This window comes from Eimeria tenella, genomic scaffold, assembly GCF_000499545.2.
Source record: "Eimeria tenella Houghton genomic scaffold, Eth_scaff97, whole genome shotgun sequence".
Lineage (NCBI taxonomy): Eukaryota > Apicomplexa > Conoidasida > Eucoccidiorida > Eimeriidae > Eimeria > Eimeria tenella.
In genome coordinates this window covers 1-128,997 of record NW_013543474.1, presented here as the reverse complement: position 1 = coordinate 128,997, position 128,997 = coordinate 1, and the positions used below count along the sequence as shown (strand labels likewise).

Below are 128,997 nucleotides of genomic sequence, written 5' to 3'. Positions count from 1 at the left end.
TGCTGCTGCTGCTGCTGTCTGCGCTGCTGAACCTGGCGTTACTGCTGCTGCAGCAACAGAACCACTTGGTGCTGCTGCTGCGGTTGCTGCTTTAGACGCTCCTGCTCACCCTGCCGGCCGTTACTGTTAGGGCTTTTGTTATCGTTGCTGCTGCTGCTGCTGCTGTTGCTGTTGCTGCTGCTTCTGGTGCCTTCTTTATAACTGTTTGCTGTGGGTCTCACGCTGGCGCACCGAGCGCTTGCTGCTGCAACAAGTTCGCTGCTGCTGCCAGCAGTAGCCGTAGCAGCAGAGAAGCAGCAGCAGCCGAGTTAAACGCCAACAGCAGCAGCAGCAGCAACAGCAGCAGAAGCAGGAGCAGCACGTTTGCTGCTGCTTTGTGGCTTTGCTGCAGCTGGAACAACGAGGCGGCAATCCGGCGCTTCTGCAGGACTTTGGCTGTGGGTGAGTTTCTGCTCTTAAATAAAGCATTTGGAGTTCTTACTAATTTAATAATTGTAATTTAATAATTATAGTTTAATTATTTTAATTTGATAATTGTAATTTAATAATTATAATCTAGTAATTATGAATAGTTAATTATCTGCCGAGGGTACCAGCAGCTGCGGGAGGTGCTGCTGTCGCCTCATGCCTCCGCAGCTGCGTAGAAAGCACCAGCAGCAGCAGCAGCACCAGAAGCAGCAGCAGCGGCAGCACCGGCAGCAGCAGCAGCAGCAGCACCGGCAGCAGCAGCAGCAGCAGTTTCTTTTGGATACGTTGGCGCTGCCCGCAGCTTTCAGCCCAGCAGCAGGCAGGTCGTGCTTGCCTGCATGGGTGTTGGTTGCTCTGCTGCTTCATTGTTGCTGCTTCACTGCTGCTGCTGCTGTGCTGCTGCTGTTGCTGCTGCTGCTGCAGGGGGGCGGCTGTTCAGAGGCAGCAAGCTGCTGATATTCCACGGCAGCGCCGACACTGTAGTGCCTTGCTGGATGGGCCAGAGGCTGTTTGCTCTTGCGGGGCAGAGCGGGGCCCTGCACCAAGCAACTCAGCAGCAGCAGCAGCAGCAGCAGCAGCATAAGCAGCAGCAGCAGCAGCAAGAGAGCCAGCAGCAGCAGCAGCGAGGTGCTTCGCGTCGCACGGGTGAAGGCACTTCAGGCGCCGTGGCGGTTCGGGACGCCGGAGGCAGTGCAGCAGTAACAGCAGCAGAAGCAGCAGCAGCAGCAGCTGCTGCTGCTGCTGCTGTTGCTGCTTCTAAGGAGCGAAACCAGTTGCCGGCAGTGGGCGAATCGCTGACTGCTGCAGAGGACCACGTAATGGGTGCAGCAGCACCAGCAGCACCAGCAGCACCAGCAGCAGCAGCAGCTGCTGCTGCTGCTGAGGCAGCTGGGGAGCCCAGCCTGCCGCGAGCTCTGTCATCTTTTCCTTTTGAAGTTCGGCTTTCGCTGCCAGGCGAAGCAGCTCCTCCGCAGCAGCTGAACAGCGAGTTGCTGCCGCTGGCGCTGCATGCAGTGGCGGAGGAGCATGCGCAGCAGCTGCAGCAACAGCAGCAGCAGCGGGCAGCAGCAGCAGCAGCAGAGGGCCCCACGCTGCAGCTGGAGCTGGACCCCTTTGCAGCAGCAGAGGCCCCGGGGGACCCCACAGCGCTGCAGCAGACGCCGCAGCCTCTTTACAGCTGCAGCATCTCGAGGCGGCACTTTTCTGCTGCTCCTCCCCAGCCAGTGGCAGACTACAGCGACACAGAGGACTGCAACAGCAGCAGCAGCAGCAGCAGCAGTAGCAGCAGCAGCGGCAGAGGGTCTGTGAGCAGCAGCGCAGCACCGGTGGCTTCGAGCCCCCGGGGCTCTCTGACTTTGTCCGTGAGGTGTACAGACACCCCAATCCCAAGCGAAATGGAGGAGAAAGCAGCAGTGCCGTCACTTTTTTCAAATTCCCCTTCCCCAGAGGCTCCTGCTGCTGCTGCTGCTGACGATGCTGCTGCAGACGCTGAGGCTGCTGCTGCAGCTGCAGCTGCTGGTGCTGAACCCCACCACGGCCTCCCCACCTGTCCAGGGTGTCTGTACAGCCCGCACTTGGAGGTTTGTCATTTCTTCTGTCCGCTACAGCAGCAGCAGCAGCAGCAGCAGCAGCAGCAGACAGCAGCAGCAGCAGCCAGCACAGCAGCAGCAGCCAGCAGCAGCAGCGTCTGCACTAGAGCTAGTCCAGTTGTCGCATTCCACACTGCTGTGCGTTGTTTTTTTGCCTGGCGTGTCAGTGAGTGCGTGGCTCTTTAGTGTTTTCATTTAATTTATTTTAGTTTTATTTTAAAATTATTTTAAATTCATTTTAAAGTTAATTTAATTTTAATTCTCTTTGTTTTCAGTTCTTCGAGCTTTGCGGCGCTGATCACCGGAGTGTCTGCGCAGCTGCGAAGTTCCAGCGGAAGATTTTCCAGCGGATGTTCAGCCCCGGGATGGTGAAGGTGCTGCGATAGCAGCAAACGGGGAAAATAAATAAATAATAAATAATAAATAATAAATAATAAATGATAATAAATAATAAATAAAAAGATTATAAAGGGAAAAAAGTTGAGAACAACCAAGGGGGCAGATCTCCGCCAGCCGCCGCCTCCAGGGGAGGCGCAGAGGCGGGAATCTGCGGGGAAGAAAGTTTGTTCAAGAAAAATAAAAAGATTTAAATTAAAAAGCAGCAGCAAAAAAGAAAAAGGAAAGAAATAAGAATGATTCATTTCAAGGCTGGGCTAATGGCGAAACGCAGGTGCAGCAATTTGCAAAATAAATGAAGTGATGCATCAGCAGAATGCAAATGTGAATTCCGAGGGCTGGGCTGTACGTACATGCAGTGTGCATGCGCAGCGCCGGGCCCTGCGGCGCAGCAAGTGCCTCTAATAAGAGATAATGAGACAATAAGAGGCCTCTTTAATTCCCCTGAGTTGTTTAATTTGCTCTTTTCTGTTGGACTCCGTGATTCGCGCTGTGGCTCTCGCGCTGCTACAGTGTACGTACACTGCAAAATTTGGGGTGTACCCGCAGCTCCGCGCACATGTACCGCCACTTCTTTTCAGCTGCTGCGCATGCATGCAGCTTGCGCAGCTCTTAGCAAAGCTTAACAGCGAAGTTTAACAGGGCTCTGGGGCCCCTCATTTTGATTCTGTCTGTTTCTTATGGAGCTCTTGCTGCTGCCTTTCTGCAGCAACAGTTGCAGTGTATGGACAGCTCAGCGGGTGTCTACGGGTCTGCTTCTTGCAAGACACGCAGGGCCGCTGCCGCGAGTCATTTATTTGTTTCTTTTGTTGCTCTTTTGCCCCTTCTGGCCAGCCGAGTTTAAATTGCTGCTGCCTGCTTGCTGCCGTTTGCTGCTGCTGAGCGCAGCAGCAGCCCGAGGCTGCTGCCTGCGGCGGTGCTTGCTGCTGCGGGGTTCTTCGCTGCTGCAGGAGCTGCAGCAGGGCTGAGACAGCAGCAGCAGCTGCTGCAGCTCTAAAAAGAAACAGCAGCAGCAGCGCTTTTGTCTTACTATATTTCGCTCCTTTGAGTCCCTGGGGTGTACGTACAGTGCGGGCACAGCGAAGGGATCTGCTGCTGTTGCTGCAGCAGGTGCTGCTTTGCTTATTGCATTTAGATTATTTCTGCTGCTTCTTCTTCCCGCTGCTGCTAGCTCAAAGAATTAACGAAGAGTCCTTTCATAAACCCTAAACCCTGAGGGGGCGTTGCCGCCGCTGAAGTCGTGCAGGCGGCCAGCACACAGCTGCAGCTAGCTACAGCTAGCCACCGCTAGCCGCAGCTAGCCATAGCTACCTACAGCTAGCCACAGCTGGACACGGCTAGCTGCGGCTAGCCACAGCTAGCTAAAGCTAGCGGCAGCTAGCTGCAGCTAGCTACGGCTACTCATGGGCTCCCTTGGGTCCCCACTGCTAGCCATGGGTGGCCACAGCCAGCCACAGCTAGCCGTAGCTAGCCACATCTAGCTGGGCATGGCCACAGCTAGCCATAGCCAGCCACAGCTAGCCACAGCTAGCCACAGCTAGCCGTGGGCAGTGGACATTTCTGGCAGCAGTTCACCATTGGTCAGGCGCAGCAGCGCCTTCTGAGTTTCCCTGAGTTGTGCCTGTTTGCCTTCACGAATTTAAATAACAAATTAATTTTATTTTATTTTATCTCGTTTTATTTTTATTTTCTCTCCTAAAATTTATTCATTCGCGCTGATTTGTTCCTTATTTCCGCTGGATTTCCCGCTGAATTTTCGCTTCTTGTTCAAGAATTGGGTCTTGAGCTGCTGCTGCTGCTGCTGCTGCTGCTGCAGGGTGGCGCTCGCAGCAGCTGCTGCAGCTATTCTGCTTCTTTGAGGATTTGTTCGGCGAGAGCCTTAAAAGGACTTTCATTTTGGATTTCTTTTGCATTTGCCTTAAGTGCTTTTTGGAGCCTTTTTGCTGCGCTGCTGATGAGCTGCTGGCCCCTGGGGGAGCAGACAGCAGCAATTCGTGCTGCTGCTTTATGCGCAGCAGCAGCAGCAGCAAAGAAGGAGTCTGCGCACAGCAGCTGCCTCGCAGCAGCAGTGCCGGGGGCCCCCGAGCTGCTCGCCAAGTGGCTGCAGTCCCTGTAGGTGCTGGGGCCCCCCAGGAGGGCCCCCAGGGGGGCCCCCTGGGGGCCCCCCAGGGGCCCCTGGGCTTCGGAGCCCGCGAGGGAAAGGGCCCTTAAAGAAGAAGCCAGCAAAGATGCCTCCAAGTCCGGCAAGTAGTAGGGGCCCCCTGCTGCTGCAGTGCTGCTGCTGCTGGCTTCTAGCCAATACGCGTATTTGCTGGAGTCCCAGCTTTCTTGATTTCTGGCGCTGCTGAGGAGGCTCTGCAGCTTCTCAGCCACTGCTGCTGCTGCTTCCGGAGAGGGCCCTGCTGCTGCTCTGCGCTGCGCCTCGTAGGCCTCCAGCAGCACCAGAAACACCCGCGCTGCCTCCGCCTCCAGCTTGTTTGCTGCGGCCCCCGTGGGGGCTCCGCTTTGCTGCTCCATCCGCTGCAGAAAGTCCAGGCAAACCTCCATTGCTGCTGCCTTTGCTGCCCGCATCAGCGGCTGCAGGCTGCTGCTGCCGCTGGGCTGCAGCAGCGGGGCCGCCGGCGCCGTCGCGTAGCGAAAAGACGGGTGCGATTCAAGAAACGGCAGCTGCCGCAGCTGCTGCAGCTGCTGCCGCTGCTGCTGATGATCCTCCGCAGCTGCGGGGGGAAAACTGGCGCCCTGAGAGCCTTGGTAAAGACTCAAGAGGCCGAAATCCTCGAAGGCGGAGAGCCGCGCCGCCGCAGGCTCGGGAGATGTCGCGAAATGCCTGTAGCTGCAAGTGCCCAGAGAAGGCTCTTTGTATCCAGATGGACCCCCCCAAAATACCACATAGCGGGGGCCATACTGGGGATTCCAGCCGAGGGGTCTTTCCCACTTTTCAAACGCCGCGCACGGACTCGAAACCAGGATCAGGCAGGAACATGCAAAGGCGAGAATCCGCGCGACTGGGCGCAGCCGCTCGGCCGCGGAGCCCCTCGTGGCATTCATTTTGCTCCACAAGAAATTTATTTCAGGATATTCTGCGCGGATCAGCGACACAACTGCACAGAAGAAGCAAACAAGGCCAGGTCGGCGGCTCTTCGCTGCCCTCCCAGCCGCCGAGAAGAGCTCCACAGCCTCGCAGCCAGTTTCAGCGAGAAATTAGCGTTAATTGCTCGCAGATATTGGCCTAATATGAGGATAGTTTCTTTACTAGATCTTGCGAGACTGATTTGTCTCGGATCGCTTCGCTTTCCCCAATTGTCGCCGCCTCAAGAAGACACACTTGGCTGCGGACCAATACGCGTCGGCCGTCGTCTGGCGTGGGGAACAAGAAAGAGAAGCTGAGTCCGTACTTCTTCTTTGCCTTTTAATGATAAAAACAATTTGTTTCTCAAATACAAAACCAGAAATGGAAGTGTATTTCTTCACAGCATGCCCTGTTTCATTGCAGCAGTGCAGAAGGCGTACTGGACCAGCAAAGTCTGCCCCTGAATTCTAGAGCTCCTGCACCAGATCTTTCCCAGATTCTAGGAGACAGCAGCTCTAAATTGTTCTTGTTCATTACGTATACTTTCTTAGATGTTCAGAAGCTTGATCTTTGTTGATGTAAGAGGTTCCCCGCACATAGGCAAGCATCAGTTTTCGGTTTCGGGCTGGTCTTCCTTGTGGGCACTTACATTGTTCCTTAGTGCATGATCCGCATAAGCATCAGGCTTCATGGCTTATACAATTCACTAACGATTCAAGATATCCTCGATTGGCTGTGCTAGGCAGATGCGCCCGCTTCCTTTCATGCTGTAGATGGTATTCAAACTTGAGTTATCACGTATGAACTTTGAGCCTACCTGTGTTTCGCACTAGCATGCAGAAAGAGTCTTTTGTTACTTTGCGCACAAAAAGTTCCTTTGCTTTTGATCGCCTAAGTCGAACTCACGCGTCATCTTTGGAGAATCAGCTGCTACTGAACTGCACCTCCTGCAGAGATCGAGTCTTCCTGAGCTACCGATTTCTTGCGGGATGCCACTTTTCTTCCCGACCATTCCAACTAGCACTCCGTCTTTACTGCACTCCGAAAGCCCTCACTGAGAGGGGAGCAAGAAATGCGCAGGAGCCACGTTCGAAGCAATATTCCAAGTACTTGTTTCGGTAACTGTTACTGGCCGCAGCTCCATATTAAAGGCTCTCAATCCAGTACACAAATAAGTCGAGTCGTCGATTACGGCCTTTGCATTCCGCTGCCTAACAGATGCGCGACTGACACTGAGTTCGCCAGAATCACATTTTACTATGCCAATGCGTTACACTTTGAACTTGCAATTTCCCCTAGGGCATCATGCGCGTTTGTGCAGCAGACAGCAAAAAGATGAGGAAAGCTCACTCATTGCTAGCTGCAAAATGGAATTCGATAGCATCACCCTCCCACAGCAGCCAGTTTGTCTAACTTCCATCCTCAAGAAGCAAATTGCGTTGGTGGAGGCATTTGGCATCCGCGATGACTACGTCTTCGATTTGCCGATGGCACTGGACTTAGCGTTGTCCTGGGTCTCGCAGTCCAGTGTACGAAACTGCATCACTCACGTCTCCCGAAGCAATAGAACAGGCCTCACAAAATCCTGCATAAGCGGTGCCACTTCGTCACAGGCTTACTTAACCGATTTCCTGACTGAGGAGTTGTGACGCTAGTCACATGAATGACCCTTTCGGGAATTTTTTTCCTTTAAGCATCTCTAATCTGCTGCAAATTTGGAGTTTCTTCTGGATGAAGACGTGCTGGAATAAAGGGAATCTAATATAGTGCTATGTCCATGTACTACAGAATATGCCATGCTCTCAGGGCTAATTGTAAAACGGCAACGTAGCCTGAAAAAGTTGCATAGGAATCGGCAGCCAGGAATATCATGCAACACAACATGTTCACCAATTCCCTCACATGTTATATGATGAACTAGTGAGCCACAGACAAGACTGAAAATGCTCATTTGATGGCTGTTACCTGCCCCTGTGAAAACACTCCCCACGACAGAGTCGAGCAGCGCACTACTGTCCTGCAGCCAAAAAGCAATAAAAGCTCCGTCATCTGCATGCTGGAAACTCATTGGCTATTCTCATCCCAAATTTTTGGCCTCCCGCTAGATACATAACAAGGGTCACATGGTTGGTGAGCGCTGCCACGAGAGTAGCCGCCAGCGATTGACAGCTGTCTTGGAACGTCGCACCGCAAACCTCTATATGCAGACTGATAGTAAGTCGTGAAGTTCTACACACTCATTTTCCTGTGAAGCTTCTCCGTTCATCCAACATGAGCACAGTCCTCGGTGATTTCGCTAGCCCGTTGCAACATTCCACATGCGTGCGGAACATCCCGACCTATTCAGGAATGATTTCTCCCTTGAGATGCACTGATGTATTATAATTGAGAAAAAAGCTTTCACAACATCTCGAAAAACCACGCACTCTACTGGTATCATTGACGACGGGAATCCAGCCCCAAGGCACCCCTCCATTACATGCAACCACACCGAAACCATAGCGCAGCAAAAAGGAAACCTTACACCAGTTTAATTAACTATGGCGAATATAGCACAACTGTGAACCGCCGTTAGGCCGCTTATTGGGTGTGCGCCCCTGGCAACCTTACCTTGGGAATGTGGTCATGGAGAGCCGAGCGAATTGTGTTTTGTGTAACATCTCGTTCAAAAATTCATTCGTAAAAGAGTACGAACTGGAAGGTCAAGCATCAAAGCTGGCATAGTGGATTTGTGTTTTCCCCTCTCCTTTCGGTTGATCACCATGGCGAGTGGGTTGGCTCTCAAGGACTACTTATGGACGCTCGGTCTAGGATTCCTGTCATTTGCAGCAGGTTCTGTGTTTGTACATAGACTGCTACGACCAGATCTGTCCGAACCGGACCTATATGACCGCCTAACAGCGCAGCGTGACGCTGTGCAGGAAGTGGAACAACTTTCCCGCAAAACAGATGCATAGAAAGGTAGTGCTCTCAAAAGTCTTTCAAAATTGATTGCGATTCGACTATTGCGATTGAATCGAGACTCTTATGCTTTACGCAGAAGTGGCATGAAGAGCTCGCTCCACTTCAGTCTCATCCGCAGAGTGGCGGCACCATGAAGTCCTGGATGCATTTTACTCCTCGTAGCATTCCCTGCGGTTGTTTCATTTTGTATCGAGATTTATTTGAGCATTAATTCAACTAGTTACCTCGTAGCATCCTGCGGATGGCTTGGAAACGAAAGCGCAATCGCCTTGGATGCTCACTGCACCTTCTTCGCATTTGACCTGTCGCATGGCCAAGTGTGTCTTCGTGCAGGTGCACCGATCTTCACAGCACGTCTCGATGTATCCAGGTGGGCAATCGAAAATCTTCTCCTCCTTAACAACCTCTATACATTTGTGTCCGTGGGGTTCTCCTACTAGGCATCTGGAAGTGGGCTCGGCGGTTAGCATTCGGGTGCATCGGCACTGGCCCTTCTTATCAATGACGTCGCATGTGAATCCTTCTGCACAAGTATACATGGGCCTCTTCTGAGCCAGGGCGATGCAGTTCCCGCCCTCATCAAGTTGTCCTCTACAGATGGGCGTGACGGGGAGGACTTCTCTGTGGAGGCATCTGCACACCTCGCCGGCGCATTCAAGTGAAAAGGGACGATCACAGTCGCATATGATCGGTCCGATTGGTTTACAGTCGATTTCTGGCTCTGGAATATCCTTTGACGGGTATGCCACAGGCTGCTTTTTGGATGGCGCTTGCTTGCGCGGGGGAACCCTGCGATTTTGACACAGGGCGTACGTTTCCGCATCATAGCAGAACCCCTCGACCGCAATCTGTCCTTCAGGACAGCCACAGTGTGGCGGTGCTTCCGTTGTCCTAGCGCACGCAGAACAGAGCGGGCTGTATTTCTTTTTCTTGTGAGTACTTGCAATACATTCGAATTCGTCAGGACAGACATATTCGAAGCCCTGCTCTACTGTTGTTATACACGAATCTCCTTCTGCCGAGAGGGCATCCGGCGGCGCACACACTGGAGTAGGCTGTCCAATTTCCTCCTTGACGCACAGAAGCCCCTCATGCGAGAGACCAAAGCCAACTGGGCACTCAACCACGGGTTGGTGGGTAAGAACCCTCGTGCAGTGGCCTTCGTGAAACTCTGTTCCATCTCTGCAATGCGCAATCTTCTCAGCCGTCTGTGATTTGGCGCAACACGGTGATTGGGCTAAATCCTTTTTGGTGCAAGCCGTGATATATTCTTCGGGGCATTGCATCACTGCCTCTGCAGGCATGACGCAAAGGCCTTCCACCATGCTTCCAATGTGGCATACTTCCTGCACAGGGAACACATTAATGCACGAAATTTGAGTTTGTCAAGCTCCGTCAATCAATTTACCTGTGGGTCAGTTTCAATTGACCGAGTGCACGTGCCGTCGATGAGGGTGAATCCATCTTGGCAGGTGCACTTGGCAGGCGGCATAACTTTCAGTTTCCGTAGCAGCGTCTCTGCGAACCCGTCTGCGGCAGCATTGTCTCCAGCCGGTAGGGAACGTGACCCTGTGGCCGAACAAAACAGGGCGATAGCGATAATGTAGTTCCTCATCTTTAAAAAATTATTGAGGGCGATATAAAAATAAAAAGCTAAGCTTTGTGGCGTGAGCAAGAACTGACAAGAACGCTCTCCAAGTCGCTGTATGCTCGCGGTTCCTGGCAGCTGTACTGACACCCGAGACTTCAGTGCTCCCGGAAGGTACATGGGCCGTCACAAACTATTTTTGTGACACTTTAGAGGGACTCAGCGTCTTGCTGCCATCTTTTGCCAGTTGCGTCGTGTTATATTCTCACGTGCTTCGCTGCACAGTGAATCGGATGTGAACTAAGCCCAGGCAAACGGATCACGTAATGTTGTAGCTGCCGCCTTGAAGGAATTCTTCTTTGCAACGAAAACATCATTAGCAATGCCATGTGGTAGTATTAACTTAAATTTATGCGCGTCTGTGTAGTTAAGACTGCCAGTTAGATCTTCGTAGGATTGCCTCACCTATGGAATTCAACGTAGCGGAACACCAGTCATGAGGTGTGTAGCGTTTGGCGGGCTTAAGGATGCATCAAACTTTTTTCAGAGGAGGATGTTGCCAAACAATACACTTCACAGTGTTTCAGCTTTTGAACTGCTTTGCACATGCGTTGCGTTGTTAGCAATGCGACTAGTATGTGGTTAATTAGCTTAAATTCATGTGCATATGTGCGGTCAGATCTTCCGTAGGGATTGATTGAACTTTGCAATTGAACGTGGCGAAACCCAATTCCCGAGAGGTGTGCAGCGTTCGACGTGTTTCTTAAGGATGCGTCAGGCGCTTTCCAGGGGACGATGTTGTTAAACAACACATATTTCATATGTTTCGGCCTTTGAAATTGTTTCTTTCCACCAGCCTTGCGTAGGCGCTGCCAGTCAGACTTCCATGCGCAGCTGAGGCTGCGCGTGGAAGTCCCCTGAAAAATTTTAATGACCAGAAAAGCTTGAGCAGCATCAGTGTGTAACGAGACCGTAAACAAGTGGTGAAGGCGGCCTGGCGCAGTATCTCTTTTCCTAGCAGGGGACTTTGCAGCAACTTGAAATGCCGCGTGGTCTTCACCACGTTCGAGGTTTCGTGAAACCTCAATTGTTTCGCCAGTCTGTGCACTCACAAAGATATAAGAAGATTGTTGGCGCGAATAGAACTTGGGATAGTTATGCCTTGAAACCACTCCAGGAACTGCGCTGTGTGACTGTTTTGCTAGTTATGAGTGACCGCTCGTTGCATCAAATGTCCCTAGTTCTACTACAGGTTTTGTTTCTAGGGTAGAATCGAGTGAGCACAAGCCAAAGCATCCCTGCTGAGTGTGTAAGTGTGTTCGTTCTTGTGGTCTACAGCAGTGGGAGGCGACTGAAAATTTGTCTCTCTCGTACTGTGGTATGTGGCATTGATTGTTCCAAAGTGCGACAGGCCATTTGGGGCACTTTCCTGGGGTTTCGGAGAAACTGGATGTGATTACCTGCGGTTTCACAGAGCCAAGTGACCCGCACGTAGGAAAGACGCACGCCCCCCTTTCAGAAAGCACATACACACTAGACGCTTGCTCGATTGGTCCTCTACGCGTTTATCCAAATTAATCTTTTGATGTAACCGAGTGAAACTAGCCCGAATTTGTACCTGGGAGACCAGTCGGCCGTAGCCGAAAACGTAGCAAGCTAGTAGGTGCGAGGTCTACTGTAGTATCGGCCAACTGCCCTTCCGATTCAATTTAAGTCTATTTGGATTCGAATAAATTATTAAAAGCACATTTAGTTCAATTTTTCTCACGGCGAAGCTTGCTGGATCGTGATGACCGTGCACTGGAGCCTTGTTGCGGGCTGCAGTATGATTGTTCGCACCGATGCAGAGCTCCCCACTAAGTAATTAGTTTTCGTGGCTTATGGTTACATTGTTTTGCTCAAGTTTGTCTTTTTAGTCACAGTATTAAATAATGTAGACGAGACGACACGCCGGGAGCGCAGGCGCGAGCACTAGGGGTGATGAGGCCTACTTCCTCCTCTGTGCTTCTACTATTCTGTCTGTTCTATGCATGCGGTAACAACTCTTCGGCACTCTATAGCTTTTAGCCCGGAAATGGCCTATTATGCTTCAGTGGGGGCCCCCCACTCTACCATGGCATGTTTGCCAGCTGCTAACAAGCTGCAAAGTCGGCACAGGATATCCTGAGTAATTCCTCAGGGTGACCTGCAAACACTTCCAGTTCCTCACCTAAAATAATAAATTATGGTCGCACAAATGAGACTAAACCTAAATAATTTGCACTTGAGCGCGTGTGAACTCCTGGCAGGCGCTGGGAAGGCAGAAAATTCACAAAACGGTTATCCTCATGTTCATCTTGGTGACCTCAAGGAGGCCCAAAGGCTCACGCTGGAGGATATACTGACAGTACAAGAATCTGGTACAGCCTGGGCTGTTTCAGCACGAGTTTGAACAGCCTGAAGGGCCCAAGCTGCCGAAAATCGGCAGCACGATCGGACGAAACGAAGGACAGCCCTTTGCTGGGTGCAGTGCGGTTGCAGGCGTGTTCAATGAACTGCTTTGGGCCTGCGACGGAACCGCCTGGGACACAGTTGGCTGTCTGTCCCTGAGAGACGCAATATTTTGCTTGTCTAACTACTACATCATTGACCGACTCAATTACAAGCGTGGCTTCTCAAAAAGTACTTGGATTGAGAGGGATGGCAGCGACCTCGGGATGTTGGTGAGGTGCTGTGCATACTCATACGCAACTGTGAACGCAATTGCAGATCTAGTTTTGCTGGTTTGGTGCTTGGTATATCTTTTCAGCGCGCGAAAAAGGGAAGCCATCAGTAACACGGAAGTGGTTCAGCAGTTCATTGCCATAAATGCGTAATTTGTTGCTCGGCGGACTTCAAGTTCCAGACACTTGCTCAACTTTATCTTAGCAGTACAGCGCCACAGTGACAGGCACTGCAGATATCTTCTGCGTTGCGCCTTCAATAGGATCTGTTCTCGTGGTGCCTGCCCGAAGTGAAAATCGGGCACACGCAGTCTAAGGCCAACTGCAAAGCGGCAATGCCAAATCTAAGCCTTGCCTTTCCCTCAGCCCAGTGCAAGTAAGGGCACTCCCTTTCTTCCCTCCATAATGTGCGGCTGTACCGCAGCGTGGTGTGCTGCAGCAGCTCAGAGCACCAGCAGCAGTTCAGAGCCACGTAAACTTGGGAAGCACTGTGACACTGCTCAGAACATTTGCTGCTCAGAACATTTGGCCATATGTGGCTCCATCACGTGAAAATAAGAAAAAAAGAGTGTGCTTCCCAGCTTTTGGGTGCAGCTTTAGTAGCCAGCCCAGAACGTTTCACGCCTTTTCTCTGCGGCTGGGCAGGCGGTTCACACGCGTCGTCAATCGTTCGGTCTTTCACAGTCCCCCGTGCGACATGATCATCGCTGCTTCCGCGCTCATTTCCGTCTTCATGCTCTTTTTTTAAACCAATATTGGCCGCAGCTGGCCCGCAGCCAGCCAGCTCTGGCCAGGATCACCGAAGGCTGCTTACGGCGGTGTGCTGACGCGCCGAAATTGGCTGCGCCTCTACGCCTCACAAAAACTCAATTTGGGCACAATCAATTGCATATACTTTCTTCATTGCTGCAATGAACCAGCCTTTTTGTCTCAGTTGCAAATTGCTGAGATAGCTGCTCTCACATACAGCTCTATCGGAGCTGTAGTGATCTGTTTTCCCTATGCCTCACAGTAACGGGAGTATACATTACGCGCAGTCTGCATGAAGAGGAATGTCATGAAGAGAGATCCCGAGTGGAAGAGTGTGCGAGCCCCCACGCCCGCAAAACAGCCCCTGAGGCCTTCAGATCTGAACAAAGAGGCCAAACCCTGAGCACACAAACAGAAGATCTGCGGCTCTTCACTTTTTCGCGTACACAGGAATACACATACGCAAAGGCAAAGACAATAAGCAGCAGCAGGCAGCCACGTGCTACTATAGACCCTCCAAGACCCCACATGGAAGAAATTTCTGTAGTAGAAAGGCTGCTCGAGGCATTGGGAGTTCTCCATTTGAACCTGAAGCCTGAGAAGAAGCACCGCGACAACAGACTCAGAAAGAGAAAACGTCTCGACCAGGTCAAAAGGCCCCGCAAGTACACACCGCATATTGTTGAAGTATTTATTTATGCAGTGATATGTGCAATAAACTGTTTCCCTTAGCAAAAAGCATCTGTTCAACTCCTGCTGTCAAGGCAAGCCACCTTACCAGACCTCTCCATGGATTCTACCGTCAAGCAGTATCGTCCAGGCAATCGATATACAGCGATCTATGTTCTTTGGTTGATTCTGTGCCTTACTTCTTGGATTCAAAAAGAATGTAAGTTTTAATCAGCAGTAGCACTGGTATTCTGCTGCGCAAGTTGGGTCCTGCAGATTTGGCTCACCTCAGTTTCACCTTGTCCAAAGGCGCAGTCAAGAAAGCAGCAGCTCCAGCAGCTGCACCTGCGACGGAGGCGTCAATAAGTGGGCAGCATTCTGCAGTTGGCGACTTCGGGGAAGCGGGTTCAGAGCCTCTCAGGCTGTTTGCAATCTTTCCGAATTGCTGCGGAACAGAAATTGATGCAGCAAAGCAGTGACAAAGACACCGCCACAAAGAGGCTCGACGCTGGGGCGAAACTGTTGCAAAACAAACAAAAATGACGGAATTAGGCATAAGGAGACCATTATTTTCTCTCTATTCACTCATTCGTAGGAAAAGTCACGACTTGAACTGGTGGTTGTCAGTTTCTTTCCACCTGTGTTTGTTAATGCACTTGTACTGCTGTGACAAGCTGACATGATTCAGGGTGAAGAAAATTGCGCTGAAGGGGCCAAAAGATAAAAGTGTGGCGCCGTAGCCGCAATAAAGGCCGCGGAACCCGCCGGCAGTGGCCACTTCAGCCAGAGTTGGTTTTCGCTTGCAGAATTCACCCGGACGCAGCGTCGAGTACACCTGTTGAGTCCGTAAATAGTAGCAATGACAATAATAACAACAATAATGATAATAATAACAATAAATAATAGGGCTCTTCGGGGAAAAGTAACTGTGAGAAGCCACTGGCAGGCTTTAGGCTTGTCAAGCAACGAATGCCTTCAACTTTGGCGCCGCCACAAGCGGCTGCAGAGCCGCAAAGAGTACCTGCAGTCTTTCCTTGCAGACGTCCATGGGGAGGTAGAAGATGCAAGAAATAGCTTCGGCAGAAAAGCCACAGACGGAGTCCAGCAGCAGCGCGGACAGAAAGGTTTGGTCTGCTGCTGCTGGCTGCGCGTCTTCGCCGCTTGAAAGTTTCAAGAGGCGGGACTTGAGGATTTCGTAGGTGCTGAAATAAAGACAAGTCGCGGGCACTGCCAGGGCAGATGTCACGCTGCAGAGACAACGCCAAGTAGCAGAAGAGCGGGGGTTTTCGCACGGCCCGGCGCGGGGCCTGGCGCGGGCAAAAAAGGAGAAAATGGCTGCGGTTTTTTTGCTTACGCAAACCCTCTGTAGAGCCCAGCGACGCCATCAGCTTTCCAGATCGAGGAGAGTGTCAGTGCTGTCTTTGAGCCGCTTAGTTTCCACCTTTGAGTCCCCAGAGTCTTCGTCTGGACTTGAATGACTGCCTTCGCAGTGTCCAGCGGATGCATCACAAGCCGCGACAGCAAACCCGCCATAGAGGCGGAGGCCATGGTGGCCGGCAGCCGCTGCTGGTCCGCCGGCAGCCACGGGTACCGCAGGGGCTCCTCCCCTGTTGCTGCAGCAGCAGCCGCTGCTGTTGCTGCTGCCATGGCGGGCTTTGGTGTCACACAGCGAGAAGACAGCCCCAGAAGGCTACGGGGCCGCAGGTAGCCCCTTGTTCCTACGGAATGAAGGGACTGTGCTGTTAGGGCTGGAGACAGACAGCTGCGCCTGTGTCTTTGCACGGAAATGCAGAGGGGGGCAGTGGGAAAGCACTAGATACGTTTGTTCTGTGGCTTTCTATTTGATCTGTTCCTTCATTCTCCTGCAGGGGACACTGCGAGGAAAACCGGAAGTCGATTTCAGGGTACCCCCATTTGATTTGCAGCGCGAGGGGGCCCTCTGCGTTGCTCTGGCCTTTCAGCCTTCCTGATTAATATAAAGTGTACCTGAATTGGTTCTTTTAAACCACTGGTGAAGACCCACGAGCAGGAATGCCTACAGAAGGGCAGATACAACGCGCTGCTGCATCGATAGCCAACCCACAACCCGGCGAAGGCCTGCTGCAGAGACTGCGTTTTCCCACAGAGAAAACATTGCAATAGTGCAGCAAACCAAGATTGTCGTTTTGTAATTAGTGCATTAAATTGCTGAATTATGAGCGTCAGCTCAACGTACACGCCGCGACCCTGCCGCCGACACGGCTCCCCTTCGACTCCATGCATTGCTGTGTTGTTTGTAGTTTTTAGCCGCTCATAGCTGCATCTGCTATCATATATTCTTGAAGAAATCAATTACGCGTGGTATTTGCTGGAAATGAGGCAACGGGTGCCGGTAACCACAAGAGCTAGGTAATGGCTTCGTGCATTTTAATATAATTCGTTCCTGTGGAGTATACAGTTGCTTCAAAGAGCCCAACGCTCTTAAGCAAGATTTTTTCATGAAATACTACTAGCTAGAAATACTGCAAGAGCATGTCGAGGCAGGTTCAATGCACGTTTTGAGCGACATTGCCGCCGCGTTTCATCCAAGTTTGCTCGTCTTCACAGGGCACATTGGCTTATTCGCGTGCCGATCAGATCTCGTGATATCAAATGAAAAACCGCAAAAAGATTGATGTCCACGTGAATCGTCTGTACAGCCCAGAGGCACACATTTCGAGCGGTGCGTTTCCTGAGTGAACGCAAGGTGGCACGTTCCAGAGACCTCTGCGATTGAGTGCAAACATATATCCCCCAAAATTTGAAAACCCTGCTGCCCAACTCCGTGAGCTGAGGCATGGAGCGGGCCGGCGTGCGGCGGCTCCTGATGCTGTTATTTGGCGCCACTGTTGCATTACCGACTAGAGCGTTTGGGCGTCTGCCACTGCGAAAGCACCAAAGAGACCTTTCAAGTACGCAAGTTGATTATTAAATGCGCACAGCAACGTGCGATTCTCACCCGCAGAAGCCTTTCGTGAATCCGATCTGCCTGATGAACCGGATTCAGATTCGCAGGTTGTTTCAGTGCCGCTTGCAACTGACGGCAGTCTGCAGTGAGTTCGTTCCTATCTTCCCAGAACTGTGGCGTTTTTTATAATTCAACTGTTTAGGTTCTTTGGGTACATTGCGATAGGGACGCCGCCCCAAGCTTTCCGGGTTCTCTTCGACACTGGTGAGTGTGCAGACAGCCCCCGCTTCTTGCGTTTCCCAAGCCCTCCTGCTGCAGGCAGCGCCCATACATGGGTTCCCTCGACGGGCTGCGCTGCAGCTTCTTGTTTGCAGCACCGGCGGTTCAACCCTGACATGTCTGAGACTTTCAGAAAAGTGTTCGCCGGCAACTTGCAGGTGCAGGAAGCCAAGCGGGTGACCTACGCCTCCGGCTCCGTGGACTCTTTCACTTGCAAAGACTCTTTGCATCTGCGGAACATCACGCAAGTCTAAATTCACTCAAGTCGGAGACAGCAGAAAAGCCAAAAGGGCTAATGAACTGCTGCTCAATTTTCTGCAGGATTCCCAGCCGCGAGTTTGGCGCAGTGATCCGACAGCCGGAGCATCCGTTTTCTGAGCTTCGTGAGCAGCAAAGTGTCCGTCAGAAGTAGTTGAGTTAGTTATATTTGTTGCAGCCTTTGACGGCATTGTCGGCCTCGGTATTTCTCGGCGTTCTTTCAATTTGTCCTGAACAAGAAGAGGAAATTGAATTTCAGGATTTCCGAGTGCGGAAGGGGGCCTTTCGCTGGCGCAGGAAATGGCCTCGCGGGGTTTCATCCGCGAGCCCGTGTTCTCGTTGGCTCTTCCCGCGGACTTGCTTTCAGAAGGGGAAATAACTTTTGGGGGGTTCAATTCCCAGTGAGTTGCGTGCATGCATGCGAGTGCCTCGGGCTGCAGACTTGGGCTGAAAACGCTGTTTCCGCCCCCAGCCACTTCTATCCAGAAGCCAAGATTGCCTGGTTTCCCCTCATCTCGCAGAGTCGCTGGGAGCTGGGGCTGTGGGACGTGCGCGTGGACGAGGCCAGCCTGGGGCTGTGCAGCCCTCAGGCTCCCTGCAGCGCAGTGGTGGACTCGGGCACTGCGGGGGTCGGGGTTTCGGGGGAGTTTGCGGAGCAGCTTTTGAACAGGATTGGGGCTTTTTCTTTTTGCAATTCGACGGAAAAGTCCGAAATGAAACGCCTTTCCTTCCTCCTGGCGCCTTTTCCCGGCGAAGACCCCACTGAGTTCGCACTGGACCCTCCCGAGTACTTCGACCCCTCCCGCTCCGTTGGCCCTTCCCCTGACTGCCCCGTGGCCTTCATGCCTCTGCAGCTGCCCCCTGGCCAGGGCCACACGTTTGTGCGTCCACAGCGCAGCGCTCGCTGCTGCCACTTCAACTCATTCTCTGGAATTCAGGTCTTGGGAAACGTCTTCTTGCGAAAGCTCTACGCCGTCTTCGACCACGGGCGGGCCCGCATTGGTGAGCCGCTTTTCACTGACAGCAGCCACTCCGGCTCAGGGAAATGTCACTTCAGGATTTGCAAAACGCCCCAACAGTCAACGACTCCCGCACACCTTCCAGGCTCCCCTGCGCCGCTACGGCCACAGCGCAAACAGCGAAACAGCTTTTGCCTGAACACCCTCCACGTGGTGAAACTCCTTCAAACTATAATAAAAAGACTTCCTCTTTTGTATAAGACTAAACAGATTCGCCGACGCATTGTGGCCTTCCGCGAGCTACTCCACACACCAGAAATTTTTTCCCCCAACGCACGAGAGGAAACCCCAAACACATTCTTGAGTCTTTGGGCGATTAAATCCCTCAAAACGTTAATAAAGCGGAGAGCTCAACTTAAGAAACTGCTACCTGCGATAGGCAAATGGCCTGCTACGGGCTGGCAGTTGGAGGCTGCTGGCCTGCACCTCGTGTCAGACGCTAGCAGGTTGAGCAGCTACTTCCAGAGTAACCAGCAGCAAATAGAGGGATAAAACGAACTCTAAAGAGAACCTCGTTGCAGAGCAGTGAGTGCAAGCTGAGAGTTCGAAACACTAGTCGCAGCGGAGGGCTTGGCGCGGCGGACGCCATCTTTATTCTACTTGGCCAGTACACTACCTAAAACAAGAAACCAGATCTTCAAACGCTACAGAATGCTCAGTTCCACAGTTTCTTTGGGCGGTTGGCACTGGCACTGGAATCTCATAGCTCAAGGCCATCTCCACGAGAGAAAAGTTAGCCAGCCAGGCAGTGTTGCCTGCTGTAGCTGCTTTTGCCCGTTTCTTCAATAAATGTTGGGAGACAAGCGTTTTCTCACTTCGTGCATCACGTCTCAAGACATCCTACAAAGCAAACAGCTAGATGAAGTTGACTTGAAAACTAACTAGACATAAATCGCCATCCCAGCATCAAGTGAGCTCGAAAGCAGTGGTCCTTAGTGAGAAATAAGAACGATCAAATGCTGAAAACGAAAAATTGCCGGCGGCAGGACGACGATCTGAAAACCTGTGGCAGAAGCTCACTGATCCAGGTTACCTTAAATTTGGCACAGGGCAGCCGCTCAGGGCCCTTCATGAGCGACTGGCTTCTTATGCTATAACATATAGAGTGAAATGCAGCTGTGCCATTATGCTATTACTGATCTGCCAATGTTCATTTCCGCAGCCCTTACAAGCGATGCATGCATCGTGGACGGACTCTTCTGGGCAACCAGCTGCATGAGAAGCGTGGCTGGATGCAGTGTGCAGAAGCCAACACACAAGAGTGGAGAGCTTCTTCGTATTTGGTCACGACTTTTTGTACATTTCTTTTTTTGTGAAATCTATCCAGCTTTGTAGAGGCGGGTAGGCAGTGCCGCAGATTCTCGCAAGCTGAGTCCATGGGTGGTTGACAAGATACCCACTGCGGAGTTCCGCTACATTGGAAACATGGGATGAATTAAGCAAACCTTAACAATGGAGACTATCTTGAGTGGAATCGCTGACGCCCCGATCAGCGATGCAGCTAAAAGGAAGGCGTACGAGTTGGTGCTTAAAATCGTAAATAAGTGAGGAACCTGAATGCACGAAGCAGACGCTTCTGCGGACTCTGGGCGCTCACCTGACTATAGGCTGCGTGTATCACAGAGCATGTTGCGTTGCGTTGTTGTCTGTGCAGTATCGTCAAGGCTGCTCAAGAGGAGGACCCAAATCTTGCCAAGTTCAAATGGGTGAAGGCAAACAGCGGGTCAGCTCTGCGAGAAAAAGTGTTGAACGTCAGCCCTTTTTTCCTCGAGCTTCTCAAAGCCCTTGGATTTCGTCAGAGGGTGGGGAGGCCTCCTCACGTTCAGAATGGCGCCCCTCAAGAGTACATTGTATTAGAGGACAATGTCAGTATTGACGACTTGGCCAGCAACGCGCAGCTTATAGAGGCAGTATTTAGTAGCATTCCAGAGGAGCAAAACTCGGGCTTACCGCCAGCCTCTTCATTGACTTCTCCAGCATCGGCTGGCCGGCAATCAGCGGGAAATCTGACTGACGGCCAAGGCACTGGCCAGTCATCCGCTCACCCGCTTGTATCGAGGTGGGCTGCTTCTTCTGCGCAACTTTATCATCTGTTTTATTTGTCGCATCCCGATGCATCTTTTCCTGATATTGTGCGTGGCATTTGTAGGCGTGGGCATGCATAATCAGTGCCTGTGTCACTTGCGGACTTGTGCTATGCGGGTCACAGGCAAAGCCAGTCCACAGCTGCCCGCCGGCAGGATCCAGAGGCGGAGTTGGAGGCAATTAGACGAGAGCAGCAGGAGAGGTACAGACAGAGAGGGGCTGGGGGGTCTTCAGCAGCCGCACGACCCTCTGCTGCGGGGAACGAGAACGAGTCAGGCCAGAACCAGTCGGGCGGTGGTTGGTTTTGGCAGAAGTTCGGTTGGGGGGGAGGCAGTGACAGCAACAATGGCCCCGATAACAATAATAACAACAACAGAGGACGAAGCACTTCTTCCCGGAGGCCGCCTCCCTCAAACAGGATGATGACGCTCCGTGATCTCCCGCAGCCGCAGCGCCGTGGCTGAGGTTAAAGTGGAAGACTACTTGCCTCCGTATTTGCTGCTTTATTTGAGCTTAGCTCCTCTTAAAGGGAGTTAATAGCAGTAACGCATGCAGATGCGGGCCAAGGCTGTAGTCTTCGGGGTGGATATGTTTGGGTGCTCTGCGCTGCGACTAGTGAAGGCTGTCGGTTAAAGTTGCCACGCAAACACTGACAGTCTGATTGTCGCGGCGAAACACCTCGCGGCAGTGCATGCATTATATGCAGAGTACAGGGAATTAACATCTTTGCTGCGATTTCGTTCTATCGAGGACGCAAAACCAAGAAGGTGCTGGGAATACGCTAGCGAAAGGCGCACGGGAAAAGGTTGAGGCCTTCACTTGGAGGCCTCAGCGCCGACACTCATATATCTCAGCTGAATTTCAAGCTTTTCTTTTACAATCATATATCGCCCTAAGCCAAAAAGAGACCACAGAGTAACCTTACGGCAATTTTCGCTCGTGTGCTCAGCGGCTTGCAAGTGAAGTTCATGCATTCGTGGGAGTGTGCCCGCGGCATCTGCGAAGAGCCGTTTAGGTTGAGGTGCCGTTTGCATCGATCCTTGGGTAGCTCTTTCAGCTGCGAGACCCGCGACTAGCTGCATAGAATCTCAAGCAGCCTCTTGAACACCTCAAATTGAACTGCTGCCCTTTAATTGCACACTTGCCAACGTCTTACTGTTTTGCTCAGTACGAGCGTAGTTATAGTTTCTGGGAGTTGTTTTGGGGCCAAACCATGTCATTTGCTGCAGCAGTGTTGCGTGGACTTGTGGTTCAGAATCCACTCCAATTGTAGACGCTGCTGAGGAAGGAAGTGAAGCGTCTACTTGGCTTACATGGCGTGAATGTGCTGCACACTGGGCAGTTCAAGACTTACGCACACCTCTGCAAGCATATCTGGGGACGTATTGTCCCAAAGTGTTGCAAAATACTCGCTCTACACTGCTGGTAGATACTTCTGCTGAACATGCACGAGGGAAAACGTCATGGTGGTGGAAATTCGAGCCCACCATACTTTCTAAGTGCTATAAATTCAAAGTGACGATGCTCTGAATGCCATCTGTTACGATATCTCTGTTGCTCGAAGTGATATGATAAGTTTCGCCTCGCTGTGGAACGTCCCTGTGGTGCGATTGTGCCCCTGTCACCATACTACGCACTGGGTGTCACGTAGCATTCCCACTCACTTTTTTCTTGGTAGAGTTATCTAAAGCTAGCTCGCGGAAGGGATGGAATGCAGTGTGAGCGGGTGGGCCGCGCAGCAGTTGTCCACTGGGACGTTGTTCTGGACGGAGTAGAGGCCATGGGGCCAAATTTTGCGTGAAATATGCCCGGTAAAAGTAAAGTATAAACTGTGATATGAAGATAAATTATTCAGTGAAACTCCTGCTAAGTTTCCCCCGGGCACGGAATGGGACACCCAGTGCTCATCGCTGCCTCTTGTATGTGCTGGTGTGGCGCTGCGTGAAGTGGCTGCAGCTGCTGCTTTCATCGTTGTTAGATATTATCTAGACTTGAATATGCTTATTTGGTTCTGCTGTATATAGACCGCGCATTTCACACCTTGACATTTGTCTCGTTGATGATCGTTGCGCTACCCGTCTTCAATCAATCAAGGCGTCCTACGCAGGACTGAGTGGCGAGTAAAGCTCCTTACAGGCGAGTGTACGCCATTTCTTCGGGCACCGACTATACTTATTTAAAGATCTTTAACTCCTCTGCTTGGGGACGGAGCCGGCAGCACAGGCAACGCGGGTAAATTTCAGTAGTGTCTGCTTTACGCATGCGCAGGCGTATTGAGCCGGGGCTCATTAGGGCTGACTCGCTGTCCTCCTCTCGTGATTGAAAGCATACCAACTTTGTTCAAATCCTCTGTCGCGCTGCCCTTCGGCTACGTTTGGGCTGCAGGCGCTGTCTGACGCGCGCCCACTACCAAGCCACACTTCTTCACTCCTTGGCCCCGCTGCGGCTGATCTGCCAAAAATTCCGCGCGCAGGAGCTGCAGGGCTTCACTGCCGGATTCTAAACGTGGTGTGAGGCAGCAGATTCCAGGCTAGGCAGCCAAGCACACCGCTGGAGCTCTGCGCCTGGGGCAACTGCGCCAGCGAGTCTCGGCAGGACACACTTTGTCGAGCACATAGACGGGAACTTTTAAGACTTCTGTGTGCGCTGATAGAAACGGCAAGAGCGCGGCATCAGCGGTCCCGAGGGTCCTCAGCGGCCGCTGTTACAGCTGGGCAGTGCCTCTCATCTTTGTGCACTCATTGACTGGCTCGCAACCATGGGGTGCGTTGTGATCTGCGCTCTTCGCGAGAGCAGCCCTTAAAGAACAACACTTATTGCTTGACGCATTTACAGCTCGCCTGTGGTGGTAGTAAGCTGCAATAACGTATAAGACTCCAGGTCATTTGCAGTGGTGTTCGCGGTGTGTGGCTTCCTCGCAGCAACGCACAGGGCCAGCTGACCCCTCAAGAGCAAAAAGACCTCGTCCAAGCCGCAAACTTCAGTGAGCGCGATATTAAGAAACTCTATAAGCGCTTTCGTGCGCTGGACACGAACCAGAACGGCGAGCTGGACCCCCACGAGCTGTTTGAAGTTCCCGAGATCGCAGATGTGCGTTCATAAACGCAGTTAGTCGTGCAGTTTTCACCCTTTTCGGGAACCGCACGTAAATGTAACTATTTTGGCTCCAAAGGGGCTCCCGTGGATCGTCATTGCATGCAAAAGCTTGCCACTGCTGAGCTGCCTAAACACTGTTGCGTGTGTTGCGCTTCTGTTTCTTTAGAACCCGTTGGTGAAGCGCGTGCTGTCTATATTTGACACTAATGGCGATGGCCGAGTTTCGTTCATAGAGTTTCTTGTGGGTTTATCGAAGTTGGCAGCTGGCACGGACGAGATGCAAAAGACTAAGTTTGCATTTGATGTCTACGACATCAACAAAGACGGGCACATAAGCAACGGAGAGCTCTTTGCCGTTATGAAAATGATGGTGGGAAACAACCTTAACGACCAGCAGGTGGGCATCAGCCACAAGGGGCGTGGAGTTGAGTGAGGGCTTTGGCTCGCGAAGACGTGATGGTCTGCCCACCACTGTGGCAATGCATGGCAGATATGCTTTTAATTTGGATTTAGACTCGCCAGCTCTAGCCATTGGTTGGCGGCTTGTTGCTTCGTTGTCGGTGTCTACCTTGAGGTGGAGGCTTGCCGAGTCTCCTAAAGTTTCTGCAGCAGGCGCTGTTTGCACAGCGATCCGGTTCACACAGAGTTAGGTGCACCGAATGAGGCTGGATAAGTCAATATTGTAGTCTATTTGTTGTAGGATTTGCCTTTCCAGGTGGGTGTATTGTTGGAATTCTGTTTGTGCTACAGCTGCAGCAGCTGGTGGACCGAACAATTGTGCAGGCGGACAAGGACGGGGACGGAATGATTTCGTTTGAAGAATTTAGAGAGGTATGGACAACCGAAAGTAAAGTCCAGTGGAAAATTCATTGGGTTCGGAAGAATTTGTCAAAAAGTAGCCTGTGTGAGGTGCGCTTCAGATGGTTTCCCACATCGACATCGCAGATAAACTCCGAGTTGACGTTTGAGCTACTTCTCGAACTGCTCCATCGCATGTTAATTATGACGACGCCCACTGCTTTTCGGAGGGGGGGGGGGGTTTCTGAGGCGTCTGCGGTGGCCCAGCTGCGCATCTTCGTCCTTGCCATTTGTTATAGCTAGCCATTCTGACAGCACAGGGAGGCCGGGCCAACTCGTATCTGCACAATGCAGATATATGGCTTGCGTTTCACTTACGCCTCGGCAGGCACAGTCAGTGCCTTGGGGTCTAAGGCGTAAGTGCGCACAACGGGGAATGGCGGGTCTGCGGCGTCTCGTGGCTCCTGAATCAGCGACAGAGTGCTCCTGCGGAAGGTAACGCCGTACAATTACGCAGTAAAACGGTGTGCTGCAGGCTGTTACCTGGCCGCAAGCGCCTTTCAGCGGTCATCTCTGGGAGGCACAGCGCCCTAGCAGGGCTGCTTACTCGAGCGCAATATAAGGATCTGACGGAGAAGGGCGGTGAGCCTGCAGTCGCTGTTCACAGCAGCACGCACGTCAAGAGCGCCGCTCAACTATTTGCTGCCCTTGATGCAGGGGGCTGCGAGCTGTCGGCGACCCTGCAGCAAATTACCAGCCTTACCAACTCGCACTGCAGCATGTCGGCAATGTCAGGATCACCTCCTGTGTCGTCACGGCTACGGATCTCAAGATGAGCCACGCCGTTTATAGCTTCATGCGAAAGCTGCCCCGTGAAGTATCGTAGGTGCACCTGGGGAGCCTTGCCATGTTTGTCGCCGGCCGTGACACAGTCTGAAGTGTCTCGTGATTGGCTTCTCCGAACGGCGTCTTGTAGCTGGCGGGTAGTCAGTAGCTGCAGGTCTCGGTGGTGCTGCACGTCAGCCCACAGCTTGCAAGCGAACTGGGCCTCACTTGAAGAGTGGTTTCTCCAGAGTGGCAGTTGGCTCCAAACTGACTGTAGGCAGATGCCTATACGACTTAGTTGTCACCCCAAAACGCATATTAATACTGCAGTTTTTTAGCATTGTCTGCTCTATTTGCCAGCTCTGCAAAAACTGCAAAAGGTGGCAGCTTTTCAGGTTTGCTGTAGCTCGTGGTTGCCACCTAAACGACGTAGCCCTTACTGCAGAGCAACGCTGTGCCGTACGCACCTTAGTGAAATGGCTGACGAATCGAAGAGAAGAAAGCTGCACGCAAGGGATGGCGAGACATGAGGGCCTAAGATTCGGGCCGCGGCTTGAGACAGCGAACACGCCGAACACGCCGAGAGCGCAGGCTAAAATTGCAGGCAGCCGGGCCATTGTACTGCGGGCTGTGTGAGTTACAAGTAGAGCTCCTAAATCTATCAAGTACCAACGAAAACTTACCCGTTGAGCGGCCATCTTCCATTCTTTCCGAGCCCGCCTCATTGAATACGCACACAGGAGCAACAGGCACGAATTCGCGATCCAGTGGGAGAAGAGTCTCTCCGTGTTCTGCTCTGGCGCAATCAAGCGGTCTGAATAGCGGACATGCATGGCGACGCAGATTTGACGTGAAAGTAGTTGGTTAATTAGGGAAAGGGTACCCAAATTTAAGCGCTCACGTTGCGCCTTGGCATGGTATCAGACCTATCAGGATGCTACAAGGAGCTCTGTCCCATTTTGGAAGGCTTAATTTAGACTTCTGCAGTACCACTCAGTAAAGTAGTGAACAGGCTTACACCAATCTGGGTTGTCCTCAGGGCTACCCTTGCAGGAAATAACGGAAGGTGTTCCCTTCGGGCAGCCTGAACTCTCCGGAAGCTGGTCTTGAGGGGCCAACACGAACAAAGACATCACTTTCCAGTGCCCTATCCCGTCGGTGCTGTACCTGCCTTCTGTCCCTTTGGGTGCCGATAGCACCCGCATAACGTCCCATGCATCGCTGATTGCATTGACCAGCCACTGTTTAAGCAGGTAAGGCCGAGTCCACAACGACCCTTCTTCTTCGTCCTACGCAGAAAATGGAATCTGAAAATATCCCATGATTACGTGTTCTTCTATGGTTCCACTCTGGCCGCTTCACGGGCCATTCACAGCTTTCCTGTTGGTTAGTTTAACAAATTTTACTTGGTGCAGGGAACCCGCAGAAGATCAAGCAGAATAAGACATGATCCAAACACTTTGTCCAAGATTGCCGATGTTTTTGCTAGTAGCCATAAGCAGACGGCTGATACTGCCTCAACAGGGAAAAACGCACAACTTTATCAATCAGTTCATGCTCGCTGTACCCATCGCGCTGTGCGCAGACAAATGCCTGTGAAAAACCTCAACATAGTGAAAGCCTCATGCTAGGTCCCTTAAAGGCAAAAACGGGAACTGGAGAAATGCGGAATCCAGTTCGCAAGTATTAGAAGGCAGGGGTTTGCGCTTGTTGGTAAAGCACTTGGAATACCTGTGTAGACCTCTTAGGGCCCTTCAACTTCAGCACCAGTCGCTTCCATGGTGCAAAAGTTTCGCTGTGCTCTTCCGTGATCTTCACCTCAAAAGGCTCCCCCACATATTCCACGACGGCCTTATTGCACTGCGCCCAGATTACACAGCGATTTCACTTCGTTGTTGGCTTGAAAATAATCAAAAGGAAGACAGAGGGACCTGCATGTGGCTAAACAGTGTATTTCGAAGTGGCTGAAGTGCTTCATTCGCAGATGCAAGCATTAGATAAGTGCTCGCCGCAGCGTTCTTGTGGCCAAATCCATGCGCTGCCGCTAGCCTTTAATGAGGACTTTCTATCCACAGATAGCTGTACAATTTGCACGCGCACAGTATGTGCAAATATGCCCTTGTAATCACTTGCAAACACGCATGTACACAAGTATGCACTGAAGGCGGGCAGAGAACAGCTAAATGCCATGCCTTTAGGGTGGATATCGCATCTTTGATGTAAGGATGCCTTTCTTCCCGCGTTGACGCTCGCCTGCACAGCAAACAGAGTAAAAGGACCATGGCATTCCCGTTCTGCGGCTTCAAAATGCGCGAAAGAAGGCCTATGTACTGCCTCTACAGCGCCTGCGATCTGCGGTACAGCCGCCTCGCCCACCATGCATTGAAGGCGGCAGCTCCTGCAAATATGCCACACCAGCCTAGGGAGATGCAGAGCAGAATCCAGTCTTCCTTCTCCATGTTGTAGAGGTAAAATGTGAGACGTCTGCTAACTCTTGCAGGCCAACTTATCCCTCGGCGGCTCTTCGGGACAGCGCCGTGAACAGAAGAGGTCTGAGCAGCCTCTTCTGATGCTGTTTGTGCCGTTGATGCTGTTGCTGCTGCAAATTGGGAGGAGAAAAATCGGGAGCTTTCTCGGGCTCCGCATTGTCTTGTTATAAAACAGGCTATTGGCCATACATTCAAACAAGGTTGCTGCGGATACTGTGCAGGGAACTCGCGGAGCTGCACGCAGTGCTGTACAAGTCGTCTTGGCCGAGAATGCCATAAATTCATGGGATAGCTAACGGGCGAGCGCCCAATCGGGCAGTAGGGGACAACCCCCGGAGAGACGGGAAGCTTCATAACAGTCTCTGCTGCCGCTGACGAAGGCGTCGCCAACTAGATCATGTTCAGTAGCTGATGCTTACTGCTATTCTGATTATATATCGATGGCCTGCTGCTGCTAGGCTGTGTTAGTGATCAGCAAAAACTCTGTGGAGAGGCTCACTGGGTAGCTTGAGCAGCAGAACAGGCGACAGCGGGCCACAATCCCTTTTTCATGATTTTTTCTGATGCTAAGAGGACGAGTGATCAGGGAGTAAACGACTGGCAGCGCAGATTGTTTGCGCCTCGCCCTGAGGGCCCAGGCTGCCACGCCGTTTCGAAGCTGCACCTCTACCAATTTTCAAAATTCCCTAGGCAAGTCAACCGTAGCACCCCCCTTAATAGGAAATCCGTATAAAGTGTAATGGAAGGTGTGCGGGATCATTTCAACTGAGTCTTGCTCAGGATTTCTCAAAGCACCACCTTCGACAAGCCACAGCCCTAAGCTTTGCAAAAGATGACCGTATTGCTGAGAGCAGACTGCACACTTTATATGTATATGAAGTCCATTTATTATTAATTAGCCGCATAGAGAGCAGACACCTCGCATCTGGTAGGAGTCTCCTGTTCTCGCGTCCCTGTAGGCTTCATCGTCTTCCGTGTGGCTGTTGATTTGTCATTTGCCTGTCATGTACAAGGCCGAAATCGCCCTCCACTGAATCCTGCTGAAAATCCGCAAAGACCACTTCGGGAGCGTTTGATCCCAGACTCCATCAGGCTACGTGAGCGATGGGCGGCCTCTATGGCCCTAAATACTGTGGGCAGGCGCTGCTGATCGTTGTCGGCGTCTTCTGCTGCAGTTTCTTATGCACAGGCGCGGCTGTGTTGTCACCTTCTGTCAAGAGATCATTTGCAGTGGCTGCCTCTGGGAAGACACCTGTGGCTTCACTACTTCCCCCCCTGTCAACAGACGATGCGGCAGCTATTTCAGCGGTGGCAACATCTGTAGAGTGGGGCTTCCGTCCACAATCTCCATCCCATTCACAGCATTCACAGAGCTCGGAAGTCAGAGGGCCTGAGCGCTTGCAGCAACAGCTGCTACTGCAGATCGTTGGGTTGCTACCCGCCGTAGGGCGAAGCAAACCAGGAGGCTCGTGGGAACCCACGAAATGGTATGGGCGGCCTCTACCAAGGCGGCGCCGTGGAAGTTTGCAGCCCTTTGCCGTACGCCTTGTACAGCCAAACATCTATGTAAGGACATCCACTACTCGCACGCATGCTCTCATGCCAGTCTCCTAGTTTGACCTTTATGACGCCCTAGGTGTGAGATGTTTTTAGAGCGAAGAGTCCACGAGTTTTTACAGCTACATATTTTAGCTAACAGAGGCAATTACAAGTTTATGAGCCATTGCTGCTGAACTCTGCATTGTCTCAAAATCGCGGAGGCATTCTGAGGATCTCTTTCATTCTTTGGAGGCATTACGACCCGTGGAAAGTGTTTGTTTGCTTTTTGTACTTCTTCAAATGTGTGGTGTTGGCTGCAGGGCGTGTACAAATACCTTATAGAGTCGCGCCAGGTGGAGCTCAAGCAGTCTGAGAAGGTCCTCAAGGATGGACGTACAGCTCTGGTGTATGAACTCCGCCCGGTTAGTGTTTGGAGAAGATTTTTCAACAACTTGACTTAAAAGACTCTTTAGTTGCCAACATTTGAGCAAAGCAGACCAACCGTTTAGCTGTATTCAGATCATGGAAAAATAGATTCAGTGTCCGCGATTAAACTCTCAAGATAGTGGGAGAAGGCTCGGTTTCGCAGCGTGACCGTCCTAACCTCTGAATTTTGGAGGCCCCGAAACTAGAAACAGCAGTGCCACCACAGGGGCCTTTAATTTTACTCTTTTTCGTGCCCATGGTGCCTTCAGCCGCTTAGGCTCCGTGAACGTCCTGCTCCGTGTGCAGAAAGCGCAAGACAGGTATTAGGGTGAAGTGGATTCACCCCACCATCGCACAAACGTTTTAGTTGGCACCTCATGCGGCCGATGGATACCGAAGAGTGCGCCAGTCTTGTGATTTACTATTTAGACGAGTAACCGCAACTCTTTGGCTCAGTTCCTAACAGCTGCTCGAAGCCATGGATATGCCAAGCTACGGCTAAGGACCATACATTACGTTGCAGCGTTTCATCCGATGCAGCAGCGGGCGCAGTTGTCTTGTATGACTTAGCTTTGGTTACCAATGCCACGCTCATATATATGTGTAGAGCCACTAGATTCACAGTATGACGGAGAAGAAAAGAAAGCTGCTGCGCAAACAAGCGGGGGGCACTTCCTACCCATGTCTGCCGTCCGGTAGCATACATATTTTGGCCATGCATAGCGCACTTGTAGACATTTGTGCTCCTATGCGCCATATACAGATTATATACAGTTCAACATGCATCGGGTCATCCGAAAGTCATGCTCTTATTCTTCATCGTCATGCTCCCAACTTAATCCTTGTGTAGTAGCTGTGGGTCGATTATTCGTGATTGGCAAGTTAACGAAGATTCTTACTTTGCACAGGCTTTTGACGACACCAGACAATACAAAGGCTTGCAAACGACGTAATTTGTTGGAGTCATCAGCATCGCCCTCCCCCAACATTAGCTGCACTGTCCTTGGTCCACTGTGCTGGAGCCGTCGGCGGCTGGAGCAGCAGCTTCAAGCTAGCTGATCACCGCTGCCTGTTAAGCACAGCGTCCTTCTTGTAGCTACACCGAGAACCTTTTCATTTTTTAAGAGCTCGTGGGCTTTTTTAAAGCGTGTGCTTCGCTTGATGTAGTCCAAAAGGGAGGTGCCCAACGGCTGCCGACAGCTTGGGTTGCTCTGATCGGCTGTCCTCTGAAAGGGTTTCGTGGAAAGCGAACTTGACAATTTTGCGTTGTCTTAGATCTTAGACAGAATTTACCATACTCAACTGACACGGAAAAACGGTCTGTGTAGAAGCCGTTGACGGTTGGCCTGTGCTCACCCGAACAAGTCGGTTCGACCACGCCTGTTCCAGTTCCCAAGCCGAACGAAACCCGCTTCCCACAAAGAGCTACGCAGACTTTCTTCATTATCTGGAGAGGGGGGAAAGTCAGAAAAGGCAGCGCAGAGTGATGAGGCCCTGTTGAATTCGTTTTGCACGCTATCTGCTACATGTGGAAAGGACTGGCACCATAAAATGGCAAAGGGAGAAACGGGGCAACTGGCTGCCTCATCGCTGCAGTCCAAGGCAGCGAAAGCAGCCCCTGCTCATGCTGCTGCTCGGCGTCGCAGTTCCACCTTGCGACGCTGGGCCAGCGTGGCAACTTCGAAGTGGGCTTGGAGCGCCGTTGTTATTGTGGCGGTCTACTTGGGTTTCTTCTATCGTCCGCGGCTTCTGAGATACACATTTGAAATAGCCGGGGGGCCTGGCTTAAATCCTGAATTCCCTTCTCCATCTCGCCACTTCCGCGTTGTGGTGCGAAATGCCAAGGGTCACCAGGAGGTGCCTTCTGGGTTCAAGGCTAACAACATCCGTCTCAGTTGGCAAACTGTGCCGCATATCCCAGGACAGTCTGGTCCACCTGTTGGATATGAGGTGTACGACATAGGTAACGGCGAATATGAAGTAGCATATCGAGTAAGGGAAGGAATACCGAGCGGCCACGAGCTGCGCTTGAGGGTTACCTATGGTGGCCGTCGAACGAACTTTGCAATCGAGCCAGTAGAAGTATCTATACAGGGCCCTCTCCATGAACCAAGCTGCTTTGACCCCGTAAATTCATCTACGTGGACCAAAGCTATGGGTTGCCCACGCAGCTTTCCCCAGCTGGAAGAAGTGAGCCATCATGCAGTTAGATGCGCTTGCTTGCGTAATGTATCAAGCATGCAATTTAACAGAGCTAAAAGATGCTGTCGAATATGAGCGCAATCACAGAGTAGACTCGAGATGAAGGAACTTGAGAGCAGATTCACAACGAACTTCGATCAGATGTGCAGGTCCGTGCAGTGTTTCAAGCATTTTAGCTTTATGTATCTCTTGTGAAGGATTTGGAGAACTTCGTGACGATCGATTTGGCCAAACTACGGGCTGCTATCCCCAAGCTGCTGGAAAAAAGCTCTGCAACCTCTTTCCTGCATTACGTAATCAAGGACAACCAAATCTTTAGGAAGGTTCACGGACCTTTCCCAGCATTTTCGTATTTTTCTGACATGATCCTTCACCAATTGAGTGCCACTGTCAAGTTACCAGGTCAGTGACCGCGGCGCTAACATAATTAGTAGGTCGGCAGCCCATGGCCACCGTCTAAAGGGCCGTTAGAGAGCTGAGAGGTCGGTGTGCTCTTCTTCCCGTTCCACCTTTAATTTGCCTGCTTATGTATTGGTCAAATTGAAGGGACAATGACAATGCATTCAGCATAGACGGGCACCCTGCTTGACCGCCATCGCGCTTCTTTTTGTGTCCTGCACAGACGTTGAGTTTGTAATGAATGTAGGTGATTGGCCTCTCGTCGCAAAAAGTTGGGGTGACAGCAGGGTACCAGTGTTCTCGTGGTGCGGGTCTACTGACTCATTCGATATAGTACTTCCCCAGTGGGACGTTACGCGCTCAACGGTCCTTGGGAACGCGGCTTCTAGCCCGGATCTTCTGGCTTCTCAGGTATGGAGGCAGCAGAACGACGGGGGATGAGGCAAATCGTTGCACAATCAGGATTAGGGGCGGCGTGGACCTCGCACAACCAGCTTTGCTCGGTGTTACTGTGCTTAACTGGCCGCACTTCCCACAGGGATGTTATATAAACACGAATCCAACGTTACTGCATGCGTCGCTTTAGCAGCTCTTGTGCGTGACGGAACTGCGCTACAGTCGTGACTGAGCTCCTATTTGGCGGCATTTTTGCTTTGTACGCAGGGTTGGGGCACCCGTAAGTGGAACACTAAAGATCCCCGAGCGGCATTCCGTGGACGTGACAGCAATCCTGTTCGAGTGCAGCTCGCACAGCTGTCTTCAAAACACCCAGATGTGCTTGATGTAGCTATTACTAGCTGGGAAAACGACGAAAATTTTGAAGTTGAAGAGCAACTTGGCAGAAAGGGGTCTCTGCAACTCCAAGAGTTTCCCAAGTACAAGTACATCCTCTTGCTTGACGGCACAGTTGCTGCCTACAGAAATCCGTATCTTATTGCCAGTGAGCCGCTCATGCTCACCTTTCAATGGCCTGCTCACTGGGTTCCTGCGAGCCAAGATTCTCGAATGCCTATACAGTGACACTGTTGCAGTGCTTCCCTGTTACACCAACAAACTTACTGTGGCGGACTCAAGTAGCCTTGGATCTGTTAATTGCTTCTCACAGGCGGCAGTTTATTGCTAAAACAGGAGAGCCCCTACTACGAGTGGTATCAGAAAGAGCTGTCTCCCTGGAAGCACTTTGTCCCATTTGACGGCACTGGAGAAGACTTGCTGTCAAAGCTACAATGGGCAAAGGAGCATGATGAGGAGGCGCAACGCATTGCTGCCAACGGTAAGACTCACCGGCACTCGCCTGCTTGAAGACAAGTCAACTTTCCCAGCTTTTTGTTGAAGGAACCGTGCATTGCTATAGGCAGAATATCATAGTGCTACGTGTACCATTGAAAAATTAGCTTCCGATGCTTTGCTTGCTTGAAGCACAAAACTGCTGACCGGCGAGAGGCAGAAAGCACTTTGTTGTCGGCACAAGCCGCCTTTGAGCTTTCAATTTGTGAAATGGAGTACAGCCATGCATTTTGTACGTTTTCTTTGAACAGCTCGAGACTATGCGAGGCAGAATCTTCTACCAGAACGTGTCCTGTGCTTTTACTACCAAGCATTACATGCTTACGCATCCAGACAGAAAGGCACCCCAGCTGTTACAGAGGACATGATTTGGGTACCCCTACCACATCGACCAAAGCGCAATACGTGCGGTTCGCCCGACGTACTGACAAGATTAGGAAGTTATCCCATAATCCCGCTCCACCCGACATCAGTAGAATCAGTTTTATTCAAGGAGGACAAGGTGCGTTTGATCTCTCAAGCGTGTGAGAGGCATCTATACATTGAGCGAATAACTGGGCAGCTGGACTGCGTTGATTTATGCAGTTGTTTTCGATCTCATAATAACATGTGTGTGTGAGTATACTTTTTTCAGGACGCGGTTGTTATTGCTCACTCAGCATTTTGCAACAAGAGTGCTCGTGTTCTCCCTGGGATCGTAGCCATGGCGCGGCAGTACAAAGCAGCTGGCGCAGACTTGCTATTTGCCTCTGCGGAGACATTTTCCTTGCAGTACCCCATCAAGTGGCTTCACGCCGGCAGTGGACCGAAGCTGTTCTTCTTGAAAGCAGGTTCTGCCACTCCTGAACAGTTAGAAGGCCAGCTGACAGTATCAGCAGCTGTATCATTCATCAATTCAAAGCTATCAAGTGCGCAACACCGCATCACCGCTCCACCTGAGCCTGAAGAAACAGTTTCAGACCCTATACCAGAAAAATGGGATGGACCTGTGAAACGCATTGTCGCCAAAAATTTCGATGAGCGTGTGTTAAACTCGGACAAGGTGGGCCTACAGTTTCGTGACCTCAAAAGAGAACACCATTTTAAGTGTGGCTGCCGATGCAGCTTTGTCTATTGTTTATTCGCAATTCGTTTCCACTAAGTTATGGAATGCGAGAGTGATTTGCTTGCCTCTTTGTGGCAGGACGTGCTTCTCATGGTGTCAGCCCCATGGTGCGGCTACTGCAAGAAAATAAAGCCGGCGTTCTTTCGCTTCGCACGTTCAGTTGCTGCGAGCTCAGCAGCGGCTACGGTGCTAGACGTCGCGAAGATGAATGGGCCTACAAATGAAATTCGCCATCCGGAATTTCCCGTTCCTCACTACCCAACAATTTGGTTCATTCGAAAGGGAGAAACCAAACCCATAATTTTTTCAGGTAGTGCGACGGAAGAAAAGCTCTTGTCTTTTTCAAAGCAACATGCCACGAAGCCTGAAAGCCTTGAAGGAGTTGTTGTTCAAGCTCCTGATTTGCGCACATCCTCATTGCCTTTAATGAAAGACACTCAGCAACGGACTGGCTCTCCTATCCTCAGCATCGACACCGAGACCTTTTACTCCGGCGTGCTTGACAGTGACAAGGTAGTTTTACTGTGCCGCAGCGCTCCCATGATTTATATTTGTTAACAGATTCTACCTTAAATTCGTTGAATGCACAAATCCCTCTGCTCGTATCCTTTCCTGAAGCCATAAGGCGTTGCATGACAGTCCCAGTGAAGCAATAGTGTCATACAAGAAACACGTTAAAAGGCAACTTGCATCAGGAATGACTTCTCTGCGCTTCAGGATGTGCTGCTACTCGTTTACGCCCCGTGGTGTGGACACTGCAAAAAGCTGGAGCCCATCTACGAAGAGTTTGGGAAGCTTGCGGCCGAGTCGAAGACAGCTAGCGAGTCACTGGTTGTGGCGAAAATGGACGGCGCGGCCAACCGACTGCCGGACGAGAAGTACAAGGTGACTGGTTTCCCGACTGTGTGGTTCTTCAAGAAAGGATCAGATACTCCAATCAAGTTTATGGGAGAGCGAACTACCAAAGGCCTCGCCTCATTTGTGCAGCAGCACGCAACAGCGAAAGTAGAACTGAAGGTCCCTGATTCGCCGGCAGTGGAGGCTGTGTCGCAGCCGGTTCCGACGGTGAATGATGGCGCTGTGAAAGTTGTGGTTGGCGACACGTTCAAGTCGCAGGTTCTGGATGCAGGAAAGGTAGGAGATCACTAATGGGAGTTTATGTGCGGAAGCACGCAGCGCACGTTTGGATTGTAGGGATATCTCGGCCCCGTTCGTGCTAGTGCGAAATGCTGCAAAATATTGTTGCCCGCGCAACTTGTGTAGACGAAGGCACGCCGCGTATTAAATGAGCGGCCGTATTGTGTAGGAGGATTCGTGGTGTTTTGTTCCGCTTTTTGTGTAGGACGTGCTGCTGCTCGTTTACGCTCCGTGGTGTGGACACTGCAAAAAGCTGGAGCCCATCTACGAAGAGTTTGGGAAGCTTGCGGCCGAGTCGAAGACAGCTAGCGAGTCACTGGTTGTGGCGAAAATGGACGGCGCGGCCAACCGACTGCCGGACGAGAAGTACAAGGTGACTGGTTTCCCGACTGTGTGGTTCTTCAAGAAAGGATCAGATACTCCAATCAAGTTTATGGGAGAGCGGACTACCAAAGGCCTCGCCTCATTTGTGCAGCAGCACGCAACAGCGAAAGTAGAACTGAAGGTCCCTGATTCGCCGGCAGTGGAGGCTGTGTCGCAGCCGGTTCCGACGGTGAATGATGGCGCTGTGAAAGTTGTGGTTGGCGACACGTTCAAGTCGCAGGTTCTGGATGCAGGAAAGGTAGGAGATCACTAATGGGAGTTTATGTGCGGAAGCACGCAGCGCACGTTTGGATTGTAGGGATATCTCGGCCCCGTTCGTGCTAGTGCGAAATACTGCAAAATATCGTTGCCCGCGCAACTTGTGTAGACGAAGGCACGCCGCGTATTAAATGAGCGGCCGTATTGTGTAGGAGGATTCGTGGTGTTTTGTTCCGCTTTTTGTGTAGGACGTGCTGCTGCTCGTTTACGCTCCGTGGTGTGGACACTGCAAAAAGCTGGAGCCCATCTACGAAGAGTTTGGGAAGCTTGCGGCCGAGTCGAAGACAGCTAGCGAGTCACTGGTTGTGGCGAAAATGGACGGCGCGGCCAACCGACTGCCGGACGAGAAGTACAAGGTGACTGGTTTCCCGACTGTGTGGTTCTTCAAGAAAGGATCAGATACTCCAATCAAGTTTATGGGAGAGCGAACTACCAAAGGCCTCGCCTCATTTGTGCAGCAGCACGCAACGGCGAAAGTAGAACTGAAGGTCCCTGATTCGCCGGCAGTGGAGGCTGTGTCGCAGCCGGTTCCGACGGTGAATGATGGCGCTGTGAAAGTTGTGGTTGGCGACACGTTCAAGTCGCAGGTTCTGGATGCAGGAAAGGTAGGAGATCACCAATGGGAGTTTATGTGCGGAAGCACGCAGCGCACGTTTGGATTGTAGGGATATCTCGGCCCCGTTCGTGCTAGTGCGAAATGCTGCAAAATATTGTTGCCCGCGCAACTTGTGTAGACGAAGGCACGCCGCGTATTAAATGAGCGGCCGTATTGTGTAGGAGGATTCGTGGTGTTTTGTTCCGCTTTTTGTGTAGGACGTGCTGCTGCTCGTTTACGCTCCGTGGTGTGGACACTGCAAAAAGCTGGAGCCCATCTACGAAGAGTTTGGGAAGCTTGCGGCCGAGTCGAAGACAGCTAGCGAGTCACTGGTTGTGGCGAAAATGGACGGCGCGGCCAACCGACTGCCGGACGAGAAGTACAAGGTGACTGGTTTCCCGACTGTGTGGTTCTTCAAGAAAGGATCAGATACTCCAATCAAGTTTATGGGAGAGCGGACTACCAAAGGCCTCGCCTCATTTGTGCAGCAGCACGCAACAGCGAAAGTAGAACTGAAGGTCCCTGATTCGCCGGCAGTGGAGGCTGTGTCGCAGCCGGTTCCGACGGTGAATGATGGCGCTGTGAAAGTTGTGGTTGGCGACACGTTCAAGTCGCAGGTTCTGGATGCAGGAAAGGTAGGAGATCACTAATGGGAGTTTATGTGCGGAAGCACGCAGCGCACGTTTGGATTGTAGGGATATCTCGGCCCCGTTCGTGCTAGTGCGAAATGCTGCAAAATATTGTTGCCCGCGCAACTTGTGTAGACGAAGGCACGCCGCGTATTAAATGAGCGGCCGTATTGTGTAGGAGGATTCGTGGTGTTTTGTTCCGCTTTTTGTGTAGGACGTGCTGCTGCTCGTTTACGCTCCGTGGTGTGGACACTGCAAAAAGCTGGAGCCCATCTACGAAGAGTTTGGGAAGCTTGCGGCCGAGTCGAAGACAGCTAGCGAGTCACTGGTTGTGGCGAAAATGGACGGCGCGGCCAACCGACTGCCGGACGAGAAGTACAAGGTGACTGGTTTCCCGACTGTGTGGTTCTTCAAGAAAGGATCAGATACTCCAATCAAGTTTATGGGAGAGCGGACTACCAAAGGCCTCGCCTCATTTGTGCAGCAGCAGGCAAGCAGCCGCGTGGAAATATCTGTGCCTTGAGATTTCGCTCGGCTTTAAATGGCGTTGCATCATTTTTTTTTGCACTGTGATCGCGATCGTTGACGGAGCTTTGATATGTACAGTGACGACGCGATTTGTTTTTATACAAAGTTGTTTGAAAGCTAGGCTCACAGGGAGGTGCCATTTAGTCGGTGCTGGCGACCAAAGGGCGTAGGAAGAGGATGACAGTTGGGCACTACATCAATGGACATAGCTCACTACAACACTGGCAGTAGGCATGTCTCGCGACTTCCAGCGTGGATAGGGGAGAAGTGTCCTGGAGGGCAGTCTGTGGGACACCGCCTTCTTGAAGGGGCTAGCAAGTATTATGTTCCCATGTGTGGCCACTACTGGCATAGGACTTATTGCCTCCGCTGTGTGCGCACTATTCACCATGTGAAGTCCGGCGCAGTTAGCACCGGTATGGTTGCTGGAAGTCATTGTCCGGATCGCAAAGCCCCGTCACTGAGTAACCAGCATCTCTACCACCGGCGCCTCCACTCTCTCCTCAATTTCTGCTGCGCTTTACGTCATTGCACCTTGTCTTCTTAAGGAAGGAATTGTGCGGTAGCTGGTCCGCCTCAATGCTAGGTCGCGCGTTCCTGCGGATGCTAACTGCACTATAACGGTCAACAAAATCTGCCTAGCGCCTGCATCGTTCGAACAGACAACGCTCAGCGCGCAGAATGACGGAAGCATCCACAACTTTAGCAGCACCTGCAGCTGCTGAAATTGGCAGTGAAGCGGTCCCTCAAAATGAGGCGCTTGTGCATGACCGCCCTGCAAGACAAATTCACTTCCACCCCCAGCATCTTCCACAACAGGAAAAACTTCTGGGCAAAAGAACATGTTGAAATGTCTCCGCAAACAAAGTACTACTCGTGAACTGCTCGTTTGTTTTGAGCAGCACTTCTCAGCGGAGTCAACAATGAACCTGGCAGCAACAACGTACCACAATGCTGATGCTTGAAAGGACTTCAAATTTTCATGCCATTCCAATCCCAGTGAGAAGCAACAAGCTGCTATTCCGCTTTAATGCACAGTTTGCCGTCAAATTCCTGGGAAATCAGGAGTGAGCACCTACTAACTCTGGCGTCTCGTCTAGCACAGCTGGGATGTTCAAAGTGGCTCCAGACACTGCACCACTGGGCACCTGCGTGTCACCTAGACATCATTTAGCCCCATGATTAAGCTAACACTTACGGGGACGTGGGGACAAGCGAGAAGCCCCTCCGGCGACTTAAGTACCGACGAGAGCAACACTCCAGAACTGTCACCCAGCATATCAAAGGTGCTGTGACGTCTCTGTGTGCACATTCCCGCTCGTGTCGTCTACGTAACGATTGAAAAATAGGACACAGTCCTTGGAAAATGTAGGGGAAGCAGATGAGGGAGCGAGTCTTGCTACTTTGCGTGGGTGGAGCTGCGCTGCAGCTACTACCACGACACGTGGGAGGTCTGTGCTGCTAAGCCCAGCCAGAAAAGCAGTCTCTTGCAGCCCGTGTGTAGACGGGCCTGAGCTAGTAGTGAACTTGTGCTAAATAATTCGTCTGGAGTGATATAAGGACAATAAGACGCAAGGGACTCAGCCACACAACAAGCAGCAGTCGCACCCTCACCCCCCACGTGAACTCTCGTCCGGCTGTGGCCTGCCACTGGAGTAGCCACAGCTGGCATCCCTGTCCGGGGAGGTGATGGCGTTCTTTTTCAATTCCTTGGGTAGAACTTGTCATATTCTTCACAGACACAATAAGTCTGGCCTGTGGAGGAGACGGCGGGCCAGCAACGCGTGAGTTGTAGCCGGCAGCCGTTTTGAGTACTCCATGCGGCGCCTTTTTCGATTTGGCTTGCGCTCGAGTTTGTTTGGTTGCTTTGGTGTTCGGCTCTTCTCTTCTCCAAATAAGTGTACACCCACTTCAGCAGTGCGAGTTCCTCAGTCCCGGTGCTCTCATGCTGGGGACTCTTTGGCCGTGCTGTGTTATCGTAGTTCACGGACTGCCTTGGCGTTTCCACAAATTAGTGTAGGGAAGGCCTCATAACGGCGCTGTGACATTAGGCCCTGCATAGCCTGGCCAGAAGAGGGAAGTTTTTTGCCGCTCGGCAGGCAATGGCCTTGCAACAGCAACAGCAAGGTGGCCAGCAGCAGCCGCTGTTGACTTTGGGGATGCAGCAAGGGCAGCAGCAGCAGCCGCAGCAGCCGCAGGCTGGTGGAGCGGCAACGCCACTTCCTCATGGAGGTGCGCAGCAGCCGCGTGTGCAGTTTCCGCAGAATCAGCTCCCTGCAAACCTGCACGTGCAACAACAGTTGCTGCGAATGCAGCAGCAGCAGCAGGGGATCACAGCAAAGCTCCAAGGAGCAACTAGTGCTTCAGGAGTTCAGCAAAGGCTCTTGCATTTAGAACAGCAGGAGCAGTTCTTGCAGCAGCAGCAGCAGGAACCGGAGAAGGTTCATTGGGTCCAGGTGGGTACCTGTTGACTTCCCTACGTGCACGACTCGACTCGCCACTAGCTGTGCTGCATTCAACGTTATTTTTTGTCTTGGGCGGAGTCGTGAGTGTTTGCTAGCCTATTTTCCTGTAAAGGATGCACCTCGTTGGGTGTACCTGGAAGCCTGTACCGCGAAGGCGTTTTGCGTCTGCTGTTCGTTCATGCAGTGTGACCGCTGCGACAAGTGGCGTGTGGCTCCATACGAGATAACGCAGCCCAGTTGGGTATGTGAACAGAATACATGGGACAGGCGATATGCTTCTTGCAGTGTTCCTGAGCAGCCAGACCCCGCTGCTCAGATGCAGCAGCAGCAGACGCGCCAACAGCAGCAACTGCTGCAGCAGCAACAGTTGCAGCAACAACAACTACTGCAACAACAGCGGTTTGCGGGGAGCTCTGCCCCAAGGCCTAAAGCGAAAGCCAAGGCGAAGTCTAGGGCGCCGTCGAAGGGTACTGCGGCAGTGCAGAGGCCGCTCCAGACTGGCAACAGTGCAGCAGATGCAGTAAGTCATCTCGGCAGTAGCACAGCCGTCTTTGTAGCTGCCCGCAGTGTAAAGTCTAGAAGGCACAGCAGTGTAGCTGTTGGAGAGCAACAGTCCATTTGAGTCACTTAGAGTCGTTTTTGCCATTGCAGGGTCCTGCAGCGGCACCAGGAGAAAACGTGCTTCTTGCCCCAGGACTCATACCCGCTGCGGATGCTGCTGCGTCTGTTACTGCGCATGTGCGTCAGAATCTTCTGCAGCACCAGATGGGGCAGCAACAACAGCGGGGAGGACCAGCTACGGGTGGCAATCTTCCTGCCCTGCAGCAGCAGTTGTTGCAGCAGCAGCTTCAGCATCAAATGCAGCAGGCACAGCAACAGCAACTTCTGCAGCAGCTACAGCAACAGCAGCACCAGCTGCTGCAGCAGCTGCAGCAGCAGCCCCCCGTCGTATTTGACAACTGGGTGCAGTGCGATGCTTGCAACAAGTGGAGAAGAGCTCCTAATCCAATAACTAGCGACAAATGGTTTTGCAGAATGAACACATGGGCCCCGCAGTTTGCTTCTTGTGAGGCTCCGGAGGAGCCCGATCCTGCACAACAGGAGCAGCAGCAGCAGCAGCAGCAGCAGCCGCAACAAAGTCAACAGCGGCTTTTGGAGGCAGCAGCAGCGCTGCAAAGACAACAGCAGCAACTTCAGCAGAGCGCTGCAAAGAGACAGCGCACAACGAGTGTTTCAAGGACAACCGAAACAGCCAAGCCAGATGTCAAGGCTGACCCACCAACACAGCTTCTCCGACAGCAGCAGCTAGTCGCCGCTGCTGCTGCTTCTGGCCAACGCAACGCGGCGCCGGCTACTCAACAGCAGCTGCAATTGCAGCAGCAGTTGCAGCAAGCCAAACTGCCTCAAGCGCAGCAGCAGCAACACGCTGGCAGCTCCGCTTCTGGTGGAGCTGGAGGCCAGCTGCAGCAGCTGCAGCTTCTTCAGCAGCAGCAGCTGCAGCTGTTGCAGCAGCAGCAAGTTCGGTTGCTCGATGCTGCCCGAAGGGCCACGCCCAATGCGGCTGCTGCTTCTCCGGGGGGCGCAGTAACTGCAGCTGCCGCAGCATCTGGGGGGGCTGCAGGAGACACAGAGCGCCGAGAAGGAAGCTCGGACACAGCCGCAGCATCGGCTGCGGAGAGAGGAGGGAAATGGCTGGAGTGCCGCTCATGCAAGAAGTGGCGCCGACTCCCTCCAGAGGTGGACGCGGAAGCTCTCAGGCCGAAGTTCTTCTGTTATTTGAATATGTGGGACCCACAGCGTAATACATGTGCATCACCGCAGGAGCCCTGGCAACAGCTGCAGCAGCAGCAGGAGGTACAGGGGAAGGCGCCACCAGCAAATGCTGCCCCAGCGGCTGCATTGCAGAAGCCACAACACCAAGCCGCACCGTCAGATGCCAACAGGCAGGACAAGGCGGACCACGCAACATCAGCACCAGCGCAACAGCAGCTTCCTAGAGCGCCGGGGCAGCTTCAGGGAGAGACGAGCGGAACCGCCTCTCTTCACCAGCAACTTCAGGAGCAGCAACTGCTACTTCTGCGTATGCAGCAGCAACAGCAGCAGCAACGGGCCAGCGCATCAGGCGTTGGAGGGGGCAGCGCCGCGAAGCCAGGTTCGGGAGCATCGGGAGGGACAGCCGCGGCAGAAGATGATGATGAAGAGGGAGATGATGACGTTGAAGGAGAAGGGGATGAAGACGAAGACAGTGACGACACAGGCGATTCTTCTGACTCCGAAACCGACAGAGGTGGTGGCGGGGGCCCGGCTGGTGGCGCCGGCGCTGGGGGTCCTTCTGGTGGAGGTTCGAGCAGCAGTGGAGCTGGGGCAGGTGGGAGTGCAGGCCGTCCGGCGCAGCCCACTGCTCAAGCTCCCTCAGGAACAGGCAATTTTGGATCTAGTGCTACTGGGGGTGGCACAGTCGCGGGAGAGGTTAGCGTTGGAGTAGCGCCTGAAAGAACTCCTGGAAACAGCTGCACAAAAACTCGGCAGCCAGCTCGTTTTTTCGATGTGTTGATTGTTGGAGGGGGCGTGGCAGGCCTGGCTGGAGCTCTACATTGCCAAAGAGCGGGGGTTGACTACCAAGTGATAGAGGCGAGGGGTCGTCTCGGGGGGCGTGTGTGGTCAATCACATTACCAGCGTCTGCAGGTGAGAAACAGCCACGGAGGAGCGCTCAAAAGGCGGAGGGGGCATGTCGGAGAAAGGGAAAAACAGCAAAGGATGGCAGCGTGCGGATCGATGGAGGCGCGAATTATATGCATGGACTCACTGGCAACGAGAATGACGTCCGGTTGAAGCCACGCAGAAGGGGTTGCAGTGTGTATCACCTTGCCGCTGCTTCTCCGGAGTGCCGTGTTGCGATAGTTCCGGGAGAAACTGGGTGGGAAAACCCGTATTACTTTGACTGGCTTAGGGGAGGGCGGCGTTTCTGTATGCTGGTGGTGTCCTTAGCGCATGCTCTTTTTTACCGCCTCGCAACCCCTGTTTCCTTGATTGCCGCGGAGCAGCAGACGGGATCATCCGTCTCAATCCTCACTCTGCTAAAGCAGGAAGCTCTTACGCTTTTAGAAGCAGAGGAAGCAGCGGAGGCAAAGGCAGCTTCTTCACCGTGTAGTTACCTGCCTTCATGCGAGATACATCACAGAGAGGCCGAAGGCGCGGACACGCCTCCTCATCAGAACACATTTGAGTCGCTGTACTTGCCATCGGCCTTACGGGGATTGGTTGCCACACTTTTGCGACGGTTGAAGGACTTATGCTCTCTGGCAGTCCCAAGGGACAGGAAGAACAACAGCAGCACTGAAATTGCTGTTGGAGAGTGCTGTGCCTGCCAAGTGGAAGCAATGGTCGTTCGGATGTTGAGAAGCCGTTTTGGGTTCGCTGCTCCTCTTGGAGATGTCAGCGCCGCCCTTTTTGCGTTCTTCCAGACTCCTGCGCTCAAGCGAGACGTGGAGAGATTACAGAATCCGAGATACCGACTTCTGGCTTGTAAGTCTTAAGTGTCACCACTGTCAGGCATGTAGTCGCGCTTGATGGTTCGGGTCTGTTGCGGTTCTCAGTCGTCTTTCGAGTGTTCGCTACGTCGACTTTCGTTTCTGTGACTTGCTCTCTTCAGGGCCAGGTTTGCGGCGCTACGCCGAAAATCTGTCGTGTGCCTTCGCCGAGAGAGACCGGAAGAAGTCGCAGGCCGTGAGGCCATTTGCAGCTATACCTCCTTCCGTATCTTCAGATCTGTACGCGGCTACTGTGGACGCTTCTAGAATTTATGCACAAGGAAGCCACCTTTGGTACCTCCAGCTACGATTTAGTCTATGCTTGTAGAACGGCTGGCTATTTTTATATCCGGTGCGAGTGTGTTTTGTCTGCAGAATTTGCATGAGTTGGAGTTGGCTAGTTGACATGCTTCGTGGGCAGTTGTCTCCCGGTAGGTTCCGGCTTAACACGCGTGTGTCCTTTGTTTCCATTACTGATGAAGACTCTGCATTCCCCTGTCTTGTCCGCTGCCATTCCGACGACGGTTCAAGCGAAACTCAAGAGTAGGTGTTTAGCAAACAGTGGTGAAGCCAATTGTATTATGTGTTTCTCAGTGCCAGGAAGAAAAGGCATATCTCGTCAGGTCCTTTGTGTTGTAGTGAAGGCATCGCGCATGGTGCTCGTAAAGAACCTCGTTTTAGCTATCCTTGTGTCTTGTGGCTTCAGGCTTCGTTCGCGATTTGTTCTTGTGGCACTGCCGGTATCGCTACTTCAGCAGCCTTCAGAGAAAGACGAGGAGACGGCAGCTCGCGTAACATTCCAACCACCACTTCCAGCCGAGAAGGTAGCGGCCCTTGCGGCCATGGGCATGGGAGTCCACAATAAGGTTCGTGTCCACGTATATCTGCGAGCCTGCATATGCATCTTCGACGGGCCCTTATGTTTTGTTGCTGCTTTACTCTTTTCTGGCTGAATGGATGCTCATCAGTCTGCAAGTTAGAGCAAAAAGACAGGGCCAGGCATGTTTTTCTGTCATGCATGTAGAGCGGGAGGTAAAAGGATTCGCTGTGTGACCCTGAGTTTGGCATTTATACAGGTAGTTCTGCGGGTTGCACCCTCCGATGTTTTCTGGTCGCACTCAACTCCATCGTTCTCGTCACCGTATTCTTGTTTCCAGTACTTAAATCTTCATGCTTATGGGAAGACAGGCTGCATTTTAGCACACCTGTTTCCTCCGGCATCCGTTGCAATAGACTCTCTGACAGACAAAGAGGTAAGCCACCCGCAGTGAAGACTCTATTAGTTGGTCATTTACTTTCTCACCATCTGATTCATAGGATTAGTGGGTCTTGTTGTTAGGTGAGTTCACTGATAATAAGTTGAGAATGGGAAGATTTGGGGCTCTCAAGGGATTCGCATATTGGCATTTCTGTCTGATGATGCAACGTGCTCTCAGGTGGCTGAAGAGGTGCTTGATGACTTAAGGAAGCTCTTCGGCTATGTCCCTCGGCCAGCCCTCATAGCATCTGTTGTCACCCGGTGGCATTCTGATAAGTATTCTCGAGGATCATATTCGTACCCAGTGAGGAAAATGTGCTGCAATAAGAGGAACAGTGGTGTGGCCATTACCTTGATGTGTGAAAGCAGCTGTAGCTGCAGGAATCGGGCAGCAGTATGCCATCTAGCTACCCATAAACCGTTCTCATGCATGGCTATGTTGGCGTCTTGACTGTGTTGAGTCGCAGAAGCCTGGGGCTGACATGGCGACTCACTGGCAGTGGCTGAGGGCGCCACATCCTCTAGGAGCTCCCCGTGTAGCGTTTGCGGGGGAATTCTGTTCGGATTCTTATAACCAGTGTGTAGACGGAGCGTAGGTCTGCTGTGGCATTCTCGCTGCACCGTGCACTGGTATAGGCGGATTTTACTAATGATGGTGACGTCTCCACTGCTGTGGAGCGGTAGAAACGATTGCATTCTGGTTGCGGTGGACGGGCAGGAGTGATGGCTTTTTTGGGGAGTGGTGAGAGTCTGCCTGTGGCGATGTTTTTAGGTTTGACACTGGCATGCGAGCAGCGCAGTCCGTTGTTCAGTTTGGGCTGCGGCGCCACCCATGCACAAAAGACAGGCACGAGCAGAAGCAGAAGATGAACGGTAGCTCTGCCGTTGAAGTAGAAGAGCTGCAACAACAGCATCGGAATCGCCGGCAAAGTCGCACGATTAAGGAAACGAAATCAGGAAGTTGGCAATCGCGCACAAAGAAAAAGTACAGAAAAGAGGCTCTAGATGCCTCGGAGGCAAGAGCACGAATCGCAGCGGCTCGTGCAGAGCTTGAACAGACGAATACCAAGTACTGCGGCGACGATTGTTGCCCAATAGTTGAGTGTCCAGACAGGTAGGTTCTGCTTTGCGTATGGATGTTTCTTTGGTCCGAGACGTCCTGTGGCCCAGCGTCTTTTCGCTGTGACGGCGTATCGGCGGTTTGCGCATTTTTGCTGCTATGTGCTTAGTTCGCATGCTGGGTTTTATCTGACGGATGGAAGCGACTTGACGGACAATGATGACGGTGACGTAGAGTATGGAATACACGACGACATCGAAACTGTTTACGGGGAAAACACGCGGATGATGCTCGAAAAGTTCAAGGCTCTTCTGAGGTTCAACCGCAAGCAGCTGAATTGTTCGCAATCCAGATGTTCTCCGAAGGAGTCTGGACCAGCTGGCTTTGCGCAACCAGCGCAGGCAAGGGCCTAACTGTGACAAGTACGGACAATGCAACAGTGGAGCCTTGCCGATGCTGGTCATTGCGGGTGTGGAGCTGTTCAAGGGAGAGCTCGCACTACTGCTGGGCAGTAATTGAGATTCTGGCAGGCACATAGGTGGACTCGTGCACGGATGGTATATCTGTCTTCTAGTGCGCAGGAAGTGTGACCAGAGGGAACCAGGCACAGGATGTCTGACGGGACATTCGTACTTCACCGGGAAGCGCCAGTTGCCGAGGATTTGTACGCTCGTAGGGATATCTCGTCGAAAGACGGCAGTCTTGATAGGGAAGACTCTGCGCGCTTGCGGCCCTCTTTTCTTTTGGGGCAGCACGTTTGCGTTTTGTTTAGGCCTGCACTTACGGGCCTTCATTGGTTGTACAGAACTTGGATAAGTGGGCATCGTTTTTCTCATTACTTGCCGAGTAGACTATGGCGTCGTTTGCGTCATGTCGGGAACACATGGGTGGGGCTGCTGCGCTTGCCGCAGTTGCAGTAGGCAGGCTGCCCATCAAATTGATACGAGTAATGAGTAAAGCAAAGAACCACTATAAAGACGGCCGCCTTCTGTATTGCTTTGTCGCTTTTGGTGTAGATATTTCATCGCCCCTTCATCGCCATCTTCACATATGCTGTTTTCACCCAATATAGGTGCTTGAGAGGGTGGCCCGTGTGCGCCCGTGCATACCCATGCTACACCGGCACCGGCGGACGTCTCGCTGCGTGGGCAGCTTTGAGCATGGTTGTCTACATTGTAGAGAACCCGTAGAATCGCACCTGTTGCGTAATGGCCGATAGTGGAGGGCTCTGAGTATGTTGATGTAGTTATGTTCGTCATGGAGGGTAGGGAGCAGTTTACAGCGGTCTTCCGGTGTTTCCGAAGCGAGCTCATGCAGCGAGATTGCTTGCATAATTGCTTAGCGTTTGCGTGCGGCGGATTCCCGTTGATTGGGGTGCGGTTCTCGTCATGGCGTTGTTGTCCTAAACGACGGTCAACGGCGCTGCTCATGTGAATGGAGGTGACTGTTAAAGTAGAGGGATTTGCTTGCCGTTCATTCCAAGTAGCAGCTGCTGTTCATACCGGGCGCCTTGTAGCGATTACGCACTTGCTATTCGCCGAGCACTGTGTGTGGTTCCGGAGGGGCAACGAACACGGTGGGCTCTGCTCCAAACGAGAGATAGGCGGTGCCTAAATCAATGAAATGCTCAGTAGGGGACTTCAATATGCTCTTTGGCCGCAAAGTGAGCGAGCTTCCCTTCTGTTGCAATGCTGTGGTGGTACCATTACAAGGAACCCTTGCTGTTGCGGACCAGCACTTCCCGCACACTTCTGTTGAGCTTGCGTTGGTACTAACACATAGACTTTTGTTTAGGTTCTGCAATTCATTGCCTGGAGTCCTAGTCATATACGGGATTCGTGTTGCGCATCATTACTTCAGATGGGGCTGTGATCCTCGAAGTCGGCAGCGACCCGAACCCCCCTACCCGTAGCTTTCGCAGTGTCCGGCTAGATTCCTGTCTATTTAGAGCTTAGTCAGTTAAACAAAAGAATCATATGCGGCGTCTCGGGTGAATAGTCTCCTTTGGAACAGCACGGACTGGTATTGCATGCACGGCATGGCTTCTCAAGTTCGTGGATGGAGCCTTCAGCTTATTAAGTGATGCTGCAGAGGCATTTTCTAAGATCTTTGATTTACCGTCGATCTCCATTGCCTGTTTAGCAGAGGAGAGCCCCCTTCACAAGGTGACTTGGCACGTGTCTTGCGTATCTTTGATTTTGGCAGACTTAAGTGGCTGCCCGTGGTGGACCGCTCAACTGTGCCATTGACTGTGCAGTGTGGGTCCGACCCCTCTATTGGTAGATGCACCAGGGATTCGCTGGAATACGCGCTTACGCAGTAGCATGCAGATGTACCGCTGGCAGTGCGCATCCTGAGCTAGTGGGTTGCAGGGCTAATTCACGCCTCTTGAGAACGCGGGCGACCCTCGTAGCAGCACTTCGGCAAACTGGAGCTGTCCAGTCGGCCACTTTCCAGTAGGTGGCATTCCGCGGCTCAGCGATGCAGCTAGCTGCCTGGCCTGTGAGGCACGTAACTTGTCTACTGGGACGTCGCGATGGAGCAGTTAATCCCCATCATGAATCGCCTACAGGACGCGCTCCTCACACTGGGGAGTGCAGATGGCACAACGTTTGATCTGCCGCAGATAGCTGTCGTAGGAGCGCAGTCCGTGGGGAAGTCTTCAGTCCTAGAGGCAGTGATTGGCAAGGACTTCCTTCCCCGGGGCGCCGGTATTGTCACCAGGCGGCCACTAATTCTTCAGGTAGGAGTTCGTCATTGGCTGTACGCAAATTCTTGCGTATGTGTACATCACATTCGTTCCGTTTCTCCCTACGCCTCACTGAACTAACGAAAGATTTACTTCAGCAGAATTGTCCAGAAGAATATTTCTTGTGCGACTTTTGCGGCACCTACGCTGCAGCTCCAGCATACAGCTGGGACGGCGGAATGGGGAGAATTTAGTCACTCTCCTGGGCATCGCTTTACAGACTTCGCTCAGATCAGAAGGGAAATAGAAAGGGAAACAGAAAGGGTGACAGGCCGTTCCAAGAATATCTCACCTATTCCTATTTGCCTCAAGATTTTCTCCCCGAACGTTATTGACTTGACTCTGGTAGATTTACCAGGCATTACAAAAGTGCCAGTTGGGGATCAGCCTTCGGATATCGAGGTAACAAGTCCTTCATCCATGGCGTCTTTATCCCGTGCGTGTCTCTCGCTGTGGGGCATGCGCATCCTCACGTGCCAAATCTCCTAAATGGAAATAGTTACGCACAAATAGGTTTTTCTGGCGCCTCCAGAACTCTCTGTTTCGGAGCCCCTCCATGCAGAACGGGCGGACCCTTTCGTTTTTGATGCAGCTGCAAATCCGCAAGATAGTCCTGCAATATATAAGTCAACCTTCCTGTGTGATCCTTGCCATCACTGCGGCAAATACCGACATCGCCAACTCTGACAGGTTGGTGATGCTTCTCATGTGCAACATTTCTTTTGGCTGTACTCTGTTTGCTTCTACTGGCTTCCTTCGCTGACTGCCTTCGTCGTTCGTTCTTGTTACCATTGTGTAGAGCATCTCACTGTTTTTGGGTTTATACTCTGGTAACCCTTCTTTGCACACCACGTGTCGCTGCGTCGGTTGGTAGAGAGCTGCAAGTTTCGTGAGTTGTTTGGGCGATTGCACTGGAGCTTTTGATTACTAGTCTGCATCGCTCACACTTTTTTAACCTGGTGAGGCTATTCGCGATATGCTTTGTGCCTATTTGTAGTCTCAAGATCGCCCGTGAGGCAGACCCGGAGGGCAGAAGGACAATCGGTGTCGTTACCAAGGTTGACACCATGGAGGAGGGCGCTGATTGTGCTGACGTTCTCCTAGGGAAAGTATATCCATTGAGACGGGGGTAAGCACAATAAGAGTCTATGCAAAACTTTCATTTTTCTTATTTCTTGCTGCTGACGCCGAATCTTATTCCGCCAGTGAGTCTGCGCAAAAGCTTCTTGGCAAACAAAAGTGCTGGCGCTGTTCTCCTACCCTGTTGCCTCCATACTGCCCGTTTTGAGCTCAGGTTTGTTGGCGTAGTGTGTAGAAGCCTCGCCCAGACGCGTGAACAGCTTTCTCCCAGAGCTGTACAGGAAGAGGAGGCAAAGTTTTTCCAGAACCATCCAGCCTACAAGGTCTTGGGGGCTCGTTGTGGCACTCGATACCTTGCGAAGATGCTGAATCAGGAATGTCCACGAACCCAACCTCGCGGTGTCGCCCCGTTGCAGGATCTATCGTTGTTTGTTCGGCGGTTGGCGTGTCCCACGACCCAGCAATTCGTGCGGCTGCTGCCGTCGCAGTTTTCGCCATCGAAGCGTATTTGCTCGGGTTTTTTTTCGTTTTGCCTCAGGTGCTAATGCAGCACATCAGAGAGTCGTTGCCAGAATTGCGCGAGCGGCTCCAGAAGAGACTCCAGGAGGCAGAAGCGGAACTGGCGGGCTACGGAGATCCACTGCTGGAAGTCAAGGGGAATGCTGGGGCTTTGCTCTTGCACTTCTTTTCAAAGTTTGCACGTAATTTCCAGGTGGAGTATTCTTTTTCCGCTTCCCACTGGGAGTTTCCTGCTTGGGGTGAGGGGTGAATAGGAAGATCAGTGAGAAACACTTACGATGAGCAGACGATTACCCATGTCTATGTCGGGTTTTTTTCTTGGCCATTTACTGCTTCCGCAGGATGCAATTGATGGAAAGCTCCAGTCTCAGCATTCGTCGGATCATTTGATGGGCGGTGCTCGTATCAATTTTATCTTCCATGATTGGTATGGCCGGGCTCTGGCCGAATTCGACCCGCTTAGTGGCCTAACAGACCACGAAATCCGCACAGCCATACGGTAAGGGCTCTTGCTCTCGCGTTTACGTTTCCTAAAGAGTAGGTTGCGTGAGTCGAACTTCTGGAGCCATTCAGAGCACTTTGTGGTTAGCAGTTTCTGTGGGTGTCGAAATCATCAAGCCCTGAGCAGACAGGAGACTTATATATGGCACCATACGCAAAACAGCGTGGAATTGTTTTTTGACCGATGGGGACATGGAACACAAAACTTTTGACTCGTTGTACTGTGGCCAGCAGTGTCTTGTGTGGTTCTTTATGTCTTCCACCAGAAATGCGACCGGGCCCAAAGCTGCCCTCTTTGTACCGGAAAGCGCATTTGAAATTCTCGTGAAGAAACAAATTCAGCAGTTGGAAAGCCCTTCTTTGCTTTGTGTGGAGCAAGTACGACATCCTCTCTTGTCTGTACTCAAGCAGCAGCAGCAAGCACCAGCTTTATTTTTCACTCGAAGGGGAGCTGTGCAGCAGGTTTTGGAGAATGTCGGTGCCTTTTCAGGTGTACGATGAGCTGCAGAAGATAGTCGAAAAATCTGAACTACCGGAAATGTCAAGATTCACGAATTTAAGAGACCGCATTTTGGAAGTTGTTTGTGGCGTTTTAAAGAGATGCCTTGCGCCAACAAACCAAATGATTCATAATATAATCCAAGTGAGTTCGTGCTTAGGCCGTCCAGCCACAGGCAATTTGACGTGCTAGGTACGTTAAAGCCGTGCTTATTGTGGCTTACTGTGCAGATCGAGCTTGCGTACATAAATACCAACCATCCGGACTTTATGAGCAACAAAGCTCTTCCGGGCCTCTTTGGCGATAACGCCAGTGGGAGACGCGACTCATGTTGTAGGAAAATTGGACGTATTCTCCGTTCTGCATGAATTGTGTTCTGCTCATGGCTAAAGAAACAGAAATTCGCAACGAATTTTTTGTTTAGAGTCCTGCAAATGAACAGTGGCTGATAGAAGCATGTACTTTTTTGTGGAGGCATGATTTCTACGTGGTTGCAGCGCCGGGTCTTGGGAGCTCTTTACAGCCTCCACAGCATCAGCAGCAGCCAAGTGGAAAGCCCGCAGCACCTGCAGATAAAGACCTACCGCCATCACCTCGGGGAGAGTTTGTATGTCCCCCTTCTCTTTTTGTGCCTCCACACATGACCCTGGTTGTCTCGCACTGTACGTTGACACAGTTGTATTCAATTGGCTTTGAAGAGTATTAACGTAAATGGCGGCGTGTGACGTTTTGTAGGGCGTTGGAGGTGTGTTACAACAAGGCGGTTTCTTCAGCTTTTTGAAGAATTCTAGACCGTCTCCTCACGGGGGCAGGCACAATGCTGCCAATATGGTGCAGCCGGCTCCACAGCAGCCGCAGCAGATGCTACATCCAAGCATGCAGCAACCTCATCCACAGCGCTCGGACATGGCCAATACAGCTGAGAGATTCACGGCAGAGCGTGAGCACTAGAAAGCGACGCACATATTTGCTTAGCACGTGCGAGTTTTTGTATTTTGGGACGGGCGCCTCCTGCATTGGAAACGGCGTTTACTGAGGTGGTGTCATTTTTGTTCTTTGCTTCTGGAAAATGCGGCTCTCCGAGTGCATGTTTTGTGTCGAACTGCAGCTCGTCTTACCGCCACGTTTGACAAGCTTCGGGTAAATAAATGCAGCGCATCCTTTTTTCTCGCGCATTCTATTGCCTGTCTTCGCCCTTTTAGCTTTGCTTCAAAGCACCAAAGATATACTTTGACATCCAGAGCTTAGCATTGAGCGAGTGCCTGCACTAATAATCTGCCCGCAAATACAGTATAGCAGTGCCAGGCAGAGTTTTCCACAGGACAGTCAATGTGTGTGGCTTTCTTTTCATTTCAGGGAGGTGGAGGTATTCGCATGCCCGCTGTTCCGCCCGTTGTCGCTCCATCAGACACCCCATCTGACCGGGAACAAATTGAAACAGAGCTCATAAAGTCTCTGTTGTGGTCGTACTTCCAAATTGTTAGGTGCGTGGATGCCATTACATTGAGCGGCTCGGCCTCTGCTTAGAGTGACGTTTACTGTGAGAATGTGCATCCAAATTTCACATGTACGGTTTCGCGGGATTTGTTGTTTCTCCCACTTGCATCAAAGTGCATGTTTTAGAGATCTATGCGGCGCTTTGCATTCGAAAGCCCATGCACAGGGCAGCTGTTAGAGGGCCTGTCAGTCAATGAGACTGATTGAGGCTAAGCTTGTGTTCATGCTTTTGTGCGTAATGAAGGTGCATATATATTGTGTCAAGGTGCATGTTTTAGATATCTCTGGCTGCTCTTTGTATTCGGAAGCCCACAGTGCAGCTGTTCGAGGCCTGTCTGTCAGTGAGACTAATTCGGGCCAAGCTTGTGTTCACACACCTGTGCACAATAAATGTGCAGATATCTTGCGCCAAAGCGCATATTTCAGAGATCGATGGCTGTTAGAGTGCTGCCATTCACTGAGACTAATTCAGGCTAAGCTTGTGTTCATACTTTTGTGCGCAATAGAGGTGCAGATATCTCACGCAAGCTTGTAGCGCAGGCTTGTTGCTCAAGTAAGTGCACTGGAGTGTCATTGCTCTTGCGCGAGTTTACGGGCGGATTTGCATCGTACATGGTAATTTCAAGGCTAGTCCTGTTTTGTTGTCCGTCTTGCAGGAAAAATGTTGCAGACGCAGTACCAAAAGCAATCATGTACTTTATGGTAAATACCGCGAAGGATGTGCTGCAGAGAGAGCTGGTAGCTCAGCTTTATAGAGAAGGTTAGGCTGGTGTGCTTCCCCAAGTTCCTTGTCTTTTTGAATGCAGATCCACCTCCTTACGCGTTGATTTGCTTGGCCATGTTCAAGCAGTTCTCTATGAATGCGTTCAATGCATTTGCTTTGCTGTGCATGTGTTACTTTGCAGAGCTTTTCGGAGAGCTTATGAAGGAGGCTGGGGATATTAGTGCGAAACGACAGCAATGCAAGCAATTGTTGAAGTGAGTGGCTCAGTGGAACATCTTCACTTCTGTGTAGGCGCCTGTTGAAATTAATTCGACGATTCCGCATCCGTTGCTTAGTGATTTTTGCATATTGCCTCGATCCAGCATCCAAGGTGCCTGAGAGTGCCTTCTCTGATTCGGCCCCTGCAGCCCCCGTAGCCCTTCCCACCCAGAGGCACATGGGGTTTGGTGCTAGCAGCACTTGAAAATTTCGACTGCCGTTATGTTTCCTTCAGTGGTTCTTATTTTCTCGAAAATAAAGTACTGCTCTTAATTGCGAAGATCAGTGTGTTGTCCTCGGTATTGTCGCAGGTCGATAAGGAGTGCGCTGGATATTGTTTCCAACGTCAGGGAGCTTGGGTCAGAGGATGGGTTGCCATCTCGTCGACCATTCTAGCCTTAGCCTTTTGGGTGTTATGCAAGACGCAGTCACGAGACTTTGTGGCATAGTTACATCGTACACAGACGAGGTAACTCTGCAGAAGTCTAGAAGGGGCGGGGCTGAGACTCTCAACTGAGTGCTGAGCGCCCCTGACGGCTGCGTTGTTCTGCGGCCTATTCCCATTGCTGTCAAAGTTTGTATTTGTTTGGCCTAGAAAACTCGTTCAAAGCGCTTTCCGTACTGCATACCGTGAATAGGTCTGTTTGGTATTACGAGCGTTTGAGCAGCTTCTGCTCAGGCGCGTGTTGAACAGGACCCTGTGTTCCGTGGGACTCTACTCTGTGTTGCCCAGCACGTAGCACAGTTTAGCACTCGCCAGATCCTTCATACTAGCGACTATCTTCAAATGAAAGCAGCAGCCTACTGTTGTTTACACAGAAGCCGATGAGTTAAAGCGATTAGTGTTAACCATTTTCAGTTCCACTGCAAGGGGGCTTAGGAGAAAAGGCCGCTTTTTTTCAACAAAACAAGATGACAAACCCACAGTGTATGGCTATTCTTGTTAAATTCTGGGTGTTTGGTTGACCATGTATTATCTCTGCACACGACGTCGTGTTTTCTGTGGCTTGTTATTAATAAATCTCACAATTAGACACCACCTGCCAGCTGGCATGCTTATACTGCTGATCCTGGCCCATTCATCCCCTGAAAACAAAAGTTACAGAGTGACTGGCTGGGGAGCGCTTCTATGGGCTTGGTTCTTCAGTGGTCCCTACGCGACACACTATTGAACAAGAGAGTACCCGTTCCCATCATTAGTGCAACCAGTAGGCCAATTTGAGCCACTTGCGACAGCAGCTCCCTCCTCTTGCCACACTCTGTGACATTGTCCAACAGTAGCATGCTTTGATGTGGTCGGAGCAAGGGGTGGAGTGACAGTTCTTGTTTGCTCAGCAGCCTCTGTAAAAGTCTCTTCTCCCGTAACTGAAGCAGCTGATGATTCATTTTGTGCAAATGCTCTCGTAGTTTGTCGAGGTGCCTTTGCATCCGTACAGTGTTGCCGGTGTTGGGCTGGCTGTTAGTCTGCAATAGACGCAGGCCAACAAGAGCTTCCACCTGTTGCTGCTGCTCCCGTTGCTGCAACTCTTCATCCTCCCAGTGCTGCAAAAAACACAGCTTATGTGGTCGATTTGAATGTATCTGCTGCTGGAAGAGGAATGGCAAAAAGCACTTATATTCTGCCCTCCGGCGCAACAACAATGCAAATGCTTCTGCCGGCTTTCGCCGCAGGGCGAAAGGTATCGCAGCGGATGTGCCCCCTCTGTCACTTTCCTCGCAGCCAGCGCATGGAGGCAACTCCTTATCCATGCCGCTACCCACTGGCAATTTCAGCACAAGTGGAAGTTGTACGGCACTGAGGCAAGGTGAGCCACCTTCGAAGCCCTTTCTGCTGGAACTTTTCGGGCCCCCTGTTGGTGGCTTCCTTTCCAACATGTCTCTCACAGGGCTCTCCTCACATCCATCAAGAAAAATTTGTTTTTGCGTACTGTTCTCACACTGGGTGCTTTTTCTTTTTCCATCGCCATCCGCCTCAAAAGCTTTCTGTTCCCGGATAGACGAGCAGAAGGCGTCTGCGCACTCCTCAGAGCTGCCTTTCACTGCGAAGCAGAGGAATCTGCGCAAAATGGAAGGTTCCTCTTCACGCCGTAGGGGACCGGAATACCTTATTTGCTCATCCTGTGCTCGTTGCTGGGAGTCGGTGCGAGCGTCAAGTTCATGTGCAACTGAACGCAGTGGAACCAGCATGCCGTCTTGAGTTACCAAGTCACACGCTGCAAGTTGAAGGCCAAGGATCCACCTACTGCATAAAAAAACATAGTTTCCCGCACAACCAAGACTGTGGAGAGAGCCATCGACCATATCAGTCTTAGAAACATTGGTTGGTAGAATTCAGCTCTGCTGGTAACGCAGATGCGGCCGTACTCGCGCAGCATTTGTTCTTGAGGTGCATTTTGTTCCACTATGATTAGGGGAAGCAGGCTTGTCACAGCATGGAGGCGCTTCAACAAAGCCAAAAGCCCAGCTGAGAGAGGTAAGGTAGAGCGCGAGATGAGGAAAAGACAAACCTGGACCTGAGGCACACATCTCATCCACTAAACAGTTCAGTGGCTTTTGAGGAGCCAAATTCCAGTAGTCTACCAGCTTACGCTGTTTTGGTTTACTTTGATGCAAAAGAACATGTGACTTGCTGCAGCATCAAATCCGGGGGAAATTTTGGGCGACTGCCTGCAAGGCAACGCACCCTTCGTTCGGCTCCCTCTTGCTGCAGGGCTTTGCCTCTTCCGCATTCATCCAGAAGGCGAAGCTCGCAATAAGTCAGAGTGGAAGAAAGGCTAGTGACAGCAATAACGGGCACTGCAAGAGCCCCAATAAACTCACAATATACAATCGCGAGTGGTGAATTTCTACATGACGGCGAGCAGGCACTGCCATGAGTTCAGGTGAATACACTAAAAAAAAGCGGACCTTCCGCGAAACGAACAGTTTTTGGAGGCCGGAAAATAAATTCCACCCTGCAAGATATACGCTGGCGACGGACTTCCTCCCACTGAGCCAAAACAAACAGCCGAAACAAGCGCAATGCCTACCAGACAGCAAATTTTTCAAGTGTGAAAGAACCTCGTGAATGACTGTAGATAGCTGTATTACGTGGGGGAGCTATTTACGCTTGAAGGAAAGAAGTAAAATGAAAAGGGGCAAGTGGTAACACTGTGGCTCACATCAGAAAACATATGTTTGCATACTCTTTCCGCTTCTATCCCAGAAAGGGCCGTGACGAGAATATTCAAGCTGATGCCTTTTCTCTGCAACTTGCGGCGGCATTGATTTTCCAATTGCTGCTGCGCCTGACCCAGAGTCAACAGTGCGTCAAACAAAACAGCTGGCACATGGGGTAAAAGTGCTGCGTTGCCGACGGCATTGAGAGAGCAGTCGTTAAGCAGCCACATGCGTGAGTCATTGCTTCTGATTGTCCCAAGCTGGTAGGCTGCAGCACTGTGACTCTTGGGGCGCCGCAGGTCTGCATACGTCAATACATCGTGCCATGAGGACAATCACTGAGCCGTTTCGCCTACAATGCATGTTGATGCATTAGACACCATGGCACAGTTAACGGTGCATCTATGAGACAAACAGTGGAGGCTGCAAAGGGAAAGGTGTCTCTGAAAGGCAATGACAGACATCGCACAAGTATGCTCGCTTGTGAACAGGGCACTACGACTTCACGGAGACCTGTGCAATGACACGACGTGCCGTGTCGAAATTTACGACATGTACAAATATTATTTCTGCAGTTAAGGGCCACAGCACTCATTGTATGCCATGCTTCGTTTACAAGCCGCTCCAGCAAATTGTCGGGCTAGTTGCACGCAACACTCGCGCGATATCTCCGCTAAAGATGCGAAGACGCAACGAACAAATTAGCTGCGCAGTTGCGAGACTATGTCGAAATGAATGAATACAAGCTGACACGGCGCAGTAGAAGACGTCGAAGTTGCTCTGCAGATGTGCGGAAAATTCCGCGCCTTGGTGGATCGGCACTCTCTGTAACTGAGCGTGAAGCCTGCGCCTCAGCAGAACGCAATATTAGCAAGAAAGCATGGCACTTTCACTTTGACAAGAGCGTAGGCCAACGTAGGAGACAGGATAATTCAAAGTCACGAAGGGCAGCGTGTGGCACTCCGGAAGTGCCGGTCAAGCGTTAAGCCAGCTAGAATGAGACATGCGCTGACCGAAGCGTGCCTCAGCAGCATTTATCTTTACACTGAAAATAGTATGGAGAACTAAGCGCACCTCGAAAGCTACATATGGGTGGTGTGGAGACACTGTCATAGGCTTCTGGCGAAGAGTTGGTGTTTTCTGTGGGGTGCTGCTGTGGTGTTTCACAGCATCACCAGCATTGGCGCATGTTTTGTGAAAATACGACTGAGTCTTCTCTCCCAGTGATTGACCTGAGACCTCTTTGTTTGAGCTGGCTGGTGACGCAGGGGAAGAAGGGAAACTCCCGCTTCTTTGGTATTCGCAACTGCAGCTACTCAGACTGCCATTCGGCGAATCAAGCGGAGTGAGCTGCCATTGTCCGCACCAACCGCTACGTACAGCAGGTGTTGTCTCCGTAACTAGGTTAGCCCCAACTGTAGACACAGCCGCTCCTGGAGTTCCCCAAAAGCATGCTCCGCAACATAGCCGAGCTCATGAGTTGCATTACAGCACTACCTCTACAAATGTTTCTCTCACCTGCGGCAGCAAATGCTGCACCAGCTGCCCCGCTTGCCGTTGAAACGGTGCTGCTCTTGCGCCCATTCCACCGCAAAGCGGATTTGAGACCTGCGTACCTCCACCGCCATCCCCTCATTTGCTGCTCATGAGAAAGCCGCAGCAGGCGTCGTGTCTTGCATCATGGGGGATCAGCAACAAACTCAAACCCGGCAGAGGGCGAACTCCCTCCATCATTGCTCCCAGATGTTTGTTTAGTCTCCTGTCCAAAGTGAAATTTTTTCGGAGCTGCTCCAATTCGTTGTTCCTTTGGTGTGTACGCTTTTGTTTGTTCAGTCTCGTCGCTGCACATGTCTTCCCATCTTTCAGAGTGTCCTGTTATGGCGCAGTTAGCGTGAGCAAATTCGGAGCCTCAGTAAGTGCAGTACTACAGCACACATGAATAAAATGCTGAGCTGCAGGGAGTGTATGTGTGTCAAAAGAAGAGTGGAGGCGTACCAGTGTCATTGAGAGCTTTCATTCGTGATTTTTTGCCTGGGAAAAGGAGAACAGGTTCCACATGGCACTTCCCGTGATGTTATAGGCAACCCCTCAGAAAAGCCATCTTCCGCTAATTGTTCTGTGAGGCATGACCACTAAAGATCGGCTGAAGTGCTGCCGACTGATGATTCTTTGCGGGGGATCTGGTGGCAGGTGACTTACCTAACTGGCTCACAGGACTTCGAGGCCCTTGCTGAAGGTTATCGTAGACATTTCCAGCCAGACATTGGTCCCTCTGGAGAAAAATTGGCCTATACTTTTCCCCCTGTATTAGTGGACTCTCTAGCGTGAAACGTCTTTTCAAACCCACATCTGCCTCACCGTGGCCACAGACGGAGGTACAGTGCCAGCCGCTGCATTTATGGCTAAACCCACACCGGCTGCACATGCCTCTCGAGTTGTTGTGTGTGTCCTTTGAAGTTTTCCCTGTGCACTGACGCAGCATGCAGCTGCGCAGTTGATCCATGCAACTGCAGTGGTCATCCGAGCGGCGGCAGACCTGATTGATCACAATTCTTGGGCAGACATCTGCATCGGAAACGTCGTTCTCAGCCTGGTTAAATAATGGAACAGCTGGTTTCAGTTTTCCCGCCAATGCACCTGCTGCTTCCTGATGTGCATTAGTTCGACAGTCTTTTCCATCCGGCAGTAGCTTTTCCCACACGCTCTTCATCATTGACTGAAAAATTCTTTTTGGAGGACTTCGCACCAGAGAAGGCCAGCATTTGAGCATGTGCCGCACTTTCAGCGCAGCATAGCAGCTCTAACAAGCATGAGGCCTGAGTCAGATGAAATAGAGACGAAAGAAAGTAATGCAATAGATACGATTCGCCACTGCGAGTTCATCTGTGCACTGAGGTTTCACTCTGACGGTCACATGCATCTCCTGAAGGCTCTCGCTTAGCTTTGCAGCAGTCCGCTGTACTACTTTAATCCCAGCTGCCCTTGTGTAGAAGAAACAGCAACCAGGCAGTCAAAAGGACCGACAAAGAAACTCGGACACAAACTTGCCAGGGAATTGAACGGGTTGAATCAGAAGGCATGAGGCACGCAAATTTTGTCAAGACGTTCGCAGTGCTTCCATGCCAATTTGAAGAGGACAACATTCAGTGAAAAACTAGGGTGTGTAGAGCGTATGGGAGGAACCCTGTGGTGGACAGTGGCCCTGCGGCCTGAAACGCACCAACAAAACGTACCACACTGAGCCAATTAGTACGAGTCAATCAACAATCATTACTTTGCTTTTCTCAGCCCAAGAAATCATCACACCACGTGTTTTTGTGGGCAGGGGATATTTGTAAGGACTTCTCAGGGGCCGTGGTAGCCGCCGAAGGTAACCAGTGGTGTGACCCTACCCAGCAACACTCGCTTAGCGAGATCATCGGCTTATCCACACAGATTATTGCCGTAACTTTCTGCTTCAAGAACAGAAAAAACTTCTGTCTAAAATACTTGGAGATTTGTTGGTATTCCCAGCCCCTTTATGTGGAATGAGGCACTGCATGGCAGAGCAGGGCCGATTACTTCGTTTATCAGCGTAGCGTCATTGATCCTGGGCAGACTGAAAACTTACTGTGACTGCCGCGTGCCCAGCCAAACGCACCTGCAACACTACACGTTAAGTGGCATTCTGCTTCGTTGACATATTATGATGGCAGTTCACGATCGTACTTCTCCAAGTGCATGGGTGCACGCTGCGTTCGTGATACGTATTTCCTCGACAAGCAAAATTCTAGGGATTCAAATATTCAAACACCCCAATAACAAGGACCTCTTCTAGTGATAAGGTAGGAGACACGCTGTAGGCGAAGATTTCTAAGGCAATAGCCTGTTGAGTGACGAAGGGAAGGCTCATTCTTCCGCCCTCTAATCTTAGCTGACACTGTGCATCCACATCCCGTTTGAATAGCCTTCTCCATAGTATGCATTCAGTGAACGGTGCTTCAACAAGCACTGTGTGCACCTGTGCGCATTATTGCTTAGCTTTGTCGTTCTATCGTATTGACGTGATTTGCTGGTTTGCTGATTCACCTGAGTGCACATTGAATGACTCAGTTCAAATCCTCGAGGTACTAAAACACTCAACTCTTCAATTAAGGAATGCTAGCGAGGATTATCGAAGCTTCAGTAGCCAACCGTAGAATGCTAACTAGTAGTAACTGTCTGTTCACTCGTCCAATGTAGCCTAAAAGCATGGGATGCTCTTCCCTAGTACTCCTTGCATAAGGATCGTTCATCAATGTCGGCGTCTGCTTAGAAAAGTGTGCCAATACGCACAGAAATTCACATTCCAAGCATTATGTTCCCCTCCTACCTTGGAAGAAAAGCAAAGTATTTCAATGGTGACTGGACATTTTGCAAGGCTGCTAATAAGAATTGAGTGCAGGTAATTGTGGGAGACTATATATGACAGGCTTTTGGCTGTGTTTTGAAGTCACTAAATGCAACCGCTGCTCTAGTATGCCGTGCCCGTTCTCTCAGAGATAATGCGTTTCTTGTGCACTTGATCTGCCAGCAACCTAGCCGTCACCAAAGAAGGCACTCAAAATGTTTCTCCACTAGTTCTTACATATCGCGAAGAAATGCAGCTAACGAATTACGGGTGGAGGCAAGCAAACTAGAGAGGCTCGGCCGGGGTGACCTACAGGCTTCCGACTGTTCCTTCTCTTTTGAGCTTACGTTGCGACTTTTGAGCGGCACCAGCTGCAGAACCATGCGGAACATACATGGACATTAAACCGGACACTTCTAGTAACACCGCATGTCACTCGATTAGTTACAGGTATCAAGCTATTAAAGCGAAGAAAAGCCCATTCCAGGAGGTGAATTGCGTTGGCCTCTGACAGGAAGGAATTCTCAGCCAATCAGCAAGCTTCCAATAATATTGGAGCAAGCTGGACAAAAGTTTGCGAGGCACGTAGCGTGTCTTTGGCTAAGCACGCTTGGACGCTGCCACACGTCGACTTAACAAATGCAATATTCGTGGACTCCGGTTGCGAACTCAGCAACATTCGAATCGCAGACACTTTCAGTCACCTAGAAAGACTGCCTAAAATGTGTATCTTTATTTGGGGACTTTCGCGCTCAAACGTTCCAGAGGGCCCATCACTCCGTATGGAGATGCACCCATGAGACTGATTCCTGAAGCTGCACCAGATCCCTCGGCACAATATCCCACCCAAACCTCTCAAGAAAAGACAAACTGTTTTGAAATCCATCAAACTGGATTGTCATTAGTCATACATTTTGTTCGAGCAATCGCCACAACCCACTGTCCAACAGTGTGTGGTGTACATTGAGGCCTGTTGGCCCGTTGAGGAAGGATACAGGTGCCTCAGAGTTCCCGCAAAGCGTTCCATCGCGCACAATTTATCATCAAGTGAGTAGCGCAGGGAGGATTCACATCAACGTTTGATTCCATACTGCAGATGGTTTGTCAACGGCTGCCTATGGTGGTGTGGGGCTGAGTCAGCATGCGCCTGGGGCCAATCCGTCCAGATCCACGTTCTCTGTACCTGACAGCTGCCCTGAGTATTTCATTCATTGTAGTTGTGGATTCTTTGCTACTCTTGGCGTGTCCATGCTCCTTGCTTGTGCGACTGCGGCTCAAGTGCCCTTGGGCCACGCCAGGGAGAACCGGAGGACCCGTAAATATTTCTGTCGGCGAAGTGCACTTCATCATCAGTACTGTACGTTTTAGCATTGCGCGCGTCACTCTGAGTAGACGCAGCCAACAAGACTATCGGGGTTGACTCAGAGTGGGCTATCCATTCAGCAGCTTACACCGTCGAATGCCATTACGTGGCTTGTTTTGAAGGGGAATTCCACCGGTGACAGCTGTCCTAGCTGACAACGGGGAACAGCTTTGTAAGCTTAAAGCACCTGCCGAGAAGACATAGTGCCAAAGTTCCAGCGCCTACGAGTGGGAGTCAGCTTCACAGGTCTCCAGGTGCACATGCAACTCAAAAATGGTTCGTTTGGACCGTGTCTTCGGCATTCTTCTGGCTGTGATTGCTGGATGGTCGGCTTTTCACTACCCTAAAGTTGCTGGGAGTATTCGTCATCGCCTTAGTGTCCCGGGCGGTGGCTACCCAGACCCGAGTGATCTGCGGATTTATGGCTCCGCAGCTGCAGTTATTTACTTGCTTTTTCAAGTGAGATGCTTGGCATAAGACAAAACCGTATGCGAGTTTTGAACTCCCGAATGTTTGCTCGCCATGCGCAGAGTAGCTTGCTCTTAGGCGGCTGCAAAGTAGCCACAACGTTTTTGTATGTCTCAGGGCCTCTGCACATGGATTCTCAAGCCTCTTGCAGACCGTCTGCTTCCCCGCGAGTTAGACTACACTGCGTACACAGCCTAATTGTTCTAATGCGTACAGCTACATCATTCGAGATGCGGTTCCGCCTCTGTTTTTTCTAGTTTTGGATGGCAGCTGCCTGCTTTTAATGCTGCGCAGCTTCAAAATACGCCGGCATTTGTATACTGACGAGTTTTTTCACGAGTGAAATATGGGGTTCATCATGGGTTGTGGGTGTTTTCCCGCAGTCGCTGGAGCGAGCAGGTGCGACAGCTGTTGTGCTCTCATTTTGGGGAAATGACTTGGAAGATGCTATACTTTTTAATGACGACAGCTGTCTGCCTCCTGTCATTCCGCAATGAACGGTGGTGGCCACAACAGCTTGGCGGTGAAGGTGCGGAAGAGCAGCTGTGGCAGGGTGAGCCTAATGGATTCCTCTTACGCAGCAGAACATTCACGCAAGCAAGTTTCTACATACTGCGGGAACCTGCTCCCGTCTTTGTTTAGAGTGCATTCACCCAGAGCATGTGCATGACTGCTGCAACGCAGGATACCCAATGCAGCAGAACAGCGTATATTGTCACCTATACTTTTACGTCGCCTTTGGGCACCACCTAGCGTCACTGATCTACATCCTAAAGTCGCCTTGGCTTCCCGATTTCTTTGACCGGCTCCTGCCATGTGCCGCCGCCCTTTGCCTAATTTACTTCTCCTACATGAGCAATTTTTTGCGGGTTGGTGTCGTCATTTTATTTTGCCACGACATTTGCGACATTTTTACTTGCGGGTACGTTGCGAGTAGACTAAACGTACGCGAAGTCTCTCTTTTGCTTGTTGGCTCCCACTTTGTCACAAGTCAGCCTAGCTGTGACTTTGCTCGAAACTTTTTCTTTCCGTGTTTGGTCACATATGTAGACGTTTCTCTTTGTTATGTGGGATCGTCCGCTTAGGTGCAAGGCATTCGTAGACACGCCGTATCACAAGGTAACCATTGGGCTTTTTGTGCTGTTAACCGTTTGTTGGTTTTACTTTCGGCTCTATACCTTCCCGTCTGCCGCTCTTTTCCCAATATATAAGGCAATCAAGACCCGGCCAGACCATTCCGAGACCGAAGGCAGTAGCTACTTCATTTTCATCCTACTCACGCTGAGTCTGATGAACATATATTGGTAAGCATGTGTTGCACGCAAAATGAAGTGGCCCATTCAGACCATGTGAAGATTGACTGTCCTAAGGTTAAAATTTTGAGTGAACAGGGAAATGCGTGCGACTTGCTTGGGAACGCCTTTACAGGTTTGTGCTTATGGTGAAGATGTTCGTGCACTTCATCCTCAGTGGTCAAATGAGAGATCTGCACTCAAGGGTCTCGGAAGAAGTTTCCTCAGCGCAGTCTCGTTCCCGAGAGATCTCTTCTAAAGCGTCGAAGGCGGAATGACGAGGAATTATACTGCTGGCATTGGTTGCGCCTTCTCACGCTCTTCTGAGAACCCAGTGGCGTCCGGTATCGGCAGACATGCAACACAGCCACTTGAATATCCTGCCCTTTAAGCTGAGTAGCTGCTTGATAGCTATTTGGGAGGTGGCGAAGGCTGAGACGGATATCTCTGCCCCCTGATTCTTGATTCATGTGGCTTCGTCTGGCGGGAAAGCGGCCGGCTTTCACTGGCTTTCGGAGCTCTCACGGTGTCCGCCCGTGGTGGAAGCCATGCGCTACCATGCTTGTGGAAGTGGGACGCTGGCACGAGCACAGGCAAGTGGTGGTACTGCTGTCGTCGTGAGTCTGGGGACGCAGGACGGTGGCGGCGATTGACCGTTAGCCTGTTGGAGCCAGTTGTTAGTTTCTTAGGCCGACTCAGTCGGTCTTCCTTGGCAGACAGCGCCCCAGAGTTAATGGGGACTGACAACGCTTTTGCGCAAGCACCACCTAAGGGGCTGCTTCATAGGTGGCCTAGGGTGCCTTTAGGGAGTCCGGTGGCTCCGTGGAACAAAAGGGAACAGTTGCAATGTTTTATCCAATCGGTCCTTGCGGTTCCACTGCTTGCGGCCTAGCGAACTTCTCCTGGACCAATCCAGGGTTGAGGGTACGTGTAGTCAATGGGTGTCGTCTCGCGGTTGTACGCAGGGGACCTTGAGCAAAGATCCCAAATCACGTCTCCGTGCTTCAATATGCCGCACGCCGGAGTAGCGGGGGCTGCTCTTTACGGCCGCTTACCTACCCGACATTCCTGGCTGACTCCATTACAGTTTGCTAACGGCAATCGTCCGGCCAGCAGGGGGCAACGTAGCGCTTTGCAGCCAGTAGACTCATTGGCACAACGGGTAACTTAAGAAGAGCTAGAGTTCTTTGACTGGCAAAAAACGAGTATATAGAAATAGTGAGTTGGTCATTGGTTTAAGATTTTCACCTGGGTTTGGACAAAAGGAGCAGACGGCATGTTTACGGAGCGGCGTCTACGCATACTCCTACCGCATTCCGAAAAGATAATGCAATTACGTAGTTGCACGGTCGTAAGGGCATCCACCTAAATCAACACGAGCTTGCATGACGTAACTGCGGCCGAACTCTCCAGAACGGCTATGAACTGCTTAGTTCGTGTGCTTATCCAAGTCGCTTTGGGAAGTGGAAGCAACCAATGATTGCCGTTCCGTTAATTCTTTCACATAGTACATATGGATGTAAGCAAATAGACCAATTTTCTGCATTAACTGGATGAAGACCTAATCAAGGGCTATCTGCTGTGTGGACGGGCACGGCACCACGTGCATCGTAAAATAATGGAGATATTCCATTCCGCGCATGCAAGACCGCCTTAGAATATACAAACATATTCCATTCCACAGGCACTAATGGCTGTGCAGCCTGCGTACTACGATAGCCGTTGCCATTGACAAGGCACCGCGATGACCTTTCCAAGCACCTAGCGGCTCAAATGCCATGTTAAGCAACTTATGAGTCTTTAAGCTCCTGCTACTAACGCCTGCCCGTCTTCCCATGGCGTCTCTTTCCCCTTGCCTTGCTCGTTTTCTTCTTCTTAAACTTCCGTGAAGAGAGCGTGCGTGGCTTTCCTTTCTCTGTGCTTTCAGAAGCGGGTGTGTCCTCCCCTTGGTCCCCGCTGCATGAATTTCCATCATTCACATTACTGTCGGAAGTGGCATCCTCCGCTACAGCTGAGGACACTACGTACTTGCCTTCAGCGGGAGCCACTTCTTGTTCGCACTGGGGCTGGTCATTCCCATCCCCAGAATGCATTTCATCGCGAGCTTTCCCATCTAGTTCCTCTCTAGCATCGTGTGTTTGTTTTAAGTCGTCAAAAGTTTTGTTTTCTATGGAGTTCTTCCCCAATAATTCCACAGCCTCGTCAGTTTTTGCGTCCTTTTTCTCGCTGGCTTCAGGTGATGAGTTTCCACAGCTGACATTTCCGCCTTCAATAGGGACTGCCGCTGCCTGATCTCCCCCAACCGCAGCGCTACCAGTAGGAGAGCAGTTCGAACTTTTCTCCTCTTCCGTTTTGGCTCCTGACTCATGCTCAGCGTTTTCTTTGTCGCTCCCCAAGCTTTGGGGAGCTGGCAGCGACGAAACAACAATCCGACTATCTTCGTCCCCGCCGCTTGTGGACGTCAAGCATGTCATAGAAACTAAAGAGGACGAAGCTCTACTTTCGTGGTCCGGTGCTGTGTCTCGAGACGTCCTGCCACCACCCGTGTCGGTACCTTTGAACTTACCCTCCAAATCTGTGGGGGCGCCTTTGGAGACTTGCTGTGGTGAGGAAAGCGGAGCTCCAGTAGGCATTTCTCCTGCTGCATTGTGATGGTGGGTGACGACTACTTGCAGTTTAGGAACTCCGTTCTCTTGAGTTTCTCCCGTACTTGTTGCAGTCAACTCAGATGCTAAAATTGCTCGTTCGTCTTCGGTTTTGAGCCGAGGATTGGCTGTGGGCTCTCGAGGCACTGATTGAGTTGCCAGCTGCCCAGTTTCACATGTGTTTAGCTTTTGCTCAGTTTTGATGGCATTCTCTGTCGGTGGCTTTTCAAGTACCTTTCTTCCACAAGCTTCAACACTCACAGCCTGCCGTTTGGCTGGCTCTACAGCGGCCCGTGTTCCCCTCAAACAACCGCAGGAAACAAATGCTCCAAGTTTTCCCATGTTTATTCTTGAATCAGGATGGCCACAAGCGACAAATCTCCCGATATTTCACCAAGAGACAAATATAGCTATGCGAACCCCGTACGGGCTGGTGTGCCTAGGCCGTTTCTCGCCAAAGACACCGCTTCCTATGTCCTCTTTAAACGCTAATAGTGGAAAACACTGGTAGTTGATCAGCCGGAACTGCTGTTGGAAGGGGAGCCCTGCTGCCTCCAACTGGTGGCAGCGACGGCGGCCCCACAGCAGAAGCCCAGCACTCTAGCCTGTTTCCCTTCCAATTGAAGGAATATGAAAGATTCCGTTATGCAAGGACATGTGAAAAGCAAATAAGGGAGCAAAGGATGCTGCGCTAAGACACGGTGCTGCTGTAGGGATGCGCTGGTAGACGGGACGACTACAGTCCGTGTCGGTCTTCGAGGCAGCTGGTTTTCAAATGCAAGCAACTGCTTGGAGAGCCGTTCCTTCCCAGAAACAAAGTCACATGCAGTTAAACGGACACAAATGTATAAAAAATGCCGATTTTTGTTATGATGATCGTGACGGCGATGGAAACGGAAAGTGCTTGGTGCTGAATCGCTATGGTGAGGGCAGTGCCGAATGGAAGGCAGGTAGCTCTTGCTGCTCTGCTCACCAGCACAGATACGAGCAGCAAACAAGTTTCGTCAGAACTTTGTTGTTTTATCTATATGAAATCATTGGAATAATTTGCTGCCATTGTTTGGCGCCTAGACGTTTTGAGGCGTTCAGTAAATGGGACCTCATTCCCTGCGAGCGGAGATCTCTCCCCTGCTCTGAATACCACAAGCTAGCTAGACGGCTAAATTACAGCAGGGAGCGGAAGTGTAATTCTATCAGTGGCTAAATGAATCTGACGAGCTATGTGGAAGGAAGAGCGTGTTGAATTATTGCCGAGTTCATGTGTTCTTGTTTTTGCGATTCCGTAGTGCACAGTCTGTGTGGTACTCAATTTGTTGCCGATCTCGCGCTTGCACAGAACACGCTTGTGCCTTCTAATAAAGAATGTGGAAACACATATGCTCTTTTCATACAGCGAAGTTGTGAGACATACTTCGGCATACTGTTCAGCGGCTGCACAGAACCAACAAAGTGAGATCACATCCAGCCGTGAACTCCACGAAGCGACGCCCTGTCGCCAAATTAGTACACCTGAAAGTGTAACAACTCACTTCTGCGCATTTCCAAATATCTGGTGCACCGTAGGCAACACGGCACTGTGAATCCATAGGCAAACCCCGCAAACGGAAGTGAGGCACTGTGGTATCCACTCCGCATATGGAGGCACGCCCATCATAACCACTTGATGCAGAACACAACCTTTCTTGCCCCTCAATCAGTTGACTTCAAGCTTGTCACGTAGCATAAGACCGCAACCACTCCCTCACAAGCAAACCAAGTTGTACTCCAATATATTGCCTTGTGATGGCATCTCGAGCCCTGGCACATAATTGCCTTCTTCGTTACGCTACGCTTCGACTTTAGGCAGGCCAATACTGTCTCCTTCCCACAATACACAGATCATCAACTACCCAAGTTTCACAAGTCCCTATGAGTTCATCTTCCTCTATTTACTAGTAGTTCCTTCTTGCCCTAAACTGGGAACTTTCCCAAGGGGACCCCTCTGGAAAAGAAAACCAAAGGGAGCTCTGGCAATTGGCTCTGTGTGGAGACACCTCAAACCCTTGCACCAGTCCCGCGGTACAGTTTTGGCAAATGCTCTATTGTTGGGGAAAGCACAGCGTATCATCTCTTGGGCTTCACCTCGAGCCAACCGTTCACTCCCCCAGCACGCAGTAACTGCTGGGATGTTTCAAGGCATATGTCGCGCCCGACGCAATTTCGCGCACACCAGTTCCTTGAGCCATTCATCACAGTGTAGAAAAGTACAGCTAGTGCCACCTTGCCCACTAGTAAAGTTCAAAAGGAGATAATAAAAAAGAAGAACGCTCGTTACAGCTTCGCCATAGTACTTCGACGAATCCTCGATGAGACTTGGCTTCAGTAGGGGAAAAAGCTCACCTTGTTCTGCTTCCCCACAGCTAATAAGCTCTGCATTAGCTCCTTTGCACGGATATGACCTCGCAGGAGCTTTGCCAAACAATTATACGGCAGGGCCACAAAAAACCGTGCAGCACACGGGCATCCCGACAGTAGAACGGAGTAAACGAATGTATTTACTAAACAATAGTTAGATGTGTGCACTGGAGATGAACGCACACCCGCAAACTATTGCACTACGTTAATGCTGCAGAAATGCGCGCATAAAGTTCGACTTCTGCAGTGACATAACGCACAGTATTCTGTATGTATGCATAGATGACCTCAGGCTAAAAGCGCATGACGCTGTGAGACGGTTCGTGCCCGCATGAGCCAATTGAGCAATTGAAGTGCAACTGGAAGTCGTAGTTTGCCGCTCCAGGCCTGTTTCCTTCAACGTTCAACATGGGTGCTTTTTTGGGGATGGCCCGAAGGACACCGTGTACAAAAAAGGCATACGCTGATTGTAAAGAGCTTCTGTTCCAAGCAGTTCACTTTGGAGCGAGGGGAAAGTTAAGAACCACTCCAGCAGCACCAGATACGTAGCAGGAACCAAAAGATTTCGGGAATGCGTGCACACACCATGATTATGTCTTTTCCAAGTGCTCACGGGTGGGCTGGCAAATGAGACCAGCGACTACCTTCAGCTTTTGCAACCGTGGAAGGTAACTGCTTGTTAGCGCGGCAGGAATTAAGCTTCCCCAAAAACGGGGGAGGCGTAGAGGCCGGCTTGCAAGGTCGTCTGGGGCGGACCCACTTGCAGGGATCTGGTTTAGCAGAAAGACTGGAAAGCAACAAGTTTCTAGTAACAATCCAGCTTACATTAAAGAGACCACATTGGCCTGCATGCTGAGTAGCTGCCAGCAGCCAGCAGCATGAGGCGGTGCTGATGTGCAGGCGGCGCTTCTCGCCGCGCAAGCCGGCCGCTTTGAGTTTCCTGTGGCTTTGCTTTAGTATCAGGTTGGAGACCTTTCCCATAAATCCCCATTATTAAACTACAATTACCGACTACTTTTGATTTCCGGGGCGCTGGCCAAGTCCTGCCACTCTTCGCCGGATCTTCGTTTTGGGCGTGGATTCGTTGACCCGGCAGAAGCATGCCACTTGCCAGCGTCTGCGTCGCTCAGTGACTCCATACGTTTAATCTCTTTCTTGTCACATACTAGTAGCTGTGGGTCTACGGGGGCACCGCCATCCCTCAGCGTGCTGCTGCCTAAGCGTCGTGCTGGGCCTTCCCCCTTGGAGGTTCCTGGGGCTTGCAAGAAGTGACTCGTATACGTGTGGCACGCGCCGCCTCTTTGTTGTGCCTGCAGAACGTCCGCCTAGCCTCTGGAAGTTCGGGGGGTTGCGATCGCTGCATAATCTTGTGCTGGCGATTCAGCAGAAACCCCAAGAATGACAGTCCGTTACTGTTTCTTGCAGGACACCAACCAGCTACGTGACCTTAGAGCCTTTCTGCTCGTAAATATACGCACGTCAGTCTGATATCACACAGCTAAATCCTTTTCCTCGTGTAAAAAGCACGGGCGGGGAGGGCCGCGGCAGTGGCAGCGCTGTGCGGAATTAGTGGTGCTTGGCACGACTCGCACGCGCCGCCCACAGCCGCGGCAGAACTCTTGAGGATTATCTCTGGCGCCCAGCTGCCTTCTCCAGACCTTTCATTTTTGTAGTTGGGATCGTTGGCTCGTGACGGCAGAGCAACTCGCAGGCTTGGTGCATCTCCAGACTTCCGTGCGGGCTTTTGGCTTCCAATGAAACAAGTCTTTTCCTCATTGCTTCTGCAACTAGGTAATCAGGCTGTTTTGGCGGGCGAGTACATTTTGGGTGCTTGCTTGAGACAGGAGCCGGTGTCCTTTGCGCCATCTCCTGGGGGAGTCAAAGCGTTTCTTATCACGACACATGACCTAAACTGACTGTGCTTTAATGCATCGATATTCCCACAGATACGCACAGTTTGGCGGCGCCTAAGTTTCCCAGCTGTAGGCAGGGTAGCAAGACGCACTTAACCGGCGTCGTTGCTCGACTACCACGCTGTTGAACGCACACTGCAGGGTCTACAGGCGTTGTGCTCCCAACCCCCCTTTTATCACGGAAACATTGAGAGGGAAAGCCGTCGGTGTGGCTTTCAGAGAGGAACTGCCGTCGGCTAAAGTGCTGATATGGTGCATAAGAGCCACCAATGAATAGCTCGCCACTATGGCGCACCATGCAGACAGTTCAAAAGCTAATCAAAACCCCCTTAAGGATGCTAGGGTTGGCGGCATCTGGCGTCTGGGCCGGAAGATCGGATCAGGGTCCTTTGGCGATATCTACAAAGGTAAGATGCTGGTAACATTTGTCCGACAGAGAAGTTGCCTTCAGTTTATCAGTGCAGGGACGGTTTAAGGGCCACGTGAGGTAGATGGAGCTGCAGGAACAGATGGTATGTTCACGTCATCCATTCATGCAGCTGAGGAGGGGACCTCGCTCGGGTGCTGCTGTTCGTATGCCAGGTGTGAATGTACAGACTGGAGAGGAGGTGGCTATGAAGGTAGAGAGCGCCAAGGCAAAGCATCCGCAGCTTATCTACGAGTCAAAGTTAATTAAGCATTTGCAAGGTGCCCCGGGAATCGCCCAGATATACTACTGCGATGCAGAGGCAGATTTCAACATAATGGTCATGGAACTTCTAGGTCCGAGCCTTGAAGATCTCTTCAACTTATGCAGCCGCCAGTTCACGCTGCGCACAATTCTGATGATTGCGGACCAAGTTGTAGGCAACCACGGTCCTTCGCCGAACTGGCTGTTCACTAAGGCACAGACATGTTTTGCTGATGCAGTTGCGATGCCAGTATTACCGAACCGTGGCTAGGTTTCGTTTTCACCATGTAACAGAAAAGGTTCAAGAGCGCGTGTGGGTGAACCTTGCAGCTGGATCGCGTTGAATACTTACACAGCAAGAATTTTATCCACCGCGATATCAAGCCGGATAATTTCCTAATTGGCAGAGTCAACGGACCTCACCAGAGCGTGGTGAGGCATGCTTTACGAGGAGGTCAAGGGCAACTTGTAGCAACACTTCGTAGAGCTCTCTGAAGTTCGCGACTGGATTGCCACGTCGAAGGTGCTTGCTGATTTGTGCTTTGCTGCCTCGGCTCTGTGCACTGCATTCAGATATACATGATTGATTACGGTTTGGCGAAAAAGTATAGAGATCCAAAGACACACCAGCACATTCCGTATCGGGAGAACAAGAATTTGACAGGGACTGCCCGTTATGCTTCAATAAGTGCTCATCTTGGCTCGGAACAGAGTCGTCGCGATGATCTAGAGGCTGTAGGCTACGTTCTCATGTACTTCTGTAGGGGTGAGGTTACACCAATATCGCGAATTTTTCCATATCATTGCATGACCCAAGTCCGTGTCTTACTGGCGTACCTTCATGCGCAAGTGGTCGTTGTGCATTTGAGTGCTCGTTGTGAGCAGCTGGGACGCTACCCTGGCAGGGTATAAAGGCTAATACGAAGCAAGAGAAGTATCATAAGATCATGGAGAAGAAGATGTCCACTCCTGTCGAAGTTCTTTGCAAAGGATATCCCTGTACGTGCATGGTTTTTCATATTGCACTGTACGATGTTTAGTTGGACGCGGATGAGCACTCTGAATGCAGTAGCGCACACTTGTTTTCGGGACAGCAGGAGCTGTACCTGGTTGTTAGTCCGCGTTTCTGTGGTGTGCACAGCGGAATTTGCTACTTACCTCAACTACTGCCGGCAGCTTCGATTTGAAGACAGACCAGACTATGCGTATCTTCGGGGACTCTTCAAAGACCTCTACATAAAAGAGGGATTTGACGTATGCAGCTCCTGGTTAACCCAGTGACACTTCTAGTTCGTGTCTTTCGTGATGGTGCCTCCTTGAAGCCTACCCATTATAGGGGAATTTCAGTCACAGGAGGATCAGGGCTTTTCCAGCTGTCTTGAGGTGCTTTTTTGCAGCAACAGGATGCGTCATTCGATTGGACGCCGAAGCTGAACGCACGCAATGCTGGACTTGGCCACTCGGTGAGCAGGGACCGTGTGCCCGTGGCGTGCGTGCTGTGTATTGCAGAGTTTCGAAGTAGATCGCACGGCATGGTGACATCGGGCACCTTTTGGCTGCAAGCTTCTCGATGCTTCTGGACATGCCCTGAAGCATGTCTATATCTGTGAACATTCCGACCTCAGTATTAGAGCTTTACGCCTCACAGCAATCTACATAGCCCTTTAGTGGTGGTTAATATGCTGAGTAGTTGCTGGTTCCCCTTGCTGCGTTGTAGACGGACCGCCTTCACGGCCACTGCACCCAAGAACCACGGCATTGGTCTCGGCGAGAGCAAGACAGGCTTGCGCGTGAGCAGGAGCCTCAGACATTTTCCTTTTGTTCTCCAGGAGTATGAGCTCGGGGCTTGCTGTCTGCCAGATCATTTTAAATCACCACTGTAACTCATTGTATTTTTTGGTGCAGCGGGACGGAGTCGAGATGCTAGCAAAAATCAGCTTGCAGTAGGCAACGGCAACATGGTTAACCCGTCTATGGCAACGAACCCTGGCGGAGTCTCGTACGTTGAACCTAAGCGGATTTATTTGTTTGGCTTGCGGTTGTCGCCTATCCTATTGGGTCTCCAGTATCCTTCTAGGTCTTTATTGCCCGCTGTCGTGCTGCACCCTCATTATTCGATTGCATTGCCAACTACATTACAAGGTAGCTTATGGATATTTGCTAACTGCCTCTTGCAGAGTGATGGCGCCTGACCGCGGTGGTGGCGAGGCTGCTGCGCAGGCTAATCTTGAGACGCAGCAAGAGAAGGATGAGATGTGAGGAGCTTGTCGTCCTCGCAGCTGTATCACTGTTCACTTTTGCTCTTGCTGGGTATAGTGTAGACCTGTGGTGCTTGTAGTTTTCATTTGTTATGAGTGGATGCTGCTCTTCTTTTGCTGGAGTGCCTGGCAATGCTTGTGCTAGGTGTTCTGTTTGCAGGACGAAACAGCGCAGCCATTTGTCTTGCTTGCCTTTTGTAAGGCATTTTGGTACAGTCAAACTGAGCTGGCATAGAAACCCACTGTGACTGCCTCGGAGCAGCTTGGGACGGTGACGTCTAGGGATATAGTGTCTGTGATGCGTTTTGCGTTCGCGCAGTTTTGTGTCAAATCTCCCACAAAGACCTGAGCAGCAGACATTGCCGACCTTCGGCATCCAGCAGTCAGTTGCACTTGGCATCATCAATTAGCACAGTCCGGTGGTGAATCGGAAGTTGCTGCGTATGAACGCCCCGTCATTGGATCCCCAGTTGCAGATCGTGTCACGGTAATGCCGAAGGCGAAGAACCTGAAACGTTTCGAAAAATGGGATTAATAGCTGCTTCGAACTTTTTGAAGCAGTACCAGAAGTGATATCTGGTTACCTTTTTGTTGGCTGCACTGACTGCGACATGCCGGCGCCTATGCGCGGGGTTTGGCGCAGCCGGTTCTAGCCGCCGAAAGTAGTGCGTCACCGTGGTCGGACGTCACCACACAGGCTAAGAAGTAGCTTACAGGTAGAGTGCTTTTGGCAGTTTTGAACTCCAGCGCAACACCCTAGTGGAACCAGAGGCGTTTGCCAGTACGCGAGTTGTGGACGCAGCGGACGCAGCAGATGCCCTTTGGTTCAAAATTACGTCAACTGCCTCCGACCAGGCGTACCAAAGCTGTTGGGCTCTTCGCGAGGGGCGCCAATTGTGGTCCCCACAGAATTCATACTGGCCGCTACGCCCAAACCTTGTGTCGGCTAGAGACTTAGCACGATGTGCCGATTCATGCGGTTGGATTGTTGAGCGTTTTGGGACCCTCACGGCGCCCTGGGACCTGTGATGTGTCCCTGGGACATAGTGAACTCTTTTGCTTGTGAAGCCGCAAGGCTGGCGGTGACGGTTTGCTGGGGGGCCTTTCGCAGTTCTGTTGAAGTACTCTCTGAACAGCGAAAGCTATCTCGGCGTCGGGGTACATGTGCGTCAGGGAATGCGCAAAGTGGCAGAAAACATTGCGGAGTACTTTGGTTTTCAAATTGCTATTAAGTGCTCACCACTACTTCCTTGGAGATCTTCACATGCTGACGCTAATATTGCGAGAATGCAACAGCGTGCCTTTCTGCGGCAATCATGGATGATGGCACGGTAACCACTGCGAGTCAGTGTATCCCTGTGGAGAATCATAGAACGGGTACAAGTACAACAGCACGTATACGCATGCTTGCAGAATGAGCAGTTCCACTGTTCTGTACTTGTGACCGGGCCCATTGAGCCCAGCAAGGCCAGCCCTCTGCTTTCCATGTAATACCCGGCTTACGCAACAAATCTCTGTAGGTTTTTGAGAGACTGCTCCAGCCTTGTACACTGCTGAGTTGCTGACTCGAGGGCGGCCTGGTGCACTGCCAGCACTTGCGAGACCGCAGCCACTGGCTGCGGCTGAGTCCTGCGAGCTGTCTGGGCAATGGCGGACGTTAGCTCGTCCATCTGCATGTCAATGTCGAGGACACGCTGCGACATGCTCTGCTCAACAGTGGAACAGATGCCCCGCTGTTCCTTTGGGGAAAGCTTGGAGAGCAAACTGCTTTCTATCGATGCCAAAAGGTTTGACAGGTCGTTCTGCTGCTGCTCAATCATATCAATCGTCTCGCCAACGAAAAGCTGCCTACGGTGCACGCGTTGTTGCTCTTCACGGATACCTGCGAGGGCCTTTGATTGTGTTATGAGAGACGCCTCGACAGCTGCCACCTCCTGAGCAAGCTCGTCGAACTGCCCCACCTTTCTCTGCAGTCTCCTTTCCCAGTTAGTCAACAAGTCGTCCATCCTTTCATGCTGCATAGTCTCCAACGCAACCTCTTCCGGCGGGAGCACTGGCCCACTGGTTGAGGGCTGCGTTGTGGCCACAGCATTGTTGGTCACAGCACTGCTTTCTGGCTTGGTACCGAAGAGGGTACCTGCTGCTGGGGCGGTGGCAGGTGCTCCTAAGATGCCGCTACCTCCAAGCAAACTCTGACCTGTCTTCCGCTCAGATGCCAGCGGGAGCGATGAAGACGGTGCAGCGGCGTCACTCCCCTTTTGTCCATCCTTCGGCTCTACCGTAGTCTTCGCAGAATTCGACGTTAGGACACCAACACTACTGCTAGTCCCGGATGCACCTGTGCCGAAAAGAGAAACTCCACTTGTTGTGCCGGTCTGCTCAGCTGGCTTCGATTGCTGGGAAGCTGCTGCGGAAGCCGCTGGCGTGGCCGCCAACAGCCCACTCCCTTTTCCGTCAGCCCCTGCTCCAACTCCTCCCGCAGCACTGGAGCTGGTGCCAAAAAGACCGCCACTACTGGCCTGCTTTGGAGCATCACCTTGGCTCCCGAAAAGGCCCGTGCCTTTTAAAACATCAGCGCCTCCACTGCTTCCGGCTGAGCCACCACCAAGTGTTCCTGGACCAGACGGGGGAACTGACGAAGGCTTTCCACCAAAGAGGCCCCCACCAAGATGATTCGGTTCTTTGGGTGCTGCTGTGGGGGCCCCAAATAGTGCCCCCGGAGCTGTATCGGGCTTGCTGGTTGTTGTCGAAACGGTGGAGCTGTTTCCAAAAAGGCCCCCTTTTGGCGGTTCTGTCGCACTATTCGTTGCAGATAGCCCGCCAAATAAGCCCCCAGGCTTTGCCGGTTCCTGTTGCTTGGCTGCTGCTGTAGTGGCACCAAACAGCCCCCCTTTCCCTGTTTCAGATGCGCCAGTGGCTGTTCCCGAAGTTCCTCCGAGGAGACTTGGCTGAGATGCATTCTGTGAGTTACCTCCTGCAGCGGTGGTGCTTCCGAAGAGACCCCCTCCACCACTGGTGCTGCTCCCTGGCCCGAATAAGGAGTTGGTGCCCTTGTCTGTCCCAGTTATACCAGCGCCGGTACCGAAGAGACCCGAACCAGAAGATCCAGAATTTGTGGAAGCCCCGGCAGTGGCGGAGCCAGCACCAAACAAGCCTGTCCCGGAAGGCGCAGAACTTGACGTTGTCCCAGTACCAGAAGCGCCACCACCAAAAAGGCCTCCTACAGGATGTGTTGAATTCGATGTACCTGACCCAAAGAGAGCGCCACCTTGCGGCTGTGTTCCCGAAGCAGCTGCACCCACTGTGACTGGGGCACCAGTTGCCGGGGCTCCGAAAAGAGACCCAGACGAGGTGTTTCCAAATATCCCAGGCGCCGCCCCAGCCCCAGATGCCGATGTCGTCGTCCCAAAGAGGCCCCCGGGAGCAGCGTTCGATCCTGCATTAGGAGCAGCAGTGCCTCCTGGTGCTGAGAGGTTTCCGAAGAGGCCGGTGCCTCCGCTACCCAGCATCGTTGCCTAGTGACTCCACTCTCTAGGGGTGTTAGGGACTTCCAATACTTAAAGCTATAATTGAGACACGCATATGGTGCCATTGCACTACTTACTGGCGATGATATGGTAGCTCTTCATGCTGGCGGTCGAATCCTCTGGCTGGGGCTTGGGACTGGGGCTTGTATCTGTTGAAGAGCATGCTACCACCGAGCTCCACTCTCGTCAGCCTTGTGCCTTATAATTTGCAAAGGATGTTGACAGACACATTTCGGCTCCTAGAGAGGCTCACGAAGCACGACAACGTGCTGAACGACAGAGTGGACGATCTCTTATCATCGAAGACATTTCGAAAGATGTGGGGGTCGTCGCAGTAGTTTAGTTCACTTCGTAAGATATGGCGCTATAATAAGGGGTCCTCTGCCGAAACTTGGGAACTTTTCGAGCTATGCTGTGGCAATCGTTTGAATCAACTACTGGTGCAGGAAGCTCGGCTCGTGGGAGCTCGGAGCCGCAGACTCAAATTCTCTTTGTGGTATTTGCCTGTCTTGTCTGCAAGCATATTTTTTTCTGAGTTAGCTAGCTACTCAGCTTAGCCCTTTACTGCTCACGAGTATGTAGATGGCTGCTTACCCGTCTCTTGAGGTAGATTTACATGGATTCCTTCGGAGCGTTTTCTGCAGTGACCTTCGTTGCCTTTGATACTGACGAATAATTCAGCTTATCATGGTGGTGTTGGCCTTTTTTCTATGCCGCATGGCCAGAGAAGTACTGGGCACCGTTGCTTACTCGTTGCCAAACGGGCGGGAACCATTGACACCTCCTACACAGCTTTCCTTGCACACCTGCTCCCTGTTTGGGAGACCATCTAGCCAGGTAAACCCAGTAAAATAAACGCGACGACAGAGACTACAGCGTCGCACGGCTCGTTGGTTGAGGAGGCTGGCGCTGAAAGTAGATGGGCGTTTGGCCCCAGTGATCAAGCCCCGCACAGGCAACGAACTTTAGGCAAGGCACTGATTCTCTTTCCTGGTTCTGCCATGTTATCTGTCGGTCAAGTCGCTGCAAACTGCGCCCAAGCTGGGCGGGAGTAAACGACTCCCTTGTGCCTTAGAGATAGCCCGTCGCAGTGTGGTCTGCTTGCAAGTCCCTTTCATCCAGCCCCAGGAGGGGCAACGTTTGCCCCCACCGGCACAAATTTGCACAAGTAAAATTCATAAGAAGAATTACAAGGATTCGGGAGAGAAGGAATATTCCTTTTGTATTCTGGAGCTGCAGACAACTTCAGGTATTCGCGCTACCGTACAATGCACGGTAAAACAATGTTCCCCACATCACGCACCCCGTGTTTCGTTCTTCGATCTGTAACTTCCCTGCTTAGTCCGGTTGCTTTACACTAGGTAGCGAAGAACCCCCCACCGTTGGCGCTGCAACCAGGAAGCTGTCCGTCCGTAGGCCACGTTCCTCGGCTACTCGTACTTCACAGATATTATGAGTCGCTTCACGTATTAAAATGCACTGAGCTGATGGCAGAGGTCAAAGCTCTGAAAGGATCTACGAAATGCTCCCGAAGAATGGACGATGATCGCACTCAATTCACTTTGGGCGGAAACGAACATTTCCCGGTTTTCGGCTAACTGCGCCGCCTCCGTTGCGAGAACGAAAAGCGGCTCTTTTAAATTGATGTTCGAGGTGGAGGCAATTTTTAGATCCTATATACTGAGGGGAAAATTGGGATAGCGTGGGTTCCCTTTCTTGTTCCTTGAACTAGAAGCTTTTTTCTTCAGCCTCGCTGACCCTCTACGTGTGCATTGCTGTGCTCTAAGTTGTCTGCCCACAGTTTGAGAACAGACTGAAGTTTCCTTTTATCCGAACACATAAAATTTCATCTTGCACCGAAGCTGTTTGCAGACACTACTCCGTCCCCGTCCCTTCGCCCAGTTCCAGAGTCTGAAAACGCCGCGTGCAGTTCTCACGCCGGCCCCTTTCTAGAGGCCATTTCTGGTCAGCGCTTAGGCTATGCTAGTGCTCACCACACTGACTGACACGCTGGGCTACTGGCCTTCTCCTCTGTGTTGCCTTCATCCCATTTGGTTACCTTGAAGGAGCTTCTTCGCGGCTTCATAGCGCTGCCTTCTTACCGTTTTGTTTCTACCATGGAGAAATGCTGCATTTTCCTAGACGATACACTTCTTTTGTTTCTACGGTGGGCACTGCAACGCGTCCCAAGCACAAGAACAAGCATGGCTTCGGCATTAGCCGGACTTCAGTACTGTGCACTACAATAGAGCACGGAAACGCGCTGGGGGAAGACTAAGTTTAATTAAACACATTCAGGATACGCGTTGGCAGCAACGTTTGAATACAGATTACCAAAAACGTTTGGATAGTGACAGAGCTGTGATGTGTAATCTCTGTAGCGAAGCAGAGGGCTCGTGGATGACCGACCCCATAGCTAATGGGGAATATTTGCACGCTGGGAGGTCAGACATTTCTAGTGGAAATTAAAAGTATTATCCACTACTGGATCTTGCTGTTCTTTTCCGCTAGTTGCTTAGTGTATCAAAACGCCGATTATCGTCGTTGATGTATATTAAGAAGTCGGCTAAACGGCGATAGCAGCCAGCTGGGTTTTGTGCACTACAAATGGGGGCTGTTCCAAAATTGTTTTGACTGCCTTAACCTTCACATTTTGTAAGGGCAGCCCCCTGCAGCACTTACTAGGCAGTGTAGAGGAAACTTGTGACCTCAATTTGGGAAGTCCAGCTCGTGATGGATGCACTGTGCCAGAGCCAGGGCAGTCTCCACAGGAAATATTTTCACAGTGGGCTCCCAGGGAAAACTCTGTAAAGCACCAAGCAAAGCAATCAGAATTCTAATTTTGGGAATCGGCTGAGCAGCGTAGTGGACAAGACTGCCACGCTGCTCCAACAGTGGGATGGTCACAGCTACGAACAGCATGATGATGATTAATCAACAACTCACCGCCAAGGTTAAAAATTTGCAGCAAAACTTAGAACAAGAGAATATGAAGAGGGCAATTTCGGACCATCAACAATCCCTGAAGCACAAATATGCCAGCACCAGGTTGAGCTGTGAGGGCCTTTTCGAGCTTCGTTCCATATTAGCCTGGGCCGCAAGGCAATATCTTGGGGAGCTTGTTGAGAGCAGCGGGCTCCCTGACATAGTACTCTGGATGTACCTCAAGGAGACTCTAAGGTGAGCCACTGCACACTTAATTAATGGTTTCACAGTAGGTTTTGTGGTTTATCAAATATATATGCAGTAATGCATGCTGATCTCGTTGTAGGAGGGAGGCCGACGAGTATATTGCACAAATCGCAGCTCAAGTAGAGCGAGTTTTCACTATAGAGACGAATGAAATTTTAAGTTCATTCCCTACAAAAGTGCTCCAAATTTTGTTTGGGCCAATCACTAAGGGCGGAATTTTTGAGTCTTCATGCGGAGGTGGCGCAAATAGTCTCGACTTGCATCCGCGTACTGTGGCTGGCGGTTACGGAGAGTCGGAAGGGCATGCCCTGCGTTCATGATGCTCTCAGAGGCAATGGGGGGAGTAGTCGAAGGACGCAGAAGGGCGAGGGGACTTTGCCACGTCAGTGGTTTGGGAGAGAAACATTTGCGTAGTACGATTGACAAAAGAGTAACTGCCGAGCGAAAAAGGTGTAGTGCACAGGCACTACAATAGGGCTTGCTGGTGACCTATAGAAGATAGCTACCTAGCGACCTACAAGGGGTCGCAACACTGGAGGAGGACAGGACCCTCTTAGTAGGATCAAAGTAAGACAATTTGTCTGCGAATTAACATGCATACACTAGAGGTGCCTGTAAATGCGTGGAGACTGGGGCTGGCGATAGCCCCGGTACCAGTGCAGGACTGCTCCCCACAGGGCCTAGGAGGCGAGCACCCCAATTGGGGGCGAATTGAAAGACAGCAGGCTTTGGAAAAACTTAAGAATAACTGTATTTCGATATATCTAAGCTACTGTTTCAAGGAAATAGGTGTTAGGTGCCGATCATAGGCCCCGCTCGAGGGGAGAGGTAGCAGCGTAGTCGCAGCAGTAGGCGCTGTGCACTACAAAAAGTGTCCCAGCGAGAATCAGGGAGTCAAAAAATTCGACGAGACATGCAAGGGCTCTGGCAAAGTGGAAATTCTGCGAGGGGAGGCCCTCCGTATGGGAGGTCCTGGACGAAATCACGTGGTTGCCGCTTTAGTATGCAGGGGTGGCACCCAAAGGTTTATCAAATGCTAGCAAAGACGTTGGGATGAAGGAGAACACTGGATCATAAAAGCGTAGTAAAGGGGCTGGTGCCCTCTACAAGAAGTACATCTCAGTCCACCTGAGTCGAACAGTAAGACCGCGATATGGCCCTGTGAAGAGAGGCAGGGAACGCTATTTTGTGTTTTTCTGGCTCACAACGAAACAGCCCCACAGAGGCCAGTTCATTGTTCTTGGTTCCCTTAGTAGCCAAGTACTCTGGAGACGAGGAGGCCTCCGTCGTCCAATTCCAAGCTCGAATGTACTCTGTTGGGCGGGAAAAAAGACCGTGATGGATGTACAGAATACCACAACTGAGACCCTTAATCTCTTACGGGTGCACAAGGCTGTTCTGTGTGACAGGCTGCCTCGCCGTGTGCCTCCAAGGGGCTTCCGTGGCCATCTCTCCAAGTTGCCCAGCAAGGCTCCCGCAGGACCCGCTATGCAGGTTGTGGCAGGCATTCTGCTCAGCTTTCACAAGCATGAGATAGCTGCGTTGTCATCAAAGAGATGAATGGCCTTGTAGTGAGCCAGGCCCATCTTGGCGCCTATGTGTCCCTCCGGTTCTGGCTACAGATTCGCACCTACCACTACTTACAACATAAGAAGCGTGAAAACGGCATTATTGGATGTCGCCCTGCTACAGTGTACCACTGCGCATTACAGGCCCTGCATGCTCGTCTATATGCGCCTCGCCTATCATGTGTGCTTGAGGGATGCAGTGACAGATATGGCTCTTGGATGGTGCAAACAATGCTAGATACCAAATGTTAAATGCTATTCAGACCGTTCGTAATGCCCCATATTCAGCCGACATTCGAAATCTCAATGGGAGTTGAGTATTTTTCCGTGCTTCAGTGTAAAAACAGGCTTGCTCGCCCACGAAGGACCTATAGTTCACAGGCACTACGATAGGGCTTGCTCGTGACTGTAGGAAGATAGCTAGCTGGCGACATACAAGAGGTCAACACGCTGAACGAGGACAGGACCTTCTTACTAGTATCGAAGTAAGGCAGTTTATCAGCAAATTATCATCTATACATTAGACGTGTCTATGAATGCCTGGGGCTGGCGTTGGCACCGGCACCAGTGCAGGCCTCCTCCCCACAAGGCCAAGGAAGGAAGAACCCCGAGTGGGGACTTCTAAGAATAATGGATTTGAAAACTGGAGAAGATAACTGCATTTAATGATATTTGCATGTTTATTTCGTAGAGATGCGTCGAAGGTAGGTTTTCATAGGCCCTACTCGTGGGGCAGGTAGCAGCGTAGTCGCAGCAGGAGCAGCTGCACACTACCGGTGAATGACTGACTTCCATTCGGCTGTATGTTCATATGAGCAAAGGAATATGCCTTTTGGCTTCAAGTTCACCCCATCTAAGCCTTGCTAGGCCTGGATCTTGTCGCATTCCTGGACAATTTGCTTCTTAGGCAGTATTGATTTGACAAAGCAGGCTAGCCTACTGCCAGAAGTCTTCATGTAGTTCCTAGGCACTAGAATGGCGCTTGCTGGTGACCTTTAGTGGTTAGCTAGCTGGTGAGCTATAAGAGATTATCACGCTGTAAGGATGCAGATAACCTGTTACTCCTAGCAAAGTAAGGCGATACATAAGCAAGATAGCATGTGTAGGCTAGGATTGCTTGTGAATACCTCAAGGCTGAGGCTGGCAATGAGACCGGCACTGGTGTGGGGCATCGTCCCAACCGGGTCAGGAATGTCAGAACTGGGATTATTGACTTTTAAGATGGTTCTATAACAGACTCGAAGGATGATGGGTTATTGATTATCTGGTGCTGTTTTATAGAATATGTGGCGAATGTAGAGGACTTGTCAGAAGGGTGCTCTATTCTTGCTCCACAAAGCAAAAAGCAACGTAGTAGCAGCAGAGAGCTCTGTTCACTACACCTCAGCTTCTTTGTCGTGCACTAGTTCTACCTTGAGTTCCGCAAGTGCAAGTTTACCAATCAGAAGTTCGTCTTTCCCTGTTGTAGTCCTGGCACAGGGGTGTCTGTGAAGGGTAAAAGCTTTTGCAAACAAGGTACATGCCTTTCTCGTGTGATCCGAATCGCTAGACAACGGAGCTCAAGCATGCCAATTGCCCGCTAGAGGGAACTCTTACCATATCGTCGTTGCCGCCTAATTTCTTCTACCATAAACCGCAGACTCACACACACACGCCTCAGAAGACTCAAAAGAAGCTTAAGCGACTACACGACCTTGAAAGTTTCAGATACAACGGAGCGTTTTGAGCTGTATTCTATTGGTGTGGTTTTGACGAAAAGCGTAGACCAATTAGTTTCTTCATCCAGGCTATAAAACCAATGCAACACAACTATTTAAGCGAAAGCCAGGAATTAAAGTTCCTACTGAGAGATTTAAGAAAAACGGCCTAATATCTGCATTCCGCTAAGATGGCAGCTAACAGAAGTTTTAGCTTCCCGTTCACCTAGCACAACTGAGCTCGTCTAAACCCCTTTCTGATGGCAGGACTTTAATATCGTGACTTCCTGGAGGAGCTCAAGGACCTCGCTATTACGCATCTACAATGTGGGCGGATTCAAGTGTATGATACATTGTCAGATACCCACAATACCCCAGACTGGCTTAATCGAGCGTTCTGCTTCACAAGTCAGTCACTTCTAAAGCGCGACTAACTTCACTCGTGTGAGTACCTGAGCATCCTAAAGGCCACCACTGCAACGAAGTACTGAACGAGAACTAAAATATAGTGGCAGACCTGTTTGCGGGCCGTTTAATACACCATCTGTGGTGACCAGCGCTCTCTGCTGCTAGTACGTGACTTGTAGTACTCAGCACTCTCAACAGCGACTACGTTGCTGCACAACCCTGAACTCTGCTGACCAGTGAAATCTTCTCCACTACTGACATATCTGTAGCGTAACATCTACTAATCTATTAAAAATTTTGTTTTGTTTCAAGTTTTCAAACCATATTTTTCATATCTGACGTTGCTTGTCGTTCTTGCTTTTCTGGTCCGGTGAGGCGGTGATGCGCACCGATGCCGGCGTTGTCGTCAGCCCCAATCTTAGAGCATTCGCAGGCATTTCTAGTTTATACATATTAGTTTGCTAACAAATTGCATTTATATTTCACTAGTAAGAGGTTACAGCGCTCAATCCGCCTCTCAACGTCTTAACCGCTTAGAGGTCATCAGTTAGCTATTGTAGTGCACAGCGCCTACTGCTGCGACTACGCTGCTGCCTCTCTCCTCGAGCAGGGGCCTATTGTCGGTACCTAACATTGGCCTATTTCCTTGAAAGAGTAGCTTAGATATATCAAAATACAGTTATTCGTGGTTTTTCCAAAATCTGCTACCTTGAAATCCCCCCCACTCGGGGTGCTCGCCTCCTAGGCCCTGTGGGGAGCAGGCCTGTACTGGTGCCGGCGCTACCGCCAGCCCCAGTCTCCACGCATTTACAGGCACCTCTAGTGTATGCATGTTAATTCGCAGACAAATTGTCTTACTTTGGTCTTACTAAGAGGGTCCTGTCCTCCTCCAGTGTTGCGACCCCTTGTAGGTCGCTAGGTAGCTATCTTCTATAGGTCACCAGCAAGCTCTATTGTAGTGCCGGTGCACTACAGCTATCCTCTATAGGTCACCAGCAAGCCCCACTTTTGTACCTGCGCACTACCTAACTTCCTGTCGCACACACTGGGCGTACCTCTGTAGAATTCTTTACCTTCGACAAATGTCTTTTGAAACACAATCAAAATAATTAACTACAAGTCGTCTTTCAAGTCTATCGGTCGAACCTCTCAAAAGACAATCACAGTTCTGACTGTGCTTACCCGGTTGGGTCCCCGTCCCAATGCCGCCGCCATCACCAGCCCCAGTGTCAGGATAGAAACAAACGCTCCCTGCCTATAAATGCTATCTCGCGCATAAACTACTTAGGTTTATTAACAGTACTAATTTATCTGTGTTCTTCGGCGCAGTAACCTCTAGAGGTTACCAGCAAGCATCTTTGTAGTACCTGGGCACAACCTCCTCCCCTGCCGGATTATGTCGGTCTACCCAGATTTCATGATTTCAGCTGCTTCGGCCTCGAATCTAATGTCACCTTCCCTGGCTTGATCTGTCCTTGATGTTCTCTCCTGTCTCTGCTACGTTCTCTGCGCTGCTGTGCTATGCCGTTTTGTGTGCGTGTGACTCTAATGCTAAAGCGTTGGCTGTAAAAAGCCTGCATGAGCACATGCGGATGCGCAGCACTCACAACCCCTCCGGCGCAGCAGGAAAGACTGCCTGTACGGAGGACGGTGCATGCGGACCGCCCATAACGGGTACGGAAAACATAAGACTTCAAGCAAGCGTCTGTCCAAACGGTCGTGTCGGGGAGGCCTGCGGTCGCCCGCAATTTACGGATCCAACTCCTTTAAAGTAGAAAATCATATTTCTGACTCTTCTGACCCAGTTGGGTCAGTATCTCGTCCCAGCGCCGGCGCTGTATTGCACAACGTTCTCTGCTGCTACTACTTTACTACCTCGCCCACGAATAGGGCGCCCTTCTGACTAATTCTCTATATTCGACACATTCCTCATAAACAATACACAATTATTAATAAAAGCATTCATCTTTCAAGGTCTTGTTCCAAATTTTCCTAAAGGTCGCCCCTAGATGGTAGCGCTCTATGCACACGGCGAGGTCACGGCAAGGTCACCAGTAACAGGCAGAGCCGAATTATATTTTTGTATTATTCGGACTTTACCATCTTGTAGGTGTGTCGAATTCAGAACAGGGACTATTATCTCCTTACGGGTGGTCTTGCTCCCTTCGACTCTCAGCTGGTCCTACGGGTCGCATTGCGCTCCTTGATCAGAGGCTTAGTAGTAGTATACTTTTCTTGTCAAGATCTCAGCGTAGCGCTGTGTCTCATGCGCTTCGAGTGCCCGAGGTAGGCCCGCATCTATGGCGCTTGCGTATCTGTGACTCCGAACACGCATTAGGTTTTTCGACGAGTCCAAAATATGCGGGTGTATGCGGGCTGAGCACAAAAAAAGTTGCCCGGAACCTTCCTTAGTACGTAGACGAGAGCCAAGGTCGAGTAAGCAGCCACATGTGCCCTACGACCGCGTATGTAGGTGCAACACGCTCACCTGCCCTAATTTGATAGGAAAAACATGGCACATTGTTTGAAAAGAGAGGAGTTCAAAGTGGCAGCAAAACAGCTGGGCTTTCTCCGTTAACGCTCAGCTTCACTAAGTGAACCGGTGGCATTTGTAGGATTAGGGATTAGGATGAAGCGCGCAAGCTGCTTTTACAATTTGAATGAGAAGTAAAACGCCGTGCTGCTATAACCCGCACACTGCGTTACAGGACCCTAGTTTATGTCTGGCTACTCTGTTCCAGTTCGTGAAGTGACGGAAATTACAGGACGCAGTAAAACTCGTGGCTCTTATATAACTGTAGTTTCTCTTGGCTCGTCCCACACATTTTTGTGTTGTTTAAGTGGTAGAGTAAGCAGGCAACAACAAAATCAACAATCGAAGGTGACCTGCAGCCGTTGAGGGCCCCTAGAGCGTATTTCACCCTACCACGCCACAATTTAAACTCCTTAAAAGTGTAAATTAGAGACTTTGTAGATGCATATTTTGTCTTTGCATAGTAAGGCAGTAGCTGATTGCTTCATCTGTGCTTCATGTCTGGTGAGACAACACCTACGTGACAGCGGGCTACCTAGAGCGCCCCAGTCGCCGGCAGCTCTAGCAGCCCCGAAGACAGGCTTTTGTACTGCCTGAAAGATTGAACCTTCCTGGTGAAACGCCTGAATATATTGAAGTAACATGATACAGTAATGTTTGATTAGGGACGACCTGTGAATTGTTGCCTCTGGTCAGTGGAACGAGCGGCAAGAGCCTACAGTGGGACAGGTACGAACAGGCCCGATCAATAAGGAACTTATTCAGGGATTCACATTCACAGAACATCTAACATGACTGACGATTCACCTCCCCAGACAACTGGAAACATTGCCAGCAACTCCCCTCGCGATGGGAAGGTCGCTGAGCATCCATATGCACACCTTTTGGAAACGCTCATTGGTTTCGAAGAGAAAATATATAATATACAGAAACTTGGAAAAGACGAAGTCTGCCGTCTTCCGTACTGCATTCGTGTGCTACTGGAGTCTGCTGTCCGAAACTGCGACGGCTTCCTCGTGACCGAAGCCGACGTCGAAGGCATCTTGAAGTGGGGCTCTTCATTCAACGCCAAGGAAGACACATTCCAGGTAGATGTTCCATTCATACCTGCTAGAGTAATTCTGCAGGACTTCACGGGTGTTCCATGCGTTGTCGACCTCGCGGCGATGCGTGACGCCATGAAGGAGTTAGGGTGTGACCCTCTAAAGATCAATCCGCAGGTTCCCGTAGACCTCATAGTTGATCATTCCGTCCAGGTCGACAAAGCCAGAAGGTATGCATGCCGTTGTCCACCATGTGCATGCTGGCCAGCGGCGCACGCAGATTCGTATCGTTACAAGCCTCAACTGGGCGCCCACGACACCGAGCATGCCTCTCTACCTTCTCTGTATGTATTGACGCAGCCAAAACGCAGTGGCGTACAACGAGGCAATGGAGATGCATCGCAACGGCGAGCGCTTTTCTTTCTTGAAGTGGGCAGCAAACACTTTTTCGCAGATGCTCATTGTGCCGCCAGGCTCCGGGATAGTTCATCAGGTGAATCTGGAGTACTTGGCTAGGGTTGTAGTGACGAGGGATGGACTTTGCTTTCCGGATTCGCTCGTGGGAACTGATTCGCATACAACCATGGTTGATGGACTAGGCATTGTGGGATGGTGAGGCAATATAGCCACATACAGGGATTCGACATATACACGGGAAGAGCGCTACAGTGGGATAGCACTTTGCGACCTGTCTGATGACCCTCGGCAGGTACTGCTGTCTGTTTGAATGTTCTCACTTACTCATCCACGCAGGGGAGTTGGTGGGATTGAAGCTGAGGCGACTATGTTAGGCCAGCCTGTTTCCATGACACTTCCGCCAGTCTTGGGTGTGCGCCTTGTTGGTCATTTGAGCTCCGCTTGCACAACGACGGACTTAGTGCTTCATGTTGTCCGTATATTACGTACGCGTGGCGTTGTCGATCACTTCGTGGAATTCTTTGGGGACAGTTGCTCCACGCTTTCGGTTCCCGACCGGGCCACTATTGCAAACATGAGCCCAGAGTTTGGTGCCACCATTGGCTACTTTCCCCCTGATGAAGTAACCCTCAAGTACCTGCTGTCTACTGGTCGAAGCTCCAGGGAAGTGGAAAAGATAAAGGCTTACCTTTTGCAGCAAGGGATGTTTAGGACATACACAGGCTCCGAAACGGAGGTATCCTACACAGGTGAGGCCCACTAGTCATGGGTTAGGAAAGCCTGACTATCTTCAGCTGCAGCATTTGTAATGGTGTGCTATCTACGGGTGCGGCTGCTGCAGATGTAGTGGAAATTGACTTGTCTAAGATTGAACCGTGCGTTGCGGGTCCCAAGCGCCCTCAGGACGAAGTTCTTCTTCGCAACCTTAAGGCGGAGTTCACCGTACGCAACACGTGAATATCCTGCTCTACGGAACAGAAACTACGGTTCGCGGCACTTGCTTATGTTTGCCAAAGCGTAAGCTTGTGCGCGCAGGAGAGCTTAACTGCTCCCACTGGTTTCAAGGGTTTTGGCTTGAAGCCTGACGCCGTATCTCTTCGCGTGCCGCTGGCATTTGAGGGCAAAACTTACGAGCTTCGACAGGTGAGACGGGTCGTAGATGCTATGCAGCAGCAGTGTAGCTGGCGTTTGGATGTCCAAACTTGTTAGTTGCGTTGATTTGTCCGGGAAACGTTTTCTGTGCGTCTATCAGGGGTCGGTAGTGATTGCGGCGATCACAAGCTGCACGAACACGTCCAACCCGTCGGTTATGATCGGTGCTGGCCTGTTAGCTCGAAGAGCAGTCGTAAGTTTCGCAGTTTATCCCTCATTCGCAGCAGATGCATTTTCTGACTGCACGCCGTAAGGGATTGGTTTCTTTCAAATCAGAATTTTCTTCATCGGGTGTTCTATGTGATAGTTGAATGCACAGTAGATGAGGGCATCTTGTACTAGAGAATTTAGCAAAGTGTTTAATTATGCGTGTGTCTTAGGAGCTGGGGCTTTGCGTTGCTCCGTATATAAAAACCTCCCTCTCACCTGGGAGCCACGTGGTTCAGCGCTATCTTGAAGCGGCGGGCCTTCTACCGGCCCTGGAGGAGCTGGGCTTTTACCTAGCAGGTTAGTATAGACACATGCTGCCCCCCAATAATGGCCATGAATGGCGCTAGGAGAAACTTTTGCGCGTCACTTCTTGCCCCTTTGGGGAGGTCTTACGTGCGGTGATGCTTGTCTGGCGTGCAGTGTGACGCAGGCTTCGGCTGCATGACATGTATTGGTAACAGTGGTGACCTTCCAGAGGTATGTAAGTCAGTAGAAAGTGATGGGGAGCCCAGGTTGCTCTTACCTACGCCTCCACCAGCGCCCAAGCTCAAGGGCGGGTAATATTCACTGGTTGCTCTTTTCTGCATAAATATCTGACTGCGTGACTGAATGTTTCTGTAGGAAGTGACCGCATCTGTTCAATCGAACCCGGATCTGGTTGTTGCGGCGGTTCTCTCTGGTGAGCTTTTTTGAGTCGACATTTTAGCAGAAGACTGACAATGGGCTTTAATTGGGGCAAACAAAGCAGTTCACAAGATGTGACGCAGGAATAAGCGCTTTCCTTTTGCTGCCACTGCAGGCAACAGGAATTTTGAGGGTCGCGTGCACCCTCTCACTCGTGCGAACTACCTTGCTTCTCCGCCACTCTGCGTCGCCTTTGCTATTGCCGGTAGGCGTTTTGTCAGCCTCTTCTGGGACGTTGCTACCAAGTTTGAGTTGCTTGGTCGAAGGCATCAGATCCACCGCCTTCTAGTGCGCTTTGTTACAAAACTTCCTCAGGAAGAGTGAACATCGACTTTGAAACTGAACCGCTTGGCATTGGGAAAAACGGTATGCCTGTCTGCGGAATCTTTCTTTCTGAGTGGAGAAGCGTCCCATGATTTTTTTTGTAGCTTTCTAGCGAAATCTTCCCTTTTGGTGTTGCAGGAAAGGAAGTATTTCTGCGAGACATTTGGCCCAGCGCAGCCAGCGTGAACGAGCTCGTGGAGACTGCAATACTTCCTTCTTTTTTCAAGGAAGCCTACAAGAATATCCAACTGGGGAATGAACAGTAGGGTCATCCAACGAGGACAGGCCTCATTCCGCTTGCCAGAAACGTATTTTTACGTAGAAGGTGCATATAAATTTGGGAACACGGGCTTCATGCGTAGATGTTTCATGCGTACACGCATGCTCTACTTTGAATACGCGCAGGTGGAGAGCTCTCAAATCACCTACGGGCACATTGCTTCAGTGGCCAGCCAATTCTACATACATACATAAGCCTCCGTTTTTTGCGAACCTCACGAGGGAACCGATGCCAGTGCAATCTGTTACAGGGGCCAGGTGTCTTCTTTTGCTGGGTATGCGCTTGGCAGTGGTTCTTATTGATACTTCGAAGGAGACAGCCACTTTCCAAGCCGTTCTCAGTTTTATACTTAATCTTCGCTGTTGTATTGCGTGACTGGTGTCTAGGGGACAGCATCACAACAGATCACATTTCGCCTGCTGGGAGAATCGAGAAGAACTCTCCAGCTGGTCGTTACCTGTTGGCCCACGGTGTCATGGTAGGCATCAGAGTATCAGGCCACTGGAATGGCCTACACGATTTTCCTTCTGCAGGCGCCTTACCATCCTCACAGCGCTACCCTCACTTTGTGAAAAAGTTTGAACGCGCTTGTAGTGAGGGCTCCGCGTGTGTTTGTAGCAACGAGATTTCAACTCTTACGGGAGCCGTCGCGGTAACGATGAAGTCATGACTCGAGGTTTGTACTCAGTTGTTTTGGCGGAAGAGGATATCTAATCACTCTACGCCTAAGATTCCTGCAACAGCGCACCATCAGGCAATCTAGGGCGGGGCTTTAACACTCTATGCATGCAGGAAGTTTCGGGGGTTTCTCTGTTATGGTTGAAGGGACATTCGCGAACATCCGCCTGGTTAACAAACTTGCTTCTGTTGCTGGTCCCATTACCAAACACATCCCTTCTGGACGGGAAATGCCTGTATATGACGCTGCAGAAGTAGGTCGAACTAGACATGCTGCAGTGGAGACACAGAAGATGGAATGGCATACATTGGAGCGCGACAATTTGTGCTTAATCTCATGTTGGTTGCTGCTGCATTCAGCTATACAAAGAAACACACACCCCGCTCATTATCATCGCAGGTCAGTCGTCTGCTGTGCGTCAGTGCAGACTTAATAGCAGCTGCTCACGCACGGGCTGTTACTGCTTCCTGCGATACGCAGCTGGCTTTGTGACTGCTTTTTGGGCTCCTAAACTTATCGGACGCCGTGCCGACTTTGAGGTTCTTTCCACTACGAATAGTTTATTTGTGAGTTAGGAAGGGAATATGGTAGTGGAAGCAGCAGGGATTGGGCAGCGAAGGGCGTGGCTCTGCTGGGCGTGAAAGCTGTTATCGCGGAGAGCTATGAGCGAATTCATAGGTCGAATCTAGTTGGAATGGGGGTACTTCCGTTGCAGTTTGCTCAGGGAGAGTCTGCTGCCTCTCTCAAAATTACAGGTACAACTGAGCAACTCAGTGACCAAACCGCGAGATATGCTGTGCAGCGTGACTGGGATGAGCCGTACCTTGCACAGCATGCTTCGTTCGTATAGCAGTGCGGCTGTGTGAGACTTTCAGGAACAGAAGAATTTTCCATTGACTTGACACATCTAGAGGTGAAATCAATGGTTACAGTGCAGCTAGATGATGGTCGGCAGTTCACAGCTAAATGCCGCCTGGAAACCAAAGTGAGGCAGCCCATCAGCGCAGTGCTTGCTCTCAGTAGTTCCGCCGCTTTGGGCTTCTGCACTGTGTGAAGGTCGGTGACCGCTTTCGAAATGACACACCGTGCATGTCGTTTTGTGTTGTCCCAGGTAGAGTTGGAGTACTTCGAGAACGGAGGCATTCTGCAGTATGTCTTGAGAAAAGCGGCTTCTGAATCTGCCGTTTAGGAACAGAGTGCAGCTGCAAGAGCCGTGGTTCCCATACGCAGGTTAATGGTGTAAAAAAAAGATAAGAAAGGGCCTTTAAACTTATTTTTCGCTTCGCTCAGAAGTCTGCGGTTCAGTATTTGCACTGCGTAGTGTGCAATACACTCCTCCTGTAACTGTGCTTCACTAACAACAAGCTATTCCCATGAGTGGATCTTCAGTTTGCGCAGTAAAGTGCACGCTCACTGAGTCAGGCTTGTAAGGCCAATTTACGTTGGACCCAGCACTGATAATTCCCGCAGGCTCCACAGATGCCCGTATATTAAGCACTTGGCTCGCTTTGCGAGAGGGCTTGCAAGGTTGAAAGTATGCACAACAGGATCAGTTTCTTTCTGTTGTGGAGCTACTCCTAGGAGGCAGTCAGGGTGCTTCTCGTGCTTGCGGCTCTTCTTAGCTTACGAGACGCGCATCCCGTCTAGAATTACGAGTGATATTTAACCCAGTCAGGCAACTTGAGAGGTATAACGTTCTCATATTGAGGTGCCGACAATAGTGCTGAATGAAAGCATTTCGTCTTCTTCTGGCTAAAGCCCAATTCCTTGGGGACTCTCTCACAACGTTTTGCTGAAAATGGAAGGGGGAGTCCCATGTTAGTTCAATCCTGCCATAGTGAACACAGAAATTTCCAGGTGGTCTGATGGAGTAGGTGGGCTACTATACTTTTTCGCTCCGCTCCTAGTTTGTCTACGGACAAGGCGTATACGTTGCCTTTAGAGATGTGTGTGAGCCTCATGCCTGCGATGAAAGCGCAACCACAATCTCTATTGAGCAGGAGCAGAGTATGCAAATGAGCCCACGGTGCCTCTTTTGCGCACCACTATAATGCACCATGTGAAATGAACTAGCGTGTAGACTTTCTTTGCTAATGGAAGGCACTCAGGGCACTGATAATAGCACCCCGCTAAAACCCACAATTACGACTTCCTCGCGATGTCCCACTTTGGAAACTCAATTGCAAGCAAAGGCGAGGTTTCGCTGAAAATGCACGTCTACAAATTCTCAAATTGTGCCCTCATTCGGAAGAGTGAAATAAAATGCAAAATGTGTTCGATGGAATAGTATGCAAAATATCTTCTGTTGTTCTCTACAGAGAGTTGCAGTTCGCTCTCGCTGTAGTGGCGAGGGTCTGTGGAATCCGTCTGCTAGTGCTGCAAGGAACGTGCGGTACGCGCTAAGGCAAAACGGGGTGACAACTAAAACATTTAGTTACATCGTTACGTTAGTTTATCCATCACTGATGGATCTGCTAGAGTGAGGCTCCCAGTTTCAAATTCACTGAGATGATACACGGAGAGAGCAGCAGAGACCCCTAGACCCCACCCCTTGTCGTGTCTAGCGACAGCAGAGCTTCCTATATTCTTCAGGTTGCTGCCTGAATTAATAAATCTACCAGTGCCATTACTCCAAACTGTATATGAGACTAGACACAGTAACAACGCGTGGATTGGATGGTGCGAGTGTTTGGCAACGGACGATGAGGCTGCCTCATCGTCCGTACGATGAGGCTGCCTCAGCTGGAGAGACCGTCGGCCGCGATCTAGCACTTGCATGCTTTGTTGGCGTCTCACGAGCAGATTGTATAATTTATGGCATGGAAATTGCGTTGATAGGACCTCTATTTCCCAAGGAATGCGCTTTATTTTCCCCCGGTTTCTACCTGCCTAATGTGCAGTCACGTGCTTGCCCTCAGTGGCTCGTTGAGGCCCGGTCCCAAAGTTTCGTTCCAAGCTAGGTCAGTATCAGAACTTAGCAAAGCTCTCTAATGTGGTGCTTTGCATTACGTAGCACTAGAGCATTATATTTTTCAACAGTTCCGTTCTATCGTCTTAGGCGCGCCGATGTGCGCTCACAGGGGGCACAACTGCCGGAAACTGGCGCTCAAAAGGCTGCTTTGACTTCAGCTGAGTTCTAACTCCTGCATTCTGTCAAGTAAGTGATAAGTAAAAATTAGGAGTAAGTTTTGTTCATAGACGAGGATACCGAGACATTACAGTGTGCAGATCTGTGCAGAGATATGAACCAAAATTGGACAGCATATCTGCGGTTGCGCTTAAGCCCGTAAACGTCCTTTCCCCTAGGTAGCTTTTACTCAGCTGAACGTGCCTGTTTCTTTATCTGCTTTGGTGCAACAAAAAAACGTAGCTGGGTCGGCGCGTGCCCTACTCATAGTACTCCTTGAACATTGCCATTTGGCAACTGGTCGTTGTCCCTTGTGAAATACAGGATGACTCTAACAAAGCGATTATTCACCAATAAGGTGCTTCTATTGGTCGTCGAGATTCTCCTCACGTTTTTTCAGTGCCACGCTGACTCGATACCAGGTACTTTCTCTCGGATGACAAGAAAACTGCGAGCATGTAACACAACGAAAAACACCTTACGCCTTCATTGCCACAATGTTACGGCTCTTCCACATATTGATGTATCGCAAATGGCAGCTATCTACACAATGATCTGCCATGTTAGATCATGGCTTCTTCCAGCGTGATGTACATAAACGCAGATTTTGTTAAGGGCAAAGTTACTGTCAAAGGCGATGGCGTTTGGGTTAGAGTTGACTTCCCGAGCACCATCACGGATCCCCTTGTTTTCCTGGGCTCACCTGATTTCATAGGGAACTACGGAATACGAGCACAAGTGAGATTTTACCATCTGTTTACACACCATCCGGGCTTTTAATAATCACTCAAATTTGGCTCTCGTGGACCCATTGCTTTTATTGCAGGTAGGAGAGGTGGACGACAACGGATTCACAGCCCGAGCTGTGGTGCCCCCTTGCATAAGCGCCGACTTTTCAACGACTCGTATTGCCGTGCCTTACATTGTGTGGAGGAAAACAGTGGGGACGGACTACTTTGCGGAGCGTGTCGAACTGACCAGTCTTTCGGGGTCTTCAAAATTTAAAGCACAAAGCCACTCTTATGACATCGATGCGTGGGATCCGCTTAGTGTACGGCATCATATGCTTGTGGAAAACACCCAAACGTTTTAGAGGTCTCCGTTGCCTCCATGTTATCGCACCAACTGCGTCATATGACTATACTTGAGCCATGCATAATATTGAATTTGCAGACCTTTAACGGGTCCCTTTGCTTCTGCTTTTTAGGCCGATTCCGTTGTACTAGCCCAGATTCAAAATATGGCATCAGTTGTGGAGGGCGCAGTTGAGTTCATTACGACCCCTTACGTTTTCGCCAAAGGCTCTGTTGAGTATCGCCTTAAAAGGTTTTATATCTCATTGTCCTCTTCCATTATGACCGATGCCCCTAAAATCATCATAAGTATCATGGCTCTAGGTTCAGCCCTCTCCACCAATTTTGGCACCGCGAAAATTTCGGTGAGAAGCTCTAAAATCGTACATCAAGTTTTGATTTGCCCTAGATCCCTGGCAAATTTGGAACTTTTTGCGTGCTTTCAGAATAATCATGGTAGGACAGCATTTTTGTCCGTTTTGTGAAACTTCAGCTCCGAGCTCAGGCTCTGCTAACGTCAGGAAAAGAGATTTCACATGACCTTGGCTCTCCAGTCCTTGCATTCATACAGCCATACTATTCTTTAGACTCATACAGCTATGCCGTCGAAGATTGCGATAGTGCAACGCACTGCGTGCCACGAACGATAAGCGACTGCCACTACAATACGCACTTCGACGTTTCTCTAGCATCGTATTTATTGCTGGCATATGGTCAGCTGATACCTTTAATCGTGGTTGCATACGCCCACTGCTGTCGCATTCCCATATTGCTGATCTTGCGTGAGGCGCTCATCGATGTGCCTACCTCAAGCGGCCATTAGTTCGTCAATATATGCACACTTTGTTGACTGTGCAGAGAAAAACAAACCTAACAAGGAAAACATGGGTCCGGACTGCTACAAGGCACAATCTACTGTATCAAACCTTCTCGACGTTTGTGAATTCGCATGCATGGGACTGTGGTCACGGCACAAAGAGAAGTATTTACAGTGCCACAGCCCTACGGAATGCTTTACCCAGGACTTTGCAACAGTCTCAGAAGTTTCCGATGCCTGGGAGCAGGGATTCGACTCCGCACTGGCCCAAGAATTGTCTTCCAGTTGCTCCTTTGGTAACACCTATGGTTCCATTTTTGTCAATGGTTTCCCTGCAGTTGGCTTTACAAAGAGGAAATTAACAGATTTCAGTTAGATAGGACGCTTCTGCCAGAGCGTATGTGTGTCTGTGCTAATGCAACTTGGACTTTTTTTTGCTTCAGATTCAAGGCCATCCTCTGCACCAGTCAGCCAATACAGTAAGCGCAGATTTGTCAAGATGTTTCATTCGTCCACAACCATACGTGCTTGCATATTCACATGTGCATTTGTTTCTGGGGTGTTCCGTAATGCCGTTTCAAATGCCCACAGAATTCGAGGAATACGTGACAAGAAACGATACCGCAACAGGCAGCCAGTGGAACACGAAGGCGGCATGTGGTGATCGTGCTGTCGAGCTCGTTCAAGTTCTCTTCAGTGACGAATTCGTGCTGAAAGGGAAGCTAACTGAGACGCCATCATGCGCAATTCAGGATATAACAGATCTTATGCGCGACTTTTGTGAAAACCAAACATCCTCAACATCGGCCGCATGCGATGTATCGATCGGTGCATTTGAAGATGCCGAGGCTTCATCCCTGTGTCCAGCAGCTCTCAATCCCTCCATGCTGGTCCGTTTCAATTGCGACATGGGTAAGATCCACTTCGTCCTCTCCTTCTTCTGCTACGTGTAGTACAATACTGAACTCCATGAGTCTACAGAAATATTGCTCTAATATGCTTTTGTGCACTCAATTGTGATTTCAGGATCGAAGAGCACACCTTGCCTCGTTACACGCCCTTCAGAAAACAACTACAGCCATGAAGGTAAAGTCCCTCCATGGCTCATGTAGACAGCGTGTGCTTGCCGCACCTGTCTTGTTTACATTAAGAACATGGATTTCACAGTCGCACGCCGATTTGCCTGTTGCCCACTTGACTTGGGACAGGGTAGGATTGGAACACGCAGGCAAATGGAAACTGCTGTAGAATCTAGCAAGCAAGTTGTGCGATGAGTTCGGTTTTCATATGAGCAGGTGCATGCAGCTGTCCGAATGGGGAGTCGAAATGTGCTCTTCAAAAAGCTTTCAAGGATGATAGTTGGAGAAGTGGACTACCAGAAGGCCTAACACTTATTTTGACAGATAGCATCGTGTGAGAAAATGTATTTAGTGGCTCGCTTGCTCAATAGGGCTAGCTTTATTGCAATATCAAAGCCTTTTAAGCGGAAAATGCATTTTTGTGGCAAGCGTGCCTGAAGAATCCTTCACTTGGTCTCCTGCCACACGGGCAATGATTTGGGCTCAGGTACAAAACATCTGAGGGGCGGATTTCTTCTTTTACCAGCTCTGGCTCCGACTGTTTGTCAGACGAATTGTACATCCTTTGCGAAGGCAAGTTGCTTGTGGCACCTGCAACATGTGTAGGCGTCGATGCCTGTGGGGGACTTTTGTTCATAAAAGAATAGAGATTCAGCTCACAAATGGGCGATTCAGGCAAATTCGATGTGCAAACCTGTTCAAGCGCCGACCCATGAAGGCGAATAGGCAGAGTCATTACCTTTTGAGTAAACCAGAGAGCGAATTTTCGTATAAATTTTTGCAGGAGCAGCGGAACAGAGAAGCGACGGTGGTCCGCAATGTATAGATCTCTCTGAAGAAACAATGGATACGTTCGAAGGTGTTACCTGCAAGGATCTGTGTCTCGATTTGTGGAAGACTTTCAAAGACGAAGTCATGTCCTCATCATCTCCGTACGACAAGTTCATGACAGTGATGAGCAACTGGCACGACGAGAATCCATGGGCATTCGCAACGAATCAGCGGGAAATTGCCAATAACTGCACGTACGGTACGCTCCAAGCATTCTGTCTAGTAAGGCAGAAGCTACCAAGGCAAGCAGTACACCAATCTTGTGTATGACGGACTTGATGCTGCGCGTTCAGAGAAACGGCCATATTACGCACCGACGTCCCAGTATGGTGAGCCACTATTTCATAACTTTGTTACTTTCCAGCCCTGCTCAGTTGGCGGGCCCTTTAGCACCTTTCAAAGCGCATTCAACACCTGAAACGCTTTTAAATATTGACGCTTTCAAATAAACCCGAAAGCGGTGTCGCCGGCCAGCAATGGCACCATGCGCTTGTTTTATCTTAAAGGTCGCCAAGCTAATTTCATGCTGGAAGACGAGCACTACGTCTTGCGGGACCTATGCCCTGAAACATACAACGTAGAGTTGGCCGGCGCCATTTTGGGCTGCAAATCTGTATGACCGTGCAAAGAGGTTTTAGTCGGATAAGCTTCTTTTACTATCTTTTCGTTTTAGTGGATGAACAGTTTCGGATTTGTTCTGCCTTCATTAGCGCATGCCAGCTGTGTTGGAATTGAGGCAAATTGTCATTGAATTGAGATTATGCAGCTGCTACCTGTATAAGATTGCTGCAGACTATTTCAGCATGTAATCAGTTTCGGCCATAGTAGAAAACGTGTAGCGATTGCCATTTAGTGCAGCAAATTGGGGATCGCAAATCCAGGATGTGCACCAAGCTTGCCACCCGTTTGCGTTGCTGCAGATGATTGTAGATGGGGAAGAGAAGAAATCATGTCCTGTTCATGATGCTACCGACGTTTTGAAGGAATCGTGCACCTCCCTGAGCTCGGAATCGGAAGCCTGCACCATCTCAAAAGACAAACTGCCATCGGTGTTGGAGCTGTGTCCATCCTGCGATGCCTTGAGTCTCGCTTTGTATTACAGTTGCCGAATGAGTGAGACGCAAAACTGAGCACTTTGCTACTTTCTTAGGAACCTGCTTGACCAAGAGCTTGTGCCGCTGTTACGAGACCCCAGTGACAAGGGGAGTGTGCAGAACTGTGGGCGGCATCACTGTCAAAAAAAAAGCTTATGTGTAACTTTTGGAGAAATACCTTTTGCGCGGTCGCAGCTGAAAAGTCATTAAGAGGCTATGAGATCGCGGTCCAGCCTCTATCAGGAGGCTTTGATTATTCTGGAAGCATACCGTCGTGCAAATGCATGGATGGCTCTACTCCGGCAACGGAAGAAGAACTCGCTGTGAGTTGGGGTGCGAAATTAATTTTGCGCCGGTTTGTACCGGGTATGCGTGCAAGTGCGCATTTCGATTTCGCTGAATGCATTCTCTGCAGATTTTGAGTTCATGGAAAGCAGCAGTTACCCCACCTGCTAGGCTTGTTCTAAGCAACGCTCGCATCGTTTATGCCGACAACAGTAAACAGCTAACTTTTGCAAGCTGGGCTCCATCTTCACCAGAGGACTGCTTGAGCGACACAGTCAAAATACTCTGCAAGCGTAAGGCTGTATATTTTCTCAAATCGGCGCTTCAGGGTGGCCGGTTGACACGGGAGCGTGGTGCAGATCTCCTCTGCCTACACAGCTAAGGTATGAAAAAGAATTTTTGCTTCGCATGTATCGCACAGATCCCATCGAAGGAGAACCAGATGAAGGCATTATGAACCCCAGTAAGTTAGCGATACCTGGATTTTATACCTCGTGGTCCATGAAGCATCAACAGGTATATTTTGGGTGGATCCAGAAAGGGGTCCGTTTAACAGCAGACCCATTGAGGCCTTTCATGTGTGATTGTATATGAAAGCTGCCTCGATTGTACTCTGTCACCCAGCTGTCTTTATTGCGCTTTGTATACCTCAGTAGTCGAAGGTGCAAGCAACCGAGGTTTGCGTAATCGCGTTCACAGCTCCCATTTTTGCAATCCACTGTGGACGTCCTGTGGTCTGCCCCTATGCGTGTAGCACCCATTTGTGACGAAGCCTTTTCAACAAAGAAGAATAAGAGTTTCTCTCATGACTCACTGTGTAGGGAGGCTTGCGCATATTTGCTCCAGGTATATCCTCTGCTGTCGCATTGCGTTTGAGGGAACTAAAAAGAGCCCGGGTGTTTACTGGCTGCATATGTGGTGATTCTGGATACTTTTGAAACGCATGTTGGACTTTAGAGCGTAGCAGCGCTTTATTTAGTCATGTTGATTTTGGTGGTTGGGAGTCTTCTGTTGTCGGTGTTTTGGCAGCATAAGTGCTCATCAGATGCTAATCAGTGGGTTTGCATCAATAAAAACACCACGGAATGCTACATCCCAAACAGCCTGCGCAAAACATGCGCCATACGGGAGGTCTCAACTAAGTATAGCTCCACGTTCAAGACATGCGGGTGTGGGGACGATGAAACTATGGAACCCTGCACTGAAAGCGAGGTTAGCATGCTTTCTTACGACTGGACAAATGACTTCAAAGAACGCTTTGAAGGAAAGAGTGGGGCCATCATGATGCGCAACATGAGGGTTATGGAAGATTCAGGGTCAACGTATACAGATTTTGGAATCGTAGATGATTCAGCATGTGCCCGGACGTCAGAATATAAGGGCATCTTCTGCCGAGGTGATTTTGAACTGACAAACGAAGCAGCACCTGTTTGGAATTTCGTTCAGCCGAGTACCATTAGATTAGCGCTGCCCAAAGCATTTGCTTGCTTTTGAAAGAGTAATCTTATTTCCTCGCTCTTGTATTTTCCTGCAGTTGACGCTGCACGCACGTACGCGGGTCAAACAGGTGATCACAAACTCCACGTCATCTTTTGAAAACCTATAGGGGCCATTTGTGTTTCCAAGCACTTAATTGCAGTATCCTTCAGCAGGCACTCTGCAGCTAACCAGAAGTGATATCAAGTAGCAGGCACACCTGCTCCTCACTGTTAAAGTGTGCGATGCCTTGGGGAAATGTTGGTGGGAATTCTGTAATACAAAGTGCGTTTTGCTCCTCCTTTTGCAGAGCTACGCCGAAATTGCGATGAGGCGGTGTCTGTCGACAAAATCAATGTGACAGACTACCAGTGCGCGTATGCATGTTACGAAGCACAAAACAAATGCGAAAGTAGTGACCCTTCGAATGTTTCAGCCTGTTTTTCCCTGGCGAAGGACGACGATCCGGTCTTGAAGCAATGCAGTATTCCTTTAGGTAAGTTCATGTGGATCATCTGCAGCAATTTTTGGCCTGTAATTGAGTGTGTTTCACCTTATGATTTAGAATACTGCATACTCGCAACGTCGTTTTAGTCATATGCCGAGTGTGCCTATTCAATGCATTGTGCGCTTGCAGAACTGACGGACCAAATTGAAAAGGGTATGCAGGAGCTGAGGCATGGCGTTGAACGCAGCACGTGACACGGTAGTGCAGCCTTATGCGCTATGCTAAATGTTTGTGCTTTTCTTAAATAGTTGACGCGATTGTTGAAACGTATAATTTTTCGAAGTCGCTGCTTGGTTTTCTCTTGGCAGATTCGAATATGATTACTGGCGTTGTGACGGTAACAACCCAGTGGAAAAGCGTGACTTTTCCGTCTAGCGTTTCGCCGCATCCAGTTGTATTTACAGGTACGCCGTGCATCGCTCCAGAAGCTCAACGATTCATGGATCCTGGACCACTGACACTACCAAAATTAAGCTTGACAGTTGCCAGCCTTCAAATGGTATCTAATCATTTCTTTAGGTAGAAACTTTGCCTGTCTTCTCTGCAGGCCTCCTAAGGCCACTTAATACATTTGGGCAGGTACAAGTTACGGACGTATCAGAAACAGGCTTCATGATTCGCCTAGCATTGGACTACTGCAGACTGGGTGGGCGCGCATACCGGTGCTGCATCGCGTTATGCAGTTTGGCTTACATGCTGACAAATTTGTTGTGTGGGATATTTGGAGTATCCAGAATGTTGATTCACGGTTTTTATTCTTTCGTATATGCATGGGAAAATTCGACTCTCAGGCTACGCGACGGCATCTTCTGAAGTGAGCTGGATTGCCATGTCAGAAGATAGTTTCACAATCCCGAACGCTGGTTCAGCGCTCCGCGTCGCTACCACTGTAACAACAGTCGGACAGGAGGTTGATCTTCTTCCAGGGGTCCAGCTGCGCTCTTCAGATGTGGGTAGAAGCTCTTGGGCTTGTCTGCCGTACCAAGGAGAATGGGGAAAATCTCCGCAGCTGCTGCAGTGATCAAAACAAACGCCATCTGCACTACACGTCAGACGTCACAATCTTCTGTGCATGTGGCACATGCTGCAGCCCGTCGTCCTGACGCAGATTCAGAATATTCCCGCCGATCTCTCTATGACAGATATTCCTTGGATTGCACTTTCACATCTTGACTCCTCGTCAGCAACCATTACCATTCACAGCACTTCTACATCCGCAAGCCAGGTCGAGTACACAGTCGGCTACCTTTTTATGGACTCGGTCCCCAATTCTCAGTGCTCTTCTGGCTGCAAAACAAACAAGTTGTCAATCGAGGTGAGAACTAAAATACGAACCGGCCACGCTGCTCCCTAGTACTCCGAAAGCATCTCGCACACCGAAAATACACCGGCACGGAGACGTTTTCATAACTCCAAGCGAAAAAACTGCTTGATTTCTCATTTTATCTCATTTGAGGCAACTCTTTGGTTACGGTTTCATGTCTGAACACCTCGCAAAGTAGTTGTCAGCATTCTGCTGGATGGCAACTCCTAATCTTGTATTGCACATTGCGCACCTCTGTGCTCCTTGCCTACAGACAAAGTCATTCGACATTACTTCCGGTGGCTTTAGACGTATTGAGTATTCTACCGAACTGTTCGCATCTCGCCCTCCATTGATTTTTGGCTCCTTAGTGGTAACGCCGGCGAGTCAGATCGAAACCGTGCTTGTGCAAGACTCCATATCTAGCTTCAGCATCGCTCAGTGGATCCCCAAAATTTTCGTTGTCTCTCACGATTCGTGCACCAACTTTGTGTTTAAAGAATTCTTGGATAGATCTTCAAGCATGAGGCTTGTGGCTCTTCATGTCGAAAACCGTAAGCAGAGGCTTCTGTAAGCCGCCAGCTGCAGCTACAGCAAACAGCCATCCCTCCATGATCTACCCAAAGGCAGGCTTTGGGAGTTGGAAGCTGCCTTCTGCCGGTTTTGTGGTCCGTGCACTGCTTGCAGGACTTCCTCCAGCCGCAGAAACCATTCCAGGTAACCAAGTTCTGTCTGCTTACAGATAAGGCCCTAGCATATCTGCGAAATCGTGCTTTTTTCAGCCCCTGGGTACGATCATTTTCCTTCAGAAATCTTTTCCAAAGAGTTATGCAAACTTTTACTTTCCTTTGCGCTGTCTGCTCAGACTTTTTACCCTTATGCGCCGAGGCGAAGGCAAAGAATGTACGCTTGTCTTCATAACTAATCTATGACCCCTCACCCATTTGAGTGGCACGTCGATGAAATTGAACTTCATAGCCACCAGAAATATTGGATTTCGCCGTACATGACGGGTCTCATAGCATGCGAGCTCCTCCACGACACGAGAAAACCCCTTGTCGTTCTGCCTGTGTGGTGCTCAGGGCGCTGCTACAGACGCAGAATGCGTCCAACAATGCACAGCAGTATCTAGTTTATGCTCTCCTCCAAATATTTGGAACTGCTTTCTGGTCCTTGCTTCAGCAGAACTTAAAGAAAAGTGCTACGTCGCATCATGTAAGCGGCCTTTCTAGGGTCACAATCCAAAGTTTCACCGGGTCTTCAGAAGAGGGAAATATCAAAGAGGAATGACTACTATAGTGATAGCTAGGGTCAGCAGGAGCGGAAGCGTCGTTCTACCGCTGTAAATAAGGCAAATGCTCTATATGTGTGAGCTACAGACGTCGAAACCTTGCACACTACCACAACATCGACGACTGCTCCTCCTGCTGGAGGTAAGACCTCATTTCATTCATCGCCTTTGAAAAGCAAACTATTCAGAACTCACTACTGGCTGCAACTAAAAGTTTTTTCACTAATTTCAGACGGATTAGGCGCCAACGCAATGCTTTGTGTGCTCAGAGAGCCTCAACTGCAGGGTAATTGACATGACCAACGCTGAGTATGCTGCTAACTTGGGATGGAATGCTGAGGCCATGAGCTGTTCGTGCCCCCAGGGATTCAAGCCCTGTACAACTCAACAGGTTGAACAGGACAGGACCTACTGGACCAAAGACGTGTCTCCATGGGGTCAGCAGCCGAGGCTCAGTGCCACATCATATCTTGCAAGGCAGAACAGTAGCTGCCTGCTTAGCGGAAAGGGAGCCAGCTACTGGGAACAGGGATTTGAGTGGTTTTTACTGACAGTGAATTAGTTGCGTGTGTCTTCGTTCTTCCAGGAGACTTATGTACCAGCTGGGAAACCGTACAGCCTGTAGCCTGGGGCTTTGTACAGGCGGCAACTGATATCTGCACTTCCACTTCGAACCTCCAATGGAAACAAAGGGAGATGCCCCTATATTCAGTAGACGACGTTGCTTTTGGCGAAACAGTCCACAGGAGCGGCTACAACCAATGCGTTGTGGAGACTCCCCTTGTGTTTTGCCCATGTAACCCAATCCCGAAACGAAATCCATTCAGAAGGCGTTTAGATTCGTGTGACTAATAGTGACGCAGCTTAATCGACTCATGCAACTTCTTGTATTCTAATCCTCACTACACCAGCAAAATTATATTTGGGACTTTGTGAGCTGCCGGTGCAGCTGCTTCATTAACGACCACTACTACAACTGCTGCACCGACTTGGGATTGGCCCGAAAATGCTGATTGCCTTCCAGGAGATTGGGAAGAGTGGTCAGAGTGTTCAGCCACTTGTATGCCATCAGAGTAAGATAGCAGCGTTTCCCAGTTAACGTGTAAAGTCTTTAACAATTAAATAAATCAGCCAGAAAAGCAGACAACTTCACAGTGCGAGACGAGAAGCTAGCTCAAAAGTTCGTCATTTTGCTGCGTTTCTTTTCAACGTTTTTGCTACCTGTTAGTCCAAATGCGCCACGTCCATTGAGAAAGCGTCAGAGGCCTGAATTATTGCCCGCCAGAGGCAATGGTGCTCCTTGTATTTTGGAGGAGGCAGTGACATGTGTGCTCGATACACCTACGCCTTGCGAGTCGTTCTGCATTCACTCCGAATGGACAGAATGGTCAGCCTGCACCGAGATGCTACTCGAATTCGGTGTTTCACCTGTAAGAACATCTTACAGGGAAAAGCTAGTTTTCGCAGAGGCTGGGGGAGCCTGTGCTTCGCTTAACTTGAAAGAATATGATGCGTCGCGATGCGTAGGTGGGTCGGTACACAGGATGCAGACACACTTGCTTTGCAGGGCTTGAGCACTGTCATTGTAAGCGCCCAATCATAAAGCCATGCCTCGCAAGCACTCTGATCCCCAAGGCAGAGGAAACGTAACCTGGCACTGCGTAGCCACGCTACATTTTCCAGATGCAGCCGGCTGTCTCGAAAATAAAGTAACTTAGTGAGTTAACATTTCCCGGAAGAGTGCAATGACTAAGCAGCATCACTGTTGCGATTTTTTATTGCAGGTCGAGATGCTCTGAGCTCAACAGAGCCCCCCAGCGCGCTGCAAATTAGCAGCGCTCAAGCGGCTCCCACTGAGGGTGTTAAGTGGTCGGAATGGTCTTCTTGTGATGCCCCGTAAGACGTACACATACTTTTACTATCTCCAACACCGACTAGTACACTGTAGTAGCCCCAATGTGAAGCAGCCCCGGCACGCACTATGTTTGTTGATGTTCTAGGTGTTTGCTTAATGGTCAAAGTGCAAAGCGCTACAGGCTGAGCCTGAACGAGAATTCCAGCGAAGGAATCCCAGTGTACCAGGGTAAGGACGAAGCATACGCACTGTCATAGGTATTTCAACCTTACGAATGTTTGACATTCATATGGTTTCTTCGTGCCTGCAATGAGATGATGGAACGCAGATACGCGGAGTGAAGGGTGCCCAGATTCCTTGGAGCCTTGCAGGAATGATCGAGACCCTAGTATGCCTTTTTTTCTCAGCTGGGAAATAATTCCTTGCACCCCTGCAGTTGATTCCGGCTCGCTTTGCCAGCTTTGCTTAAAGTCGCTGGCTGTTTCACTGCAGAGCAAACCGTATGAATGGTGCTTTTCACAGGCTGTGACGATATTTTGCCTATACATAAAATTCCACAGACTAAAAAGTTCTGCAGAGAACGCTGCAAAACTATTATAGATTCGTGCTCGAAAGAAGCAGAATCAAAGCACCAGACTCCTCTTCAATGTTTTGCCGAAACTGTTCTTGAGGAATCGCTGCTGAGCGGCAGCTGCATTCACACGGAAACGCTTGCCAAAGGTATGAGTAACGGACAATGCCGCAGCAATTTGTGTTTTCAGCTATCATGTGTGTCACGGTGGAATACATTTCTATTCATCATGGATTCTGCTGCTTTTTCAGAAACGGCGCTTCCAAAATGTTTTCCAAGTCTCACCCGGATGAATGATGAAGAGTCTTCACAGTTCCGCTTCTTAGATCCGAGCTCTTCTTCTCCACAGTGCTTGTGCCTAGCGCCCAATTCTGTTCCCTGCACAGCCGCAGAGGTGTATGAGATGCGCGAAAGTGTATTCTCCTCAATACCAGCAAATATTTGTCCCTCCCAGGACTCAGCTGGGGCAATTTTCGGCAAAGGAATGGCTGGAACAGCTGACTCAAAACTGTACTTTGCTGCGGCCAACGCTGGGAAAATATTTTGTCCCCTAAGCAATAGCAAGAGTATAACGCAGCCAACAGACGCTGCTACATACACAACTTTTGCAAGCTCTGCCGAGTTGAACGAGTACTGCGCTAATGGACTTCACGCCCAGCAAGAGCTAGCTGCTATCACGCCATGTATGTCTTTATTTTCCATCTTGCCTAGTTCCTTTCCCATAAGCGCCCTGTTCAACTTTTGTGCGTAATTAATTTAACTAAGAATGGCCTACTTTTCACCCAAGGGAATGTGCCTGCAGATAACGTCGACATCAACTGTGAAAATGTAACATCCAAGTCGGATACTTTAACCCCTGAAGAATGCAAGGCAAAATGCGTTGATATCAGGCAAAGTTGTGAGGAAAATATGGTTGACTTCTTATCGTGCTTCTCTACAGAGCGGCAGACTACAGGTTTTGACAATGAATGTGCCACTAACCATACTTCTGTCCCTGGGAGAGGAATAATTTTCTGCAAGCTCATACCAAGAGATTGCAAATACTCAGAATGGGGGGAGTGGTCAGCCTGTAGCGCCACCTGCCGCAGCAGCATAGGAGGATTGGAAGGAAGTGTTAGAATACGTACACGACGGATTGTGGAGCCCAGCACAACTGGTGGCCAGCAGTGCCGACTGGGGAGTATATCGAGTACGATTTATGACCAGACAAACTGAGCCATTTCACAGAATGCATGAACATCTGGTTATTGGTTGCTACATTTTAAAACACTTTGTGTTGTCTGTCACTGCTGCAGGTGCAGACAAAAATCGTGATGCAGGGACTGTGCAAGCAGAAGCTTGCGACTTCCAACAGCTCTGCGGTGCGCTTGTTTTCCTGTGTACCAAGAACACGTTTGTGAATCAGCTTAACTGGAGGCTGGGGAGAAGCTACTCAATCTCTCTTAAAGGCCAGTTCAGGAAAAGCTATTTAATCACTCTTAGAGTGATTAAGCCAGTTGAGCAACTGCTAGGCTGTCGCGCAATCCCGCACCTCTTCGTGTCTTCCAATACGTGCGATTAACACCTTTCAGAAGAGTTCGACGACTCAGTGACTCTGTCTCTAACGCCAAAGCCAGAGCCATCCATTGAAGAGTGGAGAGCTGACAGGCTTAACTCTACCACAACCTCTACACAGGGCCCAGCCGTGAGAGACGACATAACTTGCGACATCGTGGACATGAGTACTTTTAGCTTGGACACGCGTTTTGATACTCAAGTGAGTAATGTTTGTCGCTGCAGCTTTTGGTGTCTGGCCAGAGCTAAAAGCTCCATAGCCGAAAATTCCGCACAGCGCTTTCAGGGCACCCTTCGCGGACATCAAGCGTGATGCACTACTCAGGCATCCGTTTTTGTACTCTTCACGCCTATCGTCACGCGCTTTGTTTTGCCAATCATTTTCTCAGTACCGCACATGCAGGTGCCCAACATATACAAGACCATGCGTACTCGCGGAGGCAGAAGCATCGCGTTTGTTTTGGAATCAGAGCATGATGATTTTGTGCCAAGAAAGTAGCATGGGTACTTTGACACGTAGCATCTACCGGCATTCGAACTTCACCTTAAATCAACAAGCTCTGCGGTCTATAATTAAAGGTAAGCAGGCAGCAGGAAACTCTGACATAGGCCTCTTGTGCGGCAGGCTTGTGATTCAGCGGTTATCCCACTGGCCGGCTTCGCGGCGTTCGACTGCGAGACACGTACATTCAAGGAAAGCGTCACGGACTTTAATGAGCTCACCGCAGAGGAGAAGTGCTCGAAGAGCCAATTTTCTTCGGTCTTCTGTGTGGGTAGGTTGGTAGAGAAAACTGCATTCTGCGAAGTGCCGCTTCAGGGATGCACCAGGATCAAAACCTGTGCTAACTGGTGTCGTTTCCGTTTGTGAGTGTGCTTCTGACTGGCCAGTGGCAGAAGATCTTGAAAGGGAACGGCGAAACAGGATGATTACAATGGTAGTCATGCTGCTTGTTGGGACGATTGTTGGAATCGCTGTAGTACTTTGGTTTATCCAGCACAGTGTTGACGTACAGAAGGCATTGGGTCTAAGAGGTCGGTACGTTGAGCTGGTGAACATGGCCAAGGAATAAGTTTCAAAATGTTAATCTTGAGTGCACACACAAGCTCTTGTCTGAGTTATCGTGGTTAAGCCGGACAGTACTTGAGCCAGTCAGTGAACTAAGCAACCGGGAAGTCTTCTGGCGAAGTAACGGCTGGTTAAGCCCGGCTGGCAGGCTATCCTCAGGTGACATGGCCTCCCGCCACGATTAAGTGGTGTTCAGTTGAGATCCCCACAGTGTACTGTAACTCAACCGTTCTTCTTTGAGAGCGAGAGCCATGATTAATTTTGTTTTACAATCATTAGCCATTGAAGTCATTTGTGAGCAGCTTTGTTCTTTGGTCTCAAGCCGTTCGAGGAAATCATGTTCATAAGAGAATAATGAGATACTGAGCATCTGCCTTTTCCAATTGGCAGCAGTGTTCGCGGTTGCATTAGGCAATTTAGTTTCATGTGCGCATCAACAGTGCAAGCCCCTTACTGCTTTGCTTGTTAGTATTACATGTATCAAGTTGATAATCGAGAGCACTTGCTTAAAATGTTGTTTTCCCTTACGTCAATGGCGCGTAGCGCTCCAAATACTGACGGCTGCATTGTTACATGGGGCACATAGATGCGTCCACATAAGGCTGCAATTGTCGCTTGGAAATGCTCTATAAGAAACGAGTTCTTTAACATGGAGAGGGGCAAGTGGAACGCCTTTACACTATGTATATACAATATGGATGCATACATAAATCCTGTCTCAAGTAGTGACAGACGCGGCGAACTGAGTGACTATGTTATGAGTGCTTCAAACTCTGCATGTAGTCACCAAAGCTTCAACTGTGAACTAGCAGAGTCCTTTACACTCCAAGGCGAGAAGCTGCTGCAGCAGCATGAAGAAAAAGCGTTTTCTCTCCAACCCAGTTCCATCCCAGAGTGTACAATCAATTCTACAGCATATAATGGACCAGGCAGACGTCATGTAAGCAAAAAGCTTCCTCACTTAGCACCATACGTGGAAGGCTTTACTATCCAACGCTCCCACAAACTATTTGGGGCCTACGGCTTAACAGGACTCCTGCAGATACATATATACTGCTCGAATTTAGGGGTCGCAGCTACAACTGCTGAAGACATTAATATTGGCTTTAAAATGTACCTCAGGTGGGCGGATGAGCGGCCTGTAAAGTACAGCAGCAACGCGAGGCCGGGAAGCTTCTTAGTAGTCGAAAATTTTTGCAGAAGCATTGTGCAAGTAAAAATCACACAAACTATTTTGTATTCGCAGTTTCGAAGAAGGTTGCTCTACTGGGTAGATTCTGTTACTCACCATATTCTTAACTCTTCGGCGCCTGTGGTAACCTCAGGCAGCAAGCACAGATTTTCGTGGGATGCCTCTACCGACGGAGCTTCGTAGTGCAAGCTAGCGATGTCTCAACAGAATTCACTCCTTCCCCTCTATTATAATGTACAAAATGAAAAAACGGCCGCATAATGGTCCACGAAAGCCCCTACAGAAGACTCAGACCACTGGAATAATGTGTGCGGTACTCTCCCTCGCCACCTGGTGAAGACAAATCTAAGATCAAAATTGGAAAAACCCTATATTTGAAATAAAGATATTCTGCGTACTGTCTATATCTCCGCGACAGTCATAGTGGAGCAGACACCTAGGGCTGCACGGTGACCAGGACGCTCACCTTCGCAACGCAAAAACAACACGCGCAGACGATCCATGCAAAGACAGCCCTGTGACTTTACACAGAATATGTCATTTTTCCAAGAGAAAAATGATATATATTCACTAAATTCGTACGTGTAGGGAGACTACATGGGGTGGCTCTGGAACCTGACCACCTTCCGTTGCGTAACTCTTGCCTCTGGCTAGTCGGCAGTGGCGGGTGCGTATCTGCCGTATTTGAGGGATGGCTCTGCAAGCTTCCCCACGAGAAACTGCTCCAGCAACTCCCAACAGACTGGCTTTTATTTAATGAGCTGAAGTTGGCCCATATTCCTGCTCTTAACACCAGGGATAGTAGAAGTCGATGACCCTGTATTGGGTTTATGGACCTGGCAGTACTGTGGGAGGTGGCCCAGTTTATTTGGGTAATAATGCAGCGGCTTTACAATGGCAACAAAAAATTTACTTCTGCTAGTCTCCGGACTTGCTGTTCTGTTTCTTGGTGTTCCTGCTCAAGTGTCTGCTCCTCCTATTGACTCTCGCAGGGGTAAGCATGCCCCCCAATGTTTGCAAGCTGTAGATAGTGGTCTTTTTTTTATTTAGTTCAGTAAAACTCTGTGGTGTTGTGGTAAATCTGAGGCAAGACCGCACAGACTAGTGGGCGCCGTTTTTGCCTCCGACACTGACGAACTGATTGTGAACGCGTGCTGCTGTGCCCTTTCCTCCAGTACGCTCTGCGGCAGATCATGAAAATGGCGGTCCTCAGTGCAAGTTTGAACGCACTTCAACCATTGAGGAGCAGTGCAGTTTTGTTTGCGAGGAGGTGTGGAACGAAGAGGCTACTAGGCTTTTCCTTCCATGCAGCAGCCCAATGCGTTGCTTCACCGAGTTTTGGGAGAGCAGCCGCCTGGGAGACAAGCCTCAAGTAGAAGTATCCATATACACCAAACTCCAGAACGATTGCTCTTTCGGTGCGCAGCCACATCTGCTACTTGGCGCCCAAATCGCTTATACTTTCGGGTTACAGACCGCTGTGGGGCCGATAGTGTTGGTTCCAGCGTGAATTAAAGTTACCTGCAAGCTTGCTTGGCCCTCAGATTTCAGTAGAATCGGCTTTACAGAATCCTCCGTGAGAGTTAGGTGGATGAAACTCCTCAGGCAACTGCATGTTCGTGTCCCATCTTTCAGGCACCCGCCCAAGCTTTGCCCCTATAGAGCAATACGGTGATTTGCAGAATAACTCGCTGTAGTCAATTTAAGATCAGCTAGAAGCTGCAGTTCCGTATCAACTCTTGCAGTAAAGCTGGCATTTCTGTGTGCGCCGAGTGCTTCTTAAGGCTGCTCGCTCGGATATGACATACAGCGCATTAGCCGCCGCAAATTTGTTTCCCTATTTGTTAATCTTTTTCTCTTTATTTGTTTATCTCTGAATTAATTTATGCTTTTATTTATTTATCACTCCATTTATCCTTTTATTTATTTGCTATTTATCTCTCAATTATCTATTCTTAATATATCTATCCTTGTCTATTTTCATTTTTTAAAAATAAATTTTATTTTCAAATCTTTCAACTTGTTTGCAGACGGATACCAAGAGTACGCACTCGACGAACTGCTTTCAAGCTCAATTTTTGGTGGCGAGGCGCTTTGCAAGGACAAAGAGCTCCGAGTTGTGGATTTCCTCACCGGCCACCCAACTGCGTATGTCGGAGACAACAACTGCATGCTATACTCTCAAGGCGTCGAGGTAGCTGCGGCTTGCGAAAGAGACAAGGAGACAAACAACAGGCTTTTCTGCGAATTGGAGTTCCAGGATCTGCCAGAGGAGCCTGCGCTTTCTGACTTGTGCTCTTCGCCTCCATCCGACGACTACCTGTATAGCTTTTTCTATGTTTGTGTCCCACGTACGCTGCTGAATTCCCGCACGCCCCAACTGTGTTGGTGCTGTAGGCAGAAGCATCCACCTCACGCATCAGCTCCACTGCAGGAATATTTTGAAATCCTGTAGCTTTTATCAACGTTGCACAGCTTTCCTTATCACTGTGGTTCATGTCCGTCAGCGAGCCCGCTTCCTGCATGCGAGGCGAAGAGAACAACTTCATGGAACTACTCGGAAAACTCCTGCGAGTGCCCTAGTGGCAGTGTACCTTGTACTGTACAAGAAGCGAAAGCCAAGGAGTCGTGGAAAGATGGCCTCAGGTCCAAGGCACAAGTCTACATGAAAGATTCAATTCGTTACATCGCTTATGGGGATATATACCAAGCCTTCGACCTTTCTTCAAATCCATGTGAATATAAGTTTGTTCGGGCTCTTTGCAGAAGTAAGTATATTGTGGGGCAGCGGCGATCTTCACAGGCCAGGCGTGTGTCATTGGGTCTCTTCGGATATTCACATTTTGGAGTAATTTTGCTTTGTTTGACACACCTTTATACGTGAATGATGCGGTTAGCTCTGCACGGATCCTCAAATGTTTGTTTTGCGTTCGATATGCTTTCTCTTGCTATGTTCCGTTTTGATGTAGATACCGCACAGACAACGACAACTACAACAACTACAACAGCCCCTGAGGAGTTTTTGGGTTCGCTTGGATTCTCACTAAAGTTCGAGGCCCACTAATCTATGTAATCTGGAAGCTTGCATTCACTTGTGATTTTTTGGTGATTTATAGCTGTGGACCCCTCTGTATTTTTTTAATGCAGGAAATATGGGGCCCAACTGTTACAAGGGTAACGACCAGCCGTTTTGTAGGCTGCCTTGCGTCACTCTTTGGAGGTTATTCTACTCGAGATTCTCGGCACTCAATTCCTACGATCAATTCGAAAGTTTTTGGAAGAGCTACGACTTCACCAAACTTCCGTCTCTTGATGCATCAGCGATTGCACGGGCTCAGGCGTGCACTTTCGGTTAGTTTCCCTTATACTTCTCACGAGCCCCACTTCAGAATGATTTAACAGATTTTCGGGCTCAAAGAGAACCACCAACGTCTGCCAAGGCGTCTTGGACTTGACTAGATCTGGCTACGGGAAATAGTCTTAGCAGCGTACCACCCTGGTAGATTTTCTCCTGTTGCCGCTCGATGCGTAATATTTTCCTGGGTTGTGTTTTGCAGAAAAGCGATGGGAATATGAAGAAAAATCTCAGTTTGGTCAGTCTTTAAAGGGGAGCGTCCAAGGCGGGAACAACTTGCCTATGCAGCCATAGTAATAGCAGCTCACTCACCCTCTCTGTAAAACCTTCATTTTGGCTTCTTTATGCGTTTGAATGTCGTGCCTTTCCAGAGTTTTCCAAAATATTGAAGAACAATGACGGGGCCGAACTGGAAATTGAACATAACTGCACAGAGTACGAGCGGTGGACACTGGTGAAAGTTGTCGGCGGGCATGAGGAAACACTTAACTACGGCAGGAAGTTTAGTAGCTGCCCTATAACTGACATCACGCAAAGTGTCAAGAGTTTGCTGCCTAATTCTATCTTCAACGGGCAAACAAACAGCGAGAAAATATCGCTAGCTGGAATAACAAATGCCCTGCACAACTGCCCTGAAGACAAAGTAGCATACTACATGGCTTGGAATTGTGCTCCGAGTAAGCCACTACCAGTTTCTTTCGCCGTTGCGTCCCTCATAAGATGCGGGAAAATGTTATTCCGAGCAGTTTGTATTCCGAAACCCGTCGGTGTCTGTAACACTATAGTGGCAGCTTAATTTTACGTGTTTGAGTTTTCCAGACCTTTCTATTTCGTCGGACTCCATCTCGATTATCTGCAACATATACAGGACAACAGGAGAGAAGGATGCGCAGGGTGACGCATGCGCGTGCCCGAACAGCGCCAAACCTTGTTCGGCGAACGCTGCAGCTGTGAGTCAGGGCTGGATTCAGAGTGCTCCGAAAGGCACAACTATCAGCCTGAGCGGCTTCCTTGTTTACAAGACTCAGGATTCCGGGACAGGGTCTTTGGTTATATTAGATGACTTAAACCCGGTGTGCGAGAAGTCGCCGACTACGCATGTGCTGTGTCAAGGTGAGGCGAAACCTACATTTATTTGAACGAAGAAGGCTGCTCGAATTGTGAAGCCCCTAAGCATAGTTTATGTGAATCGCTGGGCATTCCTTTGTCGCATCGCAGCACCGCCATTAATCGGCACAGCACATTTAGAGCTTGTGTTCCTTCAACAAGCTGTTTCATCAGCCCGTATAGATTTGTTCGTGATGTTGCAGATGCTGTCGAGGACCCTTTAACTAACAAGTTGCCGGTTAGACGTAAGACACTATGCGTTGCATTGGCCCGTTCCCAGCTCAGTTTACAACCCGCCATTTTCCCCAGTTTTCTGGACTCCTCCATCGGCCTTCTATCGCGCTGCCTTCGCCGTCTCTCTCATTGCTCGTTGTGGGACATGTATTGCATGTTGTGCATGATACCTCTAGCGTAGAAGGGTAAGTTTGGCCGCTGCGGCTTCAACGGGTGTTACTTGCAGGGCCGTTGTGTCAAAGGGCATTTTCAACGATTGGGGGAGCTACAGAAGCGGATGACTGGACGTGCAGAGAAGCTTGCATAAGAAAGATCGCTGGAGACTGTTCCTCAGTCATGAACCCTTGGCTGTGTGTTGCTAACGCGATCCAGGATTGCTACATCCCGAACAGCAACGCGGTCGCGTGCTATATTCAGTCACCAGGTCCTGAAGATCCACACACTGGCAGCTGCACTTGCACGGGCTCCGCATTGGGGCCCTGCACACCAGCGGAGGCTCAAGCCACTGCATATGCGTGGAAGTCTACTTTGTCACAGTACTGGGGGGGTGAAGGCGGAGTCATCGTTGCAAAACACAACCGTGCTCTCTGGATGTCGACACCGCCGTCCTGGCACTATGAAGCTGGGCCGCAGAATGGCAAATGCGGAGATAATACGTGGATCAAAGGAGTTTTTTGTTTAGGTGAGCTGCTCCGGAGCTCACTACATGTCTAGCCAATAGAGTCAAAGGCGGCACGGCGCGGTATGTTGGTCTGCTCTTTTAGCATGCTTTGCAGTACTGTAATCTGCCTGAACCTGCTCAGGTTCGGACGCGAGAATGACATCCCAACGAAGTGGTGAGCTCTCAGTCGCTACAAAGAAAAATAGCCGTTGTCCTTGTGTTCAAATATATTTCTTGAGAATATTATTTGATTCCAATTACAGGCGTGTTGGCACCGGACTGCAGTACAGCCTCATCGAAAGATTCCACAAAAGCCAGCACCTTTCAGTGCACTTACGTCTGCGGCCATATTGAGTGGCAGTGCCGCACCCATATGGCGGACAACCCAACATTGTACAAGGATCTCATGCACTGTTATCGAAAGCTGAGGCTTGGCACCATTCTGGAGCACTGCGATGTCCAGACAAGTGAGCACTGGCTGTTTGTCTTAGCCAGCCCGTCACCAAACTCCTAAGACGCCTCTTCTGGCACACTTTGGCATTCTAAATGGCAAAGTAAACCTTAAAACATCCGTCACTGCTGTGCTCTGTTTTCTTTCAGCTCCTCAAACACCGACGGCTGGAGGTTAGAATTCGTCACGTTTTACAGTCCACTGTCTGTACTGCGTTGCCAGGTTTGGAATTCTCAGTTCATGCATCTTCAGTTCAGCCTTCTTGCATGCGATCTGCGCGGTGCAGCGGCCAACATGGCTGTGTCCTGGATGCTGGCCAGCGGCAATGAAAGCACTGTTCAGTTTTCGAAGCCAATATATCCGGAACCGATCATCTTTACAGGGGCACCCCACTCCGTAGCCGGCATACCTCGGCTGCTTATCTCGCAGGTTACAAACGAAAGCTTTAGAGTACAGGCATTCGGGGCTTCGTGCAGAGGTACGCCAACACCTTTTTGCTGCTCAGCTACTTTTAACCCACTTCCGCTTGATGAGCTCCTTTGAGGTTTCTTCTATGAAGGGAGCTCACGCTTCCTGGGTGAGCGACTAAACGTGCGTTTGCCACTTGCCCTCAGAGCCGGCTTCTCAAGCATCGGCCGAGCTCAAAGTTGTTGCCAGCTACTTAGCTATACCCCCAGGCCAGTACCGTGCAAAACATTCTCCTATTCGACTGGTTGTTGGCACCACTGATGTGACTGCTACTGGGGAGTTCCTGCTTCGTACCCCGTTTCTTATTAATGATTTTGCAAAGGTAAGGATTCGTATTCTCTCTCGGATAAGCACCTCCTTGGGAGATAAAGCTCGACTTGCCTGAGGCCCTTTCAGAGGTTGTGAGGCTACTAGACGAGTAATTTGCCGTATTCTTTGTGGAGAACATTGGGGCGACTGCAGTGGAATTCCATTTGTGGGCGCTCAGGCAGTTGTTCTTTTGGAGGTGCAGTCCGCTGTGGGGCAATCACCTAGCACGATTGCAGCTTCAGCTGCATTTCGCATAGTCGAGAAGAAGAATAATGCCCTCAAAATTCGGCTTGCGTGCCTGGAGCCTTTCACCTCGATAACTGTGGGCTACTTGATTGCTAATCTATCCGATGAGAGTTCTTCAACAACCAGCCCGCTCACTGCGTCGCTAGGAGGGCGCTCTTTGGCTGTGAGCTCAACAGGGTGGAGCAGCGGAATCCCTACAGTTAATAACTAAGCTAGTCATGTATGGTGCATGCCATCTTTGCGTTCCTCATTGTAGTTCAGTATGTAGCTAAATTGCAGAAGGGGCGTGCCACGTCGGAAATCCACACCAAAGAATTAAAGGAATGGCCGTATGTGATTGCTTTGTGCAGATTTTTAGCACGAGAGAAGTCGACAGGGAGGATGTCAGGTTTCCCCAAAACTTGCCCACGTTCTTTTTTCCCCATATATTCCCTCAAATCGCCGGAGAGGGGCCGGGAAAGGATGAATTCTATTCTGTGCAGTGGCATTCGAGAGAAGACGGCTTAGGTTGGGTCCCTTCAGTCTGGGTGTCAACTTGCTCTTTGGCGGAAGACGTTCTCAGGAGGTTATCAAACAGTGAAGTACATTTTACGGCCCTGTACTTCGCCGCTGGTAAGGATTCACTATATAAGGTGCCAGGAGATTTTCGGCGCCCATGCAACTTGAAGGGCACATAAGTCAAATTGGTAGTTTTTCTTAGTTCAAAGACCAGTGAAGCTGCGAATTTGCCTTTTTTCTATAGCAACACTGCGGCTCTTCGACATTCGGCAATAGTTAACTGCGCAGTTAGAGTTCTTACCTTGTGTTGTGCGTTTTCAGTTGCGCAGATGAACAAATCGTCCTGTAAGTGCGGCTGTGGCAGTTTAGAGCACCTTTGCTGGTTCGCGAAGATGACTTTCCATTGTCTGTATAAGAGACCTGATTCATATTTCTTTCTCGTCGCTTACGCCCTTTGTCTTGTGTGGTTCAGTCTCAAGCAGAATATGCAACGTCACAGCTGTTTCGGTAAGTAGGCTCTGAAGCCCAGCACTGGGACCTTTTCTGCATATTATTAGGCCACAGCTGAGTAGAAGGTGTCAGGTGCCACATCATTTTTGAGTGGACGATGCGGATTCGTTTGAACACAGGGCAGTTCACGAACCGATGAGGAGTGCTCGCAACTGTGCTCTGGAATATATTTTTTATATTGTTGGTCCTCAACAAGTCCCTTACAATGCCTGAATTATCTGCTCCCCCAGGACTTCAGGAATGAATGCAACTCGCCGAGTAGGAAGCTGATGCTGCTGCTGTGCACCAAACATTTCGTGCTGCTTCCGCAGTTGGTAACTGCGCATTGTAGTTGAGGTGGAGGATGAGACAAAATTCTTGTGCTGACGTCAGAGTTCCTGATATCTTTACCTTTCTGTATTCTTCGTTGCGACTCTTCGAATTCTGCGAGCCTTTTGAGAGAGCGAGCCTCCATATCTCGTCAATAGCTCGCACAAGATTTAAGCGCTGAGCGCCTCGTGCAGTCTTTCATGGGCAGCTCTCAGTACTCCACTTTCGCTGCTTTTTCACAGGCGATAAAAATTCATCTGGGGCCGATTCGGCAAACACGGATTCTGGGGAAGGTAGGAAAGAACTGCTTATTGGCTTTAGGGGACGAGATAAGACTTAATTACTTTCGAATCGAGATAATGCGAGATAAGACTTAATTACTTTCGGATCATTTTAGTTCGCATATGTGTATTGCCGCTGTGGGTCGGCTACTGCGCAGGCACAACTGCGGGCTCGAGTTCAGGAAAGTGTCGCGTTTTCGATATGCGCAATTACCCTGCAAATTTGGCGTGGGACTCGGCCTCGTTCACATGCAGATGCCCAGGGCTCGCGATGCCCTGCACCACAGAAGATGCAGCCCATGACATGACTTGGCTGAAGGAGTTGCAGGGAGAAGGGGGACTCTGTGAAACTTCCCAAGAACCAATTAAGCCCGTCACGCAGATGTTCCGTCAACTTTCCATAAATGCATGCTCCATCACTGTCATTCATAGTTCTTTTTTACACTGGCGCCAACGAGCCTTTCCAGCTTACCCAGATCTCCCTGGAGCAGGCACTGGAGAACAGGCGTACAGTGGCACATATCTGTGTCAGCACGTTACTCCTTATGTCCTTTGCCCATGTAAGGAAATCTGCATGAGTTTGTGCAAGAGGTGGAGTTGCTACTTATAGGCAGACGTACTCACGTCAAGAAGGAAATCTGCATGAGTTAGTGTGAGAGGTGGAGTTGCTACTTATAGGCAGGCGTGCTCACGTCAAGAGCGCCATTAAATGGCAGTCTTGAAGTGAGCACGCTTGTCTTTACGTTGCGATTTCAGTGTCAAGCGTGAAACTAGTCAGTGTGCGCTTTTTTCCTGATGCTGCTGTGCAGCGAATGCTGCCGATGCGGAAGGGGTCGAGGAACAGTCGCTGGAAGTTGTTCACCATGTACCCCCTTCTTGCTTTCCAGGAGAATGGGGAGAGTGGTCCGCTTGCAGCGCAACTTGCTTAGGGTCCCACAACTTTCCACGGCGGTACAGGAAACGCAGTGCAATAGCTGCGGAAGTCATTGATAAAGATCCTGATTGCATTTTGGAGGAGACGGAGGGCTGTGGAGATTCTCTCCAGCTATGCGTAGGCTACTGCTGGACAGCCGAGTGGACCGAGTGGAGTGGCTGCGCCTCCTACTTACGTAACGACGAGGTGGTCATTGCCAAGAGGCGGTACAAACCGATCTTCGCGGGCGCAGTATATTGCAGAGAAGATGAAACACAGGAGTTCCAGCTATGCAGAAAAGGTAATAGGCCAGTGGAGCTGCCACGGACACACAAATAGCCAAATAGGCAACATGACGCAACGCAGCATCTGCGAACTCAAAGTTGGCTACAGATATGTCAGGCTTCTGCCCGTTCAGCATGTCACAATAGATTATTCGGTTTCTTGTTAAGCTGTTTCTTGCTATAGGGCCGCAATGGAAGGTCCCTGGTGCGCAAAAGGAAGAGGAAAAAGAAGCGGAAGAAGAATCAGCCCCAAACGCTGAATTTGCTGAATTGCTCTCGTTCGCTTCAAACACTACAGCGGCCACAATAGTGTCAAACTGGTCAGGATGTGATGTTCCGTAAGCATATTTTGAGCTTATATGTTTGCCGCTTGTACGTGGCACTCCACGTATATTATGATGGCAAAAGAGGACTGAGAAGGCAGGAGCATAGAGGGGTGACTGGTACAATTTGGAAGCTATTCCTGTTTCTATTTGTTTGAGTGCATGCTTCTATATGGTTCAGATGCATACTGCCAGAGGGCCATACTGCGCTGCAGAGGAGGCTCGCCCGAAACACCGATACGGGAGCATTTTTAGGTTGGTCGTGCTGATACTACACTGCATGAGCTGCATGCGCCTAGAATGACTGGCCGAAATGGCATAGACTTGTGGAGACTTCGGGCATGCTCCCAGGGAATAATGTGTGTGTGCTGGCTTTCACAGCCATTACAAGCGGAACTAGCCCCACAAGATCTTGTTCCAGCGCGGACGGTCTTGAGAATTGTAGAAGTTTTGACCTTGGTAAGTCTGTAGCTTGACTTGCGCGCTTGCTCGCCGTTTGCATATCTTTACGGGCTTCTTGGCGTGCTCTCTTTTGCTCGTATTTGTTTTCTCATTTAGACTGCTCCGAAGTCGTGTCAATTTATGAGGACTCCGCTTCGCGAAGGGCGTGCATCGATAGGTGCAGAACGACGGAGGAAAAATGCAGAAACCTTGCTTCCCTTGATGCCTTGTTAGTACCCTTTCGTGGTTGTGTCACGAAAGGACTGTCTGACAATGGCTTCTACCTCACTTGTAGATTGAAAGAAGACCAGCGTATCTGTAAGACCAAGCTGCCTCCGGCCTAACAACCATGGGCTAGGCCAAGTTAGGCTGTGCACCGAGCAATTTTGCCCCTGAAATGCCTCGGCGAAACCTTTGCTTGGATTCAGCGCCTGTGTCATCTTCAAAGATGTGACGCGAGGAGCTGCTTCGACTTGTTTCAAACTCGTTGCTCTGTTCGCAGCTCCACCCGCGACTTGCAGGCCAATCCTGACGAGACTGGTCAACCAAGATGCCGTTCTCAGTTTCCTAAAAGAGACTTCTAATGAAGAAACCCCAACACAGTCTCCCGCTGAGGCTTCTAATGAAGAAACCCCAACACAGTCTCCCGCTGAGGGGGGCTTCGTTGCTCCCAGCTGCGCTTGTTTGGAACACAGCATGGTGCCTTGCACAGCAGACGATATCGTGGAAGACTGGAGAGGCATTAGGGGAATACTGTTAGCCTCCGACGGGTTATGTTCAACAGAAGCAGCGCGCACACCGCTCTGGGCTCATGATGAAAGCAGTAAGCTACCAGATTCTAGTGTGTACTTCGCGTACGCTGGCATGGGCAGAATTCATTGCCCCCTGCGGGGATACAAGAAAGATTCGACTGGCATTGAGGAGTACTTCACGTTCACTGAGTTCCCGAGTACCAGTGCCCTTAATGACTACTGCAAAAACGGCCTAGACTCCTGGAAGGATGCGAATAGCTCGCTCATGTGTAAGTGGTCACGGCGCACCTTGAGTTAATTCAAAAGCACAGGATAACTGGGTACTGAAAGCAATGATGAAATGCGATTATACGGAGAGACGAATGCTGCATTTATGTCAGTGCTCTTGGTCTGCCTCGCTAACTGTTAACACATTTTAGCACTCCAAACATTTTGTCAGTGGATTTGCTTGCTACAAACGATGCAGCGGTTCCTGATTGCTCGAGAGCTATTGCCAACGCGCCCTCTGGGATGAGTCCGTCTGAGGAAGAAACTGCAAAATGCAAGGAGTTGTGCACGGACTTGAAGAACACTTGCAATGCGGACAAGCGAGGAGATTCTTACCGAGAATGTTTCATTGAGCCGTTTCAAAGTGGAGAATTCGCTGAAAAATGCACATTCGCGCCAAGTACGGAAACACGGTAGAGCCAGCATGCGCGCATTCTTGTGGGCTGGTGGGCGACGTGTCGATGCTATTTTCTTGTTATTTCATTTCAACTGCGCTGCAGGCACCGCCGGTGGAAGGGGTGTAATTTTCTGCAAAGGTATGATAATTCAAAAAGGGTGCTGGCAAATTCCCTGGCTCCCTCTTCTGCAGCACTACAGCCATTTTGTGTGAGAGCGTGCGTGTGCTGGCATTGACAGAAAAAGAGGCACATTTGCTGCTCACGGAGTGGAGCGAATGGTCAAGCTGTTCACTGAGGTACGAAACACTTGTTGAGGGTCGCTGTCTTGAAGCGTACAGCGTAGCCTTGAGTTGCGGGGGAATGTCCCACACGCCCTTGGGAGAAAACGATGGTGTGGCATCTTCTTCAAAAGCCTTTCGATTGTCCAGATCTTATCGTACATCTATTTCTGTCCCGAGCTTATAGGGAATCAAGGCTCAAAGGGCTGTGTGCTTTTGGTGCAGCTGTTTTTCAAGTGTTTCGGAAATCGGCTCTTCTGTGCGAATAAGGACCCGCGAAGTTATGGAAGAAGGCCACAAGGTCCCCAGGGGTGGAGAGTTTACGCCCTATAGTGAGCCCTTGTTCAACACAGAAGTCATACTACTAGAATGCCACGGAACCTGCCTGGCACAAGCACTGCTCAGAAATGCAGTTGCTTGGATTGATGAGTCTTTGCAGCCGTTTTAGCGAACACTCGAGCTGAAAAGGCACGAATCTTCATCGGAATTGTGTTTGTTTTTCCACGCAGCGACTGTAGAAACGGGCATTTGTGCGGATATACCACTTTGTGGTACGCGTACCAAAGAGTACAGAAGGGCTCTTTGCAGAGCCGCTGATGGCAGAGAGAATGGAGCTCCATAGGCCCCTGCAGCAACAATTGGCGCATTTTGGGCCCCATTCGGTCGATTACGGGTTATTTAGTGATCGTTTCTGCAAGCTTTCCTTACCACTGGGGATTGGAATTTTGTCCTTTTGGTGTTGGGCTTTTGCAGATCCCACCACAGGAGGCACCAGCCCGGAATATGTGATGTTCACGACGAAAGCGCCACCAAAAATTGAAATTTTCACTTCAGAAACATCTTCCACGACACCCTTACCAACTTACCCAGATAAAATCCCTCTGGACATGACCCCTCAGCAGTGTGTAATCCTGTCTGTGGAGGCATCGAGCGAAGCTAGCGCGTATGACGAGTCGGTGAGTTCAACTTCACAATTTAGAAGGCCTAGCATGGGAGCTCAATCTTGAATGCACCGTAAGAGGGAAACAATTATCCTTTCCGCCGCCTGAATGTACCCTTTTTTCAGATAGACTCGTGTTCCTGCCCTGTTGGCTATCGCCCTTGCTACCAAAACGAGGCTGCAATGTCTCGGCAAAACTGGGTAGATTCTGTTTACGTGCTCTGCGCCGCGAAATCTGGCCTTATCATCGGCATGAGGCACTTTCATGAATTCAGCTGCGTTCACCGAGGCTTCATCAGCACCACGACAATTAACACGCTTTCTTCTATTGAAGAGAAGGAAGCCTACTGCGCCAGCGAAAAGTACATGTTTTGTGCAGGTGAGAAACTCTCGTTCGTTGTTTGCGCTGCATGTGGAGATCCGTCGACGCCACTGACGTTTTCTGGAGAGGTTGCCTCCAAGAAAGAAAGATGAAATGCTTTTACGAGCTTGCCGGCGTAATATCTCTTACATTTTTTGGGTGTGCTTCGTTGATGTGCATAATATTTCCTATATTTCTCACTGTCTTTGTGTGTGTGCTTTGTTGTTGTGAGCAGCCGAGGGAGATGACACGGATGCCGAGCACGGCATGTTGTTCATAATAGGATCCCTTTGTTTAGGCGCACTAGCCGGCGTGGCCGTTGCTTACTTGTCGCTGCAGTACAGCATAGATCTGCAGAAGCTAATGGGGCTGAGAGGCAGATACGCCACAATTAGCCTTGAGCTGCAGCAGCTCAAGGAACAGAAAGCCAGGGAGGAGCGCACGCCACTTGTGACACAGCAGTCTGCCGGAGCACCCACTAGCCCTTCCGAAGGCCGCTTGGCCGGCAGTGAAGCATCGCGAGAAGCTTCGCAAGAAATTTTGCAAGAAGCCTCACAAGGAGCTTTGCAAGAAGCTTCGCAAGACGTTGACAGGGAAGCGCCGGTAGAAGGCTGGTAAGGGTCAGCGGGGCAGCTGAAGTGCAGAAGGTGATGTTATAATTTGTTTTTATGGCAACTACGCATGCATGTCAAGAGGACTTTTTACGTAGCCCCTGGGCGAGGTCGGAGCCCAAGAGGTGAGTGCTGTTGCCAAAAGAGCTGCACAGACAAAAGAACTGTGGGCACTTCTGGAACAAAACCCCTGCCACCTCGACATGTTTTAAGAATTGGCACTTGGTTCTTGGGAACAGCGGTGGCGGGCCAGAAGCAGCAGGCAATTCCTGCTCACGTTCATAACCCTTCGGCAGCTTCACGGGGAGCCGCGGAAGGCTGAGCCTGGCTATTGTGCTGAACTCTTTGTCAATTTTGTCCAATTTGCGTATTCTGCATTATGAGCTGTTCGCAGATGCACTTGATAGCCTGTGTTCACTAGCCTGTGTTCACTGCTGGATCGGAAGTTGTAGATGCGCATGCAGCTTTCCGTAGGGAAGTCTTGACAAAAGCTCTGTAGCCACTCGTGTAGTGACTTCAGGACAAATTTGGGAAATAGGAGCTAAGGCGCTTACTGCATGGACTCTTAGACGCTTTCAAGATTTATTTTGCTCACTCGCTTTTACCCACTGCCAGCTCGCCGTTGCAGCATTTAGTTAGGTTCAAAGGGAGCTGCCAGGTGCCGCACAAGCCGCTGCAGCAGCTGCAACAAGAAGCTGCTTATTATGTTACATATGCCTCTGAGCTTTTGGAGCTTTTGTTGCTCTCCGTCTCAGCGCCATTGGTGCTTCTGAAGGCGCTGAGGCCGCGCAGGTCTAAGAAAAAGGCTTTTTTTCTTTTGTGGCTTCTTTTTCGTCTTCGCATTTCCAGGGTTTTCCTTCGAAACAACATGTTCTGTGTAGCAAATAGATAGCTCAAAAGGAGGAGCTACGTTGTTTGAATGAGCTAATTTCTGCACTTTCTGTCCTGTAGACTACACAAGGCTGCAGCCTCACTGAATGAGACCTCAGCCTGCTACAGTTCGAGCCAGGCAGCTCAGCTAGCCAGCTTTTTCCGCTTTGTGAGTCTGCAGTAGTTCAGCTAGCTGGAAAGAGCCTGGAGCAGTCCAGCTAGCTATTCTTCTTTGTTTGGAGAGTCTGTAGCGCTGGCTGCAGCAGCGACAGATTATTCTACTAGTCGTGTAAGTCTGAACTTGGGAAATTCATTCTCCCAACATTCTCCTGAGCTAGAGACTGTGAAATAAACAAAACAAGAATGACTAAGTCAATTTGAAATGCCTTGAGCACTTGCCTGTGGAGCCACTGACACACACGGTCGCTCGAGGACTTGGAAGAGGAAGTTCCTAAACTGAAGTTCCTCATGTGCTTTGAAGACTAAAGTGTTTTAGCTGGAACTGCATATCATTTCTCAGCTTCTAAGAAGAGTTGGGGAGGCCAGAGAGCCTCCTAGCCACAGATAACAATAAATAAGAAAGCTAATCTGAGTTGGAGTAACTCGAGCTGTTGCAGACTGGAGCAATTTGGTGAAAGAAAAACTGGAATTCAACAAATTCTTATCAGCGCTCCCCCCGAGTGCCCCGCAGCCACTGCAAATACAATTATTAAAAAGTAATGAATTCGAACATTGGCAATTTCTGCATCTTGAATTTCTAGAAAACTGCACTGCAGCAAAACGTAATCTACGAGAGGGAGTTGACATATTTATGGAAAATAAACAAAATGCTAATCTCACCTTATGAACGTCAGCTAGCTGCCTATCTGGAATTTTAAAAACTAATTGTTTTCACTTTCTGAAGCTGATCTTGATGGTCAAAAGAAGCTTTGAAAGCGCTGAGACACTTCCCCAGGGCTAAATCCTCAGCTGGCAGGAAGCAGAAGCCATCAGAGCCAGTCTTTTCAATCTTTTCTTGTTACTGGAAAAGACACTTTTAAATGAAATCACTTTTGTATGAGCTCATGCAGTATTGCTCAGACATCCAGATTTCTGCGTGCTGCTGAACGAGCTTCCAAGAAACCCTTTGCGGAAACCCCCGATCAGTATCTCCATTTGCCCTTATCTTTCTGGATATTAGCAGTTTCGTTGCTCTTAGCGGTGCATTTCCTGTGCAGAAACCCTTATTGAATGTTTTTATTTCCCCTTATCCTGCTGACAATCAGCAGCTTGATCCGGCTGTCTGGTTTGAAACTGTGGGCGAGCCAGGAGCCACAGACATGCAGAGTTTATTGTAAATGCGGCGTTTTACTCCATTTAAGTTCATTTTAACTCTATTTAACTTCATGTGGTAAGTGCTAGCTATCAATGCCTTAGTGTGAGCCGAATCACTCCCACGCATGCATGCAAATTGCAGCTTCGGCGCCTTCCAGCGAAGAGTTTGGCTTCCGTCGAGGCTCAAAACGCCTTTAAATGCAGCAACTGCTTAATCAATTTATTTTTTTTGAATGAGAGCGGAAATAAATTCGGAGACTTTCAACAGCTGGGCTTGATCGGAGAAACAACGCAGTTCAAAGAGGTTCTGGAAGGAGCCCAGCGCATGCAGATGACTGAGGTTTCGCGCAGACTGAACTTCTCAGCGAAATAAATATGAATTAAGATTTGAAACTGAATTGTCTGCGTCGACTTCTGCCGCGAACTCAAGCGGAATAGCTTCTGCAGCAGCAATTGTGGCTGCTGCTGCTGCTTCTCCGGTTTCGGCAGCGGCGAATTCTTTGGTTTCTTTCGGCCAGGCAGCTTCACAAGGTGTACATACACTGCAGCAGACACTGATGGAGGAGTCGGGAAGCTGCTTGCATGCATGCAGGAAGTGCTGCAGCAGTTTCATTCAAGTTTCCTGTTGAGTCTTCACTGACTGCAGCAGCAGCAGAGCAGCAGCACTTTCGAAATGGAGCCCGCAGTGTCTGCGCCGAAGAAGTTTTCTTTTTCTTTGAAAAAGAAAACCTCCGACCCTCGGCCGTCGCCTCCAGGCGCAGCAGCAGCAGCAGCAGCAGGAGTGAAGTCTGAAGCTGCTGCTGCTGCTGCTGCAGCACCCAAGCCCCTGCAGGGCTTCGAACGCGGGG

At 50.3% G+C, this 128,997-nt stretch overlaps 23 protein-coding genes across 23 annotated transcripts in view; 16 read left to right on the top strand and 7 right to left on the bottom strand.

Annotated features, from left to right (window-relative positions):
• Positions 1-2,443, top strand: part of ETH_00025750 (uncharacterized protein) — a gene marked incomplete at both ends in the record, with an annotated part of 5,371 nt that extends 2,928 nt beyond the window's left edge. Inside the window, 3 exons of the mRNA XM_013378762.1 lie at positions 392-441; positions 892-2,195; positions 2,333-2,443. Of these exons, the coding sequence (XP_013234216.1) occupies positions 392-441; positions 892-2,195; positions 2,333-2,443 (1,465 nt within the window). The remainder of the gene's footprint in view (positions 1-391; positions 442-891; positions 2,196-2,332) is intronic.
• Positions 2,444-4,295: 1,852 nt separating this feature from the next.
• On the bottom strand, positions 4,296-5,501 carry ETH_00025745 (uncharacterized protein; the record flags this gene model as incomplete). Its single annotated transcript, XM_013378761.1, has 1 exon — positions 4,296-5,501. The coding sequence occupies one exon, from the start codon at positions 5,499-5,501 to the stop codon at positions 4,296-4,298; it is 1,206 nt and encodes a 401-aa protein (XP_013234215.1).
• A 1,281-nt stretch (positions 5,502-6,782) lies between these two features.
• Positions 6,783-7,172, top strand: ETH_00025740 (uncharacterized protein; the record flags this gene model as incomplete). Its single annotated transcript, XM_013378760.1, has 1 exon — positions 6,783-7,172. One exon carries the CDS (start codon positions 6,783-6,785, stop codon positions 7,170-7,172), a length of 390 nt encoding a protein of 129 aa, XP_013234214.1.
• A 1,527-nt stretch (positions 7,173-8,699) lies between these two features.
• ETH_00025735 (oocyst wall protein COWP, putative) lies at positions 8,700-10,102 on the bottom strand (the record flags this gene model as incomplete). Its single annotated transcript, XM_013378759.1, has 2 exons — positions 8,700-9,833; positions 9,896-10,102. The coding sequence occupies 2 exons, from the start codon at positions 10,100-10,102 to the stop codon at positions 8,700-8,702; spliced, it is 1,341 nt and encodes a 446-aa protein (XP_013234213.1).
• A 3,674-nt stretch (positions 10,103-13,776) lies between these two features.
• On the bottom strand, positions 13,777-15,843 carry ETH_00025730 (mitochondrial carrier domain-containing protein, putative; the record flags this gene model as incomplete). The annotated part of the gene is made up of 5 exons (XM_013378758.1): positions 13,777-13,926; positions 14,056-14,122; positions 14,484-14,641; positions 15,218-15,443; positions 15,551-15,843. 5 exons carry the CDS (start codon positions 15,841-15,843, stop codon positions 13,777-13,779), a joined length of 894 nt encoding a protein of 297 aa, XP_013234212.1.
• A 2,116-nt stretch (positions 15,844-17,959) lies between these two features.
• Positions 17,960-19,170, top strand: ETH_00025725 (eukaryotic aspartyl protease, putative; the record flags this gene model as incomplete). Its single annotated transcript, XM_013378757.1, has 2 exons — positions 17,960-18,060; positions 18,132-19,170. The coding sequence occupies 2 exons, from the start codon at positions 17,960-17,962 to the stop codon at positions 19,168-19,170; spliced, it is 1,140 nt and encodes a 379-aa protein (XP_013234211.1).
• Positions 19,171-20,130: 960 nt separating this feature from the next.
• On the top strand, positions 20,131-21,227 carry ETH_00025720 (uncharacterized protein; the record flags this gene model as incomplete). The annotated part of the gene is made up of 3 exons (XM_013378756.1): positions 20,131-20,222; positions 20,333-20,737; positions 20,888-21,227. The coding sequence occupies 3 exons, from the start codon at positions 20,131-20,133 to the stop codon at positions 21,225-21,227; spliced, it is 837 nt and encodes a 278-aa protein (XP_013234210.1).
• Positions 21,228-23,521: 2,294 nt separating this feature from the next.
• ETH_00025715 (protein phosphatase 2b regulatory subunit, putative) lies at positions 23,522-24,827 on the top strand (the record flags this gene model as incomplete). Its single annotated transcript, XM_013378755.1, has 5 exons — positions 23,522-23,526; positions 23,685-23,853; positions 24,026-24,256; positions 24,610-24,690; positions 24,780-24,827. The coding sequence occupies 5 exons, from the start codon at positions 23,522-23,524 to the stop codon at positions 24,825-24,827; spliced, it is 534 nt and encodes a 177-aa protein (XP_013234209.1).
• A 204-nt stretch (positions 24,828-25,031) lies between these two features.
• Positions 25,032-27,941, bottom strand: ETH_00025710 (uncharacterized protein; the record flags this gene model as incomplete). The annotated part of the gene is made up of 10 exons (XM_013378754.1): positions 25,032-25,143; positions 25,265-25,314; positions 25,421-25,669; positions 25,950-25,985; positions 26,166-26,296; positions 26,501-26,771; positions 27,019-27,075; positions 27,214-27,342; positions 27,675-27,735; positions 27,859-27,941. 10 exons carry the CDS (start codon positions 27,939-27,941, stop codon positions 25,032-25,034), a joined length of 1,179 nt encoding a protein of 392 aa, XP_013234208.1.
• A 3,546-nt stretch (positions 27,942-31,487) lies between these two features.
• Positions 31,488-38,455, top strand: ETH_00025705 (thioredoxin, putative; the record flags this gene model as incomplete). Its single annotated transcript, XM_013378753.1, has 13 exons — positions 31,488-32,126; positions 32,336-32,540; positions 32,785-32,948; positions 33,201-33,477; positions 33,643-33,810; positions 34,076-34,326; positions 34,459-34,866; positions 35,008-35,442; positions 35,647-36,063; positions 36,272-36,688; positions 36,897-37,313; positions 37,522-37,938; positions 38,147-38,455. The coding sequence occupies 13 exons, from the start codon at positions 31,488-31,490 to the stop codon at positions 38,453-38,455; spliced, it is 4,524 nt and encodes a 1,507-aa protein (XP_013234207.1).
• Positions 38,456-40,562: 2,107 nt separating this feature from the next.
• Positions 40,563-47,187, top strand: ETH_00025700 (uncharacterized protein; the record flags this gene model as incomplete). Its single annotated transcript, XM_013378752.1, has 11 exons — positions 40,563-40,916; positions 41,110-41,445; positions 41,577-44,451; positions 44,579-44,696; positions 44,832-44,999; positions 45,163-45,322; positions 45,533-45,709; positions 45,893-46,018; positions 46,182-46,291; positions 46,487-46,828; positions 46,944-47,187. The coding sequence occupies 11 exons, from the start codon at positions 40,563-40,565 to the stop codon at positions 47,185-47,187; spliced, it is 5,010 nt and encodes a 1,669-aa protein (XP_013234206.1).
• A 2,123-nt stretch (positions 47,188-49,310) lies between these two features.
• On the top strand, positions 49,311-54,997 carry ETH_00025695 (dynamin-like protein, putative; the record flags this gene model as incomplete). The annotated part of the gene is made up of 17 exons (XM_013378751.1): positions 49,311-49,517; positions 49,677-49,925; positions 50,116-50,213; positions 50,521-50,652; positions 50,818-50,926; positions 51,142-51,315; positions 51,464-51,621; positions 51,890-52,001; positions 52,114-52,266; positions 52,353-52,455; positions 52,620-52,729; positions 52,858-53,062; positions 53,231-53,262; positions 53,479-53,606; positions 54,276-54,379; positions 54,525-54,597; positions 54,913-54,997. 17 exons carry the CDS (start codon positions 49,311-49,313, stop codon positions 54,995-54,997), a joined length of 2,232 nt encoding a protein of 743 aa, XP_013234205.1.
• Positions 54,998-55,744: 747 nt separating this feature from the next.
• On the bottom strand, positions 55,745-56,788 carry ETH_00025690 (uncharacterized protein; the record flags this gene model as incomplete). Its single annotated transcript, XM_013378750.1, has 1 exon — positions 55,745-56,788. The coding sequence occupies one exon, from the start codon at positions 56,786-56,788 to the stop codon at positions 55,745-55,747; it is 1,044 nt and encodes a 347-aa protein (XP_013234204.1).
• Positions 56,789-63,765: 6,977 nt separating this feature from the next.
• ETH_00025685 (longevity-assurance (LAG1) domain-containing protein, putative) lies at positions 63,766-65,530 on the top strand (the record flags this gene model as incomplete). Its single annotated transcript, XM_013378749.1, has 6 exons — positions 63,766-63,951; positions 64,078-64,130; positions 64,344-64,513; positions 64,645-64,882; positions 65,046-65,264; positions 65,389-65,530. 6 exons carry the CDS (start codon positions 63,766-63,768, stop codon positions 65,528-65,530), a joined length of 1,008 nt encoding a protein of 335 aa, XP_013234203.1.
• A 1,536-nt stretch (positions 65,531-67,066) lies between these two features.
• On the bottom strand, positions 67,067-68,239 carry ETH_00025680 (uncharacterized protein; the record flags this gene model as incomplete). Its single annotated transcript, XM_013378748.1, has 1 exon — positions 67,067-68,239. One exon carries the CDS (start codon positions 68,237-68,239, stop codon positions 67,067-67,069), a length of 1,173 nt encoding a protein of 390 aa, XP_013234202.1.
• Positions 68,240-72,490: 4,251 nt separating this feature from the next.
• Positions 72,491-75,542, top strand: ETH_00025675 (Casein kinase one (CK1) TgCK1b, putative; the record flags this gene model as incomplete). Its single annotated transcript, XM_013378747.1, has 11 exons — positions 72,491-72,611; positions 72,787-73,046; positions 73,205-73,306; positions 73,448-73,640; positions 73,760-73,873; positions 74,016-74,128; positions 74,272-74,337; positions 74,592-74,664; positions 74,780-74,873; positions 75,052-75,129; positions 75,452-75,542. The coding sequence occupies 11 exons, from the start codon at positions 72,491-72,493 to the stop codon at positions 75,540-75,542; spliced, it is 1,305 nt and encodes a 434-aa protein (XP_013234201.1).
• Positions 75,543-76,631: 1,089 nt separating this feature from the next.
• Positions 76,632-78,641, bottom strand: ETH_00025670 (uncharacterized protein; the record flags this gene model as incomplete). Its single annotated transcript, XM_013378746.1, has 1 exon — positions 76,632-78,641. The coding sequence occupies one exon, from the start codon at positions 78,639-78,641 to the stop codon at positions 76,632-76,634; it is 2,010 nt and encodes a 669-aa protein (XP_013234200.1).
• A 10,207-nt stretch (positions 78,642-88,848) lies between these two features.
• Positions 88,849-94,035, top strand: ETH_00025665 (aconitate hydratase, putative; the record flags this gene model as incomplete). The annotated part of the gene is made up of 19 exons (XM_013378745.1): positions 88,849-89,330; positions 89,461-89,712; positions 89,854-90,266; positions 90,359-90,459; positions 90,553-90,660; positions 90,770-90,862; positions 91,050-91,176; positions 91,310-91,356; positions 91,501-91,558; positions 91,679-91,768; positions 92,026-92,149; positions 92,293-92,441; positions 92,554-92,645; positions 92,786-92,843; positions 92,993-93,099; positions 93,206-93,245; positions 93,422-93,601; positions 93,722-93,831; positions 93,958-94,035. The coding sequence occupies 19 exons, from the start codon at positions 88,849-88,851 to the stop codon at positions 94,033-94,035; spliced, it is 2,709 nt and encodes a 902-aa protein (XP_013234199.1).
• A 2,508-nt stretch (positions 94,036-96,543) lies between these two features.
• Positions 96,544-97,869, top strand: ETH_00025660 (uncharacterized protein; the record flags this gene model as incomplete). Its single annotated transcript, XM_013378744.1, has 3 exons — positions 96,544-96,711; positions 97,181-97,411; positions 97,540-97,869. The coding sequence occupies 3 exons, from the start codon at positions 96,544-96,546 to the stop codon at positions 97,867-97,869; spliced, it is 729 nt and encodes a 242-aa protein (XP_013234198.1).
• A 61-nt stretch (positions 97,870-97,930) lies between these two features.
• Positions 97,931-98,816, top strand: ETH_00025655 (thrombospondin type 1 domain-containing protein, putative; the record flags this gene model as incomplete). The annotated part of the gene is made up of 2 exons (XM_013378743.1): positions 97,931-98,159; positions 98,455-98,816. The coding sequence occupies 2 exons, from the start codon at positions 97,931-97,933 to the stop codon at positions 98,814-98,816; spliced, it is 591 nt and encodes a 196-aa protein (XP_013234197.1).
• Positions 98,817-99,785: 969 nt separating this feature from the next.
• On the top strand, positions 99,786-104,157 carry ETH_00025650 (uncharacterized protein; the record flags this gene model as incomplete). The annotated part of the gene is made up of 10 exons (XM_013378742.1): positions 99,786-99,995; positions 101,283-101,445; positions 101,574-101,668; positions 102,182-102,548; positions 102,687-102,719; positions 102,939-103,124; positions 103,266-103,289; positions 103,445-103,635; positions 103,656-103,782; positions 103,928-104,157. 10 exons carry the CDS (start codon positions 99,786-99,788, stop codon positions 104,155-104,157), a joined length of 1,626 nt encoding a protein of 541 aa, XP_013234196.1.
• Positions 104,158-108,385: 4,228 nt separating this feature from the next.
• On the top strand, positions 108,386-110,023 carry ETH_00025645 (uncharacterized protein; the record flags this gene model as incomplete). Its single annotated transcript, XM_013378741.1, has 3 exons — positions 108,386-108,839; positions 108,959-109,345; positions 109,728-110,023. The coding sequence occupies 3 exons, from the start codon at positions 108,386-108,388 to the stop codon at positions 110,021-110,023; spliced, it is 1,137 nt and encodes a 378-aa protein (XP_013234195.1).
• Positions 110,024-112,862: 2,839 nt separating this feature from the next.
• ETH_00025640 (thrombospondin type 1 domain-containing protein, putative) lies at positions 112,863-125,972 on the top strand (the record flags this gene model as incomplete). The annotated part of the gene is made up of 38 exons (XM_013378740.1): positions 112,863-112,962; positions 113,144-113,386; positions 113,604-113,639; positions 113,999-114,319; positions 114,476-114,736; positions 114,938-114,994; positions 115,116-115,319; positions 115,526-115,561; positions 115,695-116,000; positions 116,143-116,436; positions 116,634-116,675; positions 116,891-117,346; positions 117,468-117,500; positions 117,589-117,792; positions 117,926-117,949; positions 118,063-118,254; positions 118,391-118,566; positions 118,732-118,962; positions 119,150-119,411; positions 119,619-119,642; positions 119,770-119,804; positions 119,927-120,065; positions 120,359-120,409; positions 120,556-120,957; positions 121,207-121,611; positions 121,779-121,914; positions 122,135-122,172; positions 122,299-122,376; positions 122,476-122,536; positions 122,787-123,379; positions 123,577-123,777; positions 123,878-123,913; positions 124,014-124,071; positions 124,279-124,385; positions 124,563-124,604; positions 124,807-125,009; positions 125,120-125,372; positions 125,590-125,972. The coding sequence occupies 38 exons, from the start codon at positions 112,863-112,865 to the stop codon at positions 125,970-125,972; spliced, it is 6,723 nt and encodes a 2,240-aa protein (XP_013234194.1).
• Between the last annotated feature and the right edge of the window lie 3,025 nt (positions 125,973-128,997).